General features: G+C 37.9%; 2 protein-coding genes across 4 annotated transcripts; both read left to right on the plus strand.

Annotated features, from left to right (window-relative positions):
- Positions 1 to 18258: 18258 nt before the first annotated feature.
- On the plus strand, positions 18259 to 83057 carry LOC139714798 (uncharacterized). Of its 3 annotated transcripts, none has more exons than XM_071626452.1 (8): positions 18259 to 18436; positions 39263 to 39325; positions 46302 to 46364; positions 50706 to 50774; positions 62944 to 63146; positions 74175 to 74285; positions 77096 to 77341; positions 78157 to 83057. In XM_071626452.1, exons 1-8 carry the CDS (start codon positions 18418 to 18420, stop codon positions 78415 to 78417), a joined length of 1035 nt encoding a protein of 344 aa, XP_071482553.1. In that variant the 5' UTR covers positions 18259 to 18417; the 3' UTR covers positions 78418 to 83057. The 3 variants fall into 3 exon arrangements, with proteins under 3 accessions (XP_071482553.1, XP_071482554.1, XP_071482555.1); XM_071626453.1 differs by having other exon boundaries at positions 62962 to 63146; XM_071626454.1 differs by lacking the exon at positions 39263 to 39325 and having other exon boundaries at positions 18270 to 18436.
- Positions 83058 to 97928: 14871 nt separating this feature from the next.
- LOC139714799 (uncharacterized) lies at positions 97929 to 103243 on the plus strand. The gene is made up of 2 exons (XM_071626455.1): positions 97929 to 97982; positions 98097 to 103243. Exon 2 carries the CDS (start codon positions 98159 to 98161, stop codon positions 98873 to 98875), a length of 717 nt encoding a protein of 238 aa, XP_071482556.1. The 5' UTR covers positions 97929 to 97982; positions 98097 to 98158; the 3' UTR covers positions 98876 to 103243.
- Positions 103244 to 109932: the final 6689 nt, after the last annotated feature.

The following is a 109932-nucleotide window of genomic DNA, read 5'->3' on the forward strand; positions in this document are numbered from 1 at the left end:
TATATATATATATATATATATATATATATATATATATATATATATATATATATATATATATATATATATATATATATATATATATATATATATATATATATATATATATATATATATATATATATATATATATATATATATATATATATATATATATATATATATATATATATATATATATATATATATATATATATATATATATATATATATATATATATATATATATATATATATATATATATATGTATATATATATATATATATATATATATATATATATATAATATAATGTGTAATATTTCGAAAAGAAGATAAAATTGCGAAAGTAAACTTAAAACTATATGCAGTCTCCAAGATATTCAACCTTGTACATTATACCTAGCTCTGTTACACCTGGTTCTACTTTGTGTGTGTGTGTGTGTGTGTGTGTGAGGGGAGATTTTTTTTTTTAATGATAGATTCCTTAATTTCGGGGCTCTGGGACCTTTTGGACATGGTGTCTATTTGAACACCTTGAAAGTCTATCATCCTTGGGATGCTACTCGCCTAGTTTGTTGAAAATCTGTCATTACATGGGGTTTTTAAAGAGAATCTGAAAATGATTTTTGAAAATGTATGCATGACTGACGACCGGACGGCAGAAGATAAATGATGACTATTTGCAATATTAGCTTGAACGTTTTTTTGCTGTCTTGAACCTTTGGCTAAGATAAGTTTAAAATCTCATGAATCAAAGTCACTTAATTTCAAGAAAACTTTCTTTCGTTTCCAGTACATTATTTTCATTTTCTACCTTGTGATAATACAGATAATCAAGGTATGTAATGTGATCACTGAAAATATAGATCAATGATAAAAGTGTAAGTGTTGTAAACTGTGTCGATGTCTTTTGAGAATGCTTCTTATTCCTAGTCACCAATTAGAACAGCATCATCTGACTCCTCACATATTTAAGAAACACAACATTACAAGTGTCTGATATATAATGGCCCACATCTGCCACTGGTATGGGTTGTGTGCAGTCAAATCTGTTTGCCCTGCAACTATACACTGCCAGTCGCTGAAAGCCTGTCTTGCAATTGCATCAGACTTCCTTCAGGAGTTCCTTAATAGCTGCAGCTTTGTCTGTAGTGATCAGAGCATATTTTTGATTAAATATCTACCTCAAATCGTCCAAATTCCAATGATTGTATGTCATTTCCCATCCACTGTTTAACATGAAGAAAAGCTGCTGCTGAAGTGGAGGGAAGGGGCCTTTTGGAACAGGAACAGAAAATGATGTTATGTACTTTGTTTTGTTTTTAATCTGACTTAAGACTGCTTTTTTGCCAGTAAATTGAATTCAGTCTTCATGCTGCTCGCATTAACGAAAAAAAAGCCAGTGTGTTGATGAAAATGCTATTAGTGCGAAGCCTCAATGCAATAGGAAACATTTCTTTTAATAAAGCTGGAGATACACGTACAACGCGAAAAATACACGTACAACGCGAAAAATGGTAAAAGTAAGACTTATAAGAATTCATACGTGTTGTACGAGCTTGAAGCCGATGAGAAGGATGCTGTTTGTATTAATTGACTGATGAATCCAGAGTAATAGTGATAGAAATGTTAAGGCATTTCCTTTTTTCTTTTTTTTTTTAATCTGGCTGTAAATCACAATGTTGTACATTTTCAGTAAGTCACTGGGTCACCTGGTGAAACCGCGCAAAAATATGACAAAATCCACTTCCATACAAATTATCACTGTCATATGTTGCACATAGATAAACATGCCTTTACCAAAAGTTTTGCAACAAAAGACACAAGTATCGACTAAACATGGATACAAATCATCGCACACTTTGAAAGCTATATGAGATATGTCCAAACTCATGAAACTTTTGTAGAGTAGCTTATTGATAATCATGAACTTGATGACATGCCCCCCCCCCCTTTGGCAAAAAAAGGGATAAATAATGAATTGCAACATAGACACAAGTATCAGCAGTAAACATGAGGGCAAATTACAAAATATGATACATTGAATATACATGAAATATTTTAACGATTCCTACTACATAATTTGAGGCTTTAATATTTGTGTACCTATTGAGCACAATTTGGAAGCTACGTTGAGATTACAGTTAAATAAAGATATGTTCTATTCGATGCTACTTACAGTTGTTTTCTGTTCTGAGGCTTTATGTCAAGAAAATGTGAGTACAATGTAATACAATACTTTTAATCAATGCAAGAATATAAACACTAGGTGTAAGGATAATCATCAGGGTTGTGAATGGTATCATAACAATTTTCCCTTGAAATCTTGGATGTTTACATTACAGTACAATTAACGTTCTGCAGCTCATATTCGTTTATCTGAAATTATATTCTCGGTAGTAATTTGAATAGATTTATGTATAAATATATGCAAATTTTTGGTGAAATATAGGTATTTATTCCTGAGTGGAACATATTCTACATCAGTGATTCTCAGCAGTAAAATTAAGACCACAGACACCATCACTAGGTACCTTTTACAGATAGAAATATAAGATGCAGTGGCATTATGGCGGCCATTTTGCATTTAATTGAATGCAAATATATGCAAAAAATGTATAAAGGGAAGTTTGAAATTTACTGCTTATATCAAAATTGTATTCCCCGACCTAAAAAAACGTAGGTTTAGACACCAGAATCTATTTTCTGTGGGTTTTATGTCCAGATATATAGCGACTTATTCCTGAGTGTATACTACATTAATGGTATACGAAGATACGGGCTTGCAAAGGCAATTTGGCGGCCATTTTGCATGTAATTATATGCAAATATATGCAAAAACTATATAAAGGGATGCTTGAAAGTTGCTACAGATAACAAAATTGTATTCCTTGACCTAAAAAACATAGGTTTAGACACCGGAATTTACTTTCTGTGGGTTATATATCCCGAGATATGGGCATAAATAGGTTGTATGGCGGCCATTTTGAATTTATGCAAATTAGACACTGATCCACCACTCGAATTTTAGGGAACTTTTAATATGTTATTTTAGTTTCCCTTCCAGTTCAAATGCAAGTGGAATCGTTTCTGTTGCAATTAGTTGGGGGTCATTTCATATTTTGACTGGACTACGTGTAGAGTGTACGCCTATCTTTGGTTGAATCAGGGAGGTGGATATATTCTTTTTTCCACCTCCCTGGTTGATTCAAGGAGGTACTAGGCGAGCTCGCCTTGGTATACTTGGGTGACCCGCACCTCGTCATAGTTAATGTTTGCCCATATTTGAATCACATTTCGCCACTGAAATTCTTTGAAATCCAATTCATACTAGTACCTCCTTGCTTGAATCACGTCGCGTCTGCGGTGTTTGCTGGTTGGCCTACTCATGGACCTACTAGGTCCATGGCCTACTCTCGAAGAGATAAAATGAATATGAATTATAATTACATGTATTGCATCATTATACATCTATCCTCTTCCGCAAGAAAAAAGAAAACAAAAAAAAAAAGAAACAGGAAAATTTCAGCAAATGCAAAATATCACTGACATGACGACATGGACTAATACTAGCACAAAGTAGACCTGTGTTTCTTGTTTCAAATCTATCTCTTTCTCTTCCGTTGAAGTCCATGTAGGCCTATAATGATAAAATGGAAGAAATTTCCCTCATATCGGTAGGTATCATTCCGTAGTTCACTTAAAATAGTTCTAAATTAATGTGAACAGATTTTAGAGATTTGTAGATGTAGGCCTATCAGTGGCGGATCCAGAGGGGGGCGCACGCCCCCCCCCCCCTTTATTTTTCGTTAAAAACAGAAGAAATAAAAAGAAAATAAAATGAAATGAAACCCGGAAGTGGCACCAGAAATATTAGTCACATCCCCCCCCCCCCTGTACAGAATTCCTGGATCCGCCCTGTGTATGGATATTCGTGCTTTGTATTAGGGGAACCAGGGGAGAGTGGGCAAAAAAAAAAAGTTTAAAAAAAAAGTCCAGCAAGGCATTTCCGCGTTAGGCATGCCACTAACATAATGACAGTATTTTTTTTTTCAATAATGATCAGTTTTATCTAATACTATGAAATTGAAAACAGTATGCTTTCCATTTTTGTCTCGGACCTTCGGGGCAGATGAATGAAACGCTTCTAGCTCCTATAGTAGAGGTTGTCTTCAATGTGAAAACAATATACCCTTGCTACACTGCAGAACAGTGCTATGGCTTCATACATTTGTGTTTTGAATTGAAATTATAGAGTGTCTATACCCTCAGGTTTTTTTACGTGTTGTGATTTTCCACTTCAGAAAGTTTTCAAGGTACTGTATTCGGGAACGGTATATAGGGAGACTATCCTGTGGAAAAAAAAAACAAATAATTTATGTAACATAGTACCCTATTTCTAGGAATTGAATGCAAATTTGTACCGTCACGTGACCAACCCCATGACTGACTCGAGACTGAGTGATTACTGATGAATGAGCACCGAGTCGAGGATCAGGGGTTCATGAACGTACTCTTTAGAATGCACCGAGGTATCAACTTTAGTGGTCTTCGAGCTGCGCGGAAACGTACCACCGGCCGCGGAGAAATTGCATATCACTAGTGCCATATTCGTGCATCCTGCCCCATCCACAAGCGCTCCACACTTTTTTTTTTTCGGGAGGGGGGGGGGGAGGGAGGGGGGGCAAAGTCTCAACGGGGGCATTTATGTGACGATGGTGAGATCCTCGGCGAGGGAGCGAAGCGACCGAACTGGGGGAGGGTGTGAGAGGGGGGATACACCCTCCCACGGTAGGGACTTTTTGTAAAAACAGAGTATAAAAGTCGCGTTTAGAGCATTTAAATACAAATTTCTAGGCAATTAAAAATAAAGCCCTCAAAACAAGTTTGGAAATCTGAGTTTGATCAATCATTTCTCATTTTTCCTTGGAAATAATTTATTTTTGCTTAGTACCACACAAAGATTATTTAATTCTCTTTAAAATGATACCATACTCGTTATGATTAGCGTTTACATGGAGGTGCAGCGCTTATAAATATATTATGAGGTAAAGTCAGAATTTAAAAGCTGCAAAATGGCCCAATTTTTGACTTCCCTAATGGAGTTTCCTCGTTCTGAGTGAGTTCCCCATTGTTTCTTTGGTGTTCATTTACTGTAACATCAGCATTTTTATGGAGTGAAACATGCAATGCGTTCAACCAAACAGATAAACAAACAAACAACACACACACACACACACACACAAGCACAAACGATCATGACTCAAACCATTTTATGTCACAGAACCTCGCCACATTAACCACAACAAAGAAATAAAGAAGTGAAATGGCATGGTCTTGATTTTATTGTAGTTTCATCTTTATTTTGTCTTCATTTTGCCGTAATTTTGTCTTTACTTTATGTTTACTTTGTCTTTATATTGTTAATGAACATGATCGGGGCTCAGTATCTGGTGGACGACCCAAGTGTTTGCACCACCGCCTGGCACCGTGTCCTCATGCTGTTGATTAGCTTTGTGATTCGCTGCTGAGGAATGGCGTTCCACCCGCCAACCAGTATCTGACGGAGTCCTGCCAATGTCGTTGCATATGTGATCCTCTGCCCCACAGCTCGGCCAAGTTGATCTCAAAAGGCGTTTTCACATCAGCCCGATGTTTCGAAATAGCGCGCTATTTTCTGACTTGGGAAGTTAAAAAATATCTCGAGCTTGGATTTTTATCGGGCTGATGTGAAAACGCCTAAAGATGTTCTGTGGGGTTGAGGTCGGGGCTGCATGCAGGCCAATCCATTCTAGTGATGCCCTCTCTCCAACGGCGTAAATCCGTAATGAGGAGTGTGGGGGGGGGGGGGATGATTGGCGATAGTCACCATCACCACGATTACATAAGCCCATAACCGGACCGGCGCAACCTTGTGGGGGGGGGGGGGGGGGAGGGGGAGAAGAAGCTTGGGGGGGGGGGGGGCTGCCCCCCCACACACACACACACACACTAATTTACAAGTATTGAAAGTTTCCATCCCCCACTCTTTTGCATGAATATAAAGTGGAAGGGAAGTGGCAGCAAAAATATGAAGACTTTTTGTTCTTGATTTTGTTTGTAATTGTTTGGGGTTTTTTTTTTTTTTTGTTTTTTTTTTTGCTTGTCAGCCGACTTTCGGCGGAAAATCAGACCTTAAAAATATTAAGACTTTTCTGTTGTTGTTTCTCTTGTCTTTTGATTTTCTTTCTTCTTGACCGACAGGCGATTTTGCCCCCCTCCCCCTTTCTAAAACGTAGCGTCGCCCTGAATAATGCCCAAATAAAATCAATAGATGGTAATATGGATCTCCATTTCTTTGTATGTAATAATGTAGTAGATATTTTCCTGTAGCTATTGTATTTTTCAGTTTTCTTGATTTAAGTCAATAAAGCAATCATCCCCAGGGTTATATCGTTCCGTTTTAATGATGGTGGGTGGGGGAGGGACTTGGAGTTGGAATATCTGTGTGAGGGAGCGGAGCGACCGAGCGGGGGGGGGGGGGTGGGGTATTCCCTCTCCCACACGAGGATAGTTGAATGACTAAATCGTTGCTCCGATTGTGGGGTCAGCGTAGCCAGGCTTTGATTTTGAGGGGGGGGGGAGTGGGAGGGGGTGTCCCCCTCCCACGGTGAGAACTTTTTGCATTTTGATGTTGTACATGGTGCAATTTTGATGCATGTTTTTGCACGTTTTGTGGACTTGAAACAGTCCCACTTGTTTAAGGTAGCAATACATTTTGATGTCGATTATTGTTAAACAATTTGGCTATAAAATGATATCATTTAAAAAAACTTCTTGTATTAATTCTTACACTGAATATCATGAACGCGAGCGATGGAGGGGGATGTTCCCCTTCCCACGGAGACAACTTTTTGCATTTTGATGACGTAAATGGTGCAATTTGATGCATGTTTTTGCGTTTTTTTATATACTTGACAGAGTCCCACTTGTTAAAGGTAGCAGTATTATTTTGATGTAGATTATTATCAAATAATTTGCCTATAAAATTGTATCATTAAAATCAAAATAAAATTCTTGTATTAATTATTACACTGAATATCATGAACGCGACCGAGCCCGAGCGAGCGGAGCGAGTGGGGGTTGGGAGGAGGGTGTCCCTCCTCCCACGGTGAGAACTTTTTGCATTTTGATGTTGTATGGAGCAATTTGATGCATGTTTTTGCGTGTTTTGTGGACTTGAAACAGTTTACGGTATAGCAATATATTTTGATGTCGATTATTATTAAACAATTTGGCTATAAAATGGTATCATTTGAATAAACTTCTTGTATTTATTCGTATACAATATCATGAACGCGAGCGATTGTGGGGGGGAGGGGAGTGTGGGAGGGGTGTCCCCCCTCCCACAGTGAAAACTTTTTGCATTTTGATGTCGTAAATGGTGCAATTTGATGCATGTTTTTGCGTGTTTTATCGACTTGAAACCGTCCCACTTGTTTAAGGTGGCATTTGATGTAGATTACATTGAACGATTTGCCTATAAAATGGTATCATTTTAAATAAACTTATTGTATTGATAATTATTCTTACGATGAATATCATGAACGCTGCCTGTTAAGCAATCATACAGAAAAAGCAAGCACACGAGGGTGTAGATAAGGGGCATTTCTCCTCCACACGAAGGTGATTTTGCATTTTCAGACCTGAAATTCAGCGACCTGGTGCAAACTTTTGGTGCAAAAAAAAAATAGGGCTTTTCAGGAAAGTGTTAAAATCACAGAATTTAGCTCTTATTCCGAGTGTGCATCATCTCAGTGTACGTACAAAGACTAGTGAGGTAGAGCTTAGGGGAGGGTGATCTGAAGCATACACTGTAAAACGTCGGTGTTAGATTTAACACCACGGGTGTTAAACCTAACACCGATCAAACTTCAATAAAGGACCACACCCACAGGTGTTAAAAATGCACTGTGATGGTGTTGAATAGTGTTCACTTGACACTTCGTGGTGTTAATTTGACACTGTACCTGGTGTTATTTTGACACTGTACTGGTGTTAATTCAAAAATGACACCACATGGTGTTGATTTGATATTTGTTGGTGTTAATATCAATGGTTTAACACCCGTCCAGCTTCAATAAGAGACCACACTAGCTGGTGTTACTTTGGTGTAAATTTATTTTCACATTTTTTTCAAAAATCTAGTATTTTAATGTAAAATTCTTGATCGTCTTGTTTAAATTAAAAATAAACAAGAAGTGCAGTTACTAAGAAACTCTTCAAAAACAGTTTGAAATTTGGAAATGACACCCGGAGGTGTTAATTTAACACCATAAATGAGCACCGAAAATTTAACACCAGCTCGGTGTTCACTATTTAACACCGGACTTTTTGCAGTGTACTTTTTGTGGAAAATTCGGAAATTGTCATTCCCCAAAGTGTACTAAGTCTATAGAGGTCTATATATATATATAAGTATATATATATATACACACACATATATATTATATATATATACATATAATCATAAGAAGAACGAGTCTCAAATACGCCATGGATCCAACAAGAAGGTTTTATATATATATATATATATATATATATATATATATATATATACATATATATATCTGATATATATATATATATATATGTATATATATATACATTGCATTTTCAGAATTGAAATTCTGCAATCTGGTGCACACTTTGGATAAGATATTTGGACAGTAAATGTCTATAAAACAAAACGCAAGAAAATTTTCCTCATTTCGGGAATCATTGGGATCAGAATGATATGTTTGCCCCCCCCCCCCCCCCCCCCCGTCCTCCAGGATCGACGCCCCTGCATACGAGGATGCTTTTGCATTTTTAGAATTCAGATGAAAATATCTCATAAACACATTTATGATGTAATCTGGGAAAATTTCAATCCCAGAAGTGTACATTTTTTGGGGGGTGGGGGGGTGGGGGGAACACTCCGTTAATTGAAAGTATCTAGATATCTCCTTGCATCCACAATACTTTTGCTTTTTTTTTAAACTGAAGTAACAGACCTGGTGCACACTTTAGATGAAACATTTGGAAATCTGTAAGGACTGAACGGGGAGGGTATGGAAGGGGGCCTATCTCCCTCTCATGCGAGGGAGATTTTGTATTTTCAGAATTGAAATTCAGCCATCTTTGAGTGAAATATTTAGACATGCAGTTTTCTATAAAAAAAGTAGGAAAAATTCCACACCTCGTGAATTACGAGGAGGAGCAAAATGATGTGTTTGTCCCCAATACTTTTATGGGGAACCATTCCCCCCCCCCCCCTTCGATGCCTCTGGATGTGAGGGAACTTTTGTAAGTGAAAGCTCTGCTGCACACTATTTGATAAAATATTAGGAAACACGTCAATCTCAAAAGTGTACAAAGTCTATCGAAAGGGACCTATTATACGAGTGGAGCTTTTGCATGTTTATGATCGCAATTCAACGATCTGGTCCATAGTTCTGGCGTTATTTGGACAATTTTCCATAAAGAAAGTTCGAGATTTGGCCTTATCTCGGGAATTGCTTGGGGGACAAATGATTTGTCTGCCACCAAAATTTCCGTAGGAGCGGGGCGAATGCCCCTTTGCCCTATACTATTTGACGTTGTCAACGTCTGGAACATATAATACCTCATGTCGATATTACTTTCTTCGCGAGCAAGCGAGCGCTTGAGAAAATTATGTATACATTATCCTACAAGCAGATAAGATAGAATATTGTTCAGCTCTGTTACCTCTCTGAAGGTGGGCGTATACGAACGTCATGCAATGTGCCAAAATAGATACAATCACATTTCTGCTTCCTCCATTTTTTTTTCAAATTTCAGGGGGGGGGGGATGATTGTACAGGCCATCCCCCCCCCCCTCCTCCATTTCAGGGGGGGGGGATGCATACCCCCATCCCCCCCCCCCCAGATTTATGCCCATGCCTCTCTCCCTCTCTCGAGAAAGTTGCGCACAAGTCTCGCTCTATGTGGTCTTGCATTGTCATCTTTTTGAAGCATCTCAGCTTCAATTTGCCCTATGGCGCGGGCTTTTTGAACATTGCTTACACGTGGCATGATGTACAACAATATAACTTAATGAGCTATCAAAATTGCCTGGCATGGCACCACTGAAAACTTGACTGTGAAGTTAAGATGTCTATTGAAATTTGCCTTCATGGGTGACCAGTTGAGAACAAAAGACTAACACAAAAGAACATGTTCTCTATTTACTCTTCACAACCATTCTCATTCATAAGGACCATTCTTGTTCATTTTGCAACTTTTCAATGCAGACCTTATCAGACACTTTTGAGTACAGCCCTTTACTTGATAGCATAATCATAATGAGTAGGATATCATTTTAAAGAAAATGTAATAATCTTTCCATTGATATCAAGCATGTATTGTATAGTGCTTACAAACTGGAGAAATTTACAACTGAAGTCAGATTTCCAAACTTTTTTTGAGGGGTTTAGTAAAAAAAAAAAAAAATTTTCAAATCATTGCGAAGGACTATGAATAACTTACGGGAGCACATTTATGTGACGGTGTGAGATCCTCGGCGAGGGAGCGACGAGCGACCGAGCGGGGTAAGAAAAAAAAATCACTGCGAAGGACTATGATCATAACTTCAAAAACTATTCATTTTACTAAGCTATCTTACTAATTCATCTTACTAATTTTACAGAGCGAGCGAGCGCTTCGGAATGTATACAAACTTTCACGTCTGATCAACTAAATTTCGTATTACGCTATTATTGACTCTAAATAACAGAAGTCACATTGGTCATGCAATATCCTTTCAGAAACATTTATGTATAAACATTTATATGGGCGAACGACGCGAGCAAGAGCTCAGAATCATCGTAAATATTCGTTTCTCAGGAACGTACGTACACTGATACCTGCTTCTAACGATAATCGATTATCAAGAGCCGAAACTGTTGGAAATGTTCATGGTAAAGTCACTAAAGTGTTACTTATTCATCATCTTGGGATTGGCCATCAAGATTTTTAATGCGGATGAGCTGCTGAGTGCATTGCGTGCATAGGCTAGGTCAGCGCCTGCATGCATTGGTGAGCCACTTTCACTTTGCCATTCGGTTTTAGTCTGAAATGTATTCATTAGAAGCTTAAACGTGGTCCTATTGTTCGAGCAATGAAAATATTAAATTGCTGGAAAGCTTACAAGAAAAGGAAAATGAAAAGGTTTACTAAAGGCATGTTTCAGGGGGCACACTCGTCGAAGGACGCGAGGCTACCATTTATAAATACACTAAATTTCCTTTTGTTAGTGTACAAAGTGCCCCGTAAGGCTACGGTCACAACTCAGAGCGGCGACCGACCGATTTGTAGCCTGCTCGGTCGCTGCTGAAATTTTGGCACCGCCCAGCAGTTTTTGGAGATGCTGAGCAGGCTGTAAAACCCTGGCGATGACCGAGCAGTCCCCTGTCGATTTCCCGTCGATCACCGATCGATTTTCAGTAAAATTTTGGCGAAATATGGGGATCTGCAACACGCAGAGTCCGAGCAGTCACCGAGCGATGCCCCATCGGCAACTGGACGATCTCCCACCGGTCACCGGCCGATTTTTACGAAATCGCTCAGCGACCGACGGGTGATCGATAGGTTATCTACCGGGGACCCGTAGGCGTACCGACGGCCACCCGCCGGTGTCTGCCGAAAATTTCTCACGAGCTACCTGTGTTTATTAATGTACAGTGTACCTATGTGATTTGAGGATGTGTTAATAAATCAATCAATTTAGATAAAACTCGAGGCAAAAGATCTAAGAGTTAAATTATCAACTAACAAACCTCAGCTATGTGATACCACAGATAACTAGAAATTAGGAAATAAAACAAAAGGGAGGAACACCCAAGATGGAACAAAGATTAGAATAGATTAGATTTTTCCAAAATATCTTCAATAAATCTCCAAAATATCTTCTATATTTAACAGTATTATTTTATTCCTATTTAATTTAATATGTCAATTTTCCAATCTCTTGTCATTCATTTCTTCTTCAATCAATAGGCCTTAAATGAATGATAAGGTAACCAAACCATATTTTACAACGTCAACATAATCTATTACCAACACTAACTTTTAGCTTTCATCTCTTTTGCCCCAAAGTGGTTGCCTCTGACTTCCATGTCCCTCATGTTTGCTGCCGAGATGTTGAGATGCTGAGATGTTGGTGGGGTTTCCTTGCCCTTTTTCCTCCCCCTGCTTCTTCCACATATCGTTAGATTATCTTCTCCATCTAGTCCCTGGTTTCCTTCAGTGCTTCTGTCATTTTTATCTTAACATTTTTAGTCCCTAAGTCGCTCGACGGCGACCGCTCGATCTATTCTCTTGGTTTTCTTCTGTGCTGTTGTCATTTTCATCTCTATTATTTTTGTTCCCTAAATCGCTCGGCAGCGACCGCTCGATTAGGTCAGTGCCTGAGCGGTTCCCGCTCGGACACCGAGCGTATTTTGGGCAGCGAGTGAAAACTGGTCGGTCGCCGCTGAAATTTTAACTCCGCGCTAAAACTTCAGCGGCGACCGACCGATGCCCCAAAAATCAGTGGCGCCTGGTCGGTCACCGGTCGGTCACCGGTTGTTGTCCGACCGGTTTTGGCTAAAAACTCGCCGACCGGTCGCCGAGCAGGCTGATTTTGGGGTTTGTGACCGTAGTTTTAGGGGCGAAAGTTTCGCATTTTTAAGTTATGAAACTGACAATTTTTAGACAAGAAAAATGCCTTTATTGTTCATTTTGGTCTTTAAATAATTGATTAACTATTTGCTACAGGGGGCACATATGGGGGGGGGGGAGAGCAAAAACTCGTTTCCCGTCTGCCTCCTCGCTTCCGGCGCCCTTTCCCATCCATTTTGTCCTGACCATGTAAAATTTCTCCCGACATGCGTATACACTGTGACAGACAGTGGGCCAATTTTTGTTAGCCCTGGTACTGTACCAAGTTTGAAGGAAGCTTAGACCCATCCATCAGTAATGTGGCTTTCGAGATGATTTTGATAAGTACGGCAATTTGGCGGCTAATCATGTATACATCTTTGTCAATTATTGGTTTAGATGTGTGAAAAACGGACATCTTCTGTAAAAACGCACATTCGATGACTTATTATCCCGAGTCGACAACAAACAATGCAGCCTCCCTTGAGTGTTCTTGGTGCGCTTTATCCCGTGTGTTCCTCTGTGCCTAGGGTTCCCCTATACGTATAGTTTCGTCAGTCTGTATATACGCATGATGGGTGACCTGTAGCTATAAATATATGTATATGGATGTATGCATTGAATGTGCCAGCGTAGGAACGCATTTTTTATGTGCCTATGCGTCCTTCATTGGCCTTTTTATATTTTGTTTATGCTCTTATGCATTCAAAAGTACTTGTTTACTCATGTATTCTTTCATATTTGTATAAAGGGTCTATCTATCTATGCACCCTCTGTTCACTTGAATAATGAAAATATCGACATTGGGTAATAATGCTTGATTTCTTACTATTCATTTATTTACTCATGTGTGTGTGTGTGTGTGTGTGTGTGTGTGTGTGTGTAATGGAAAATATCTTGCAACACTGTTACAAATGCATAGGCATTTCTGCATTTCGTGCCATTTCTTTGCGGGGAGGGGTGGAGGGAGACCAGAAGGAACGGATACATGGGAATTGAAATATAGGAGATTATGTGTGTTTCAAAACCTTTTTTTTTTTAAATCTAAATGTTGCTTTCTCTTTAATCTTCTGAAGGGATGATAGCAGAAAACTCTCCTCATAGTGCCTATAAATTTGACATACGTTTTTGGACTATTTCGGTATATAGGCCTAGGCTATGTCTGCAACCAAGGTTATCTAAGTAGTGTATTAAGCTTTTTAGTTCGATTAGCCATGTTGTTTGTGTGATTAACTGCTTAGTTTCATTTTTTTATTCCATGTTGAAAAATATGGCGTGTTATCTCAGAGACAAAATAATGTTCATAATAAAGAATGCGTGATGTCTAGGAAGATTACGTGTGAACTGCAGATAATGTGCTTGATTGAAAAAAAAATAACATTATAGACATACAAATAAATGTTCCATGTATATGTGAGAAAGATGGAGAGGGAGAGAGAGAGGAAACAAACAAACAAACAAACAAACAAATTTGAAGCTGAACAGAATACAACGAGAAGAATTGTTGAAACGCCCTCTTATAACCAATTCACTATACTGTCACCCTGATCTCGGAGATCACTGCAAACTACGCACAAAAGTGCTTCGCGCCCTCAATATGTTCCTTTTATCCATTATACATATATTACATGTATTACAATTTTGATTATATTTCGAAAACAGAATTCATCCTTTAGTGATTGGTTGAAAGAGAGTCACGCGATCATAGGTATTTTCAGAAATGTCAGAATGTTGGCATAATTTGACACTCCATGGAGTACATACTAGTATTATTTATGAAATGATGTCACAAAGCAATTGTGACATCACAAAACAATTCTGACATCGCGCGCTGCTTCTTACCGTCACTGTGCGATATAATTATAACATCTAACTTCTAGCCAAACTATTGTGACATCACAAAGCAGTTCTGATATCGCGCACTGCTTCGCTCCGTCACTTTGTGACACAATGTAACAATAATCTAACTAAACAATTATTGTGACATCACAAAGCAATTCTGACATCGCGCACTACTTTGTACAATTATACTGTCACTGTGAAATGTAACGATTTCTAACAAAACAACTGTAAAATCACAAAGCAATTCTGACATCGTGCGCTGCTTCGTACTGTCAGTACAGTATAGGTCCTCCACAACATCGCATCCGCCACACGACTTCTTGCTTCACGCTTTCCCAGTCTTTTGTTTAAACTTTTGATCCAAAATATAAAACATTAATGTGGTCTGCCTATTTTCGAGTTTCTGGTTTAAACTGTAGGCCTCGGTGCCTCCAAAAGTTAAGGGTTACGCCGCTCAGTGAATAGCACCATTATGGAGTCACCTCTGCCCATTAGTATAGGCCTAGTTTTAACCAGAAACTCTCAAGGCAAAGTATATTTGTATACGATTATGATAAAGTATCTATTCATACTTGTTTTGAATGTGTGCGAATAAAAACTAAAATGGATAGACAAGCTAAAAAAAAAATAATAATATGAATGTGGTCTTTGTCTCCAAGATCTTCAAGAATAGCGAATGTTTTTCATTTGAGTAGCAGCGGGACATTTCCCAGCTGATTTAGAAAATTGAATATTTCTGATCTCCGGGGATACGAAGAGGTGGTTACAGCAACAACAAACAAACAAACACACAAAGATTCAAGTAAGCAAAGCCATTCCACCACAAGTCATTTCGATATAACTGAGAACTCACAAGCTTTCGTTTTAAAATGACCATATTCTCATTAGCAAGGGACCATCACATGTATACTTGCAGTAGTTTACTTGCGACGGAATTAAATATTTTTTTAAGTGAATTGATAGCTGACTTGCACTTGTATCTGACCTTGACTACATATATCGCAAGTATAAATTCCGTTTTTGTTATCTTTTTTTTCCCACGATCGAGTAAATCAAATGGTCCTTCAAATATGTTTTCCAAAACGAGTTGCAATTTCCGATATCCACTATATTATTTTAAATCGTTGGATTATTCCTTTCTAAAGGCTCAAATTCCGTGGCTGTGCTGTAAGTGGTATAACGAAAGTAAGTGCATTGGACACATTATAGGTGGCAAGTTATGCTGACTCTATGCAGACTAAAATGAGTTGCGCTTTACAGAAAGTGCGGCAGACTTCCTGACAACCACTTCCTGTACCAATAGAACCGGGAAGTGGAAATATTATTCTTTCCGAGATGTGAAGTTTGTGCTGCCACTTACAGTCATTAGCATTATGAATATGCCGTCGGATACAAAGAGTCTAACTTCATTAAGATACATATACCAGACTTGCTCCCCAAAGACAACATAATCCGTGTTATCTTTGCAATATACTGACTGAAAACACTTTCTCCGCCTATACTTTGTGAGAACACTTTGGTATGCTTAGAATGATCGTGAATTTAATCCATGATGCTCTGCGAAAAAGAAAGCAAGTAATAGTAAATCTTAAAGAGTTTGTGAACTAAAATACATGGGGCTATAAAGAGTGGAAAGATGGAAAAGTTGGATGATATATTCTCATTAAAATATGCAGAAATGGCAGGTAACTTAACCAAGTGTTAATCGAAAATCCCTTCGACATTCTCCCTACGCCATATATTGCTCTCAACAAAGAGACCCAATTCCACCCAATACACAAAAGCTTGGAAGTTTGTGGCAGGGTCCATGGTTTTACAATTCAATTGAATGAAATTCAATTTGACCCCATTAGTGTGATGACCAGATAGTATTATACGTACCAACAAAATCGAACATTATAGGACCTAAGAAAGTCATCAAACTTTTAATAAGTTCCACATGTTTTCACCAAGGGTCGTTAAATCGGGTGAGATGATGAAATCATCACATCACAACTAACAATTACAGGTTGGGAAGCAATACAAATTTCATTCCCATGATGGTCCAACAATGAAATTTGGTAGCCCGAAAACATAAAAAATATGAAACAAAACAAAATCATCTGATCATATTGATATAGAGTAATAAAACTATGATAATCTGGTGAAAATTGGCAGATATGATGTATAAAGTGCTTCAACTATCGCGTAATTGACTAAGAAGTAACAAAGAAGACATCAAAAATGAAATGATTTAAAGGACATCAGAATAATATTTTATAAACCATGATAAAGTGAAAATTGACAGGTGTGATAAAGGGCTTCGAAAAATACATCGTACAGCATTATGTGAATAAGTTCACTATAAGTCTTACTGAGGCATAAACATGATTTCCATGACACCACACTATTCGTGAAATCAGCATATTTAACATATACCTAGTTCTATTATTGACCACAAACTTAACGTGAATTTGGCCGTAAAGTTTGGTGATGAAGATATACAAATTAAGGCAATTTGACAACGCTATAAGTACAATGCAGCTTGAAACGCGTGCAGTTATCTAGCAATAAGCCCCGAGTTATATTCTCCTCAATTCTAGATTAGACGAACATAAGAGAAGTATGAAAACAATTATATATATATATATATATAATATAGTTGTTTTTATTTGTATTATTTTGTTTGTTTGTTTGTTTGTTTGTTTGTTTGTTTGTTTGTTTGTTTGTTTGTTTGTTTGTTGGGGGGTTTTTTTTGGTGCCCCCGCCGGGCCAACTTATATCCTAATAAAATGTAACATATTCAAAAATGAATGTAACATCTATCCTAATATGGATCAAATTATTGTAGAGTAGTAGTAGTAACTCAGTAATTATGTCTTTCAAAGGGACTTGGGGGCCCCAAAGCTGCTAATACATTGCAAACGTGTAACCTCCGTTGTATCTCCTCTTCTCGAAACAATGGATGATCGGAGGAGATGATACCATTCTATTAGCATAATCATATAATAATTACAGTTGAATTAAAGTCATTCTTTACTAAAAACACATGAAACCTGAAAATTCCCAAACTGTATTGATCTGCATCCAGTTTTATCACAGGAACTACTGCTCAGTTGACATGTACTAATTTCTAGAAATATATGACCGTGGCATGGCGTTTTCATTTCCAGGCTTGAAAAACCCAGGTTGAAGGACTTCTGATAATATAAACGAACGATAATGACGGCCTGTGCCAACTTCTCAAAAGCCGTGAAAATATTAATGTATCAAAGTCGTGTCTTTATTGGTGATTTATTGTAAAAAAGAAAAGAAAAGAACATTCTTCACCCGTGAATGCCATCAGGATCAACAGTATTGTGCATAATTTTATTCTACAAGAAAAAAAAGGACCACATTCAGTACGTATCAAGCTATCAATCTAATATCTACCCCGTAAAAATGCTTGAAAACAATCAATTAGGAGATAAGGGGTGACTTGGGGAACAATTGTGCTATATCTACACTGCATTCTCCAATACCAATTCTCCATACCAAACGTAACTTATGAACATCGCGAGGGCATTACAAAGTGTGATATGATCGCCGGTTTTTATGGGATATCAATGTGAAATTCTATTTATAGGCTTATATCACATGTCTTGATTTGTCGAATGAAATACAGGCCGAATGATGACTGCCAACAAAGAAAATGAACAAAAGAAATATTGAAACCATCGCCTGGGGGCGGGCTTGCAACAGCCTCTATTTTACCGGAAGACGCACAGTTCCAGCGGAATGTTTTGTTGAAGCTTTCACGATCGTCGAGACCTGCCAAGCGTACCTGGATAAAAAAGTGAACATTTTGCATTTATAAGGAGGCTGCAAAGCACTCCGTTATTCTTCAGAACATTTCTACTGTCTACAGAGGCTCATTTTGTAGCGATTTTCAAGATGTCTAGCTTGCCAATGGGTGAGTTTTCATCGAGTTTTTGTTAATTTATCCTCTTGATTTGTTATTCATGAGCTGTCCGCAAGCGCAGTGCAAGGCGAATCTCGTGTAGGAGAGACATGAAGGCTCGGATGTTTTCTTCATGGCGTGCAAGTCAGCTTGCCTTTATTCTCCTCGGAACGCAGATTTGGTGTCATCTTTTACCTTTCGTTATTCCTCTAAATGGTGATTTTAGATGAAATCTCGACATCCATCTGAAAGTCCGCACTCTTGCGGTGCACGTGGATACAACTAGAAAGTAAAGGGCAACATAGCTGTCCAAAAAATAAGAAGAAAAATAGAGGTTGCTTTGTATTCCTTTGTTTGGCCGATCTGTGCGCGTTGGGGCCCCTTGCATAGGGTTAGCAGGCATGAAGCGGCCATTAACGCAGTGAGCCAATGGGATCGCTGCATTTCTGTTGATTGTTCCAACGGGGAAAGCATTCGCTGTGCTGACAAATGAAGGGTTAGGGGTCATGGATGTTTCTAATAATTTTCATATTTCGAAACTCTATCTCATTCTGCCCTTTCCCCATCCATGCAACATAGTGGAAAGAATCATGTCAGTTTAAAGCCACACATTATGGCTTGTTACAGTGATGTTGATGCATGACTGATGACCTAAATCTCATGCAATTGTACTGGAATTTTTATGAATGAAAGATCAACCTCAAGTGCATATATCACACAGTACTCTGGTGTTATGAATGGGCCTTTGTCATGCCATACATTTTGCCATGCTGGGCTTGTGCTGTTACTCTGTTAGCTGTGGAGTTCTAATATTCTTGTTGTACTTGAATGGAAGAGAGGACATTGTTGTCTATCAACAGAGAAAAAATGCAGTAGGAAAGTAGACTAAGATAAGGAAAGTCTACATATAAAAATACATGTAATTGACTTGATTTCAAGATCTTGCTGTGCATTGCTGGTCTATATTAATGATAATATCAACTTTCTGTGGTTCATGATTGCTAGAGGAAATGCTGAGCTGAGAGCTCCTTTTTTTTTCCTTTTTTTTTTGCCACCTCAAATCTCCGTACGCGCTGATGCAATGACTAAACGTACAGGGGTTGAGTGCAAGTGCCGACTTGCCAAAATTCATCATGCAACGGGCGGCGCAAAATCTCCGATGCAACCTTGCACAAACAAGGTATGCTACGGCGCATTTTTCAGCGGCCCTGACTTTATATTGACATTGAGCCTGCATAGTGCCCTGCCAAATTCTGGCCAGGGGGACGGATTCTGGTCGGTTATCAAAGCGATATATTTTTGGATTTTGTGAAAATCTATGATGTACTGTAAACGTGGAAATTTTCGCGGTACATTAATTTTCGCGGATTTCGCGCTACGTTCGGCTAGCGCGAATTCAAAAACGCGCGAATATATCTTCACAATTTTCTATGCACATTTTGAACGGGATGAATTGTGTGCGCTTCATCGATGATACTGCTACGTAGTACAATGTACAGGCATGTTTACGCTACTAGTACTGTGCGAAGAGACGATAGATTGCTGTGTACTGTAGCATGCAGTGTGCACCGCGCGCACCGATGCTACATTCCCCCGTGACTACGGTACTACAGCCACAGCTGTACTACGTATTTGAGTGCTTGTACTCGCAGTCGAGCCGCTCGCTACGTCGCTTGTCGTACGCTGGCATAGCAAGTTATGTAGCAGAGGCTTTGGATGAAAGCAGTGAATGTGTACTACAGTAAAGTAACCTGCTGCGGAGCGCGAATTTAAGAACCCGCGAATACGTTTTCGAGCCGCTCAGCGCGAAAAATTAATCGCGCGAAAATATTGACGTTTACAGTACATGTATTTAACAAAATCATCATTGAGATACGATTAGTTCAAGATATTTGATATACATTGTTGTAGATATGATTTTGTATGAATTATTTTAGTTGGATAAATATTGCAGAAAAGCTTAAAGCGAGTTTTGCAAGCCGAGAAAGTGCGATTTCTCTGGACTTTACCAAAAGTCATCTGAACTGAGCGCGAAAAGTGCTTCGTATCGTGACGTAAGTGAAAGGAACTGTACATGTACCAGCATTCACAGCGTTCACTTGTTCATACAGCCCAGATAAAGCCAAATTTTTAAATCACCGTGAAAATGACCGAGCCCGAGCCGGAAATGAAATGATCGGAGTATCAGCTTTCTGGACATATAAATATCATGACCATTGATACAATAAATGCAGGTTTATGTTTATGACGATGAAGCCATTGCGAGTGCACGGGAAATCGATAGTATAATGTGTGCATCCTATAGTGTGTTGAAGCGAAACTCGTCACGATATATAGATCTACACACCAGCTTTTCAGGTTTGACTGAATTATACAATTGTCGTACATGCCAAAGAGATTATACCTATAGAGTAAGTAGTCGCCATACGCGTGCGTACAAATGGTGCATCCAAAATTGAAGAGGGAGCGCACACTCAGGTCCTGGCACTGGATCTAAGTCTACGTTCAAGTCATATCTTCTCATATCATATCTGGAGTGATATGTTATTCTTCATTACACATTTTCATTTTCAGAATCGCAATGTAGTTAATTGTTTAAATATTAGTTTCTACGATGATATCATATCATTTGAACCATTTGGTAGAGTCCAGACCTTTTTCTTGTTCGCAAAATTAACAGTGGGAACTTGGGTGTAGACTAGACAGTAGTTGAGCATTATGACGTTTGTGTCGCGTACATTCCCACTCACGCCATAAATATCAAATAACATCAACACCATTATGACGCTTAAACATGACCATTGTGACGTCACAATAAAACAACGCAAGGTTACTGCGCCGAATATTCAAGTCGAGCGCATTAAACAGTGCGCTGCCATCTACAGGATCCGTGCGATGGCGGCTCCCACAACGCGAAATGGCAGCTCCCTCGCGCGGCTGCCTCTCCACTGGACTATGCCTTCTTGTGGTATAATCTCTTTGGTAAATGCAAACACTGTGTGAGCTGACATTGACTTGATGTACAAAAAACAATGCACTTGCATGAGGAAAACAAATGAGATTGAGCAGGCTGTGAATGGCTGAGCATGTGGCGGTCGTCCTCTCGCCGTCGTCAGCTAGGGCAATTTAGGTCATTTTAAGTCAATATTTTGGATAGTTTAGAGGGCATGGAGGGAAGGAAATGAGGAAATATCCAAGGTACACTTCAATTGAAATATGATAATCGACCAGTAACTATTTTTTCTGGAGATGGAGGTTCAAAAAGCTGATCTTTGAAAGTAGGGATTTTGATGGATTTACTGTGAACAGCATGTAGTGTAATGACGTCATGTTCTGCACAGTTCCCTTCAGTGACGTCATCAAAAAAATCTACCGGACTGTTCCGAAACGGATATAACCGTGCAATGCAGAAACGAGTCCTAAAATCAGGTTTTCTGTTTTACGTGATTGAATTTGATGTAAAAGCGTTATTTAAACATAATACTCGTTAAATTACCTTTCCATAGAGGTATGGTATGTTGGGATGCGTGCTTTTTTCAAGATTTCATCTTTAAGTGACCGAATTCTGATAGGTTTACTCAAGATGACTACAAAATATTTAACGATTTGCCACAGTACATCTCATTTGCTTCTTCATATTTTGGCCATTGTGCTATGTATTGTGATACTTCACATATGACACAGTGAGCCTGGTTGAAACAATTTGCTGACTATTGCTAGTCACCTGGGGCAGACCATGAGGGGTCAGCATCACTTGCCTGTTTTTCTTGTGTGGATAGGTAAGGCGACCACTGTACCGGATTGTAGTATCTTGCTCTTTCCAATGAGTGAATGAATGAAGTGGATCCTTTTGTGTACGAGAGTCGTGAGTAACCCACACACAGGTCCGCCATGAAGTGCCCTATTTGAGGGACAGAGTGTTGTGCCTCTTATTGAATTGCTCAAACTGGGTCTTTGGATTGGGAGGCTGACACCCTACCAGCTGACCAAAATCACTACCTGTAAATCTGTGATAGATTACGTGATCAATGATAGCATATCCTAATTCTTATACTTCATAATATATCCCATTCTCCCTATAGCATCTAAAACTCAAGAGCAGCGGTGCAATTAAATTTCCATTATGATGTGTCTGCAACGCTGTGCCAGTGCACAGAGCGAGCTCTATTTGATCATACACAAAAAACGCAGAGCATGATCTCTATCTCCAAACTACCATAGTTTTGCAGATTTTCTCAGCAATTGTTAAATGTGGGAATAAAGAAATATGAAGTTATAAGCTCAGAAAATGCATTTCTATTTTGAAGCGACAATGTTTTAGTCATGATAAAAAGAGAAAAATTAGATGAAATTACTGCATATCTTCTGCCTGTGCCTGCTGCACAGTTAATCCACATTACCAGAAGTGCATATATTGACACCGAAAGTGTGATCCTGCTTGACCTCTGTGTGGTTACGCGTGGGTGCGTAAGATCACCTCATTCATTTGCATGTAGCATAAGGCCAGCGTATGGACCCAACCGCTAGCAACAAAATGTTTACATTGGTATGCGATAGGGAGAATTATTGTTATCCATTTTATTATGTATCTGTGTCAAGTCTTTTGCCATTATCTGATCCTGTTTTGAGCACAGAAAATAGGAGATAAAATCTCCATTGTTCTGTATTCTCATAGTAATGTGATACTGCACAATCCACTTGTATTACATTAATGTACTGAGTAACTGCTCTACTGTAGGGAAACTGTCAGCTGGATACTGCTTGAAGTATGGACCGATTCGGGTTCGTTGAGGGCAGCAGACAATTTGTGGCACTGGGCGCAGCCATAGTGGGTGTCTCAGCCGACCCCCCCTGCTCTCCCCCACCCCCGGGCAACATGTTTATCGCGCACTTGTAACAAAGGTTCGCGCACTAAGCAAGCGTTCGCGCACTCAGTACGAGACGCCTATTGGCTAAAACGACCATGCATCAGTTTTTCATTCCGCGCGCAGAAGGGGGTGGGGAAGAGGAGGGGGGGGTGGGCTGAGACACCTCGTTAATGGCGCTGCCCATGCCAAAAATCCACATAGCGCGTCACAGAATCGGTCTATAAGGCATATTACAGTGTATACAGTCCATATTTGCAGGGATTAAAAGTTAACAAATCTCATGCTGAGTATTATCGTACTGTGTGGGGCAGAGATTATTATTAACAGGACAATGTAAGTACAACTTGTATATTATGTGACTGATTGATAAATTGCCCTACTGTACATCAACGTAAAAAAGCACTAAATTGATCGGGTGTTTCAGTAGCCATGATACAAGAAATCATGGGCATACGTACTCAAGCGGGATTCGAACCTACGACCTCCTGATGTCCAGACATGCGTCATTTCCACTAGACCACCGAGCTTCCGCCCGACAAGTGCTGGTTCTAATCATTATAGCATGCAGCTGTTACTGCGTAATTATTCAAATTCATGAAATTCTTCCATTGAGATGTTTTTGTGCGGCTCATTGGTATATTGTCCTCCATCGACATAAATAAGCACTGAATTGATCAGTGTTTTAGTGGTAGCCATGATAGAAAAAAATCATGGGCATAAGTACTCAGGCAGGATTCAAACCTACGAAAATTTAGACTCGCGAAATATATAGTGTATACAGTATATGATGCGATGAAGAAAATTGATCTTTTTTATTTCTTGTCAAGACAAATAATTCAGTAAAGGTTTGTATCCAGGTCAATCAGAGACTTGTATGGTTATGGCATGACCCCTCATCTTCTTGCATGCAATATTACGGACAGTTTCATCATTTTACAAGCACACATGAAAGTTTATAACAAGCTTCTTATTTTACACGGACTATATTGTAACTGTTTTGTTTATTGTACTGTGTATTTATCAAAGTGAAGTTATGTTTACATGTAAGGTGCGGCTTTTTGCTTTAACACCTTAAAGAACAACAACAAATTTATTCTGAATGGATATATGTGACCCTGCACCTCAAAACAAACAAAAAGTCGCCAGACATGAATTTTTAGTTAAGACCTTATTCTGAAAGAGCAGACTTTAAGCTTTAAAATGATGTATAACTCAAATCAAATGGACTCTCCTAACCTATCTAAATATTGGAAAGAAAGCACAAACTCAGGAAAAGTGTGAACTGAGAAAAGAGGCTCTGAAGTACAGTGTCTATACAAGCGCTTAATCTTTACCAAACCGTGCTGGCTGTGCGATGAATGGGACAAAAAACAGGAAGTAAACCACCAGAGTAACAACAATGAAGGGATTATCAGATTAAATTGAAATTAGGCATGCCTAATTAGCACATTCTGTCCATAATTAGCGGCAACTTTCAAAGCAGTACACTATCCTTTCAAAAGTTATTAGAGTTGAAAGTCAAGAGTGTTGATAAGGTTTTTCAGAAATGAAAAAGGGATTCTAAAGACACACCTAATCACACTATTCTACCAATATGTTCGAGATAAACTGCTAAAAAACACACTTTCCTGCCCGTTTTATGATACCAAATCTTAGCATAATGTAAAAGAAGACCCGTTCTTTCAGGAAATATGAAAAAGTCAAGTTCGGCTAGGTTGACCCATTTCACTTATTTTCAGTCCTCACGCAAAATCAGTGTGTGCGACTTTATGTTCGTTTTGAGGTGCACGGTCACATATTGACTTTGATCTATAACAGCACCAGCAAAAATTGCTGAGAAATAATTTTAAGTGGTACAGGTTTAAGTGATTCTGTGGAAAACTTACCTGTATAATATTCCATTCAACTTTGATGATACAGTAACTAACATCACACAGAACCAACTAAAGTTTAATAAAGCTTATGCATAACAAAATTGTATAGTGCTCATATTTTCATTGAATTCCTTTTTTGGAGGGGAATAAAAAGCATATGAATTATATCAATTTCATTAATTGTAAAGTTATAGCAACAACAGTTATGACCTTGATATGTCAGGGGCTAGTTAATGCTGAAGGAAACCACAAGTTTGTGAATTACTTCTTTTGTTAAAAAAAAAGGAAAAAAGAAAGAGCACTGTTGTGATGAGAAATCCAGATTTGAAAGAAAATAATGTATTGAGTGGCTTATGTGGTTGTTGTTGCTTTTTTCTCTTGCAAAACTTTATATATATTCATAACGTTATTTAAGGTCTGGTTTAAATGAGACTTTTGCCAGTTTTCATGTATTCTATTCATGATGTCATATCTATAACCATATGTGGCTTTTCTATTCTTTGATGATAAGTTTCTCAACTAAGTATCATCAGCTTCTGTAATTAACACAAGAAAAAAATATGTGTGTGATCTCTCTTACAAATCTTGATAGATTTTTTGAATAAAGAAGTTGAGCTTATGTTTTGCAGGTTAAGATAGATGCAATCGTCCTTTCTAGGGTTCCTGCTGTCGCTGGTTTGTGTAGTTGCAGGTCTTATTGGCAAATATGTCCTTCCTTGCTTGAAAAAGTCAGAAAACATGCTTCTCAGAGAGTGAGGGTTTCTTGACTTGAAACCCATTATTTCTTCAAAAGGAAAATTTTGTAAACAAAAAAATCTTTTATTTTTCTTATTTTAATAAATCAGTGAGGGAAAGACATTTAAGATGGAAGAAGAAACTCTGTACAACTTGTATGTGTATGCAACCATACTGTATCTTCCTGTATCAACAAATATGTGTCTGTGCACAGATTCGTATGATAAGTTGAAGTACACTTTTGTTCAAAGAGCCTTGGGATTCTGTTCTTAATAGTTTTCAGAACTAAAGCCTCGGTCATAGCCGACTGTGTGTGTCCGCTAGAGTTGCAGGGCTGTGAGCAAACTTCTGTGATTCTTTGCACTTGTACTTGGTGTAACAGGTGCGCGCTTATTGTACCCTGTACTTACGTCCTTTTGCATGGGCCCACACAGGCCTCTTGCAACCTCCTCAAAAAATATAAGATTTTTTTTTTTCATACGAAGCCGTACGGTGAACGTGCAACATATGTACATGTAGGCGCTGTGCCTCTGCTGTGCAGCAAGTACGGCTCAGTGCAGTGTTTGCAAGAAGTGTTTACAATGTCACCAGTACGGTTACAAGATGTATGTTACATGGTTAGTGCTCACCTGTATTGCTTGAGCAAGGTATGCATGATTTACTAGTTTTCGTGAGTGGATTTCTCCTTGACAATTTGGTAAATATGGCAGGCCTGATTTTCCGTCAAAGATTGCGTTTGATACAGCTCCACTTGCTCCAGGGGCCCGTTGCATAAAAGTTACAGTTATGGTAACTTTGCCATGCAATGGTAACTACCATGGTAACAATACTCAACAGCCAATCAAAATCAAGAATTCCATGGAAGTTACCATTGGATGGCAAAGTTACCATAATTGTAACTTTTATGCAACGGGCCCCTGGAGGAGGAACAGCAGCGTTAAAACCTTATTTGGGCTCTTGCCATTCGAGAGCAACAACGTCTTCAGGAAGAAAGAGAGTGATGGTATTGGGTTCAGCTCTGGATAGAGTGATGTTGGTTGTTCAGACAGTACGACACCTTTTCTAAGAGCTCTAACACAAATCCCATGGTGACTACCAAGGGTATACGTATGACATGGACCCGAGTACATTTGCCCAAAAATCCACTAAAATCTGTTCCTCTGAAGGACACAATGTGTTTGTCTTTTTGGAGCGCTGTCCCAACATCTGCCTGTCATCTTCATTTCTCTTGCAGTCCTCGTCCTGCGACACCACCGCTAGTGAATCAGATTCACTACTGATTTTATTTCTCCTCAGCCATGTCAGCCCTCCCTCCCTCCTTTTCAGCTTTCTCTCCTTCCTTTACTTGCTTTCTTCTTCTCGTACCGTAACTTTTAGGATCCATTTTCAATTCCAAATTTTCTATGAATGTGATGCAGACGACCGAATGGTACATTGTAAATGGCAGAGTTCTGACCTTGCCGACTTTCAGGGTGCACCATGCATGTATGACCAAACGAATGTTCTTTCCAACTGGCGGAGAAGGCCCAATGACATTGTGGTGTATGTCGACCGTGCAGTGATTGCACTCTCTACGCATGCTGGATGTGCCTTTGAAGTATAGCCATTGCAAATAAAGTTCATAGTATGGTAACAATGCCAAACATTGCAGCCAGTGTAACATGAACATACACTTCTGTGCACCATCTTGCAAAAGCTGCGTGTGCCATGTGCATTCATCAAAAGGTAGCCACATGCGGCGTTTGTAAGACATGTCCAACAACTGCCCTGTGTGTTCTGTGTGCTTGATAAAAAAGTATGGGCCTGTGTGTAGGATGCAAGAATTATCTGCAAAATTGGTTGCAGACCACACATATGGAGGAGCATGGGCAGTTGTTACCAGGGCTTTAGGTGTGCATGTGCCAAAGATTTGGCTTGATTAGTTCATTGTGCAGCCAGACTTAATCAAAAGTAACATTGACCTATTCAATGAATATCCCAAATTTAAAATGAAATTGAAGAAGAGATCTACATTTGCCAGGAATGGAACGAAGCAAGCGAGCACGTGATCAATGACAGTTTGAGTGAAAAAGGAACCGGCACAAATGTTTTGCAAAATAGCATTTCAAAAATTAACACATCCTCCATTATTAAGGAAGTTTTCAAGTTAATCAACTTATGTGGGTTTTTTGTTTTTGTTTTTATTAAACACAAGCAAAGAATACTTAAATAGAGTTACAGAATGTCTATTTAGACAGACCCAAAGGACACCGTGGCATATGACTAACAAACATTTCGAAAAAATAGTAATGGATTTTCATAAGTCTTTGGATGTGTAGGAGACTGTAATGTGTTCTACCATTCATGCCAGCATACAGCCCAGATTTTTTTTAACATTATGATAATGGCCATTATTATTTATTTTTGCAGCAGCCATACTTTGTTGGGTGTTATTGAATGTTCATATTGTGCCATTTGTTATTTTACTCTAACTGGTGATAAAAATGTGCACACAAAGACATTACTGTCAACCTTGCTTAAGTCAACCTCACATAAATCAAATAATCACCCAAGTCAAAGGTCTTTTCAAGTCCTCTTTATATTACATTGATTTTTTTCTAAGTCGAAGCTGTTTCTTCAGTCCAAATAGATTAGACTTAGGCAAGGTTGACTGTATTTTCATTTCCTGTTAACTACTGTAGCTTCTTGAATTAGCTTCTTAAAATGACTAACCCTTTTCTGCCTGGATCAACCATTTTACGAAGGAGAAGGAATGAAATATCGGGAAACATAGAAGGAATATATTTTATCAGTTGGCTGCATCAGATGTACATATTTTCATCATTGGATTCTAACAAGTTTATTTAGTTCAACATAAGATACAGTCTACAGTGATTTACCCAGACAAAACATGAATGGAATGAATGTATAATGGTGTGTTCCAGCAGATTTACCAGAATGCACAAGCATCAAGATACACATTCATTGATTTGATTTGTCATCTTCTCATTTGATGTCCTTCCATCCATGCACTGATGTGACTCGCATTTTTCAGATCTTATCCGCTAGGCAGTAAATTATCACTGGTGGTCTGCTGATGCTATTGCCTTCAATTTCATTCTAGCTTTGATATTGTCCCACATGCACATTCACTGTTTCCCTCCCCACGTATTGTAGACTGCCCTGCATCATAGCAAGTTGCTATTAGATGTATCTATAGAGTAATAGTTAAAATAATACAAATGAGTCATTTAAGTTTAAAATCTTAACAAAATTCAAATACCCATATGATACAAGACTAATAATAAAATGTGATGATAAAAATAGATGAACATGACATCATCAGATAGTAAGATCTCCATTCACAGAATGACAAAATATTGCGTCATATCCCTCGCACAAACACCAAGGCAGCTGAATGCACATTCTCATATTTGATCCGTTATATCAAGGAGGTTCAAGAGAATAGAGTCACAACTGTCTTATTTTCCTTTGCTAGATGTTCGATGCCGCCACTCAAAAATATTTGAAGCATATATGCCAAACAGGATCTGCCACGCAGATAGGAAGACAATTGACTCGTGTCTCATTGCATAATCACCAGCCATTTTCTATAGAAGATATGTCTTTGTGATGGTAATTACTTTTCGCTATCCCTTCTTATAAAAGGTAGGTGGTACAGACACGAGGATGTGCGAATAGAAATTGCGCAAAAAATGCTGAAATTAAGATGGAAATTATTCGACTGGGCATACCCGGGCACTAACCTGAGCTCTTTCAATAAAGAATTATATTTGAAGATTATTCCATTTCATTCCATTATTTGTCGGAATTAGGCGGAAAAGCGATAAAACCGGCTCTTCAGGATGGTACAGTTTTAAAACATTTTCACATGATACAGCTCTGATTTACACTTTTGCACAAATTTCTGCACGGGATTGACTTTTGTTTTACAATAATTACATGCTTTATCATTAACTTAAATTTCATTTTATTTGATAGATAAATAAGCAAAATATGGCCAATATTATGTTAACGTTCAAAATGAATCTTCATATTACTCAGCATGATGGCGGCTTCGAACATCGATCATCAAAGGCACGAATGCACAGTCTGTGAAGTTCTTTTGTACATCAATAGAAATCTGACAACTGTTTGAATAATTACAGCCAGTTGGAACTCCAACTCTTAAACCTCCTTGGTTATATCTTATACACTTTTCCACAACTCTCTGTATAGTATAGAGAAGAAACTTTCAAAAAGAAACTCAAAACCAAACTATTCCCATCATAGGATATTCTGTTTTTGTTGTACATTGTAAGAGTGCTCCAATCAGTTTGTTGTAAAAGCAGTTAATAAGAAACAGTCATTAGTGTTATTATTATTGTTATTATTATTATTATTATCATCATCATCATTACTATTATCATTATTATTATTATTATTATTATCTCTATCTTCACAAGATATCTCTTGGAGATTAATATCACGTCAAGTTCCATCCTGGAACCTTAGACTTCTAATACTTTTCTCAGGATTCGTGCCGTCCCCAGCAATGCTGCTTTTTGGAGCGTTTTGCACTCGATCTGGCACACCAACGTCGTCCAAGTGCCGTCGCAGCTGCTTTGGCGTTGTTCCGAGTGCTCCAACGACAATAGGGATCACCTTCGTTCTCATATTCCACAGGCGGCGAAGCTCTCTGGCAAGGTCTTGGTACTTCTCTATCTTTTCCTTCTCCTTCTCGGCTACTCTGCTGTCTCCCGGTACCGCGACATCGACGATTGTGCACATCTGTCGAGCCCTTTCTACGACGATGATATCCGGACGCCTGTGCTGGATGACATTGTCAGTTTGAACATCGAAATCCCACAGGATTTTAACTTGATCATTTTCAGAAACTTTCTGTGGTTCGTGCATATACCATTTGCTCTCACATGGTATTTCATGTTTTCTGCAAAGCTCCAGTGAACGACTTGTGCCAGTTTGTCATGTCGTCTTTTGTACTCCTTTTGCGCCAATTTACTACAGCCACATACGATATGTTGCACTGTCTATTATTATTATTATTATTATTATTATTATTATTATTATTATTATTATTATTATTATGATGATGATGATAATGATGATGATGATGATGCAGGGCTGCACACCAGCCCGCTGGCATTTCATCAACTGGTCTGACCTGTCTGTTGGACAGTAAGTACCCAGTTTTTCAATTTTATTTCTGGTCAGGGACCATCAGACCAGTGCCGGTATGCAGCATTGTATTATTATTATTCTAATTATTATCGATATCATATTTAAACGATATTGTAGTTTTCTTCAAAATTGTATATTAGTAGAAGATCAGTTGTTTTGACAAGCTCCTCTGTTAGAGAACCTTGGTACTGGTGAGCTGATAGCATAAAACCAGTGTATACGTTTAGTAAAAGAAAGGCCAAGAGGTGCTTATGGAAGCTCCTCACACTACATAATGATGAAGAGGCTGACTTCCTCAAAGATATGATGAGATTCTGTTCTTACCTCACCTTTTTAGTAGAGGTTGCTTGGATTAAAGAACATCTAATGATCAAATAAATTCTAGCATTGATGCAACAAACTTTACTTGCAGTATGCTATGCTGTAAATTATTAGTGTATGAATGGGATCTTTAAAGGGACTGTACAGTACTGGTTGAGGTGAGGATTCATGTTTATAACATTCCTAAGTGAGATAAAGAGAAACCTCATATGAAATATGAAAGAGCATGTAATTTTAAGAAGGATTCAACTTTTATTTGATGAAAATTGGTTTTCAAATGGCTGAGATATCCAAAAAAGTTATGATAATAAAAGGCGACAAGCCACGCCTTTTACTAGGATCTCTTTGTTTCACTTTGTTTTTGGATATCTCAGCCATTTCATAACCGATTTTCATCAAATAAACGTTTGATACCCCTATAGAATTGGGTGCTCTTTGACATCTCATAGAGTGATTTCTGAATATCTTGCAAAATGTAAAAAGCCAAATCCTCACTTCAACCAGAACTGTATAGTCCCTTTAAGTAATTCTCGAGCCATTTAGGTTAAATGTCAGTTTTCAAAATCCGAAATCTGAATTCTGAAATGTTATCTGACTAGCGTAAAAGTAAAAGAGTGGTAACAATTATCGAAGGTGTAAGCCTTGTGGTCAGTTGCCAGTATCTAGATTGAACTACGCTTTCATGTGGAGATTGGAAACAATGACTTGAATTAGATATGGAAGAAAAAAAAGAGAGGTTTCATGCAATGTACTTGCAATACTCATTTGGAGTTACAGCTGTAGTCTCATATGAAACCCTCTGAAAAGCAACTATGGTAGTGTATTAACATGACAATAGCACTTGCCTGATAAACAACATACATTGTACAGTTGTATCTCAAATATAAGCCCTAATTGCCTGTACTTTCATAATGAAAATTTACATATTCTCTTTAAAGTCTTTCTCTCTGTCTCTAATAAAGATTGCATTAAAGGGATTTCCTGAGCAGTTGAAAGCTAGTCTGAAAAGAAGGGTTAATATTTTCTTAGAACAACAATGAGAATTTGATCAAAATCAGGTGAAAAATAAGGAGGTTATGACATTTTGAAGTCAATTTCTCAGGAAACAGTTCTTGAACAGTATGCAAATAGTGACTGAAGTGATTATGTCATCCCCTAACAACTTGCCTTATAGTTTGTAAAAATTTTGACATTTCCATTTTTTTTTTATCATTCAAAAGTAATTGCACCTAAGTCTCAAATCCTGATATTTTTTTTATATCGAACTGATCATTCTGAAATTATTCAACCAATTTACATAACATGTTTCACATTGAATTTCCATCTTTTTTTTTTTTTAACACAATCAATGGAAATTGTGAGGTGATGGCATCATCAGCTCACTCATTTGCATGTACTTATTAACTGTCCAAGAACTGTTCTGCAGAAATTAGCGAAACTTCACAATTTCATAACTTCCCTAATTTTTATCCAAGTTTGGTCTGATATCCATTGTTATACTCATGAGACTTGCATGTAACCAGACTGGAATTCCTCTTAATGCTTAATATGTGTCAAAAGTGAGCTATTTTGTGACAAATGTAACAATTTTCGCCCATATTTTGAAAAACAAGCATTGATAATGAAGAGTTTTGGATGATTTGAAGAATTGTGGGCCTTGGGTAAAAGGTCAAGTGAATATATTAAAATTCCAAAATACCTGCTCTCTTAAACAATTAAGTCATCCATCCACATGAAAACTGGTTAAGGAAAGTAAACACTCAACACATTTGTGACAAACATGTCATTTCAGTATTTTGCCTGTCATGTGAAACTGTCGTCTTCACATTGTCAAGATGTATTCTTGCCCTCTTGGGAGAACCATGTGATATGGCAGAGGCATACCAGTCACCATAGCGACATTTCTAGTTAAATGTTTGACTCTTGATTTTGAATGGACTCATGAGAGACAGAGAGTTTACCAAAATGACGAAAGTTACTGTCTAGTGACAAGAGACAGGGAATTTCCTAAAGTGACGAAGGTTATCATCTGGTGATCCCGAACTTAACTTGCCTCCGAAGCAACTTCTTCCTTCCAGCGCACAGTGCAAAGCTTTCATCCAGGGGTATTTTTTACGATTTCTTCAGTATTGTCGTATGACCAGCACATTGTAGCTTTGCCATGAAGAATAATGACTAATGGCTGCAAATTGTGCAAATTGAAAAATATGCCGACTCTTTTTGACCAAATTCATGTTGGGGGAAAAGAGCAGCAATGACCGAAGTGCGTACATTGATCACATTGCATGGTATGTGTATGAGGATGCACGCTAGACAACCAGAAGCAGCATTGCTACCAAGCTATCCCATAGTGAATCTGCGACGAGGCTCTTCTTCTGGCGTTGTGCTCATTGGTTATGGTGTGTTCCAAGAATTATGATGTTTTGTTGTCGCGCCCATGTGTAGTCGGAACAAGGAGGTATGTTTTTACCTCCGTGGTCGCACTAAGTCACAGAGCTTCAGTTTTAGAAGTTGAAGATTGCCTTGGACGTATGCTGTGTGACGTGAATGCAATGATGTAGCCAAATTCTGACTGAAATCAATTTGCTACAGTGCATAGTATAGTGTGTATCTATGCATTCAACACAATTCGTGTACATTTTTTTTTTTTTTAAAGCGACAGTTATTTCTGTACGTGCTGTACTTCAGATGTGAACGACATTTGTTAGTTTGAAAACAGTACCAAAGAGTATAATGGGATTTTTTCCCTGTAAGAAAAAAAAAGAAAAAGATGAAGTCTAAGATCCCAGGACCCTCTGAAGCAGTGTGTTGTTAATGAATAAATTATTAGATAGACTCAAGAAAGATGGGGCTGTTAAGCAGGAAATATAAGCTCTTAACCATTATGGTAAGCTTTGAAATAAAGAAGAAATTTCTACTACTGTATACGCCATATATTTTGCGAGTCTAAATTTTTGCGAATCGAGACTTCCCAACGATTTCGCGAGTGGTTAAATTCGCGATCGTGGGGTCCTGCACTGAACGGAGAAATGCGTGTATGCGTACGTCACATTTATATCAGGTTCGGAGTCAATATTTTCGTGTGTTTTTAATTTCGCGAATAGCACCTGACTCGCAAAATTCGCAAAAATAAAAACCTCGCGAAATATTTGGCGTATACAGTATTCAGTAGCACTTTACTTGTCATTTGTAGATTAGATTAATGCTGAAACGACAGCATGCTTGATTAGGAAAGCAGCATGAATGTTACAGCGTGATTTGCCATTCTTCTGAAGTTACCTTTTACGTAAATTCAACTGATTTTAGTGTAATTCTGAGTTAGTTTAAACTTCCTGCGTATATGCTTGCTGCGTATAACTTGCTATCTCATTGCTAGGAAATTCATGTGACGACTCTGTTGTATATTTTTCTCTGGCTTTATTTGAAAGGATGATGTGAGTCAAGTGATATTTGCAAAATAGACAACATGCTGAAATATTGCTTCTTGACATACATAAATTTAATGCATTTCATTGTCTTCAAAGTGGGAGATTGCTTACCCTTCTTCCTAGAAAATAATAATACCTATTTCTAAACTGAATTTAACCATACGTGGAATTGCCTTGCATCAAGATTTGCAAAATATGAAGAAGAATTAATGGTACATTGCATTTCACACTCCATGAATGAAAGAATCACAGGCAGCAGAACACTAGTAGAGACAATGATGAGAGCATCAACACATCAATTGAGAATTTTTGTGTTTTTGTGTCAGGGTTATTGTATACAAGTACTAAATGTAAAGCTAAAAATGAAAGCACATTACATGTAGTGTCCACAGGTAGGCCAAGGGGCATTATTTTTTCGGATTTAAAAAAGAAAATTAAATCTTTGAGCTGTAGTTCTCCTGGCTGAATTTTAGGGTGTACTCTAATCAACTAAACAGAGACTCTTAAATGGGATATTCTCCTGCTTGCCCCACTAGCTAAGTGGAGACTCTGATAGTGCGACATACATGTGCACGACATTGTGTGGTGGTGGTGCACATCATGAGTTCAAGGCACAATGTCCCTTGCAGCCTGGGTCCAGGGTCTGATTCAGAGCCCTGAAAGCTCTCAGGTTATACATTTTTGTTAGTGTTCCCTGGTGCTACAGTTGTATTAGCTAGAGAAAATGCATCCTGAGCGGGAAACACAGCTTAGAGTGGGAGATTAGAAGAAAAAGGTCCCAAAGTTGGAGATCTCCTGCTGAAAGTGGGAGAGTGGAGCATCTGAATGTACATTGTAGGCGTGGAAAGGACAACTGTCAAGATATCATTATGATATGATACCTGTCAGTATTCTACTGAATCAAGCCCAAGTACAAATGTACTTCATAGTCGACAGTCATTATGATAAAACAATTCCAGTAGCTTAAGATTTTAGCAGCTTGGTTCATTGAGTAGGAAGAAGATTAAAGTGCAGTTCAGTGGCATTTACAGCATTTAATCATGGCAGCCGTTACACATATTTGGTTGAAATGGATCTGTTGGTACCATTCAGAAAAATGCCAGTGTATGATTTCTGATAATATGGTAATGCTGTACATTTCAGGGGTCCTGTGGAGTGAGATTGCCCTATATTTTGTTCTTGTCTAGTTCCTGAGGGATTTTTCTCAATAGTAGGATGCTACAAGCCTACATGCCCACTTGCCTTGGGCCTAAGGCTCCTGCTTGGGAGAAGAAAAAAAAATGAATGGCAAGTGTCTGTCACAATGAGTGTAGGAACTGTGCCAAATGCCCATTTGGGCAAGTTAGAGAAATAAATTCAGCTCAAGAGCCTAGGGTACAGAGATCATCATTCATTGATTAACAGGACTGTAGAATTATTGTTAGAACAGTTCTGTTCGATTGGATTACCCCAATAATTTTGATGCCATTTTTTTTTCTCAGCTCACTCAGTATTCAAGATGATTGAGATGGAATATACCCGTTTGTTCGTTGGTTTGTTTGTTTCTTTTTCTTTGACATTCTGACTTAGGATTTTTGTTTGCTGTTTTTGTTTACTTATTTCTCATGCAAGATGTAACTTGATTTCCTTAAGTTATGCTTTTGATGGGTGGAAGAGGGAAAAAAAATGTAAGAAGCACCAAAAAATAGTGAGTGATAAAAACATACCAGGTATAGAATTTTGAACAATAGACACCATACCATGGTCCAAATTTACAAAGGTGGTTTAAAGTTAGACAATGGACTAAAATAAGCATGAAATAGGCGTACCTCTGACATGCATATCAACGCGCTTGTGTTACAGGATGTCTGCTGGCGTACACACATCAATCATATTTATGCATAAGAGATACATTGTACTAAATATGCATAAACCATGGTCTAAATTTAAACCACCTTTGTGAATTTGGGCGTATATGGTTGTTTGCAAATGAATAGATTGTGTGCGCTCTCATATGATGGAACTAACAAGCATACAGGAAGAACAGGTTTTTTTTTTTTTTTTTTTGGTTTTTTTTTTTTTTTGGGGGGGGGGGGTCACTTTGTCTGGGTAAGTATTGACATTGCTTTTAATTACCTCTGCCAAGGGAGGAGGTTAAATGTTTTCATCAGCGTTTGTTTGTTCATTGGTTTGTTTGTCTGTGTGCAAAACAGCTCAAAAAGTTGTCAGTGGATTTGGATGAAAATTAATTGGAAAGGTTGAGAATGGCACAAGGAACAGATGATTAAATTTTGAAAGTGATCAGTAATTTTATGGATTACATTAAGGATTTTCAATATTTTGGCAGGTAAGGGTCAATGAACTTGGGAGTTCAAGCTGTACAGTTTTTTGAGGTTTGCATACGTGCACTAAAGTGCTTGCTCTAGTTTCTGCTCGGGCCAGGCGCCCGTACAGCTCGAAGTTAGAAGTTGATGGCGTATGAAAAGGCTTGTATATTGAGAAATCGGGTGATTTTTAGCATGCATGTTGCAGGGCTGCCAACACTGGAAACTAGTTGAGAGTGAGACTCCCATAGGCCAATGCTATGATTTAGGAGTCAAAATGAGGTAGATCAATAGAAATGCATGCAAATGAAATAAAGTTTTAGAGTAAGAAAGGACCAAAATGCGTGAGTCTCACGCTCAATGCATGAGAGTTGGCAGCCCTGATGTTGATATGGGTGGAAATCACTGAAAGAACAAGATCAGTTGTGGAAATGAACTGCTTGGCGGAGGTCTGTGCTCTCAGAATGCTTCTCTACATGTAGTTTATTTAATATGAAACTATTTGAAAATCAGGGGGGTGTTTCATCAACGTTTGTCAGCGCTGACAATCACCATAGTAACAGTCAGTGACCAGAGCATCTCATCCAATCAAAACCAAGGATTTTGCTGAAATTGTCAGCGCTGACAAACGTTGATGAAACACCCCCAGACATTTTATATGGTTGTCATATTCAGGTACAAACTTCATTTTCACTGTGTATCGGCCTTTAAAATGCAGTTTGGGTGAAAAATCCAGGCTTCTCCGTAAAATTATTTTGTTTTAGTATTTATGGAGAAGTACTTGGAAGAAATGTCATGTTACAGTCAAGAGATAGGCCCCTTATGTGGTTAATCTGCTTTGTCCCATTCTCTTTTTAACTGTCATGCACACAGCTTGCACAGTTTACAGTACATCATTAGTGACTATACAAACTGCTTAAGAAATGTAGCAGAATGAAGGCTCAACATTCTTAAAATCACTTCAAATATAAGTTTATGCCAGTGCAATTTTCTCAGTACAAGTTTTACAAGTGTGCTCAAGCACACAATTTATGTTCATGTGCTCGGCCTAGTATGCTCATTCAGTCTTCATAAATTATTCCTGTGCATGTGTGTATGCAAAGTGTACCTGTATATGTACGCGAGTGCATGTCATTCTGATTCTTCAACCTCGACACAGCAAGCCTTCAATCAGTCTGCACGACATGTACATGTGCAGATCTGCCAGTGTAAATGCTGTTGTTGTTGGGGTTTTTTTGTTGTTGTTGTTGCTCCGACAGGTTGAATGATGCCAGATATTACGCATTCTCATTAACTCTTCCAGAGAGATACAGAACTAGAAAGCTGTTCCCTTGTATATAACTGCAGTGTGTGCATACACATGTTCTTACATCCTCCATTGTGCATGATGCACATATGATTGTAATATCTGCAGCTGTGTGTGCAGAGCTTGCCAATTTATCATCATATTAACTTGATATTACTCACGCTGTATTCTGTGCCTACAGTACATGTGTACTGTTTTCCTTCTCTAGTGCAAGACCAGTATGCTGAGCATGAATCACACTGAACAATAAGAAAGGATATATTCTCATGTAAAGAAATTGTCAGTTGTAAATGACACAACAACCTGTCAGTATGAAGAAAATGAATTGCCCTTTTCACTTGTGTGTATTCTCCCATTTATGTCATGTCATACCCATCTGTCAAACATTCAGTCCGTAACTATGATTGGCATGTATCAAAGTTTGTCTTCTTGTGCGTTCGATTATTGCACATTGCTATAAGATGACATTGCAAAGGCAAGAATTCTGTATGCAAGAATTGATCCTGTAGTGTCAGTGTTATTTGTATTATTGTTAACCATATGCTCATGTGTTTTATTTGTGCTGAGTCACAAGAAATTAATTTTCTTCAGCCATATGAAGGCAATAAAGACGTACTGATTCACAATTCCAAGTGGTGTGTGAATCAATGGTTGTCGGTGGAATTGGCTTTTGCAGGTTTGTGGTGTGTTGTACATAATGTGTGTGCAGCATCTGTGGTAAAATGTAAATTCCATGTTCTGTAATCAAATTATCCTGTAATAAATGATGTATTAATGCCTTTTCCCTACATTTCATCACTGGTTAATTTTTGTTATCATTAGGTCACCATGTAGGGATGTCCAAACCTCAACAGCCACAGAACGATCTGGGTTATGCCCGACAATGTGAGATCTTTATTTTTTTGTTATATAATTGTGTTTTCTTTTCACGTTTCCCCTATTCTTATATATTTGAGTTCTACTTCTTTCATCTTGGGACACAAAGTCTGCATTTACAAATCTGTTATACACTCTAATTTTCTGCTTTACTCACCCACTATGTCATATTTGGTTTACTTTTCTTTCATAGGGCCTGTAGTCTGCACATTTAAACCACTTGTTATTATTTTTTTTTTTCAGAGGGGGTTGTCACATACACTGATCAGTAATGGAGGGAAGTATCCTATTCACAAATAGCACTTAATACATGTGCATAAAGTTCTTCATTTCCTACACCTTTATGGCCTACTCTGTGGAAATGTACAGTAGGAAGCTTTGTGGAATCAGAAGTACTAGCCGTACAATGAGAGTATCAAAAAAAAAAAAAAAAAATGAATCTCAAATTTACTTTGATCAATTTATGACTGTGAGTTGAGTCAAAAGAAAGTCGCAAAAGTTGTGATCCAGACAAGACTAGACAATGAATGTGGCAACCCTACTCAATTAGCTTTGACTAAAGAAGTGATGCTGAATAATTGTGCATTTGAAATAATGATACATGTGATCTCCTCTCAGTTCTTTTCTCTCACATATGCCTTGCTGAAGAGCAGAGCATCCTTCTGATGCCCATTTTAACCCTCATAGATTTTTAACATTGTCAGACTATCTACTTCTCTGCATACAAGCGCTGGTTCTTTGCTTATATTTTTTTTTTTTCATTTTTGTTTCTGGCATTATAAGCAAAACACTATTTGGCTGTAATTTTTTAATTACTATCTGGTGGAAAGGCAACTAACACACAGCATATTGCAATGTGGATTATGCTGGGCAAATTTCTAATAACCTGTATTTTCCACATTTCTTTCAATGGCAATTAACTACATGGCAATAGGTGCTGCTTTAAAACATGACACGATTGGCCTCCAGCTCATGTATCGTGAGCCTCTCCTGTGGGGAGACGCTGCGTCTAAATTTGTGAAATGCAACACAGCAGCCGGCACATTGCATCCAATTGGCAATCTGCATGTTAATACGTTGGCATGGATGGAAATTTGAAGATGTGTGCCACATGCACATGTGCCACTTTGATTTGGAATAATGCACACTTCTACTTGACTGACCCGTTAGTTTCAAGCATTAATCTTTGGAAAAGTCATTGTGTTTCCCAGACTGTTCAAGTATATGAATCACATTTTATTGTTGGGAAAAAGTAGATTAAAAGTTGCATATTTCGAATGCAGGCATAATGAGTTATTGCATGGATTCGCTCTGTTGAGCCCATTGAATTGTGATGCTGGGTTGAAACTGCTTGGGTGAAAAAGGTGCACTGAAAAGTTAATGCATGTGAATATGACCAATTTTGGCACTTGTGTTTGTGCAAAACATTAGGTAACTCAACCCAGACATCCCAGATTTACGCACTTACACACACACACACACACACACACACACACACACACACACACACCATATCCAAGCCTGATTGTGGCATTGATATTGGCAAATCCTGCAAGCTAGTCTTTTATAAGAATGTAAATGTACCATGGGTGTGATAACTCCACTCACTTTAATAACACTGTTATGTACTTCTGCACCAAACAGTCTTCAACAAAGATATGAGGAAACATTCTTTTTTTTTTTTTTTTTTTTTTTGCTTTTCTGAGATAGCATATGTTTGGGCAATAAATGAAGCATTCACCTTTCAATGAGATTAGTATCAGAGCATTTTAAGTTATGTATTCAACCAGTTTGAGGCAGTGAGAAGTTCACATGATTATTTGGTAAGTTTTGTGTGAAAGATCAGGTATTTCATTATGTAACCAGTGCGATGAAGGGAGAATTTAACCTCAGATTTAGATGTGAATTCAGTATATACAGAAATGTTAGAACACATTAGTGAAGTTGAAGGAAAATTGGACGGTCTATCAAGAGTTGTTCATTTTCATAGTTTTGGTTAAAAACATACAATATGTCATGATTGCCAGATAAGAAGGCTACAAAATATATGATGTCACAGTAGGAAAACATTCAAAAGAAAATGTGAGGAAAATCCCACATAATCTTATTTTTATACCATGAAAGCTCATGACTTACCTCATTCAGAAGGCAGGGGCAATGATATTACACTTAACAAATGTCAGTAACATGTCTAGGGAATGTAAATTTTTCCTGAACGGAATTCAATTTCAGCATTTTCTTGTATGTATTTTGTAGCCTTCTCGTTCAGGGGTGACGGCACATTGATTTAACCAAAATCGTATAAGATTCATTAACTTTTTGAATGGATTGTCAGATTTTTCTCAAACTTCGCTAATGTTTTCTGATATTTCTGCATTCACTGAATCCATTATTTACAATCATATTTTGTGGGTAAATTCCCTTTTAGCGTCTGGACACTCAGTTGTTCGTACAAACAAAATATTTACAACAGAAAACTCTTTTGTTAAGCGTAAATGAACACTCAATATTATTTCTTAAATTGAAGGAAGATGCTCATTTGTATATAAAATTGTGATATATTGGTGGTTCTGTCCTCCCCCCCCCCCCCATGAAAGCTCAGCAAAAGGATTGTGAACTCTTTTGAATATGAATGCTTTCCCAAAAGAATGTGGGGTTACTCTTCAGTTAAATACAACAGTGTGTACTGAATGATTTCATATTGCATGCAACTTGGCTCCCTTACTCATTTTGCCCCCAAATCTCTTATGATTCTGTCATGATACTGGTTTCCTGATAGAGATTCCTTCTATCTTGCATTCTGTATAGATACAAAGAATAAAACCTGGTGTACTCTGTATGTGAACATGTGCAAATATTGCCTATTAGGGTATGATTATCTGTGGAAGAGCCACAACACTTGTCAGTTGCTTTAAACATGCAAGTAATTATAGGCCAAATCAAGCACCTGTTAGGGTCCATCTGGATGAATATCTATCTAGTCAGTAGACCCTTTTAATCTAGGCTCGTGATCTCTTGGCGAAGTAAGCCTTAAGTCTGGAGGAAAGGTCAATGAACTTCATGACCTGATAAGGCTACAGATTGTATCATAGACTTGATATGAAGAACTTCCCTCCCTGAAGCCAGGAAAGCAGTTAGTTAAGTTAGTTTCATAGTATGTGTATGCACACCCTTATAAAAACTGAAGATGTTATTTTCAACTCACATTTTCATTTATTTGAATAATACTACTCTCTCAGTTGACTATGTATGACATACTACATTACTTCCTCAGAAAAAAAAGACCCCAAGAAAGTGTGTCTTGTTCATAAGAGAAGTTTGGTGGCACTGCTGTGAGAGTTGTGGTTCCTTTACTGCAAGCACAAATTTATCATATATTTATGTGCATATATTACTTTTTACTTGTTCTCTTGTACAAACAGTGCATTGTAAGAACGCTTTTTGCCAAAGAATGGACATTTTCTACTGGTCATGTAACAAATGTCATGTTCATGCTTTTACAGATCGGGTTATTCTCTTTCTTTCATCCTAACATGCTCAAGAGAAAAGCTCTAGAAATTTCTATCATGCAGAAACTGATGCCTTCATTTGCGAGGGCAATATGCCAGAGTGAATCCTCACACAGGCTGTATAAATGTATCCTCTTGTCTCTTTTGTATCATATTTCAGCTTTCTTTCTTATCACCCTAACTTGCTTTTGATATCCTATGTGGTCTTGTTGACCAAACTAATCTCTTTCCTCTACTGATGGACTAATGCTCCCATTATAAGGAAACCTGATGTACTTGATTTATTATTTGACATTGTGTAATTGAAGTATATGTAAGTTGAAAATGTGATATAACATAGCATTTTTTTTTTTTGCGGGACATATTCATTTCTCATTTTATCTAAAATCTTACCTAAATATCTCTCCAATGCTTTGTATTTTTATACAATACAGCCTTTGAATTGTTCACATTTTATGCACATTTTTTACCACATTCTGTGGGAGAAATTAAACATTGCAGAAAGTAATTTCAATTCAATATGCACCAAATTTGTAAATACCTATAGCATCCAAAAATTCAATAGAACAGACACTGCTTGTCCTGTGCCTGCTTATCACAATCAGAGATTATGTGGCCATGCTCATATTTCAATTCCAGATGAATGAGATTCAGTACCACTCCCGAAAAATGCATTTGTATTTTGTGCATGTCGGTGAAAAAGATGATATTTAGAAATAATAATAAAAGAAATAAGGAAAACAAATGATGGAACAAATTAGCTTTGCACCCTATTTATCAAGATATTATTTTTTTGAAAGATTTTGTCAAAACATTGTGTTACAAATCCATTTTTAGGACTGTATTTTCTATCTGGGGAGGTCTGCCTTATTGTTACCTTAAATGTATTCTTCAGCTCATGGCATGTATATTCACAAAGAACATGCATTGACAAAAGCTCCATTAAGTATTGCATATAACCAGAGACTCATACTTGGAAAACAGACTTGTGCACAACACAGGCATGCACACACACACACAAACACACACACTGTTGTCCTTTTGTTTTATTTCTTGCTAAATGTACATGGAATAATGCACATTTTCATCTGTGGTCTATTCCCACTCCCACATTTCTGGGTCTAGCAGCAATCTTTCTCTCTACACATCAATTTTGTCCTCTTTTTTTCTCTCTCTCTCTCTCTCTCTTTCTCTCTTTCTCTCTCATACTCTGATGTATCCCTGTGCTTCATTACTGCTTTTTTTTTCTCCACACTTGCCTCGTTTTCATCTGGGTTGAAAAATAACTCATCAGAGCCTTTAGACAGGTGGCATAGAGAAGGAAGGACTCATTAAGCCTGCTGAAAGTGCAGCTCATTGAAAATGAATTGTGTGTGTTCATAGTTATTGGCTGCGTAGGGTAGATCACATATGTAAAGTAATTCATTTGTGTTGGATGGGCACATTCAATTTAAAAAAAAACAACAAACAACTGACCATGTAGATATCTATTGTATTTACCCCGTGGGAATATCTTATCGTATATGCTTCTCGCTGATAGGGGTTTAAATGATGCAAACCACTCAAGTTACGCGATACCTTACACAGTCATGCACACTATTTTACATGCACAAGTTTTATGCACAAGTTTTATGTGCATGTTGAGGTGATTGCATGCCTCTCTATAGTCTCTACATCAGTCTCATTCACAAGGATATGTGATTTACACACTTATGCCAGAGTTATCTTGATGAAACCAGGTTAGATAGCCTTGTTCTTTTCTTTCTTTCTTTTGTCTGGCTCCATCATTTCTCTTTATTCTGGGAAAGATAATCTGCAAATATCAGTTGTGCAAGTGGTGATCACATTTACATCACATTTACAGCACTGAATGTCCGTAGGAAATCTAATGAGAAACAAACATGTATTCAAAGAAGCCAAACTTGAAAGAGTTGTCATACAGCACTAAACCAAAATTTCTGTTTTCTGAAAATTCGGAGGGCATGCAAAGGGAGATTACTGCCGTTGAGAGAGATGTTAAGCCAGGCTACACCCAAACTAGATCAGAATTGAGATATATGCAACACATTTTGATGTCTTCTCAATGAGATGTGTATGCCAATACATATTCACACCGTCTCCTCCTCATGCAGCCATTCACCCTTTTCTCATGCTAACTAACCTTTTCTCTGTGACATTTGCACAAAGAATTGCCAAGGAGAGAGATGGGGGGAAAAAAGCCCAGCCTGGTGTAATACAATATGCTGCGGCTTGGCTTGGGAGTCAGTCCCGACTGTGTTCATACTGCACTTTGGAACCAAGATTTGATTGGGATACAAAAAGAGAGAAAAATATGACTTCCTAAAGATGCAATGCATGCAAAGCACTTATTTTTAAACAGAAAATAAAATTTGATATCTATCTCCATGAGGTGAAGAGTATATCCACATTTCATTCAAATATCATTAGAAATATGAATATTGTTTCTGTTTTGTGCTTATGCTTTTAGGAAGTGCAGTGATTTGTTTTATTATAGGCAATACCAAAGTCATTTCAGATTTCTTTTGATAGTACAGTGGACCAATCAGCTTTATTAATCATAATCAGATTGATAAAGATTTAATGATGGTAAAAAGAGAAGAAGAATAAATATGTTGCTTCTTTGTATGAAAAAAAAAAGGAATATCTTTGTGTTAACAATCCATTGCTGGCACTAGATGTATCTTGTCCTCTCTGTCAGTAATGCCTAGTTGTCTATGCTGTACTGCTCTGATTTACCATTTATTTTTTGTATTTGGTGTGAATGTGAACAAGGTCTAAGCATCGCTGCACTAAGCATCAGTCTTTTCTCTTAGCTGTGTACCACCGTAGGAGCACCTGCTTACACTTATAGCAGATGAATGAAAAGAGCAAGAGAGAGAGATGGAGAGGGAGAGATGGAGCAAACGAGCGAATGAGAGAGATTGAAAAGGAGAGAGAGGGAGAGTGATCTTGACTGTGCACCTAAATACACTGTGTATATCAAATGACTTCGGTTTTCTACATGTACTAAATGGATGGTATTTTGGGTCTGCAACCGAAAGCATGTTATTAATATTTGGTTTTAGTTTTGACATTTCCTTCTGCTTCTCAAAGGATCAGTTGTAATATAGGGTTCCCATGTCCATAAGGACTTATATTATATACTTACCAGATATGAATGTATTTGAAAGAATTAAAAAAAAAACATTGAAAAGACAAAGATTGAAAAAGCATGGTGCCCCTTCATCCAGTTGCTTTTCACCTATTTTTATACTCTAGGGCTAATCCAGATGAGATGACCTGGAATGTTTCCAATAATTCATGATTAAATAGGATGGTAGGCATTGTCATTGTTTTCCCCCCAAGCTATTTGCCAAAATAGAACAGCCAGGGAAGGGAACCTGTTTTTTAATCGCTGGAGCATGCTTCTTTGCAGTATCTGATGGATTTGTATAATTTTTCTTATACCCTCCTAGATCATGATAGCATGGTTGGAGACTATGCGGCATCACAACTGGGAGCATACCAGAATTATCAACGTGAGTATTTTTATAGTGCCTTTTTTATTCAGTCTGCCCCCCCCCCCCCCCCCCGCCCCCATCCCCGTCTCTTCCATGTCAATCTTCTATTGTGATTTCAGATCTCAAATACAGACTATTCAGCATGTTATGTTACCCTGAACATTTTACTTGCATCTTGTAACTCTTTCATAAATTCTTGACATCACTTCATAACTGTCAACCTGGCATGGGTTCCTTGGTTCTGTGTGCACCCACAATATGCTTTTGCAGTCTTGTTCATTTAGTAAATATCATCAAGATTTATATAGTAAGTAAAACCTTATAATGCACTTAAAACGTTCATATGATTAAGATAGTACTTCAAGATGCTTTCATTATAATAAACACACCAAATTTTTTATCATTTAGGACAGAATATGCTCTTGAACCATTAGTGAAGACAAAGCTTGAATGAGAGGTTTAAATCAGTGCATTGAAAAGGAAAAAATGTCTGGGGATCAAGCATCGTAAAAGCATGCTTCTGCAAGTAGGCAAAAGGGCATAAGTTATCCAGTTGGATTTGGACATGAACATTGAAATATTGGAAGGTATTTTAATTGTTTCAGCATTAAAGCCATATTTATCTGTACTGCAGTCTTGTAAGTTTGCCTAGTCTTTGCAGATAAGAAGCAGTGTGTGTGTGTCAATATACATGGAACTTTTCATTTAGAAATGCATGCAAACAACCATTGTGCAATACACAAATGCGCTTTTCACGTCAATGTCAGGGCTTTGAGGCCCTCATGATTCGCAGGAAGATAAGTTGCAAGCTCTTGAACTATTATACTTCCTTTGCAAGGTTGCCCTTGAAATTTAATGGTGCATTATTCATCAGATCAGTCTTGAAAATCTTATCGCAAGCCTCTGGAGCAAGACATTGACCTTTCTGGATTTTTTTATAGTCCTTATCCTGAAAGGAAGGCAGATTTTCATCATGGCATTAATTGAGAATGATAGCAGTGCATACATTGTTGAGCTGATGTCAGCATGTCTTGTGACAAAATGCTTGTGTTCATCTTGCCCTGTATAATACCGCAAATGTGAATGACAGATGGCCACAGAGTCAAAACCAAATTTGTCTGTTCTTCTATATTTTGCATGTACACAACATTCACTTGGATTTCACCAAAATTCTCTTTAATATGGGGTTTTTATTTAGACATACCTAGGCTATGACAATCTCTTTTCATCAATAATGTAACATGCTAGCTTCTATGGTTTTCCATAAGTTTGGTTCCTTAAAATAAATGTGTGTCTTTTCAACTGCAGAATAACAGTGTATACATGGTGATACATTCTTGCATACAAGAGAGCATATCTTACAGAAATAAATGAATGGGGTAAGGGTGCATTGTGTACATATGTTCAAAATAGGTCAGCTTTAATTGCAAACAGCTGCTGAGATCATCAGTGGAGGGGAAAAAATGTTGCTGTAAAAATAGACCAGAATTTACCATTTCCATATACAGGAAATTAGCTTTAGACAGAAGAGGTTTTCATCACTTCTGATCAACAACTGGTTAAGCTCCTTTCGCAGAGGTTGTTAAGGGTGACGAGTAGCTATCTTCTGTGGAGGCTTGAAGTCGTCTTTCTTGTTTGCCTTTGTAGCCATGTTTCCTGCTATCCTAATGTTTTCATCATGACATGATTAGTGAAAATTGTATCAATCTTGATAAGGAGGGTAAATGATAGAAATGGGAGAGGGGGATCAATATACAAAAAAAAAAAAATGTATAAATATTTTGTACATTTCACTTCACATTTAACACTTCAGAGATTATTTTGCACAACAATGAGGATTTTTTAGAATTAAAAAGGCCTTCTTTGTCTGTTTATGTGATGATGTAATTTAAGTTGCAGACTGCATTACTGAAACAAATTTTACAGCCTGTGCACCGTAAAACATTTGTGTACTGTGCACAGAACAGCTTCCACTTTTTGTGAAACAGTGAAACTCATACAAATCCATGGATAGATGATTATCCTTTGGTTCCATCTAATTCCATTACAGTAAGGTTCCCAAATTGTTATTGAAAGGATGTGGAGGGGAAAATGGAATCCATTGTTACTGGAGCTATGGTGTATGACAATAGGTAACTGTTTAAGAAAAGACAGGATGCAAGCATGGACAGTTGCATTCAGTGCAATCAGGTACATGTATCATTGTGATATTCCTGCTACATGTAGATTTCTCTTTATGTTCCCCCCCCCCCCCCAAAAAAAAAAAAAAAAAAAAAAATCAAACAAATCAAACAAATCAAAAAAATCAAAAAAATCAAAAAAAAATCAAAAAAAAATCATTGAATTGCAATTCTGAGTGAAGGCAATTGATTGTCATTTTTAGCGGAGTTAAGCATTTATGTAGCTTAGAATAAGAAATATATAGGAGAATGCAGGGATGCTGAAATAATGATTCTTTTGTCACATTCCATTCACAGCCTGTAAAGAAATGTTAAGATATTCTCATGATTTCAGGGTTTCAGTGGCATGCCAGAAGCAAAATCACGACAGATAAAAGTGGAATTTCATTATTGAGAGGGAGACTTTGGTTGATCATTATATGAAAAGACTACATGTACATTTAACAAATTCATGACTGCTTAGTCTGAGAATTTTGTCAGAAAGGCAGGCCAAGGAATAGACAATGATTAAGATGGTGCACATTGGCCTCATGTTTATGTGATACAGGGTCTGTCTCTTGACCATCATATCTTCAAGCCATATCAAGTTGCAAAATTTAGAAAAACAAACAACAACAACAACAGCAAAAAAGCAAAATGACAGTGTGAGTCTAGATGATGCAGTGTATGTTTCAGGTGGAATTACTAGATGAAGTAAAAGGGGAAAAATAGACTAATGGACAGACTGTGGCATTATGTGGTCATTGGGAGGAAAAATTAAGAAAAGAGTATTTGAAAAAAAAAAAGAATTGAAATACCATCTTCTTTTTTTTTCTATCTATTTATTTTTTATTCATTTTTTTTTAGAAGAGAGAGAATGAAATCCTTTTTGTGATTACAATTTTTTTTAAAGCAAAATTCATATTAGAACCAACTGAATATCAAATCAGAAAAAGATGAACACACATCAAGTTGAAAATTTGTGTTGCTGCTAATACCAGCTGGTACTGTTTTGTGCTATACTGCATGGACTGTTCAAATCATATTTACCAATCATATTTAATTGTTAGTGAGAACAAGCAATAGGGTAGGTACGTGTAGGTAGGTACATGCATAAATACAAAAGCTGCTGATTGGCTGGCCTCATATGTTTGAATGATTGATATTGTCACAGCTTTTAACAAGTTTCGTTTTGTGAATCTTCCAGTAGACTCCAACACCCTGAGTGTCTTTTATTAAAGTTGCATGATGCACATTTACTCATTGCTATTATCTGTGCTGTGAATGCTTGTTTTCCACACCAACCACTTTTTTCGTGTTTGCAAACTCACCCCCATATTTATGCAGTTGAGTTGAAAACCTTGTCCAGTGAGCAGTCACAAAAAGAAAAATTGTTATCAAGCCATGAATATCTCTGCTCAGTCAACATGTAGACATATTTACATTTGTTGTTGTGTCCTTGACACGTTGGAGGTATTGCAATCTAAAGATAGCAATTACTTTTTTTTCTCTCTCTGAAATTTCATTTACATTAAAGAGATACCTTATGACAGCATGACAGAATTTCCATGAAAAGAATTGAAGTACCATACTTATGTATACCACTGACATGCAGTGCACACACAATGAAAGAAAATATAAAAGTTATCAAGAAATTAATTGAATGAAGAGATTGTAATCACTTTCAACAATTTAGGTCATTTCCTTTGGGCCTTTCTGACCACTATGAATTAATGTTAGGTATGTATTTTTAACGACTGAGCATGGCATAGAAACTTTGTAGGCACAGTGTGACTGTAATGTATAGCAGAATCTTTGATGAAGAAAATCACCATTTTGTCAATTATAGAATAAGTGACATTTTGTGAATGTAGAAGGAATACTATGCACTCAATATCATGTGAATGTGATGTGATAACTCATTTGCAGTATTGGATGCTTTCCATGTGAGATGAATGGCCCCGTGACACTGGTTATTTTTGTTTCAGAATTCATCTCAACTTCTGCAAATGTGATGCCTTAGTATCATTGGTATGATTTAACATATTATAGCATTCTCATATAGGTACATTCTCTAACATCCTGTTGCTTGCTGTCGTAAACATTTTCTCAAGTATGCTTGTGATGAGATTTCGACAATGGTAATTCAGTATAAATCTGCACATCATGGTGTGTGTCTTTCCTTTGTTTGCAATTACAGATAGATTAATGTACAATACGTTAACGGCCCAAGCCAATCAGCCGTCTGTTCCCCGGACAATGCATGGAGGTTAGTGTTTATCAATAATCTGTCATTGGATGTTTGAAAATAATATTCAAAGCTAATCTCGATTATTTCATGTACTTCTCATTTGCTTGTCTGTCGTATATTTCTTTGCCTGGCTGTGAGAATGGTATGAGTAACATTTGTTTTGTATACATCCTGAACAACTTGATTGTTATGATGTGATTGATGTGTTCTCATGTCGTCTCATGCTCTTTTGTGCTTTTCTGAATGTTTTGTAACAGTTTTCATTTAATTTCTTGGAGGTATTCACTATGCTGTAGCATGCTTCGATCTCAGAGTTTTCTGTCACTTTTTTCCTGTTTTTGCTCAACATGAGATGATGAAATAAGAAGATGAAATAGGATAATTGTCAGTAGAGCAGAAGTTGTCATAGAAAACTCTTAGGTTACCATCATCTCAACTAAACGCTATATATTTATGTTTCTTCTTTTGAATTGATTCTTTTCAAGTATTTATCAAGTATTATTGGTCATAAGAATTGTGATGGCGTAGATGTGAATCACTGACTGAATGAGATTGTGACTGAGATATGAGAATTGTGTGAAATTAAGACAATGGCTGACTTTTACCAAATCGAAACGAGATATAACAAAAGGTCATTACAGATTGTTTGGTATATATTTAAAAAAAAAAAATCTTTGGCCATGGACTTTCCCTACTATTTGCCGTCATGAAAGAACTGGAAATCCACTTTAAGGAAGAAGTTTCAGTTGAATAAATCTTTCTCATTGAGCTCCACACCCACCTTTGCACACATTCCCCCATACATACATGTACCAAGATTCACACAAAAACACACAGACATGCACACACAGACTTACTGCCATGCCTTGTCTCTGTTCTCATATCAGCAGGATTCATTGGAAGAATCTGGAATTAGTCTAATAAGTTGTGGGTAATGTCATGGTGAGAGACCAAGAGCTCTAATCCTGAGAATCCGCGTAAGCTGCTCCCCCCTGCCTGTAGGTGACCACAATAGAAGTATGAAAAGAAGAAAGAAGAAAAAGAAGAAGAAGAAAGGGAGGAATGATAGAGAGAAGAGTAAAGGAAGCTTGCTCTACTCAGCCTGTGTGTGTCACAAGGTGATGATTGCAATGTATATGTAGCAAACAGTTGCATTCAGCACTTTCAGTTTTTGACTTTTCCACAGGTATATTCATCAGCAACATGTTCGTCAAATCTTTTATCATTTGTCTTTTCTTAGCTGTGTACAAATCATTCTTCCTCCGCAGATGTTTAGAAGGAAAGCCATAGGCCATTATGCCTTGAATAGTGAAGTAAATTAGATAGCATTGTTCAAATTATAAGCACCATTGTTGCATCACCATGAGGCTACTGTGGAAAATTTCATGTGCCATAATCCCCCATCACATGATCCTATCAAGCTTTATTTTAGTTATTTTGTGTCACTTCTGACAATTCTATAGAATTCTAGTCAGTGATTCCTCATAGCTTATTTTGGCTCTAATTAATTCATTTGCATCATGTAATGCACAACATTCTAAAAAGAGCATTAGGCCCACAGCACAGAAATATGATACGGTTTTCCATTTGCTGGTGTGTAATTATCCTAATTGCTGCTGTTGCTATAGTATCAGTTTCAATAGCCAAATGAAACTTCTGTAAGGTCATTCACACTGCCAGTGAAAAATGGCAGTATTAAGGTGAAAGTCGGTATTAAAAAAAAACAAAAAACAAAAAAACAAAAACAAAAACAAAAACCTACCTGACTCATTGCCACAGATATTGCAGACCCAGATTACATTTTTAACTGACCTGAACCAAAGGCTCAAGTGAGCTATTGCGATCGCCGTTCGTCCGGCGTCCGTCGTGCATCGTGCGTCGTGCGTAAACTTTTTACATTTTCATCGTCTTCTTGAAAACCCCATGACAGATTTTCACCAAACTTGGCAAGTAGCATCCCTAGGGAGATAGGATCTCAATTTGTCCAAGTTGGCACCATTCCCCACCTGGGGGGCCCCAGAGGGGCCCAAACTCCCAAAAATTAGGGAATCTTAAAAAATCTTCTTCTCTAGAACCAGAAGTGATATAAGTTAATACTATGAGTTAGTACTTTGATGACTGTAATTTGTTCATGGCGGGATCAGGGGTGCCCCCCTTGGGACCCAGGGGAGGGGGGGTTTGGAGGGGTCCTAATGGGGCCCAAATTGTACATTTCCATCTTTTTCTTGAAAATGCCATAATGAATTTTCACCAAACTTCGCAGGTAGCGTCCCTCAGGGGAAAGAATCTCATTCCCATCAAATGGGCACCATGCTCCACCTGGGGGGCCCCAGGGGGCCTAAAGTGGGACCTAAATTGTGAGTTTTCATCTTTTTTTCTTGAGAACCCCAAGATGAATTTTCACCAAACTTGGCAGGTAGCATCCCTAGGAGGATATAATCTCAATTCCATCAAATGGGCACCATGCCCCACCTGGGGCCCCCCAGTGGTCCCATCCCCCACCCCAGTAAGGAATCTTTGAAGATTTTCTCCAGAACCAGAAGTGATTGAGCTAAGTTAACATAATACAAAGAGTCAGTATATTGATAACTGTTGTTTCAAGTTTGTTCATGGCAGAATCAGGGGTGTCCTCCTCCCCACCCCCCTTGGGACCCAAGGAAGTTGGGTGGGATGGGTCCAAATAGTGATGTAAATTGTGCATGTTCATAATCATTGAAAACCCCTTGATGGGTATTCACCAAACTTGACAGGTAGCATGCCAGCTCTCAAAGCTACCCTCCACCACATGTTTCCAATGTTCTCAGGTAAGAGTCTGCAAGAATGAATGGAAAGTGAACTTGCGATACTCAGGTGAGCGCGAGACCCCCGGGTCTCTTGTTTTTAGCTCACCTGAGCCGAAGGCTCAAGTGAGCTGTTGCGATCTCTCTTCGTCCGGCGTCCGGCATCCGGCATCCGTCATGCGTCATCCATCGTGCGTAAACTTTTTACATTTTCATCTTCTTCTTTAGAACCCCATGACCGATTTTCACCAAACTTGGCAGGTAGCTTCCGTAGGGGGATAGGATTTCAATTTGTTCAAATGGGCACCATGGCCCACCTGGGGGGCCCCAGGGGGGCCCAAACAACCTAAAATTAAGGAATCTTTAGAAATCTTCTTCTCTAGAACCAGAAGTGATAGAGCTTAGTTAATACTGTGAGTTAGTACATTGACGACTGTCATTTCAAGTTTGTTCATGGGGGAATCAGCGGTGCCCCCCTTGGAACCCAGGGGAGGGGGTGGGGAGGGGTCCTAATGGGGCCTATAATAAATTGTACATTTTCATCTTCACTTTGATATTCCCATGACTGATTTTCACCAAACTTGGTAGGTAGCATCCCTAGCGGGATAGGATCTCAATTTGTTCAAATGGGCACCATGGCCCACCTGGGGGGCCCCCAGGGGGGCCCAAACCCCCTAAAATTAAGGAATCTTTAAAAAATCTTCTAGAACCAGAAGTGATAGGGCTTAGATAATACCATGAGTTAGTACATTGATGACTGTAGTTTCAAGTTTGTTCATGGGATTGGCGGAATCAGGTGCACACCCCCCCCCCCCTTGGGACCCAGGAGAGGGGATGGAGAGAAGTCCTACAGTTGTAATGGGGCCTGAATTGTACATGTTCATTTTCTTCTTGAAAACCTCTTGATGAATTTTGACCAAACTTAGTAGGTAGCATCTCTAGGGGGATAGAATCTCAATTCCTTCAAATGGGCACCATGTCCCTCTTGGGGGGCCCCTAGGGCCCCCCACCCCCTTCCACATTAAGGAATATTTAAAATCATCTACTCTAGAACCAGAAATGATAAAGCATAGTTAATACCATGAGTTTGTACATTTATGACTTTAGTTCTAAGTTTGTTCATTGCAGATCCAGGGCTGCCTGCCCCCCCCCCCCCCCCCCCCACCCTGGAGTTGAGGGGGGGGATCCATATGCAGACCTAAGTTTCCAATGTTCTTAGGTAAGAGTGTGCAAGAATGCATGGAAGGTGAAATTGCAATATTCAGGTGAGCGCGTGACCCCCGGGTCTCTTGTTTTCTCTAACTGTCCACAACCCACAAAGTTTAGTGTGATGGTTTGCAGTAATTTTACTCTTAGGAGAACGATTGCCACTGAAAAGTTTGGATTCTTCCCCATGGCCACACACAAAAGGCATATTACAGTTGTCAAAACATCACAAGTTTTCAAGATGCACTATGTGTGCAACATGGCAATTTTCGTTGTCAACATAATCATCCCATTGAGAATGGTCCTTGGCTATACATGATCATGTGTCAAAGGTGATGATTCAAGGTGAAAGCATGATACTGCATGTTTGAAATCATCAATGAGCTAATCATTTCAAGCAAAAGTGACCCAGGATATACAATAACATGACCACTCTTGGCTTCAGTATTGGATAGATTTATTAAATGACAGATGTCAATAGTGAAATTTCACCACTATAAGAAGATAAAATGTAAAAAATACATCTATATAAAATGAGGTTTTAAAATAACATTTGACACAAGTATTTAAATGAGAATAGGTCATGGAAAGATTTTTATAAAAGCTATATATGTCAGATGTAAAGGTCAATTGTTTATGTCTCAGATTGCACAAGGCTAACTCAGTCTCAATTCATTTTAAGTAAATATCCAACAACAAGGGATTAATAAGGAAAAGTTTCGACCAGATGTAAATAAGGTCATATGATGAAGACCAAAATTGCTTTTTTAAGCATTTATTTGTATGTTTCTTCATTTAGTCTTGGTAGTTAGACCTTCTTGGAGATGTCAGAAACATGGGTAAACTAATCAGTCAATGGTAAGATCATAATGAGATTGCCATATCAAATACCATGTAGTAAGGTCTTTGTTCAAGATTAAGTTTGTAACAGACGTAGCAGTTATATTTGTCCAGCAAAGAAGACATCAAAATGCAGTTTGCAAATCAAGTAATAGCACATTAAAGTTAGAGTAAACAGTTAGGCATGTAAATCAAAACTATAATTTGTTTCAATTATTAAGTGTTGTTTGTTTTCTTGTAAAGAAAGTGGCAAGTCACACATTCCATTTAAAAAGACATGTGTTTGAACAGACTTCCAAAATGCAGTTGTACATGGCACAAGATTTTAAAGGACTTTGCCCAAAGCAAGCCATCCCATACTTGTTCCCCTCCAAATATTTCTGCAGGAGATAACTATTTCCCAATCCACTATAGTTTGAATCTACTGTATGCAGTACATAACTTATAATATTGCCTCAGGACAAAGGGACAGTTGTAGGTTATACTGATAGCAGCATGCATTTACAATATTCTACTGTTGCACCTACTGTATTTTTTTAGTCTTTTGTATAGGATGAGCTTCTTTCTGGTTGAAACGGTTGTCAATGACCTGAATTTTTATGACAATTTCTTATTGAGTTGTTCCTAGATAGCATAGCTTATAAGCACACCAGATATTGTGTATTATCAACTTAATAATCTGTCAGAGAAGTCAGAAGACTCCCACAATTGAATTGAAGCATCACAAGATTATAGACTTTTTTTTTTTGAAATTTAGTACTGTATATGCTGAATATTTCGTGAGGTTTTTATTTTTGCAAATTTCGTGAATTCGTGAAAAACATGCAAAAATATTAACTCTGAACCAAACATGAATGTGACGTGCATGCATACACTTCTCTGCGGTTCAGTACTGTACCCCACAACAGTGAATTTAACCTCCCATGAAATTGTCAGGAAGTCCTGATTCGCGAAGAATTAGGCTTGCTAAATATACGGCGTATACAGTATTTATAATTCTCATGATGTGGTTCATGAGTTGGATATCATTCCAAAAGCCACCATTTTTCATTTTTTCGGTACAAAGATTTGTAATATGTTTGCTAAAATGTAGAGTATGTATGTCATATGTACATTTGTAGTCATATATGGGAAGAGATATTACAAAATAATACACCATGTAGCACACACACACACACACACACATAGACAGAAGAAAAGAGAGCATGTGGTGTGTGTTGAGGCAGCATGTTATGAAGAGAGAGAGGGTTGCAGGGAGAGGAGCTGGGATAAAATATGACAACGAGCCATTTTCAATTGAGAATTGATTAAATGCTGGTGTGGTTCCCAATACAGTACATGCAGAATTCTTTACCCCCCTCTCCCCTAACAGACTGCCGTGTGTACCAGCAGATATATTCATCTCTATCATAATTGATGAACATGAATGAATTGATGATGAGTTTGGAAGAGCGAGCCACAGCCAGCTCCATTACACATGATCAGGAGTAGGACAGTGAAGCAGCCCTTCCCACACAGACCCAAGTGCTCATGAGCATGGTGGCATTACTCCTCTTATCAAACACCAAATGCAAATCGGAAACTTATCGCATGTTCTTTGGCCCTTTACTTCTATACTTTTTTGCAGAAATTTCTTCATGACTGCAAAGATGCGGCATCATCAGTGCCATATTCCATGTGTTGGGTTGTATTTTTTTTCATGGACCAGACTTTAAAGGAGACAAGTGAATAGAGCAACACACAGAATGAGAGAAAAATAAAACAAGAACAACATTCACAAATGCATGGATCGGACATGTGCAAGTATTGCATATACCACATGTGCCAATATGTGTGGAACAGCGGCGTTACATACAGTGGCCTGTGATGTTGGACTGTGTGTAGTCACTACTTGCTCAGTGGATGCACGTAGATCTGCAGAGAACATGTATACAAGCACAATCTCAGGAAAGGGAGAGAGAGAGAAGGGGGGGGGGGGGTGAGCCAGCATTGAATTGGCCTAATAACTTGCATGATGAATCATCCCAATTTGGAGGTATTACTGACAGCTATGTGGAAGAGGAATGAGAGAGAGATAGAGGGAAATGGACCCAAAGACGGTACGTTGAATAAAAATTGTTGCAAGATGCCTCAGAATTTCTCACTCTTTAATCATCACCTTGGTTTTCTCTATGAAATGTGCAGCTGTCCATGTTATATGATTCCTATGCAGATAAGAAAAATGCACAACAGAGATAGCAGAGGAAGCATAGATTTTGCAAGTTTGGAAGAGACAACATTTACACATATGATGTATTTGAATTTGATACTGAGGAACAATTTTGGTACTGTGTTTTTGAGTTATTTCATACATGCACATTTGTAGGCATGCTATCAATTACATGCAGTGGTAGGTAAAATACTTCAGTGACCAGAAAATGGTCAAGTAGGCCTACATCTTCTGTGTGATTGAGCCAAATCTAAAGGAAAACCATGTAATGTGTATTCATATAATTTTGATAGATATGGCCTCAAGACAAATTATGATATTCACATTTCTAAAACATCACTTTTTAATTGAAGTGAAAATTTTCATTGCAATACATTAATGTCTCATATAACAATGTATATTCATATTCAGAGTTCATGGTCCTTATAGCTCTTAGCTGATCAACTTATTTGTAGCTGGAAAGTATGTCAACCAACTATGGCTTCTATTCTGGATTGCATAATCAAATGAAAAGCAACAGGTTCGGCAAACACTCCAAATAGACAATGCATTGCGTTGTTTTCTTGTTGGAAGTTGTATCAGTGGTTTGTAGGAATAGTCCAAGTTCAAAACATGACAGAAATTGGATACTGATACCTACACAATTGTAGCTCTGCTACTTTGATTAGGTTTGCATATAAAACTGGGAGATCAATAGAAATTATCTGAGTTTGAGAGAAATGGATTATGAAGAGAACATTTAAGAGCAATCAGCTTCTGTTTTCATATTTTCTTCATTTTTGTTACATCTAATTTAACAATGCTTAGTATAAATTTCTCCAGTAAAAAGGTCAGATAGTATGACAGTCCTAATACTTCTTTTCCACAGAAGTCTACTTGCTGAAAAACATTTAAAGGACGTCTCCACCTTCATAGACATGTGGGTTGAGTGAATGCAGCAATATTAGTAGAACACAACAGTGAGAGTTTGAGCAAAATCGGGCAATCCGTTCAAAAGTGATGAATTTTTGAAGTTTCTGCTCAGTCACGGCTGGATGAAAAGACTACTATAGCTTGTGATGTCACGTGAGTACAACGATATAAAGAAAGAATAAAGAAAATTCGACATATTTCCATTTTTCTCCCATAACAAAAGAACACTCGACCTCTCTCTTTCAGAAGGCAGGGGGAATAATATTACCCTTAACATACGTCAATAGCAAGTCGAAGAACTGTGCACTTTGTTCAAAAAGTAAAGTTTTGTGAAATTCTCTTTTTATTTTCCTTATATAGTTGTACGCATGTGACATCATATACTGTAGTAGTCTTCTCTTCCAGCAGTGACTGCGCAGATACTTAAGATATTCGTAACTTTTGAACGGATTGCCTTTTCTGCGGCATTAAATTTTCAAGAATTGCTTCTGGCATTCAGTGCATGTAGTGTAGACCAGAACTTTCGTGTGAATTTTAATTTCACCTATTTTGGCTCTTGCAAAATTTGTGAAATTAAAAAATGCACTCAACATTTCTGGTTTGGGATTTGGAATCTTTTTTTCTTTTTTTCTTTCTTTTTTTCGTCTTGACTGCAAGTTTGAGGCAATGCAGCCGTGGGTCAAAGTTCTTCTTCCTCTGCTTCCATTTGTTGTAGAAAGATTGTTTTGATTTTTAAAACTTCACTCAGAATTTAAAATGACAACACTCCTTACATGCATAGTGGCTGCATGCCCAAACTACTGTTATTTTCATCATGTATGTGGCCATGCACGCAGTCACATTCTTCATGTTTATTCCTGCATACCTCAAGAGGAGATTTTATAAAGACAAACAAACACAATTGTTATCAGTCAAAGATTTACAGAGCGGCACATTTGAAGCTGTTGCACACTCTGCCATGCGCTTCCCACACCTTATGTGTGTGAATTGGCTTGTTGCAAAACACAAAGCAGAAATAAATGTGAGTTCTCATTTTTGTTGACTATTTCCTCAAACAGCATTCTTTTTATGGGCCTGTTTCCTCTGTGCAGTTACAGGCAGTGGTAGAATACACCTTGGTCTATTGTTTGTCTATGCAAAATGAAAGAAGAAGAAGAAGAAGAAAAAAAAAAAGAATAGGCTTGTACATAAGGAATCGTGTTCTGCACCAACCTAGTACTAGTAGCCATGTTGCATGGCAGAGACAGAGAGAAGAGAGAACACACAATCAGACATATTTGCTCCATAAGCACAGTTTGATACAATGGTATTTCTTATCCATGGCAAGAAAAGAAAATATCACATACATGTGTGATGTGCAGCGAACGCAGACACATACACACACTTTTCGATACACACGAACATGCACACGCACACACATGCGAGTGTGAGAAGGAGGTTGGGAAAAATAGGACTCTATAGTGCATGCTCTACAGTAAGTGAATATATTTACATAGACGCTCAAAGCTCTGATTTCCTGTGCATTGAGAGCTCATGACCTTTGGCCTTCAGCTGCATAATGTTTCCAATTCATGGTTTTTGAAGTGTTTGTGATAAGGGTGCAGTGATTTGATCCATGTCTCCCAAAGTCTTGGAGTAAATGTCATATGCATATTTCATCCATTCATTCAGGCAGGAGATATAGGTGCGCTTGTTTGTCTCATTCACCCTTTCCACTTCTCTCCTTCTCTCCCCGTCTCTATCTCTCTCTCCCTCTCAACTTTCTTCTCTCTCTCTCTCTCTCTCTCTCTCTCTCTCTTAGCAACCATCCTATCTGCTTTTCTTATGTTTATGAAATGATCCTCCGAGACCCTGCACTGTTTTCAGAATATTCAAAGGTATCAAATCTGACAGTAGACCGCTTGCATTATCAATTTTGTCTGCTGGATTCATTCGATTCCTCTGATTTTTTCATTGCTGTTTCCCTTTCAAGTACAAAGCAAACAAATCAAAATCTTTAAGAGAAAAAAAGAATAGGAGGAAGAGGAGGAGGTTGAAATGTGCACCAACTTGTAATTTAAGTGCTGCTTTAAGATCAGTTCTTCTTCCTGCTTTCCCTCTGGTAATATCTGTACTCAATCTATCCTCTCTTTCTTTGTGATGCATTCCTCTTTGTTTTTCAACTTAATTGCATTGCAAATTATTTAGAGAAACTCGGCTCTTACAAAACAGTCCAGAAATAAAATCTGACAGTATGTTCCATCTCCTTTTTTTTATTGTCTTGAGGACTTATCAATATATTTTTCCTCTCTTCCTTTTTCTTTTCTCTCGTTTCTTCAACATATTAGGGATATGTTTGTGCACATTTACTAAGCCTCATTTCTTTTCTTTTTCTTAACTCACCCAGATTTGTTTTTGCCTTAGTTACAGAAATTAAATATATATTAAAGGAAACCAAAATCCAAAGAAAAGTGTGGATTGAGTGAACGTAGCAACATTAGTAGAGCACATTAGTGAAAGTTTGAGGAAAATCGGACAATCTATGTAAAAGTTCCGAATTTCAAAAGTTTTGGTGTTGGAACCACTGGATAAGGAGACTTCTTGAGTTTGTGACCTCATATATGGACAACAATATAAAGAAAGTATGAAGAAAATTCAACATGCTTTCACTTTTCTAGCGTAATGAATGAGCACTTGACTAACTGCTTTTAAAAAGCAGGGGAATAATTACTAGCCTTAACATATGTCCATATCAAGTTGATGGAATGTGTAATTTTCAAGAAAAATGAATTTTTGTGGAATTCTCTTTATATTTTCTTTATATTGTTTGTCCTTCGTTTTGAGTCGAAAGAAAGGGAAAGTTTTACTTATCCAATTTTATTACAATAATGCTTTATATCCATACGTAGATGTCAGCCACATTAAATCAACATAAATATGTTATTCTCAATAGCTGTGATCTATACCCGAATGTATTGTATGAAAATTAAATTCAAGTTGACACAAGAGCATGATTAGATAATTACATAATTATATGATTTTTTTTATTTTATTTTATTTCATTTATTTATTTATTTTTTTTATTTTTTTTTTTTGGGGGGGGGGGTGTCATTGGCAATGCACTTTCCATATGATGGTACAAGATTCACCCATGTATTCCACCACCACCTCAGTAACTCTAGTATGAAAGGAGATGCATACCATCACAGTCATACAAAAATACCCAAAATGTGTAGGATCATGCAGTCCAGAGGGTAAAGGTCATGGCCAAAGCCCCAGAGATCCACAGTTTTCTCCGAAATTGAGGTGCTTTATGCGCATCCAATTCAGCGAGATGTAAGGATGTATGAAGGAACACATTTCATATTTCATACAGGGTCTGATGCAATGAGAGTGATGTAGTAAGTGGCAAGTTCCTATGCAAATTCTACAAATATTGAAAAGATGTCTATCAGAACACAGACTCCTACAAAATGCTTTGTGCAGATGATTTTAGTTGCTGCTGTATCTATGACAGAAGTCATGATCACGAGTCACTTGCCACAAATGAAATTTGAACACAGGTAGAAAACATTGCTCTGGCAAGTTACGTTTGTAAGTGGATGGAACAAAGGGAGGACAGGGCGAGTTGTATTGGTCAATATGACATCTAAGGAAATGCTGTTGGCTTGATATATATGTGTGTGTGTGTGTGTGTGTGTGTGTGTGTGTGTGTGTGTGTGTGTATTAGTGTGTCCATGAGTTGATGCGTCAGTGTTAGCGTGTATATTCTGTTGCGGTGAATTCTATTTTTTGCCTGCCCATTCATCTCAGTCATACTTCATCAAAACTGAATATTGGAGTTGACATTCAAATTGTCTCACCTACAGCTTGTCACCCCTTGGAAAACCTCAACTCAACCATTTCTGTTCCTTATTGTGAATCATTTTTATTTGCTAATGTACGTGGTCCTAGTATGGCTTCCAGACAACTTAGGATCTGAGATGCACCATGATGGTATCTGTTAACCTTTGTACCCTGATCAAAGGTTTAGAGGATGGAAGTTGTCATGGTTACTGCACCCATCTTCAGTCTGTGGTCCAGCAGTTAACATTTCAAGTTCTCAATGAAAGGAGAAAGCAGGGTGGTCAGTCAATTGCACACACGACACTAAACACTCAAGGTGGTGGGTCATATTTTTTGTTTTCTGGTATTCCTCCCCCTCAAATTTAATCCCGTTCGCCTCTTCCCCCCGGCCCTGGGGCATATTCATCTCTTGCAGAGTTTCTCCCTTTGTCAGGAACAGACCCCTCGGCGCTGTACTTCCCCAAGAAGCGTGGACGCAAGCCACTGGCAGATAAGGGCAAGAAGAGGCGAAAGAGGAACAGGCCTGGCTCCCATGTGAAGCGTGCCAAGACAGCGTACTTCTTCTTTCTGGATGAGTTCCGCAAGAACTATGTGAAGGATGGAGACCAGATCCCAAGGGTAGGTTCTTTCTTGCTGTGAGTTGGTCCTATTTTTCTGTCCCTGTGAAACACAAAGTTCATGAGGTGCGGTCATGAGGTACAGTATAAATGCTGCCATCCCTTCATCATATTATTTGATTATCATGATAGCTTAAAGTTTTCATACAGATAAATTGTTTGCTGACAAGAGAGTATGAAAAAAGTACCAAAGTTGAAACACAAATTTTCAGACACAGATGTAAACAGACTTCACACATATTGAACAGATTTTCATTGGTATTTTGGAAAACAAACAAAAATAACACACACATTAAAATTACATTTGCACATATAGTATATTGGAGCATGACTAACATTACTTTAAACGCTTACGCGATCACAACAGTATATGTCCCCAGCATATGTTCATTATTTATTATAAATGCCTCTTGCTATTGTATGATAATCTAGCTAATTGAGGGAGTTATTATTATTTTTATGCCTCCGCCACGAAGTGGTGCCGGAGGCATTATGTTTTCGGGTTGTCCGTCCGTCCGTACGTCCGTCCGCTTTCGTTTACGCGATAACTTGAGTAATATTTACTGGAATTTTACCAAACGTGGTCCAAGTATAAAGTATGATGGGGCAATTATTTGATTAGATTTTGGGTGAAATTGGCTAAAGGTCAAAGGTCAAAGGTTAAGGTCAAATCATGAAATTGTATCCGTTTACGCGATAACTCAAGACTGGATGGAGCAAATTTCACCAAACTCTGTTGGAGGATGATGTATGATGAAACAATTACATGGTTAGTTTTTCAGTGAAATCGGTCAAAGGTCAAAGGTCAAAGATCAAGGTCAAATCCAAAAATTTATCTGTTTACGTGATAACTCAAAACTGGATGAAGCAGCTATCACCAAACTTGGTCCAAGGATGATGTATGATGGGACAATTAGTTGAGTAGATTTTTGTGACATTGGTAAGAGGTCAGAGGTCAAAAGGTCAAGGTCAAATGCTACGAATTTTGCAATTTCCCCCATATCTATGCAATGCCCAAAGGTATTTTCTTCAAACTTGGTGTGGACATGTAATACTGCATAAAGATTCTCCAGAGAGAGTTTCATGTCATAAGGTCAAAGGTCAAAAGGTCAAAGGTTAGGTGAAAATGTTGCAATATCACTTTTCTCGCAAATGGTTCAATGTATCTTCATGGAACTTGTTACATACGCATGTACTGACTGGCAGGGATTATCTAGGGAATTTAGGGGTCATGGGTCAATAGTTAAGGGTCAAAGGTCAAGGTCAACTCCTCAAAATTTTACTATTTCCCTCATCTAGTATATGCAATGCTTGCATTATTAGTCTCAAAACATAATACATGCACTACTTAATGGAGATTCTCCAGGCCAGAAGGTCAAAGGTCAGAGGTTAAGGGTCAAAGGCCAGGTTTCAATGCCCCCCCCCCAAAAAAAAAAAAAAAAAGGGAAAAAAATATTTTGTACCGTCATTACACTCTTTCTTCATACCTTGGAAATTACTCAATGCATAAACTTATAAAAAGGTCCGTCAGAATTCAAGTGAAAATTCTCAATTCCCCAAATATGTGTACCTGCACTCTTAGAAAATTATAGCAAACCCAGTTCAAGACATTTCTGACAAACATGTCATTTCAATATTTTGCCAGTCATGTGAAACTGTCCTGGATCACACATTGTGAAGACATTGTACTATACGCCTATTGGGAGAATCATGCATTATGGTGGAGGCATCAGTCGCCATAGCGACATTTCTAGTTTTTTGAAGACTTGAGAATTGCATGTTTTTATAATCCAGGCATTTGCTCATTAAGATCAGCTCTTTTCCACTGTATCAGTTTGATAGGGATCTTCTTTTTTCAATGGTGCGTATAATCCTGAAGGTTCTATACCCTTCCCTAATCAGAAATATTGTTGGGGGGGGGGGGGGGGTGGAGGTTATCTCTCTGTCTGTATTTGTGTGTTTTTTTGCGTATGTATGCATGTATTTGTTTTATTTTTTTTATTTTTTTTTTTTTGGGGGGGGGGGTAGTATTTCGATGCATCATGTCGAGAATCATTCTGTCAAATCTTTCCTAGATGGGAGATATATCCATGTTTGCAATCAAATGCGAACCAGAGAAGCAGCTTTGTCTTATAGCTGTCATTCCAGTGCTCATCAGTGATTTATACGTGCAGGGCATCTCTGTTTTCATTACTACCCATGCATGTTTTCTCAATGAGGCATCCTGAAGTTTGCCATGTTATTGTTTTGGTCTTATATTAGCTACCCATTGAATCTTCCTTCAGGCACAAATGACAGGTGTAAGTTGCACAGATGCATTGTATGAAGTATGTTAGAGGCCATATTGGGAAACTGTTGTTCCTTGTCATGGGGCGTGTTATTTGAAAATGTTAGCTGAATGTGACAAATTTGCTGTTTTTCTTGATTCATTAAGGAAACCAAAGATGTTTGTTGTCAATGCTCAGCCAAACTGAGTTTGGGATACTACGGAGCCTTGATTAATCAAATCCAGGCTGTTCAGCATGTCACTCAATGGACATTGATTTGGTGTGGGAAATCAAGGAAGTAAGAAATTACACTAGCTGCAGTCGCTTCCCGCCAGATCCCGAGATTTGATCAATTATTCCAGTTGGTGATCCAGCTAAATGCCTCCACTGGGAATTAGAGTGAAATACGTTTTTAGAATTTTATGCCTTATCTGTGCACTGTTATCCTGTTTTATTCCTCATCCTCTGAATTTCTCTCTTCTTTTCATCATATTGCCTCCTCTTAAGTCTTTCTCCCCTCTGGTTTTGTCATTTCCCTCTCACTACAAGTATTGCCCTCTTCCTTTCTGACTCTCTCTCTCTCTCTTTTTAGTTCTTTCCATTTCTCTCTCTACTTTGCCCCACCCCCTCCACTTTTACTATTTTCAGACATTATGTCTTGTAATATATTATTTTTTCTAAGCATGATTCAAGATGAAAAGAAAAAAGAATTAATAATAGATATTGTGTCAGTTGCAGCAGCACATGCCACCAATACCTGCAACCTGTGCACTATTTTAGAGTAGGCTTTACATATGTTTGTGCACATCTGATCCTTTTACTGTATTAAGATAAGATGAAATCAAATATCCCCAAAACAGGAACACAATGCACCTTTTTAACATAGTTTCTTACATGTTTCTTGTGATTAGGTGTAGTAACGAGACGTTCATTAAAGTAAAAACATTTTTTTTTTTAGAAAGATGCTTCATTCTCAATATTGAATTTAACCTATAGATGCCAGATGATTATGACGAGATTTCTTTGATACTTGAGTGATTTTACATTCTTTGAATCAGTTCTTCTTTATTTAAGCTGTATTCTCTTTCAACCATACACTCTCATATCTGGTTAGTATGACTAATGCTCTGTCTCAGTTTTTCTTGTCTGTGTGATAGAATCATATTTATTCCTAGGGAAATTTAAAAAGACAACTACAGGAAGTAGAAAGGAAGTGATGTAATAACAGCTTTACATAGTAACAAGTGATTAACCAATCCAAGCTATCGTATTACAAAAAGAGAAGAGGTAGTTCTGTTGACTCTAGCAGTGCACTTCATATCGCTATGGCCCCATAATATGGAATACAGTCATAGCTCATAAAATTTACTCTTTCTGATTCCAAGAATTTCTACAGATATGGTAATTAAGTCTTGTCCTATTAAGTCATAAAAATGAATTTTGATCCTCCATGGATCTCCACATAGAAAGTCAGTCACATCGTAACGGTATCAAACGTTCACATAATCTTTTATTCCGTCAATCATGTTTTGCTCAAAGTCAAAATCTCAAGTGAGGTATTGCTGTTGCCCAGCATATGATGTCTTGCCTACATCATGCACACACTTCTTTGGATCTTACTCTTCTTTATGCAGGTAGACCTGGACCACTCTCAAGATCATAGAGTGAGATCATTAACTGCATGCATAATGCCAAAATTCTTGTAAATGCAGAACTGCTGGAACAAAGTTTATCATGTAGAAGTCATGGTAGGTGAGGAGTAACAGGTGTGAATGCATGATATCAGGTTGACTCTGATAAAAGGTCTGGTGATAAGCACAATCAGGGTATGCAATCATGACTTTCTCACTTTAAAAAATTGTAACTTCTAAAAGAATGCACCAACTGACTTAAAAATTCACATGCAGCATGCTAAGACATCAGTAATCACATGTGGTAAGACAATAGCTAATTTCTTCTCATTTACTGTTAATTATTAAAGATTAATTACCAAAAAGTCCCCCAAAACCCACGTAATGCGTCAAAAAAAGCGTTTTACAACTTACGTAAAATCAAGATATCAGGTCCATATTTTAAGTCTACCCCTATGTGTGTGGTATCAAATTAATGGATTTTTTCCTGGCATTGCTTGCATGCAATAAAAAATAGTGGTTCTTTCAGCTGGAGAAAGTTATAAGGTCTGAAGTCCCATCCTGGTAGGAGTGTAATGCCGGCTTATTTTTGTGACATTGTGACCTTTTATCCCATGCTGTACAGCTATACATGGAGAAACAGCTTATTTTTCTGCTTTTCCTGAAAGTACTGAAGACACACTACAATATGGTGCGCTGTTTGCCAATAAATGTTCAGCCAGTTTTGAGTTTTGAGCCATTTTCAAATGCTGAGTAAAATAAGTGCAGCCGTTTTTCAGTATTTTCAGTGAGGTATATCCTAATTTGACTACTTTAAAAAATCTTTTCCCCTTATTGAATATCCTTGTTTTTTTAACCATGAATTGTACATATGTAGAAATCTATTGTGCGAAAATTTTAGCAAATTTGAGCAATAGGAACTTATGTTTTTATATTTTTACAAATTGCTGAGCATAAAAAAGTGCGATACACGTCCATGTTATACTGCATGAAGGTCATATGATAAGTGTTCAGTGTTCATATTTCAATGCTTGTTCAATTTCTAAAGATATCATAAGCAAAAACATAGTATTTTGGCTTAATATGTCATTGTTTGAGTGTCACAGCTTGGATATCAACTCGAGTCATCATAAATCTCACATTCATTCTTCTATCTGTGTTACAAATATGAGAATTGATCCAAACACTGTGCAAACATTCAAGGTCAAACTGTACAGATAATTTTTTGATGAAAAATATAATATCTTCCAAAGTACCAGCCCTAATTTCATAAAAATTTGTAATAATGGCCACTATATGTCTGTTACCTATTCCTGAATGTTTCGCCTCTTCACTCTTTGGCAAAAGTGAAATATGATAAAATATGTAAAAGTGGTTTTATTTGAATTCAAAATAATGCCTACAAAATTGATCATCCATTTTGAGAAGTGAAAATATGAAATTCATTCATATTTTGTGATATGTCATGGCTATGTGCTGGTGGTGAATGAAAGGGATATTTATCAGGAATATCTAACAGCAATATCAGATGAAAAAAACATTCTCCTTTTTTTTTTGATGAATTTTTCCAATATATTAGTCATTTCAATGTAATTCAACACCCCTAATTTAAATGCTAATTTATGCGCAGTTTAATGCAAAATTTTGACTCTTTCTTTACATGAAATGAAAATTTGAACACTCAGCTACAACAAACAACAAAAAAAGCATTTTCACCAAGTTTTTTCATTTTTGCCCTGTTACACAATTGCATACCCTGATTGTGCTATTGACCGTCTCAGAGATTCAGGGTGGTCCTTACCAATCCATCCTCATTAGGGAGGAAATACATTCACACTAGTAGAAACAGTCAGAATATCCTCGTTTAAAAAACCAAAAACAACAGGGTTTAACAAACAACGGTTCTCACTAAATTTGTCAGAAAACATTCAACAAGTTTGCCTTCTGGACAGCTAGGCTATGGCTTTTCACATTTGGTAGGTTGTCTTTAGCAGTGCCCTATATTTGAAACTGTTATGTTCTGGCTTACCTTGGACCCACTGGGTATCTGGTTCTCTTATCTTTTCCTCTTTTCAATGCTCTTATTTCTGAGCACTTCTCCTTTTAGTTCTGGATATAATTTTTACTCTATAGAAGAAGCAATTAAACATCATAAGTGCAATGAAGGAGATTCATATCACATAGGGGTTTAACATGATAGACTACTGTGCATTTCCAAGTTCCTCACAAGTGCATTTTTTCACAATTAATGCATGGTGGAAAACCTAAGGGAAAGGCGACATATTTCCACTGATGACAATCTCCATTACAATATGCATGACAGCTCTAGGGTTGCTTGCATGTGTGTAATACTCTGCCTCTGTGATATGAAGGGTAAGTTTATGCTCACTTTGCGAAGGCAGAATCAGTGCTTTGAAACGCTCATCCACAACACCGTTCACAGGGGTAGTGTTAAATGTTCATTTTTCGTCAAGGTTGAGAAAGGGCCAATTTCACAAACATGCGCTGTGCAAGAAGGCAGGTTAAATTGGGGTGCACTGCCACGCTTTCTCAGAAGTTTTCAATTGAGTGTGTGCATGTGCGTCGTTTGCCATCCCTATACAGGGCATTCCCATTATGATGTATGATCATAACAAAATTTTGTTACAACGAAGGAAAGATTGAGATTTTGAAAAAGAAATTATCTACATATATATTTTAATTTAGCCTTTATTTGTTCAGCTGTAGTGAAATTTTGATATAACAAAAGAAAACTGCCGTCCAGGTATTTGGTTATAATGGAGGTCACCTGTGACCTTCGATGTTACTCATTGTCAAAAGACCTCTCTCTCAAATAACGAATTGATACAATGAAGGTGTGGAAAATTGTTGAAAAATGATAAACCCCAATTGTGGCAAGCTGTTCATGCATATATGTGCCTGCATATAGTACCAATGCAACAAGGGAGCTCCAACTAGACAGCACATGTACAAATTGCACATTGTGCAATATTGGAAAGAGCTGGCTGGCTGGGCACACGCATTTCCATGTGAACCAGAAAGGTGTGGAGAGGTCATCAATATAAACATCTTTATAGTAATACGTGATTTTGCATTCATACCTCGCCCAATAACCCTCTTTTGGGAGAATTGCCGATGTAAACACACCTTTTTGCGTGTTTTGAATAAGCATTTTGCAATTCTATGATCAGTAAAATATCAAAATGAGTTGCATTGCAATTATATTTTGAGTTCAACGGGTTTCAAAAGTTTGATTACTGTAAAACACATTATTTTCATGGCATGAAATTTTCGCGAGTTGCCTCTAACATTCAATGCATATAGTGTAACCAAGAACTTTCGCATGCATTTTGATTACGCGAATCTTGGCTCTCACAAAATTTGCGAAATTAAGATGCATGCAAACATTCGTTGTTTTACAGTATGTTACAAAAAAGAAAGTTGAGTATGAGCGCACCCAAGGATACCACAATTGTAAAGCTACAAGTGTACATGTATGCTAGCTGATGAAAGATTGTATTCTACTTAATACTGTAAATGAGCAATATGATATTTTCGTGAATTGTAGCTGACAGCCTTTTTTTTGGGGGGGGGGGCACAGAATTTTCACAAATTGCCACTGGCATTCAATGCATAGAGTAGACGAGAGCTTTTGTGTGCATTTTAAGTTTGTAAATTTTGGTCCCTCACAAAATTCGTGAAAATTTCATGCGCGCAAAAAAATTCTGGTTTCACAGTAAATTGAGGTGGAGAGACTTATTCCAAGTGAATATATACCAGTTTCCCGGAGTGATCGCAGCCTTCCGTGAAATTTGTCTAGGAATTAGTTTTACTGGAAATTATCCCTCATGACTCAATTGTCAAGAACTAGCAGGGAAGGAGTATATTCATGCACTTACTGTTCAAGTGCATGATATTCTGAATGTCATGTCAATGCTTCTGGTATCTAACATACATCAATGGTATCCCAATAGGATTAAAGCGTCTGTCTGTATTATATCTTTATGAAATGGCACACTCTTCTCAAATGTTAGCACAGAATGTAGCAATACTGAATGAGTGCAGAATTTAAGAAATACTCTGCCATGAAATCAGTATGATTACTGTGTACAAGACTTTACAGAATGTAACAAGAATATGATCATTGTGTTAATATTTAAGGGTGCTAGCGGTTAACATCACATGCATTATTAAGGCTCTGCCCTTGGAGTATATGATCCCTGTGCATTGCCCTCCATGCTCTCAATGGCTTGTAAATGTGGATACAAGGTTTGATGCAGTGCCTGCTGAAATCCAATGAATATAGAGTGCCATTGGATATTACTTGTATCCTAAAAATTCTTGCTCAGTTAGGTGGGATTTTTTTTTTTTTTTGTTGCTGGGGGGGGGGGGGGTGATAGGAGTTTCAGGAAATTTTTGCTATGTATAGCATAATATCTAAAATAAAAACTTTGTGGTAGGCGCCTGTAGACATGTAGGCAGTTTTTTTGTTTTTTTGTTCTTTTTGTAGATGTTTTGTGGTAGTGTGTAGTTTTTTAAGTCTTAGTACAGCCCAATTACATTTTAGGGAAAAAAATGAAACATTTTACATATTTTAATGATGTGGATTTAATTTTACGGCATTAGGGAGATGAAAGCTTGTGAAATTGATTACTTGGTATCAGCATGTCACTGCAACATGCTCAAATTCTTGTGCAACATCCTCAAGAATTTGCAACAAGCTCAAATAAAATGAATTCAAACATGTGGAAAAACATGTACAAAAGATATAAACATCAAACTACCTGGTACTTAGATTTTGTGTGCAAAAACATGAGAGAGAAACACTGAATATAAGCAGCACAAAGAGAGATTAGCTGTGAAAATATTGCGTACTGCGTACTCGTGATATGCACTCTGTGCACATACATTTTTCTGCAATATTCTCAGATTCTGAGCTAGCAACAAGCTTAAATTTCAAGTTGTGGACCACCCTGCATTCACTAAGCTTGCTTGCATTCGCACTACAAAAATATCACACAAAGTACCACAGTATTTCACCAAATGTGTAAATGGGCCTTTGGAAAGAGGCAGTGGTGTGCATGATATTTATTCCCCAATCAGTTGCATTAAACAAGATATGGCTGCATTTAATAATGCATTTTCCAACATATCTGGTTGCTCCATTCATGGTCACCAAAAAACACGTACTGTCACCAATGAGCATGACTTCCATTTGGTTTAAGTCCTATATGAGCTTCTAGTTCTCATAGTAAAGATTCACACAAAATTTGCATTTTACAGTTTAGGTTTATTGTTGTAGGGTGTGTAAGAACCAAGTTATTTGGTGTACTTCCATTTTATCTGAATGACATCTTGAGCTGTATTGTAACTAATTTTAAGACATCTTAAGTGATGTTACTCCTCTATCTCTAAAGTGAACATATGTAGTCATCCATGAGAGATTGAGATTTGACTTCTCACGGTAATGATAACGATTTACTTTCATTGAACATATAGTATCAGGTTAGCTCTGCTTATTGAAAGGGATGGTATAGTATTGGTGGAGATGAGTTTTGGGCTCTTAATTTTTTGCAAGATACCAAGAAATCACTTATGAAATGGTACAGAAAATACCATTCTATGAGGTATTCCAGGTTTTGGAATGGCTGAGACATCTCAGATCTCAGATATCTCAGCCATTTCAAAACCAATTTTCATCAAATAAACGGTGAATTCCTTTTGGAATCATGTGCTCTTTCATATTTCATTAGTGGTTTCTCGTTATCTCACCAAAAAAAAAAAAAAAAAAAAAAATGCTAGAAACCTGACGTTAGGTCTCAACCAAAACTATATGATCCCTTAAAACTATGACTCTCTAGAGGAGTTAGCCATCATACAAATGTGTACATACATTCTACTCTTCTTTTTTCTTTTCTTTTTTTTTCTTATTTGGCACAAGGTACACCTAAATTTTTCATGGGGATGAAAAGACAGATTGCATTGTGTAATATCCCCATCCGAGGTCAGATGACCTATATCTTGATGTGTCCCAGGCTCGTATGCTTCAAAGTATGACTGGTGTGGTTCATTCATGCTAACGCCCATCTCCGCAGCACAGGGTTGTTAATCGAGTTGAGATGGTTCGTGATTGGTTAATGACCTGAGGGATCTTGTGCGTTAACCACGGTAGCTGCATGTGAATTGGTTATGTATTCCTAATGCTTCATTCATCGTTTACTCCCCCTTCCCCTTGTGAATGCAGTAGTAGTTTGTGTGTGTAGCACCAACTGGAGTATTAGATACACACTCCCGTAAACCACATGACAGTGCATGTGCCATGTTCGTGTAAGCCCATACAGGTGTATACTGTAATATAGGAACACATGCAGAATCTACAAGATTTGTGACATGTACAGTGAGTACATGTAGCCATGTCAACTCGCCCATAGTGATTCTGTTCTTGAATCACAATATGTGTTACCTGTATGTAGGTGATAATGATTGCTTCTTACGTTTAAATGGAACATGGGTAGTTGTTGTGGCCATTTTACTCTCATGCATTTTCAGTGGGGGACTCTACTGAACATTACTTTGTGTATACAACCATTGTGTCTTCTGAAGTTATCCTTGAATACAGTTGTGCAGGTTGATCACTCAAAAGAAGCTCTCATAAAAGTGACCTTTTGTGCTGCATAAAATTTGTTAGGGTAGTGTGTACAAAATGTGTTGTAAAGGAAGAAAGAGGGAGAGAGACAGAGAATGAGGATGCTGCCTCATAACATCATGTCTTATAAAGCTAGAATCAAATCACTTGTTCAATGTTTTAATAAAAACATACATGCGCAGTGTCAGGTTCTATCAATGTGTCTTTCAACAAATAAACAGTCATAGTAAGAGAGTATATAAAAACATGACTTGTGGAACACTGAATTATTTCATTCAATACTTAGCTTTAAGCTACATGGTAAGTAATACTATCAATCTGTGCCAATTTCTCTGTCTCTCACTTTCCCTTTCTTTCCGTTTCATCTCATACTTGTAGTCTATTAGTTTGGATATATGTATAGTTTACACTTGGCTAGACATTGGCTAGCTCTGGCTCTTGCAACCTGTCGTAACCCTTGTCTTTCTGTCTTTGGCTAACAACAGGCGAGTGAGATCACCAAGGCGTGTGGGATGAAGTGGAGTTCGATGACAGACACCGAGAAGTCACCATTCCAGGAGAAGGCCTGTGTCGACAGGAAACGATATGAGGCAGAGGTAAATGAAGATGGGTTCAGTAGCGCCCTCTTATTGTCCATTGTGCTAGGCCTTCTTCCCATGTGTCTTGCCTGCAAGGTTACCCAGCTACAGGCAAGAGACCATAGACAAAAGATTTACCCAAAAAAAATGGCATTATCAAGTTATCCATCCTCCGTACATACTGCATTTAAAAGATGACTGTCAGAAGAATTTACTCGTTGTTTAACACACTGGATGTATTGAGTGCTGGAAACACTCAACAGTTGTGAAATGTACCGGCAACAGAAAGAGACTGAGTTGGGGTGGGAATGGCTGATCTTCCTTTGTGACTTCCTATTAGGATACCACATCCTGTATTTCTGATGTAGGTGTCTTTGAAGGTTCTCGGTGCAGCTGTAGTAAGCTGCCATTTTACAGAAAATGTGCATGTGTGAGTATGAGTGTAAGGGGATATTCAATCACGGCATTCAATTTGCAGAGAGTTCTAGATCTTTGGCTATTTTACCAAGATTATGTCAAAGGAGGTACAACTATTAATACCAGGGTAGTTGTAGTGTCATTTGTCACTTATGAAATAATGTGTTGTTTTTTTTTAATAATTCTTACCATAAACTCGGTCATGTTGAATACCTCTCTGATGAAAGCAACTGTCCCTCTGTATTTGATTCAAGTTTATTTGTACATTGACATCTATCTGCAAGTTGCAAAGGACATAAAAGAAGTGGAGATGACAAAACACATACCTCCACAATATTACAGTGTAAGGTTAGCTGGGATGCTTCTTAGATATCTAATAGAGGAGAGCAAATGCATTACTTTCAAACGACACTAGATTTTTTTTGGGGGGGGGGATGTTTTGGTGGAAGTTTTGTGTGGAATGATTGTTGTTTTTTTTTAATTACTGAAACTTGACTGGCCTTGAAATAATACCATTATGAACTGTGTCTGATCAGTTGTAAGATACTTGAATGGTAGTGGATTTACAGTCAGTCTTAGAGGCAGTTGATAACTCAAAATCAGAATTTCCTGGATGAGACAAAGAAATGTGGGAGGGGGAGGGGGGAATGCACAAACATGTTTTATCACATCGCTCAGAAACTTCAATAAAGCTATATTACTGTGTTGTATCTGCTGGTTGAGAGATGAAAAGAGAGCCCTCATTTGTTTGGCATTGTGGTCTGGTTTTGCAATGAGCCTCCACCACAGTTTTCAAGAGTAGGAGAGCAACAAATTGGGGGGTTATCTCAAAGGGCTGGATTAAGGATGTGAAATGCTGTTGTGGATCTTCAGTCATGCTCCTATTGTGGTCTGGCTGTGGTATAGCAGGTTTATTGTGCCCTGGATTGCAGGGATTAACTAAAGCTTTGCTAGCTAGCTGGTGATTGGGGAGGGGCAGTTGAGGTTTTGGGATGAGAACAAGATGTTTTGTTGTCTTGCTTTATTTTGTGAAAGGGGGGGGGGGGGCTTTTATGCAGGAAATCTCTTTACAGGGATAAGAATGAACTAAGTGTATAAATCTGCCCTTGGACACACTGTTTATGCAAATCTTTATTTACTATAATGATTATAACATGTAGGAGTGACAAAGACCTTACAGTCAAATCATAGATGGAAAATGGTATTAGCATTGCAGTTCTCAGTGTTCTTGTGCACATGTGTTGGCTTGAGCAGTCTGGTGTTGATGTAAGGACAGCACATGGATAAGAGATTACAGAATATTCCAAGCATTTGAAATGTAGAAGAACATATTCTGGTACACTATGTACTTCCCTGTACAGTTGGTCTCAAGGGACGAAATGTTTCCACACAGAGCAAAGAATTCCATGCTGCTGTGGTTACCGTGTTGACTGAAATGTGACAAACATTAATTTTTGCTATGTGCATGAACACATTGACTGCATGAACTCTCTCAGACAAGACGACATTTATTTTAAATGTTCTTCAAATGTCCTTTTTGTTCATATTCTTAAAGGGGAAGGCTAGTAACTGATCAGTGGGAATCAGTGGAAATGCTGGGAGATGATTGTTCCAATCCTTATGGGATTCATTCAAGAGTTCATTGTATATCTATTGTTGTGTGAAAATGATTTGCTTCAGAATGGTCTCATATTCAAGTAATGTGCAGTTTAATGCTTCCAGGTTAGCGTCCGTGGTCAGTGACGGAGTATTAATTTGCACATTACTTGAATATGAGACCGTTCTGAAGCAAATCATTTTCACACAACAATAGATATACAATGAACTCTTGAATGAATCCCATAAGGATTGGAACAATCATCTCCCAGCATTTCCACTGATTCCCACTGATCAGTTACTAGCCTTCCCCTTTAAAGGCTGTATGTACATGTATATTGTCGCTGGGGTGACAAGACCTTGGTTCTCAAGTTTTGGTGAAAATGACTTTTTTGGATTGAATGGTCAGATAATCAGTCAAGTGGTGTTCTCTCCAAATCCTAGCTGTTTAACCCCCAACATGAAGCCACCACGACATGTCAAAGGAAAGGTTATCCCATTTGATATCATACTGCTCTAGCTGCCAATGGTTTTTGCTCTCCTGAACATTTGACATTTTGTAGATATGAGGTTTACGATAATGCTTTTGCCTGCATGTTATGGTATGTACTCATGAAGTGATGATTGCAATGCATTCCAAGATAAAAGCTCATCTTATAATATTTAAGAACACTTTCAGAAGTGATGTTTATGGTGCGCCTGGGCCTTTTCTGCTTAAAATGCGTTGGCATCACAAATGATTTCTCTGCATGAAGGTGCTGTGCACCCAGATTCCGTAAGGTAATTGGATTGTCGTTTGTTTTGCTGCCGCCCAGATCTCCGTCTACAGGAAGGTGCGCGACCCGGACAAGCCCAAGAAGCCCCCAACAGCCTACTTTTACTTCCTGACTGATTTCCGCGAACAGATGAAGGGGAAGACAATAGAGAAGGGGCGTCGCCTGACTGAGATCTGTGGAGAGGAGTGGAACAAGCTGACAGACGAGCAGAAGAAGCCCTACCTGGAGAGGGTGGCTACTGAGTACAAGACCTACCAGGCAGCCATGGAGGAGTGGAGAAAGAAGGTGAGACCAGCGAGAGACCGACCTCTACATCCCTTCAATCAGTTACTAGTCAGGAAAATGGGTCATTTGTGACTGGTCAATACATAATCAGTCACTAGTCAGTAAAATGGGTCATTTGTGACTAGTCAATACATGGTTTTAAAGATTTCTTTGGGGACTCCATCCTCTTTTCTGGATTTTGCTTTGATTATTTGACCAAGCCACAGTTGTACCTGTAATTGGCATGTTATGTGCACTGTTTTTCTGTCACAAAAATGTTGAAATAATATGTTTAGTGTATATATATGATAGTATTGGTCGTCTATTTTGATGATCTTTGCATGGCAGATGTAGGTCAATGTTGTATGCCATGCTCTGACCAAGAAAATGAATATCTCACCGATAGCTGACATGTTCCAAGATGCAAATGTTATAAGAATGTATTTCAACATTATATGTACCAAAAGTCCATACTGTAAAGCAAGATATTTTTTTACAACATAAAATTATCATTAATTGCCTCTGGCATTCAATGCATATAATGTAGGCTAGAATTTTCGTGTGCAATTTAATTTTGTGAATTTTGGCTCTCACGAAATTTGCGAAATTAAAATGCAAGCTAACATTTATGGTTTACAGTATTTTGTTAAAGCATCAAGTAATTTTTTTTTTTGCACATTACTAAATCTTTGTCATTTTCACCAAAATGTGTGCTTATGAAGTCGTATGTCAGTGGTGCTGTTTGGCAAATGTGTGCATCTTCAGTACTTGTTCTTGTTTTCTGAGTTTCTTCGTAGCCTGTTGTCATTTTTTTTTCTGAAATCTTGTATTTGCAGAAGGGGCTAGTGGCAGCCACGAGTGCCCCTAGACCAGCCCCTCAGCCCATGGTGCCGCCCCCTCAGCAGCACCACCCTCCACCCACTATGGTTCCCCACAACCCCCAGCCAGGCATGATGACAGGCATGGCCATGGCCCAGGCTGCGTCCAGCTACAATGGCGAATTGCAGGGACCATCACATCAACAGGTCCTCTACGATGACGAGGGTGATGAGGAGGATGACGAGGAGTATGATGACGAGGGAGACGAATACGAATGATTGCCAGGGGCAAGGGGTCTAAGAAAAAAAAAAGCAACAAAGAAAATATCCCCATTTTCAGTGAAAAAAGGAAACGAAGAATAGAAATCAAGACAAAAACAACAACAAAATTGAATAGAATAATGGAAATACCTCCAAAAGATGTAAGGAGGTGAAGACTGTATTATAGCTTCAATCTAACAAACAAAATGTTGAAACATGCCAGTGTCATGAAATGGTCATCGATAAAAATTTTAAAAAATGTAAAAAAAAAAAAAGTGAAAGCAAAGCTTAGCAGGCAACTGTTTAGTGCACTAGACTGAAAGTGGGCTGGTGCTTTTGTATATATGGTGTAAAAAAAGCCCCCCCATCATAAGCATGGTGTGTCGCAATGACAATGAGAGAAATTGAAATGGTAGGGTGTAATATATCCCTTTCCTCCCACAGAAACAACCAAAAACCTCTCTCACTCTCTCGGCCAGCCCTTGTAGCATATGATTAGGGGATGAAGACTTGTGTCTTCAGAAATCGCGTCTCCCTGACCACTTTGCGATAGTAAGAAAAAACAAAACAAGTGAGGGAGAGAGAGAGAGACAAAGAGACCAAAAGTCAGAACAAGTCAGTGTATTGGGCGCTTTCAAGAATTTGTAAGTATGTATGATACTGATAACTAACATTTTAAAATGGCAAATAAGTGACAGCATTTTTGTTGGTTGATCCAGCAGTATTTTATTTAGGACTGTCACTGCACATTCTTTTTGGAGTAAAAGGGACAAATATGTTTGTGAGTAGAAGGATTTTCTCAGTTTCTCTTTCTACTCACTGGAACATCATAATATTATGATGCATAAATTTGCTCCATTCCTAACTATGTGATATGCAACTTGTTTGCATATATGTCAATATATATTGATTAGTAATTTGTTTTCTTCTTCTCTTTCGGCTAGCTATATATCTATCGTCTCCCTATCAAGTCACGGGGAGGCAGATATTTTGTTTGAAAAAAAAAAAATAAGGAAAAATGGAGAAACCCAAAATATTCTTGAGAGCCTTGTAAAGAAAGTTGTAGACTTTGGTTGGATGGTGGGAGAGAAAGGATTGTATTTCCTCACAGAGATACAATGAGCTGTACAGTCATTAAATCAAATCAAATTGTATTGCGACAGCTGTGTGCAAAAGTAGTAGTAGCTCTCTCATTGGTTGGACAGACGTGACCTGCTCTGTACAGATGGGGAACTTGACATTGACCCTACTCTCATCCCACTGTCATGTTGAAAGTCATACTGAATGATGTGAAAGACAGCTCTTTTGAGTTTTTTTTTTAAAAGGGGAAAAAATGTCTGCGATGAAACGATGTACCAATGTACGATATGTACCATGTTTTTGTTTTTTGGTTTGCTTTTCCATCAATGAGGAAATAAGTCATCAAGATTTTAATATCAACTATTTTGAGCAACAGAAGTTTTGAGGCCATGTTGATGCTCTGAAGGTATGGATTATTCAGATTTCATTCTGATCTCATGCAAAGTTTGCTGTTATAAAAGAAGGGGAAAAAAATCTGCCAGGCTCCATAACCCATGTGACCAAGCACTCTTGAACCACTTGTGTCAGATCTCAATATAAATTCTGAGAATTTCTGGTCTGAATGCACTTTACCAGGGTATCTTTATCAAGATTCATTTCATAATTTAACTGTTGACTACATAAAGTTGTATGTACACTAGTCATTCACAAAGTAACTTTATATTCTTTGCTACAAAGACTTAGCTTTGTAAATGAAGTTGGGGGGGGGGATGGTGAAAGACAACCTTATTCAATTTAACAGCAATGTCAGTACATTGCATAGTTTATAGACCAGGTTCTCCATTTGTCAGAGGCAGGTCACAAAGTTTCATGAGAATTTTTTATCATGTCTGCATGCCTTGATGTACATCTAGCTTTTACATATGGTTATTTTCTTGGTTAGCTTTGGTTTTTCATCCATCTACTGTTGTTCCGAATGTTGTATTAGTCGAGATTGAAGCTGTGGAAAACACAAACAAAAGCAAAAAAAGAATGAGTGGTTATTAGACTTATATTAAAAAAAAAAAAACGCGTGTCAGAAAAGGACCTTATAACAACTTGTGTAAAGAAAGTCTGTGTAGATCAAGTCCAGTACGTCAATGTACATGTGTAAACTATATTGAGCGTGACAAGTATGATACTAGTATGTAAGAAGAAATCATGACAATTCAGTGGCTGTCTTAGTGGTGGGCTTCAGATATTGATACATTTTCTGTTTAAAAAAAAAAGAAGGCGTCCAAAAACGTGAGAACAGTATTAGTATTGTATTCAAGTTTGAATAACCAATTGATCATATTTGTGGAGTAGTTTCTGCAATTCAAAGTAACTAATTTTTATCAAATCTCTCATCTCTCCACTTTTGTCTCTTTCTTACATCTGGCTGTCCTTTGTGTTCTTCTGTTCATCTGTCTTTCTGTCTTCTCTGTCTCTCTCTGTCTCTCTGCTCTGTCTCTCTCTCTCTCTCTCTCACTTTCTCACTCACTGAGTTACACATCTTTTATTTTCCTGTAGTATTTTAATCTTATTTAATTGATGATAGGCAATGTATCTGTACTGTGCATAGTGGATTCAAGGTAATTGCAGTTGTGGTTCAAAAAATGCATGTTATGAAGAGGTTTGTTTCTCTGTGTTTGACTCTGTTTAGCAACCCCATCTGTAATCTCAGCTTTAAAGGATCTTGTAGATAAAGGTGCTAGTTTTGAAAATCTTCATTATCAGAGTTTGTTTTAATGTGGCTGTCTTGTATTGTGACCTTTTATTCTTTTTTTTAGATGATTATTGTTGACTTCTCTGTGCCAATGATATGTTTTTCAACTCAAGCCACGAGGCAGCTATGTAGATGACAAAAGTGCATTCCTCTTCTACTATCTTTGTTTTGCTATTTTGCTTTTAAATCTTTTAATTCGTTATTATTCACCCAAATGCACAGCATGTGGACGTTTGTATTGGTTTTAAGTCTTGTCATAGCTTATGCAGAACTTGTCAATGTTAACTTATAGAAAAGATTCTCCATTCATGTGTGGGCTTTTTTAATTCGATTTTGTGAGGCATAATTCCCCACCAAAAGAATCTCCCAATGACATTACAAAGGCATAATGCGTGAGTGGACCATTCTGATAAGAATACTGGTACAGAATGCTGCTTTAGGAGCTGGAATGGTTGATTTCTAGTTAAATGGAAATCAAGATTTTTATTAGAATGATTCAGAATTTGGTCTTTACTGTGCAGTGTTCCTGTCTCTTTTCCATGAATTCTCTTTTACTTTTGTCTATAGTCCCCTTTTTTTTATGCTGTCATGTTGAATCCATGTGACAACTCTTGCCAATGAAACAACTCTTTTGAATTTCCTGGAAACGGCTATTCTTTACTTAAGAGGATGTCCCTTAAGGTAAATATTCTATATCCTGCTCTCATTGCCTCTCAATCTGTCAGTCCCCATGAATAGTTCAGTCTCCACTCCCTACCCCCTTTAAAAGCTCGAAGGTTTTCCTTTTCTTGTTGCTTCTTTCTAAGTGAAAGAGAGTTTATATGCTGTTGTTAAGCAGGCATTAGTCCAAAACATATTTTTGAATACTCCTTCAAGAACAGAATAAACATCACTCCTTTGCTGTTTCATAACATTTTCATTGTAGATACCTAAATTGCATAGGGTTAAATTTAATGGAGAATCTTTACTTGTTCTGTGTGTCGAGAGCTTATTACCTTGCAATATCATAGTCATTCCACTTTGATAGATGATTTCCATGTGTAGTCAAGTTTCATGTCCATTCATCAGTCATCCCGCTCTGCAGTCCTTGTGTTTGTCTGTTCCTCAAAGGAGCAGTGTGTCCCATCCCAAATTTCAGCTGAAATGGTTGTTAAAGAGACTCTGGCTAGCAGCAGATTTTTCAGCCGTGTCATTTATTCCCTGGTAACTCAACATTTTTATTTTTTTTAACAGTTTTGATTCAAGGGCAGTGAAGAGTTTATGTCCCAAAAAAAGTTCACTCAATTTGATTTGCCCACTTTTAACTCGGCCAGCTCACAAGTGTGTAACAATGGCACTGTCCTGTGTACGAGGGCTTTGCACATTTTTACTAATTTATTAATTTTTTTTTCATCAAATATTGTGAATGCTGCTACTGTAAACCAATCCTGTTATTGCGTTGGGCGTTATAAGAGCTTAGCTCAATATTTTCACTTCCCAATGCCACCATATGTTCCTGCTTTATTCTTTTCACTCTGAATGATGAGGGGATGAAGTTCAATGCTGATGTGACACACTAGCCACCTGCCTTGCAATTTCCCTTTCCTTTATATCATCTTTCTCTGTTCCCATACAGTGTTGATATTTTGTTTGGTTATCTTGTTTTATTTTCTTTTAAACCAACAGAATGGAAGATATTTCTAGAAGTAACTGAGTGGGACTCTAAGCATCAAATTTGCCAATTGATTGCTGTTTGCAAATGACAATGAGAGGTTTTGTTCTTTATCAAAGACAGACTAAAGACTCAAAACGTGATATCTATAATGGAGAGGTAATAACCACGCACAAAATTTGTAAGCTTTTTAAGACAGTGTTACCATGTAGATATGACATCACTTCTAGTTCTTCCATTTAGAAAAAAAAAAATCTTTCACAGTAGTAGTCCACATGACATTTGATAACAGCTGCCACTTTGTAAGGGGTGGCAGGATATTCCTTGTCCAACTTGAATGTTTCTAATGAAAGCAGTCAAAAGAAGTTGGCAACTGTTTGAATTGGAGAGGAGACTTTTCTTCAGAAGTCATCTTCTCTAAGCTAGCTGCCAAATAATTCCTATTCTATTTTACTGATCCTGTATTGTAATGAAAGTATTTGCCAAAAAGTAAGTTATTGGCATTTTTGTACTATTTATAAGAAAACAACAAAATACATTTGACTGGTGTATTTGTACTAGTCAATATGAAGTTGTGAGGTAATAAGTAATATATTTGTGTATAAAGTTTGTCCATTGTATGTGTATTCATAATGAGAGAGGGAGACAAAAATGAACACCCTTACTTGATCATGACCAACTTGTATACAAGAGACTTTTTAGCCTGAAGTGCCAGACATTATATTTACAGAGATTGTCTGCCTTCTCGAATAATTTTTGACATAAATCACTTTTTTTGTGTGTATTTTGATGATCTGAAAATGCTCTATTTGTAAGACGTGCAAGTATTTTCAGATACAAAAAATGCACTCTTGTTTTCTATGGTAGCAATTTTTTGATAAAAGGGCCTTTTTTCTCCTTGTAATGATCCCTTGCTTTTTTTTTCTGTAGTCTTCATGGTGTAATGTTACAAACAACTGTAATGTTATTTTTCTTTGTCCTATTGAAAGATGAAGAAGCCCTAACTCTTGTCAAATTGGCAACGTCTGTGTTCATCATGCTGTCAATTTGGTTTGTCATGCAGCATTGTACTTGTCTAGGGATAAAGTGAACCATCTCTATGTAGATGGCATTTGTCCTTTTTTGTCTTAAGTTTTGAATGTTGCTTTTTCTCATATGTATTTAAAAAGTAAGTACAAGAAATTCAGATACCCTGTAATGGCACATTTATTGTAAGTATTGCAGTGTAGTTATTTATTTTTAGCAATTTCCATGCATAAAGACAAAACATATCATAGTATGATATGCTATACCATATGGTCATTTCATGCAAACATGTCAGCGTAGGACATCAGCTCTTGAAAGTACTGTAAACGTGGAAATTTTCGCGGTACATTAATTTTCGCGGATTTCGCGCTACGTTCGGCTAGCGCGAATTCAAAAACGCGCGAATATATCTTCGCAATTTTCTATGCACATTTTTAACGGCCTGAATAATGTGCGCTTCGTCGATGATACTGCTACGTACAGACATGTTTACGCATATAGCAGTATCATCGCACGCACCGCACGCACCGAGCCCACGGCCGATTGGTGTGCTACAGTACATCCCCGCGACCCGCGACTACACTACAGTACATGTATCACATATGTACTACGTAGTTGAGCGCTTGTACTCGCACTCGTGCCGCTCGCTACGCCGCTTATCGTACGCTGGCATCGCTGGATGAAAACAGCGACTGTGTATTAACCCGCTGCGGAGCGCGAATTTAAGAACCCGCGAATATGTTTTTGAGCCGCTCAGCGCGAAAAATTAATCGCGCGAAAATATTGACGTTTACAGTAGATAAATTTTGCTCTCACTTTAGTTGCCTTATGAGTGGACTTTGTTGGTTTGAAGTTGAGTCCCAAAGGATATTTTAAGCCCAATGCCTTCATGATATTTAGTAATCAATTATCCATTGAAACATAACTATGAAACCAAGCACACTGTCCATTCCATGAGCCTTCTTTTACCTTTCTCTGTTACTGTTTACAAACTCGTAGGTCTTTTCCATTAAGTTTCATAACAGTTGCATCCATGTCTTCATGATTGACACAAAAGTTAATTTGTGAAGACAGGAAGGGATCAGTAATATCATTTAGCAAGTCTATCTCCTTTACAGTTGCACGCTGTTCACAGTCAGTACAAAACAACCTCATTTGAGGTAGAACTTCTTGGAAATTTTTTAAAATCAGTATTTGGTATCTAGTCACCTGTCATTCTGATATCTTCAAAATTTAAAACATGACTTTCCTTGTCTTTTTTTTTCCTCCAGATTGTTTAGGTAATATTGAGACATGACAATCCTGAGTCCAGTAATGGTACAATGCACCACTCTCACTCTTTCATTGCATACATCATGCACTCATCCAAAGTAGTAATTGGGGGATTTATTCGTGTTCTTTTGTACAAAGGTATTCCATGCAACATTTTCACAATTGGTATGTTCATAGTAGTAGTTGTAAACTAAGATGACATCTTGTACAAATGTTACACAAAGTTCTCATGCAAGACCTCGATTTTGAAGCAGATATAGTAAAACTTGAGAAAAAAATTAATTCATTCTACTTCAAGCACTTTTGTTGAGTTAGAGGAATATATGACTTTCCTCTATCATGTGTACCAAAACAGTTTTGCTTTCCCTTACCTGGTAATATGACAACAAACATTCATTGATATTCTTTATTATTTATATCTCTGTTTGATAATGTCATTATTGCTGTCCAGTCTCCACCATTTAAACTGAAAATGTTGAACATATCATGTAGACTTTGATTTAAATTTGTTTCATCCTGATATATGGACAAAACATAAATGTATTCATGTATAAATTGATGTAGATGTTAACAGACATTATATGTCTTTGGAGTACATCATACTTAGTCGGAAATGCTCATTATCATTGAAGAAAAAATGCAAATGAATTTTAAGTTATGTATCTCATTTAAAAAAAAAAGAGAAATCTATATTTGATTTCACAATTCAGTCCTCAAATTTTCAAATGCATATCAACCATCAAAGAACTACACCATCCTTAACAAGGACACACGAGCTATTCAATCCTATCAGTTTGATCTCACTGTACATTTTTGTCAACCCTGTTAGCCAACTAATTGGCAGATTTCTCGCTGGCCATACACATTGAGGATTTTGTTTTGTTCATATCTGTTCATTGTCGCAATTGCTTGTCAAATTTTGTGGTAGCTGAACTGTAGGTGTATGTATTTGCCACTTTTTTTTTGTAATTGATGTTCTATACCTACATTTTGTAGTAGAGTGCTTATCATTTGTACTTCCCAGTGAGAATTTTTAAATAAAGATGTCAGAAAAAAAAAAAAGTGTTTTCAGATCCATCTCATTATGTCAGACTGATAGTTTAACTCTGTACATGTGTAGTTACCATGATGATGCAGGGGTCACGTTCACATGGCAAGTTGTGCATCCTACTGATGATCTAATTGAAATGATGCCCAGGCATATTATGAAGATGGTTTTGCTTGAGGCTTTAGAGAGGCATTCCTGCAGATTCTTCAAAGACAGTGAGGCATACAGACATGAATGATCAATGAATGCTGCTAGATGAGTATTTTAAGTGGCAGTTGCTGGTAGGGATTGGTGTGATCATGGACCTACTACACACATGGACATTTGTTAATTGATTCTGCACCTGTTTCTGTCAAAAGCATCACAAAAAACATTTTGAACATGCTTTCCTGCCTTGATCCAGTCTTTTCCACCAACAGCCAGCATGGATAAAAACAAGATGGTGCTTTGAGAACTCTTAAAAACTACATGCACAAAAGATAATAACTCTGAAATCTCAAGGAAACTGCATGTGCAGTTCAAGTGTTTATTGGGAAATCGTCGCACAAGCAATTTCATTTGCAAAATGCAAGTACTTGACGAGAGAGAGCAAATATTTAGGCAGGTTGGTTGTAATTTGTAATCTAATTTGTTCCCATTTGTCACACATAGTTTCAGAGTAAGTATGGACAGTACAGTAGACATACATGTCTTACCATTCAGCAACATTTCATGCATGGCTGCAAGTGTCCACTCCAGTAATGATCAATTTGGTGACACAAAATTTGTCATGTTTTGAGGTGTGCTGCTCCCCATCATTGGTCAACCAAATAGACCGAAGTGAGCTAAATGTTTGGTAACTAAACAATGATCAATATGCAATATAGAATAATACTAAATAGGAATAATTAGCTATGAAATTAAACAACTAAACCCCCACAATAACTAAAGCATGGCAGTACAACTCAGAATAAGACATAAGAACATTTTCTATAGCATCAATTCAATGACACTGCTTTGGCATACTGTATACGCTGTAATTTTCGCGTACATAAATTTTCGTGAATTGCCGCTGTCACACATTTTCGCGAGTGGTTAAATTCGCGATTGGGGGACCAGAGAAAATATGAAGTGGCAAAGAAAGTGTGAATTTTCAACTTACTAGCAAATAAGAATGATACTAGTTATACACTGCATGAAAAAGACTTGACAAACTCTGCGAACTAGTAAGTTAGAATTCAACATTTTTGAAGTGGTTAAGTCCATCGCGCTCGATTTCTGACGAGTGGTCCCCTTGCGATAATGGATTGGCTCTCTACAGTATTCGTAAGTAGACGTGGACGTGCGTAAACAAGCTTAGCCAGTATGGTCTGTTCGGTAAGCCGTGACATGGTATACTTGTAGTACTGAAATGTTCGTATCATCAAGGCAAGAGATTCACTTTGGAAGGTAATATTTTCGCGTGTTGTTAATTTCGCGAATAGCTCCTGACTCGCGAAATTCGCGAAAATAAAACCCCCGCGAAATATATAGCGTATACAGTAATACAATGTATTTCATATTCAAACACCACAACTTGTAATATCCTTGTCCACCTGGTGCATGATAATGTGATTTCATTTTTAACCTACCTCATATTCAAGACTATGGCTGGAGCTGGCCTAGACACTCATGCTGAATGGGTAGGCAAGGTGTGGATCAAGTGACCATCTCAAAAGCTTGGCTAGTTCTAATGTTTATGAGGAGGGTGTCCTTTACACACAAAAAAAGATAAAATTTTACCTTGGTAGAGTGGTCACACTGTATGTCAAAGGCAGAGATTCTGTCCCCCAAATACTATACTAATCAACAAAATGAAATGTACTTTTCATCAGTGACACACATCTATTTCTATACTGTATCAGTTGTCTAATAGCCATATCCTTCCTGCAATAAGTCGAGCAACCCAAACCCCAAACTGTAGGTAAACACTCTCGATCAAACGTCATGCAAATGTGTGCAAACTTTGGATGTAGGTATGGTGCTAGCTGCTACTGTAGAGCAAGATAGGATGGGAAACAAGCCAAAGAAAGTCTCCCCTTGCACAACTCAATACCGAGGTACCATGCTGCACACACAGATGCTGCGGTGTATTATTACACCTACAAACAATAGAATGAAGGGGATTCTAGTCAAATTTATTGTGACTTGAAAAAGCAACCCCCACCTTAATATTTTTTTTTTTTTTATTGTTAGTGTGAGGCAGTAGCAACTCTGCTATGCCAGAATTTTATAAATATCAATTTTGTTGACAACTGTTATAATGACTTCAATCTTCTTTTTCTTCATATGGCAAAATATGTTTGATACCATTTGCTGACTATTGTTAGTTACCTAGAGTAAACCACGAGGGGTTGGCATCTTTTGCTCATTTTTCTTGTGTGGGTAGGAAGGAGGACCATGTCACTGGGTTAGCACCCTCCTCTTTGAATGAATGAAGTGGGATCTTCTTCGTGCACATATCCGGACTAACTCACACACAGGATCACCATTTAAAGTCCTATCCTAGGAACAATGTGTTTTGCCTCTTACTAGAGGGGACGGTATGATTACACACAACAGTGCTCAGCTAGACTCGGGAATGAAACATGGGTCCATAAGACTGGGAAGCAGATGCACTACCAACTGAGCCAAATCAACACCCTGTTACAATTATAACAGTCATGACATTTTTATCCTTATGATTTTTGAAAACATGATGATAATGATAAAGCGTATGAATTTGTAATGTAGCAAGACCCACAAGTACAGAAACAATGATATTCTCTACACAGCTCACGAAAAATTTAAGAAGACGGAGAGATTGAGCATGTATCTATGCAAGATGTAGAATGTTGGCATGCCTTCCTGCAGTTATTCTAATCTTTGTATAGTGCCATGAAATTTGACAAAGAAAATCTCTTCTTGAGCGTTTAGGCTTCATCATGGCATTTAGAAGCAACATGTCTTCTTCCAAAAATCACCTTACACACTCAAAACTTTTTTTGGAAGTTGTAAAAAATTGCTGCTATGAAAAGAATGCCTTTTGCTTTTTGTTCACACATTTTCCATGATCATGGCACTTCAAGCTGAATTCATGTGGGGGTGTGTTTTGTCTTTTGACACTGTCCCATTGAGATCTCAAGGGGAAGCCTTTCAATTTACCAAAGTTAAAAGTGTATATCCCTCGGAAGTCCACTCCTGTGACTTTCCTGCGGGCAACCAGGAATCATCTAATGTACAGTAACCTACTTTGCAGACTTCCACAAGATATGGTAAAAAATAAAAATAGCTTACTCCCATATTTCCCTTCTTGACAATGGTGAGTCAATCCCTAATTATAGGTCTTACTGAGTGTTGAGTAGTTAATCTGATTACATATTGTCATCTGTCACAAGACTGGAAATAAGCACAGCCTATCATGAAAGATGAACAGATTGTGGAGAACAGAGCCTCGGTGAAAAGTGAGCACAGTTCATTGTGACCATTTATCAGCCACAGCATCACCACTATTAAAGATATCCTAACAATCACAAGATTCCATTCGTGATAAAGAATTTCCACTGTCAGGCAATCTATGCAGACTTTGCTGTGCTCTGGTCAATTAGGCCCCCATTACCATGGTAATCGAGTTCTTCATATTCTTTGGAAGTCATCTTCCTCTCTTTCTGCCTATCTATCCATCTATCTATCTATCTATCCATCTATCTATCCATCTATCTATCTATCTATCTATCCATCTGTCATTCATTTATCTGTTGTTCTATCTGTCTTCATCAAACTATTTTCAATCCGTTCCTCATCAGTCTCCATCTATCTATATGCCTATTTCCTTTTTTTTTCTCATCTCCCTTTTTCTCTTTTATCTATCAATATATCTCTGTTTGCCTTTCTGTGTAGGTGTGCATGCACTTAGGCCTATGTATGTATAAATGCTGATATTTTTAGTACACATCTTTAGTCATCCTGTTTCTCTGTTTGTAAATCAGTTTATATAAATAAAAAGCTACATGTGTCCAGTCATTCACCCTCATGTGATAGTGTAGCACATCAACATCGTTTTTGCTCTCCATCTACACGCCCTGTATAAATCTTTTATTCTATTTCCTCTACAATACACATATCATGTTTCTTCACGTTTCCTGTGTTCTTTTTATATATATATATATATATACATATATACATATACATATATATAACAAAATGAGCTAACTCCATTCTTGTTGAGATATTTGAGATTAAACCTGCTAAAAAACAAAGACAATAATAAGACAATAGAGGTTATTTTCAATCATAACTTCTAGAACATTCCTTGTTATGTCACAAGTGAGGTATTACAGGAAAGGTTTAATTTTGCTCTATCTGATGATGGACTTACTTTGAAATGTTTAAAAATGGTGCTTAGCTCATTTTGCAGTACAACTCTTCATATATATGTCGTAAATTCACAATCATGTTGTCAACTGAAAATAAAACATCATAGACAGTATTTTAGACTGTTTCTAGTGCTTTGGAGCATAAACTTGCAATGTATACTCATGACTTGGGGCCCTACATTTGCTGATATTTATATATTACAAAATACCAGGCATTATACAGCGTGTCCCAGAAAAAACGAAACCGGGTTTCCATGCAACTTTTTACCATTGAAATCATACATTTTCTTTACGAGCTGGAATACATCAATGGAAAGATAAACTTTTCTTCTTTCATTTGATGTACAACTTAATGTTCATTGTCCATGCATGACTGAGTTAGGACAATGAAAAGTGGTGCCACCAAATTTTCATTTGCACGCGCAAATGGTGACTTTACTTGAATTTTTCAGACTTTTATCGTTACATTTTCGAAAAACAAAGTTCTTAACCCAAATATTCATATTTTCTTCTTTCATATGAGATCTTACGCGTCAAATATGAATAACGCATGCTTGAGAAAAATCTGTGGGAAAGCATGCTTCATTTCTGCCAATTCTACGGATAGTCGAAGAAAACAAGCATTCATCTCTCCTGACATAGCATTAGACAATGGGCTCATCTGCACCATTGAATTCACACAAAAGAACCGCAGTGCTACAGTAAATGTTGTGGGGGGGGGGGGTATTTACAGAGGATGCTGTATGAGACGGACAGCCCTTTGTTGTCATTTATTTAGAATAAGCTATGAGACATAACCAATAATTGAAGACTAATATTGTGAGTATTCTCAGGCTGCACGCAGTCCAATGGCTACGGGAAATCGTACAACAATGATACACATTTTGATGATTTTTATACCTCAAACTGATTTCACTGCTTTCATTCCTCTCTACATTTCCCTCACGCGTGGTTAGTCCTTCATCAGTGACAGGGTTTTGAAGTTTTTGAAGGGGGAGGGGAAGCAGAAAGAGAGGGTTCTTCACTTTATTTATCACTGAACTTGCGCTTCTAACATTTCAAAGGTACAAGTGCAGGGCAGAAAGTCGTCTTCTGTTTTGTTGTGTTTTGCGTGTGTGTGTGTGGGGGGGGGGGGGGAGGGCTCGGAAGACGGTTTCAGTTACTTCCCCCCCCCCCCCCCCCTTCACATTCCGCTGATGAACACCCTTGCTCTGTGGTTGGATCATGTGCTAATTTACGACCCTATTCCGAACCGTCTGTAACATTCCCTTTTAGCCCCTCCCTTCATGTCTGTGTAAATTCATTGAAGCATGAAGGCCATTGTTATCTGCCAAGTCGGGCAGGCGTCGGGAAAGCTATGACTCCTTAATTACAATCCATCTTTCTGAGTAAAATGGAAACATATTTTCAAATTAAGTTTTCTCGAGCAGGCGTAGATATTTTTTTACACATGAGATGTCATTTGAAAGGAAAAAGAATGGACATCAAGGCCATGATTTCATTTTTTTTTTTTTTTACAAAGGATTGCCGAAATAGCCTTCTAAACTCATCCAAAGTCGCCATTTGCTCGTGCAAATGAAAATTTAGTAGCATTACTTTCTATTGTTCTAACTCAGCCATGCATGAATTATGAACAATGAGTTGTGCAGCAAATGAAAGAAGAGAAGTAAATCTTTCTATTCATGCATATCTCATAAAACAAATGTATGATTATGATCGCAAAAAAATTGCAATGAAACTCGGTTTCGTTTTTTCTGGGACACGCTGTACTGTCAACAAAATTTAAAATAACTTTCTTTTCTTTTTTTTTTAGAATAGCTTCTTGCCCTGGTTTTAATATTTTGTCCTTAATTTATCTTATTCTATGTCCATTTCATGATTTTCTTCCAATTATTCATCCTACCCCTAGGATCCTTTCCACTTTTTAACTTGACTTCTTTCCATCACGCATCACTCTTCATCAGCTTTTAATTTTGTTCTTATCACTGCTCCTCGTGTCCCCTCTTTCTGCTTTCCCATTTCTTGTGTAAGTCTGTGTGCTCTCATTATTCCTCATCGTCCTCCTCATGCTCAGTTGGTTCAGATGAAATTAATCGTTGCGGAGACGTCTTTACATACTAGAAATTATGTAGTACCTTATGGTGCGTGTCTTAGCTGTGAAGACAACGAACGCCGTGCCTTTAGTTTAAAAAGAAAAAAAAAAGTCTTGAATTCGATACGTCATTCGCAGCAGAAGTGACAGCTCACGAGTTTTTTAAAACCACGCATAATGAAGTGCGTCCTCTTGTGATTACTTACCGTATAACTTTGCTGTAATAATGACCGATTTTAGTGAGAAGAACGGGTATTTCAAAACTTCATAGATGCTTTTCCGACCATTGATGCTATCACTAGCCTTAAAGCAACATCAGAGTGTACCAAGGTAAAAAAAAAAAAAAAAAAAAAAAAAAAAAAAAAAAAAAAAAAAAAAAAAAAAAACATGTTTGATTCAATTTGTTCACAGACGCCATAATCAATGCATTTAATGGATGCGAACTCCAACATCGTTATTAGGTTTGCATTTATGATGTTCACGTTTTCTTGTACCTGCTTTTCCCCGAGTCCAGCTAAAACAGAGTGGTATAACCGTTCTCACGTCACTCTTTACTATTTTCACCTCCATGAGCCTGAAACGATGACCTAAATCAGTGACATTTAAGTTTTTCAACTTCTTATAAGTTGTATAACTTCAGTGCCATAGAACATGTGTTTTTGTTTGTTTGTTTTTTGAAAGCGCTATAATCACTCATCTTATACTTTACTTTTAGTAGCATGATAACACACGCAATAAAATCAGGGCATATTGTGATCATGTCACAACCCTTCGATTTGTTTGAACAAAATACTGATGTAAATTCCTGTTTTTTTGTCGATAACCTGTCATAAACCAATCCTTTCTCCGCAGTCAGTGCATGAGGCTCGTGACTGATGCCGCCACCACTCATATAGTTGCATTTCATAACTCAAACATTTTCAACCCCCATCCATAATGTGCTCATTTCATGTCCGATTCTTCGACAACTTCTGCCATTCACATTGTTGCTTGATTTTCCTCGATAAATAGCAGCAGGTCGACTCGAACATGAAGTGGCATTGATTGAACTATTACACCTATCGTTAAAAGCGCCTTATTTTGAAGGTTTGTTAATCCGAAAATAAAATAAGATTCGTTGTTCCGAAGGTTCCTTTATCCGAAAATGAAATAAGTTTCATCATTCCGACGGTTCGTCAGTACCTACGCACCTTCTTTTCATTTTGGGAATGACCAAACTTAAATTTCATTTTCAGATTAACAAACCTTCAGAATAACGAAACTCATTTCATTTTCGGATTACGAACATCAGGAGAACGGACTTTCGGAATAATGCTGCAATGTTCGGATTAACGAATTCTATATTAGGTATAGGGAATTTGTGTGTTTCGAAATAATGAATTAACCTTCGGAATAACGAGCCTCAAATATTTTCCGATTAATGAACCTTCGGAATTTCAAACATCACCCCACCTATCTCGGGATCGAACAGGATATGGGCCTCCTTCACGGAACTTGAGTACTTGAGGTCATTATTTTTGAAAAACATTGATTCATAAGCGTATAAAAGAGGGAATGATTATCAAACGTGTTTTTCTTTTTGCGGATCGTCAAGAAGAGAGGAAAGCTGCTGAAAGGTAACTCATACATCCTCATTGAGACCTCACGAAGACGGCGGTAAACCAATCAAGTTTAGGGTTAATTCAAGATCACAAGGAGTATATTTATGCTCTCCGACGGAGGCAAATAAGGAGAAGAGGACTGGTAATGCCCTTGATGATCCCGTCATTCTACCACCGTTTAATAGATAAATCATGCCACTTGAAATCAACCCACCTGTCTGTATGTTATTATCATCTGACGTCAAATCGGGTGGTATTCGTTATTCCGAAGGCTCGTCAATCCGAAAATGAATTCAGGTTTGTTAATCCAACTGTTCGTTATTCAGAAACACAAATAACCTATGCCTAGATTTTCGTTGATTCGAAAATGAAATAGGGTTTGTCAATCCGAATTGTAGCGTTATTCCGAAAATTCGTTGATCCAAAATTGAAAAGAAGGTGTGTTTTACAGGCCTAGGAACCTTCGGAATTACGAACCTTATTTCGTTTTCGGATCAACGAACATTCGGAATAACGAACCCTTTTTTCCATTTTTGGATAAAGAACATCACCCGACTGTACAGTAAAATCAAGGAAAGATGTACTTCTTTGGTAAAATCCACCCACCTGTCTCTGTACTGAATAGGATGGAAGTCAAGGTCTGATGCTGTTCAGCCTTCAACTGCCATCTAACGTCAAATCAACCCTCCTGACTGTAAAAGGATGCATAGTCAAAGTCTGACGCTGTCATTCAGCCTTCACATTATCTTCTTCATCTATAACGTCAAATCAACCCAACTGTACAAGGATGCGGAGTCAAAGTCTGAGAGTTGTGATCCGGCTTTTTTTTTTATCTATCATGATCACTTAACATCATATCAACTCACCTGTCGGTAAAGGGATGCGAAGTCAAAGTCTGACGGTGTGATCCAGCCTTTATCTGATCTTACCATCATCTATAATAGATAACGTCGTTATATTCAACTCACCTGTTTTGTGATAGGATGGGACTCAAAGCAAATTGCAAAGTGTGACGCTGTGATCCAGCCACCTTATATAACCATCATCTATACATCAAATTAACCCACATGTCTCTGTAATCGAATGAAAGTCAAGGTCTGACGCTGTGATCCACCCTTCGTCTAACCATCATTTATACTTCAAAATATCAACTCACCTGTTTGTAAAAGGATGCGGAGTCAATGTCTGATGCTGTGATCCAGCCTTCATCTATACCATCATCTTCTGAAGGCAAATCAACCCACCTGTCCCTGTATGTGATAGCATGAGAGTCAAGGTCTGATTGTTGTTATCCAGTCTTCATGTAACCTTACCATCATCTATGACGTCAAATCAACCTACCTGTCTGTCAAAGGTTTAGTATGATGCTGTGATCCAGCCTTCATCTTATAACCATCATCTAACGTCAAGTCAATACACCTGTCTGTTAAAGGATGCGGAGTGAGATCCATCCCTTATCTGATACCATTATCTCAAACAAGCAAAAAGACATGATAATGGCGAGGACGGTGATGGCGATGCACGGGTGTCGACAATGATTGCCATCATTCATTAGGTCTGTAGAACAGCCTGGTGGATATAAGATTCTTGACTCTTGTGCAAGAGGTTATAATTTCAAACCAACCAGGCACAGTTGCTTGTCATTATCAGTGGACAGTGGACTGGGAGGTGTCTCACCTCCCTGCTCTGGGCAAAAAGTCCCACCAGGGAGGTGGTCTCACCTCCCTGGTCCCACTAAGCACCTCCCTGGTCCCACTAATCCCAAATCAGGAAACTCTGACCAAGGAGGTCGCTTCCCTGCTCTGACAGAGAAGTGCGTATCAGCAGTGATTTTGATATATTTCTGACCAGGGCCGTCGGAAGTTATGGGTTTAAGGTGCTTGCGTATCTTATTATCTAAATCCAAGGTGTCATTGTTGTTGCTGTTGTTGTTGTTCGAAAGCCAAGAGTGTGAGTGTGTGTGTGTGTGTGTGTGTGTGTGTGTGGGTGGGAGGGGGGGGGGGGGGTGTGCAGTCCCCGCCAGTTCGGCGGCCCCTGGAACAAGCTGTATCAACTGAAGGAAAATACGAAGAAAATACACTCATAGATGGTTTACATTAACTTTCATGTCACTATACTGCCAGAGTACATGTCATAAATACTGTTTAAAAAAAACACACTAAAACTTAGGACTAGTGCAATCATATACCGTTACGCATATAGAATATGGACTTTGACAGGTTGAAGGGGGAAAAAATGTACTGTTTGGTTTCGCGTATACTCCTTCGGAACAATAAACCGGGGCTAGTTCCACTGGAGAGATGAGCCTAACATCATAAAGTATGCATGTGGCTGAAAATACACAGAAACAACCTTTTATAAGTCCAATACTAGCAGTGGAAGAAAATACCTCGTCCTATATACACTTTATGAAAAAAAAAAATTGGTGCAACTTTGCACCTTTACCAGCGGTGTCGCACTGGAAGCACCTTTGCGGGTGCAACTTTCAGACCAAAAAAGGTGCAAACTCTAAAGAAAATCAGAGATTCCACTTTGCACCGTTACTAGTGTCACACTGGGAGCACCTTTACGGGTGCGACTTTGTACCTCTCAGACCTTGTGACACCATGGTCTGAAAGGTATAGGCCTACAAAGTTGCACCCGTAAAGGTGCTCCCAGTGTGACACTTGTAACGGTGCAAAGTTGAACCTCTTTTTCTGTAGAGTTTATCTAGAGGATCGACGCACTGTACGCATCACCATGACATGGGTGTGGCATCTTTGGTATACCCAGCCCTGCAAATTTAAACTGATTGATGAATAAGCCTACCGGTAGGCCTCTTTCAGGTACGAGTATTCATTTATTATTATTTTTTTGTCCTGCATCTAAAAGAGAAATTCAATACAAAAAAAGAAACAACTAGGCCTATCACTCATAAATAGCAGATATGGAAAATATAGGCCTAACGTGTTCAACATTTTCCATTGTCGAGAGAAACGTGACATCGAGTATTGGCAACAGGTAGAGTTTACGGCAAAGTGGCCTTTTGTGAATCCCCCGGGTGAATCCCAGCACTGCAAACCATTTTCATTGCTAAAGTCATACTAGAAATCCTTGCTTTCTGATGTGAATACATCTAGGCATATCTCTTTTACTATTGAACTGGGAAGGTATCTATAAGAGTATAGGGGATCGCAAAAACGAGATAACTCCATTCCTGTTTATTTTGGATATTTGCAATTGAAATTGCTAAAAATGAATAAAAGAATAAAAGAATATGGTATATCTTTATCAGAATGTTAAAAAATCCTTTGTTATGTAACAGGTGAGATATCACTCGAAAAGTTTAATTTTGCTCTATTTGTTGATTAACTCTTGGGCCCTAGTTTAAAAAATGGACCTACTCTTCATATTCACGAGATCATGCAAGTAGGCAACCTATGTCAGTTAAATAAATGAGGTTTGGAGAAATTGAGAACTAAATAAACACGTCTACTCCCTGCATGATAGAGTAAGCCAATGTCGACAAAATTACTTCCTTTAGATCAACGTTCAAAGCTGGAGAAGACACTTGAAGAAACTGACCCATTTTCAAGATTGGACCATGAGTCATAGCGGCTGGACGAAAGAATAGAAAGACGTTACTAGTATTCTTTTGCCTCTACCGCCTGTACGCATGCGAATATGCACATGCTGGTTGTGTTTTGCAGGAAAGAGAAACAACGAAGGAGCATGCCCGATGAACGCTGTCTACGGGCAATGCTGCGCGACTGTGTAAGTAAACATTGCTTTTGTCGTAAATTTATGGTACAATATGCTCGTGCTACACATTTACCAAACATGAAAGTTCTAATAATGAGCCAACTTTGTTGTTTGGACTATTTCCAGCTTTTCTAGGATAGCAGTTTTATTGGAGGAAGTGCGAGAGCAGAGAGGTTACCTGTGGTAATATGAGTTCTGACAGGCAGGCTGCAGACGTGACGGCCGCGCCACAACCTGCTGCTGCTGCTGCAAGATCGGTCGACAACCAGGATCTCCCCGGAAGTCGTAGGGGTGCGATTGGCAACATCGCCGCTGCATCATCGAGCTATGTGGTCACTTCTATTGGCGGCATGTTCAACAGGGTAACGGAATACTTTGAGATGCGACCTCTGTCGCACTCATCTTCTTCTCAACCCATTGAGGGCGACGAATCATCTGACTTTGATGTCGACGAGTTCTTCGACTCTGTCGGCGATGACCTGGTGCCCGAAATGAATGGTCACACTTCTACATCGGCCGTTCAGCACCACAGTCCACAGCGAGGTATATTTGCAGGAATAAGCAACTACTTCCATCCGTGGAGGAAATACCAACCTGTTCCGACACAAGACAATGACAACAATAACAGAAGAAGGGACTCGTCCAGTGTGGATGGTGTGGAACACAGAGAGTCATCATCCTTCCCATCATTTCAACATGATCATTTTTCAGAGCCCTATCCTCCAATTAATGAAAGGATTAATGGAGAAGGGGTGTATGTTGACGATGCCAATGCAGACATTGGTCAGGGACACAAATTTGTGCCAACACAACTTTTGAACATCATGACATGGTGTGATAAATGTGGAGAGCTCATATGGGGATTCTACAAACAGTGCCTTCGATGTACATGTAAGTACACATAGATAAAATGAAACCCTATTCAATTTCTTATTTTCTATTCTTCTTCATCACATAGAATACATGTAATAATTCAATTTCTCATCATTGTAAATATATTCATGCGTCTAGTTTCAAAGTCAATTCAACTAATTTAAGTATTGGAACACTCACAGAATAACCCACAACTGTATATACTCTTCCAGGACCTACTTTTACAATGTATCTAGCCTATGGTATATGATGTGTAAAAAGGAACCCGTGCCTAGTGACTCAGTGCAGTGCAGAGCAGGTGTGATGTGGTGGGACATTCTGCAGTAGTTCAGAAATATGACATCTGTGCAGTGCGATTCCAGTTATCAAGAAATTGCTGTCCTATCGTTTGTTGTTTAACTTTGTTTATCAACAAATGAGGAAGAAATGGTGCATTGTCGTTTAAGTGAATATTCCCTCGTAGCTCATCTCATGCCAGTTTGTTTACCTGGTAATTAGTAATGGTAACATGACGGGTAGATATGTTTCTGTACAGCATGCTTACTCTTGCATTGCATTATGGAATATGTAGTGCATTCTTGTATGTTATTATGAATGAGTGTAGACTTGATATGAACATTTGATGCAATATGATCTGTTCAAAGTGCAACATGTAATTCATGCAAAAATCTGTAAACGTAATTCATGAAATCAAAAATGCAGTGCCATATAGCATACAGATCTTCATCACTTGGCATCTCTTGATGGTTTCCCAAACCATCAAAGATACTTCCCCTGTTTATCAGGGGAGCTGGTACATCTCATATTAAAACATACACATATACACACACACACAATCCTCTGATTACTGGGTATGGACTTCGAATGAAAATGAAAAAATGACTTCAAGTTCGTTTGTCCTAGATGACTTGACTAATCATCTTTTTAGTGCCCTGAGACAGGAACATCAAATTGTGTAGATTAATCCGTGAATATGATGAATTATTGTGCAATGTTTATGCATATATAGAATTTCATGTGACCACTGATTTTTGCAATTACATAAATAATATTGCCCAAGTGAAGAAGTCCTGCTTTTTGAATATCACTTCAAATATTTATTGAAGCATATAGTATCTTATAGTTTATGCCTTTAGTTGTATTCTAAAGTCCCATGACACATAGCAGACAGCTCGGCTCAAGGGAGAGGATTCTTCCTGGCCAAGCTCTAGACCACAGCTTCAAGGCAGCTCAAGCAACACATCACTTGGACCCTATTCATACATGTGCCTGGATTCAACTAACTCTGCTACTGGAGTGCCAAATATTTTGTTTTCCATATTTTTATTTTCTGTATTCCTCAGTTTGTTATGTCTCTTTGATCTCAGAAATATTTGCTGGGGGAATAAAACCCAAATATGTGGATTGAGTGAATGCAGAAATGCTAGCAGTACACATCAGTGAAATTTGAGGAAAATCTGACAGTCTGTTGAAAAAATTGGAATTTTTAAGGTTTTGATATAGCCATTGCTGGATGATAAGACTACAACTTTTTGTGATGTCACACATGGACAAATAAAATGCTGACATATTTTCATCATTCAATCCATATATTGGATTTCTAGAGTAGATTAAGGGAAAGAAGTTTTTGGCATCTCTACACATACAATTGTACACTCACAGACTTATACACAAATCACCCCTTTTTATAAGAAGGTAGACATGAATTGAGGGAATAGTTTTCCTGGCATTGCATAGCAATTGGTCATGCATTTAATGACTGCTGTACACAATTTCATATGCATAACAATTTCTTAACATAGAATTGTGAACTATTTGTTAAAAATGTATTATATCCAGCAACTCGAACTTGTTTCTTCAAAAAAGGATTTCGAGAAGGTAAATTACCGGTACTGGTCTTACCAGCAAGGCTAATTTATGTCAGCAAAAAAAAAAAAAAAAATTTTTGTTGGTAAGTAGTGCAGAGTACATGTATGCCCTGTTCTGTGTGGTTCATTGCACAGCATCCTGATACAAGTGTGGGATGTAAACTACCATACTAGTATTGGTAACCATTAATTAGTTATAACTCCCATGCTTTTGTGTATGTGAGATACAGCAAGATACAAGTGACCAAAAACTGATATTTTTACCTGGCAGAGATGAATACTGTAAAAGTGGATATTTTCGCGCGACTAATTTTTCGCGCTTGACCGGGTAAGGTATCACACACAGGAGCATATGGCAAGCAAAAATATTTGCGTGCTTTTATTTTCGTGCTAGTTTCTGATTGCGCGAAATGCGCGAAAATTTCCGCTTTTACAGTAAGTGTTTTCATGTGTAAAAAAAAATGAAACATGGTATGCAGAAAAAAGAAACATGAAAAAAAAAAGAATGTAAATTTATAAATACTCTCTTCAGACAGCTTTTATACTGTTGTATTTAATGCCTAGCTTTAAGGTAGTTGCTTAGCTACAATGTGTACTCGTGACAAGTGTATAATGAATTTTGAGAGAAACATATGGGTTTTCACTGCCTGTTTTGAACACTCCTTTGTTTAAGATGACATTCTATGTTAAAAAGAAGTGGGTGTCAATTGATAAGTCAAACAAGTCATTTATCTCACCCAGCTAGCTCCTCGTTAACCACAAAGCCCAGATTGAATCCAGGCTTTAATTACCAATTGCCTCTGGGTCAGACTATCTCATTATAACCCACAGTGATGAGGCACTAATCCCTAATAATACGGAGCCATGAGAAGGATACTTAGTAGGTGTCTCTGTTTCACGAAGAGAGAAATACACACTAGGTGCAAGGAAGCATTGCATTATTAGCAGAATTCCTCACCGATGGTCATCCTAGTTTTCAAACTAATACTCATTACCTTTAACCAAACACTGTAAAAGCTACTCGGCTGCATGTATCTTCTAATTTTGCCATGTTGTGTTCTTCATCTGTAACAAAGGTAAAATATGTGTTATTTGTAAAATGTGTCCCATCAATTCTCCATGGGCATTCAGAAGAGTTTCAGATCATTCTTGCTTGCATGAGGGAGCAAACCCTTGGCTCTGGTGCCATTTACACAATGTGCCTGCTGTTTGATAACCAAAATCATCATTATGAAATGGGATGTGTAGGTTTGTGTGAAATATACACAAAAAGTGAAATCACTGAGTCATTTTTATTGACACACTGCACACAACTTTAGAAATTGCTTTGCTTTATGAAATGCAGAAAGACATGAAACCTGTGAAAGATTTTACGGCATTGGTGATTTTGTCAAGTATTAAAGTCAAAATGATTTGGAATGGCCTTCCTTCGTATGTAGGAATACATTTTACAGTATGTACACTTGTAATAAATGTGCCTTATTGATTTTATATCAAATTTGTAGGCTCCCTCCCTGCACTGGGAATGAATAATAAAATGATTAATGGGATAGTATAGTTTTGGTTGAGATTGGGCTTCAGGTTTTCCAACTTTTTAATGAGATTATGAGAAACTGTATGAAATATGAAAGAGCATACAATTCTAAGAGGGATTAAAAGTTTATTTGATGAAAGTTGGTTTTGAAATGCCTTGGATTAAAATCTGAAAAACAAAGAGGACCAAATAAAATGTCCTTTCCCTTCCCCTTTTTATTTGACCACTTTGTTTTACTTTGTTTTAATGTGTATTTCAGCTGTTTCAAAACTTTTTTTCATCAAATAAACTTTGAGTAAATCCCAGAATTGTATGCTCTAAATATTTCATAAGTGGTTTCTAATTATCTTGCAAAAAAGTTAAGATCTGAAACCCCACCTCAACCAAAACTACACCATCCTGTTAACCTTGCCACCAGAGACACTGGCATGAACACATGTAGTTTGGAACCTGTGAATAGTGACCATGTACATTGTACCTTTCTAACCCACAAGCGACCATCCTTTTTACAGCTCTATTGGCCTTTGCGTGCAATAAATGCTGCTGAAACTTGTCTACAGTGAGACTAGTCATCTGGTGATTGTTTGAAGTGGTATGACAATTAGCCAACAAAAATTACTTTGATAGGTGTAATGCATATTATCATTGTGTACACATAATCACATGTAAAATATGGGACACTGGACATACCGGTACCTGCTGTCATAATGGCTATTGCATCAAACCTGTATAAAATGACCATCTGACTATAGCAATCACATTCTGTAATTTCCCTTGAGTAATGAGTGGTTGGTGTACACAGGTTTGATACATACAGTATCACAAACTCTAGTTTATGTTCTATGTGTGTATGTTCATACCTGCATTTATTTTGAAGAGTTGCATGTAAATTGACAGCCCATGGAGTTAATGGCATTTAACTGTACTGGGAGAGTCACTGCAGATGGTGAGGGGTCTCATACATCTCGTATCAGTATCTGAACAGTTTCTTAATTGTAACCATGATTAGACATGCTTTCCACAAACGTGAATGTGTCTAATACTACAATGTAGTTCAGGTACACGTAGTGCCTATGTTAGCTATCCCAGTGTATGTATCCAATAATTGCAACAACACAGCATCAAACAATGCACTTGATGCAGCATGGCACACTAGTTTCAGCACTGCACAAAGTACGAAAATACTCTTCCCAGAGGTCAGTATTTCACCTGGAGGAAGAAGAAGAAGAATAATCATTAGATATTCTGCAGACTTGACAACCATTGGGATGTGGAGTTCAAGAATTTTGCAGTGGTCAGAAATTTATAGTCATTTCTTTGACTGCAGTATGACCAGCACTATTGTGCCCCTTTCAGTAACTCTCTTGGCTTGGGCCTTGCCCGAGCCAGGTCGTAAAATTTTGAGTTTACGAATGGGTCGGGTGGCCTGCGCCGGGCTCGGGCTATTTTGGCCCTCCTGTAAGCTAGCACCAGGCGCAGGCCAGGCGTGGGCCTGGGACCGATCGAAGAGTTTATGAACGATAGCAGCACCAGGCTTGGACCAAAATTCCTTGCGCGGTCAAAGGTCATAATTACCTGGCTGTCCCTCCGCCGGAGCGCGCGTTCAGTTACCATGGTAGTTATCCCTTACATGGCCAAGTTCGTGAATGGGTTATTGCAGGGAGGCACCTCCCTGGTCATTGTAAAAGTAGTGCGGTTCTGCTGTAGTTACTGAACACAATTTTTACTGCTTGGAGCAAGCCGATTTACAGCTCGGGCCAGGAGCTGTCCAAAAAATGCATGAGTTACTGAAAGGGGTATTGGTAACCTTGTTTACCAGGAGCTGGTTCTCACATTAAAAAAATACCTCAAAGTCACCTGACTTGTCATGTGACTTCTTGATACTGAGCACACAAAATGAAATATAGTAATTCCTTTGGCTGCAGCGTGACCAGCAATATTGGTAGCCTTGTTTATTAAGGGTGATGAAAATTTTTTTTCCGTGATTTGATGTATTCTGTATCTTAAGATGTTTGCTGGACCTTAGAGTGTATATATACAGAAATTTAGTTTTCTGACATTGTAGGTTATTGTGCTGGTAATATCCCTATGTAAGAGTGCAACGTTACTCACATACAGAGATATAGCAATATATAAAGAGAAATAGAGCAATCTCTAAAATGCCAAAAATTACATGCGCCTTGATCTAAGAGTAGTCGTCTGGCCTTATCGACTGCATTCGATTGCGTAGTTCGAGAATTTTCTGTACGATCAGTGTACTATGATACTCTCAAAACACGCAAACGCACGCAAATGTCCACGTACAGTTGTACGTAGCTAGCGTAGGTTGGTGCTACCGCGCCGCGCTGGGCCACTGACCAGGCAGCTGCGGCAGCCTCTACTCATGCGGATGCATATGGCTTGATGTAGGCAATACCGATAGACAGTATTCGATATAGCTGTGTGCAGATGGAGGCAAACGAAGGAAACGTGCACACACCGATGGTCTACGCGAGGCTACTATTTTCAGATTTGGCTACTATTTCAGCGAGCAATAGTGCGTGCTGATTTTTTAAAATTGATATTTCACAGTTTGGGACATTTTTTGTGATGGAATAGAATTTTCTCTAGAGTTCTTAGGACATGCTCTCACATCTCTCAAATTTGAATTTTAGGGGAGAGATTCCCTTTGATATCACATACAATATGAACTAAACCCTCACATTACTATTTACATTAGTGAAACAATCTGAAAAGTCAGAGTGGCAGTATCTTGAAAGTCTAGCATACAGTGTAGTTTTGGACATGTTGATTATGTGTAGAAGAATGAATTATTGATAGGTTTTGTAGACAAGCAAAGTGAAAGTACAATTGTATAACAGACATACAGGACTGACATCTACACTGTATCCTGTGATACTGACTAAAACCATATTCATTGCAGCAGTGAAGGACGGTTCCACAGTATACGTGCATGCAGCATGCAGCATACAATGTATTGTGTATTGGTCATCATACCAGTTGGTATGCACCGTGTGTTTGTGTATTTCTGCTTTGAGAGTACCATCCCATATTCGGCCCCTTTCAACATGACAATATCACTTTCCTGTTTCTGATAGATATGGGAAGTCACATGTGACTGTTATCTGTAGGGCTCTTCTGAGGTGCAAACCCATATGAGTCAATCACCAAAACATCAGTAGAAGGAGTACGTATGTCTATTCTGACCATAAACATACGAATTGATGCTTCTCTGCGCAGCACGCAGTCTGTAGCAATGCCACGGTGCGTGTATATGTGCTTGTTATTATGACATCACAAATGAAGTTTGCTAAAGCTGTCATCCCCCTCAGCCGAATCATGAGCCGAACTGTGATCAGACCACTGACTACAGTGAATCGGACTTCTTCGGACTCGGGGAAGTGGGCCACAGCGTAAGTGCTAAAGAGGAGTCGATAGCGTAGGTCTCTATAGGAAACTTGCGCTGTGCGCCCGCGTACGCATTTGACTAAAACACCGGGACCATGCACCTTTAAAATGATATTGTTCAGTCTAAAAGCAGAAACCCATACCTGCATTCCTGTGTAACAAAACTTGTTGCAGACAACCAGTAAGCTTGTGAACGGCTTGCCTGACACAGTGACATCTAATACACAGAGACTGGATGACATGCTATACACAATGCATTCAATAGATTATGAGGTGAGATTACGATGATGTTTCATTTCTACGGTAGGTCTGCAGCGAGAAAAATCTATCACTTTGAATACATTATAGTACACTGGTCTATTCATCTACCTTCTAGTTTTTTATTCTAAACACACCGGTATGTAGTTTGTACATGTAAGTAGGCAATTTGTGAAAAGGCACTCTTGTAGCTGAAGTTTTTAAATTTTCAAAAAATTTGCTAATTTTACATACTTTTGTTAGCAACAGTCATGACATACTCAGAAAGAAAAATAGGACTGAGCCTATTTATAGCTTACTGTCTCTTCAGTTCTTATGTACAGCCTGTACACTTTCTCTGTACACAATGGAACTGCAACCATGCTCTATTTCCTTCTTTCTTGCCAATTTTTCTATGTGTGTGTTTTGGCAGGTTTAATATGTCAGGTACAGTATGGCATGAATGTATAAGATTACATTATCAGTGTGATAACAGAGCAGAGCAGTTTGACAGGGGGGGGGGGGGGGAGGAGAGAGAGGGAGAGAGAGGCAACAGACAGAGATACTATGAGGGGAATGTTTACATGTAGTACTTACTGGCATTTAATGTTGTGTGCTAAGTTCAAGGTATTTGTACTGTATATTTTTTGGAGGTCAGATGTCACCAGGAGAGTTCTTTCATCACAAGACTGGTCCTATTACACGCATAGTACAACACACAATCCTCATGTCATACAAACCAAGGAGCCTTTAACACAAGCAGCAGGTTGCAATAAACGCGAAGAGTATGCCAACCTGGGAATTCAGATTTATATGTGAGAAAACCAAGCCATGAAAATGAAATATATCTGTACTTTTGTTGTTTTGCAAAGTGTATGTGTTGAATCAAAAGGAATGGTTTTGTACTGTGAAGATCTTACGCCCTGTGAAAATTGAGCAAAGGACACATGCAATAATAGATACATGTAGGACCTACTTCAAACTTTACTGTGTTTCCATGCTTCTGATTCCTGTATGTGAAGATTACAAGATGGCACACTTCAGTACTTTAATCATGTCAAAGCCTTGTATACAATGTATTTTAATGTCAGGGGATATCCTTAAAGAGGAGTTGCAAAAAGATCTTTGCTTTTGCCTATTTCATGCCTCCTTTAAAAGTAATTAGTAATGATGAGGGGCATGTATGAAACCATGGACCATGGTAAATGATTCAGTAATGGTGCATTAAACAAACCTATTTGCCATCAGTGCACTTCAACAAGCTCATGGTCTCATTAGTGCAACTAATACCATGTCCAATGTGCTTGCTATTGCAGGTACAGGTAGTCTGTGCCTTGGTACAGTGGGAAGTGAAATTGTTCATGTTGTCCTGTATAGATATAGAACTTTTTGTTGGGGTAAAAATTTTTGCACATTTTGTGTAACACAAAACTTGCCAGAACATCAAAAGTGTGCATTTTTATTTATTTATTTATTTATTTTTATTTTATTTTATTTTATTTTTATTTATTTATTTTTTTTTTTTGGGGGGGGGGGCATGTTTCCATGTAAAATGATATATATATGTATATAATATATATATATATATATTTTTTTTTTTTTCAAGATACATGTAGGTTGGAAATAGTGTATCCAGTGATCGGGGTAATACATTCGTGTAGCTGTAAAGTGCATTGAAATTCTTACGATACGTGAAATACACTATATATAAACAAGCTGTTATCATTATTATTGTCATTATTATTATTAGGTATTGTGGGGGTGTTAATGCTATGCTGTGTGTAGTTTTCTGCATGTTCGCTACTGTAGTGTGAGTGAATTGGCTGTCTTAATGCGGACTTGTTATCTTTTACATTAGTATGCACTGCCAGACTCTGGCCTTAGCCACCGCGGCAGTGGTGAGCTCTTTGAAGTGCTTTGCTCAACAATTGTTGTGACGGTCCGCGAAATTAAGAATATGCAAAATTCATCTTACCCGGCCAAGTGCGAAAAATTACTTGAGCAAAAATTTCCACTTGTACAGTAGTTTGTATTGATAAGTGCATATTATTGTACTATGACTTTTGTATGCAGGTACGATTTAGACAGTCTCTGTGTTTTTGCAGAATTTTTTTTTTTTTTTCCTGGCTTTTTTTTTTGGGGGGGGGGGTGAATTTACAGTGTGGATGTATGGTAATAAAGAAAGCTTGTGGTTAATACCATGTGCATGGTAATTTGGTTCCTTTCATGCATTTTCTTTAAAATTGTGGTTTCATATTACAGTGTTAGGATTACAACTTTCAGGCTTTGTTATTATTCATTTCATCTTTCTGACATGCAGTTGTTAGTTGAATGTCTAAAATTGGTTTTGGGAACACAGGCAGGGATAGATCAGAGTATTCCAAATGTGACTGTGAGTATGCCATCAGCTTGACATTTTCAAGCTGTCACGTACAGCAAACACTATCTTCCCCCATCTTTGAAACTACCCTGTTAGTGACTAGCCTCTTCTCAAGTCTTGGACAGATGGCAAAAAGTATTCCATGTGAATGCTTCTCTGCTGCTTCCAATGACTTTGTTTCACTCTTTAGGCGTGTCTTAATCAGCCTTAAGTTCAAACTAGCGGGATATTTTGCGGTCTGGGAATATAGCCCGATATTGTGAATGTGCGTCTTCATCAGCTCGAAACAGCTCACTTGGGGAAATTAGCCCAAAATTTGACAGAATGCGTACTTTGCATCACTCTTTAGTTTGAAAGTGGATTTATCTGTGCAAATCTCCCGTATCACCGTATGTACGATACACAACAGACTGGTACAGACACATTTTTAGGTACAGTAGATATCAGATCAGAATAGTAACAAGCTCGATTGACTCTTGTTCGTCGCGTTGATCTGGATCGTGCACCCAATACATGTAATGAGCTTTCAGGTCTATTTTCTACCATTCTGTTGGCACATTAGTGTGCAAATTGTATCAACATTGACAATTTACGGGACACTGTATCCATGATAAGTAGACAGGGCCTTTGCCGGGAAGCAAAATGAAGGGAACAGAGTTCATAACATCTGTTGCTTATGATCATGAGTACGTGCACCAGCCAGTGCTTCCGCGGAATGTATGGGGGATTGAAAATTTTTTGAGCTGATGGAGACGCACACAAATTAGCACGCTTGTTCACCAACTAGCCAAGATTTTGGGGAAATTTTCCCAATCAAATAGTGTGCTATTTGCGTCTTCACTACACAAATAGCGCACTATTTTGACATCAGGCTAGTTTCGTAACAGCAAAATAGCGTGCTATTTTGAAACTTCGGGCTGATGAAGACACGCCTTTTGAAGCATGGAACAGAGCAAGCAAGACATAAATATGGGATGCACTGTGCTCTAGATACTGCTAGTTGGAGATGAACTATTATTAGTACAGTGGTGATGACCGCTTAATCAGGAGGGGTCGGGAGACAAGTTTTTCTCATGTTTAAGTGGCTTTCCCGCTGAAGTGGTGGCTGTTATTGGCCTGTGCAAACCACATACTGTAAAATGAGGAATTTTCGCGTGCATTTTAATTTCGCGAATTTCGCGAGCGCCAAAATTCGCGAAATTAAAATGCACGCGAAAGTTTTTGTCTACACTACATGCATTGAACACCAGTGGCAATTCGCGAAAATTTCATGCCACGAAAAGGGCTGTCGGCTCCAATTCGCGAAAATTTCATGCCGCGAATATATCATGTTTTACAGTAACATGAAGCCCAGCATGTGGGCATTACACTAAACCATATACAGTTATTAAACCCACTGCTAACCACAGTAACAAGTACACACACGCTACGACACGCAGACACAAAATGGCGATAAAAAAAAGACTGTAATCTCACAATTTTGGCAAATGCATCATCGGAATAAATCTTTGTTCATTTGATCCACAAAATAACCCTTTTTAGAGTTCTCAGTATAATTAAAGTCATGAAGCCAACAGTATAACCCTATCTAATGCACAGAAACAGGCAGCATGCACATTACGGCAACACTGATTGTGACAAACACATTATTCTCATATTCAT

This window comes from Diadema antillarum, unplaced genomic scaffold (assembly GCF_040938485.1).
Source record: "Diadema antillarum isolate AM-2024a unplaced genomic scaffold, OU_Dant_1.0 seq00002439_RagTag, whole genome shotgun sequence".
In the NCBI taxonomy this organism is placed as follows: Eukaryota; Metazoa; Echinodermata; class Echinoidea; order Diadematoida; family Diadematidae; genus Diadema; species Diadema antillarum.

What these genes read in the sequence shown, in the direction of transcription:
- LOC139714798 (XM_071626452.1), top strand. An exon ending in TCCCCGGACAATGCATGGAG is followed by an intron (nt 50,775 to 62,943) that starts GTTAGTGTTTAT and finishes CATCTCTTGCAG; the next exon opens with AGTTTCTCCCTTTGTCAGGA. An exon ending in ATGGAGACCAGATCCCAAGG is followed by an intron (nt 63,147 to 74,174) that starts GTAGGTTCTTTC and finishes GGCTAACAACAG; the next exon opens with GCGAGTGAGATCACCAAGGC.
- LOC139714799 (XM_071626455.1), top strand. Translation starts at nt 98,159, where the DNA reads ATGAGTTCTGACAGGCAGGCTGCAGACGTGACGGCCGCGCCACAACCT.